General features: G+C 46.0%; 3 protein-coding genes and 2 pseudogenes across 13 annotated transcripts; 3 read left to right on the top strand and 2 right to left on the bottom strand.

Moving 5' to 3' along the window:
- Nucleotides 1-1784: 1784 nt before the first annotated feature.
- Nucleotides 1785-26307, bottom strand: Fam186b (family with sequence similarity 186 member B). Its single transcript, XM_041642764.1, has 8 exons — nt 26212-26307; nt 25074-25299; nt 17050-17232; nt 8938-10603; nt 8287-8479; nt 4892-5064; nt 4166-4351; nt 1785-2069 (listed from the first exon to the last, which is right to left on the bottom strand). Exons 1-8 carry the CDS (start codon nt 26305-26307, stop codon nt 1835-1837), a joined length of 2958 nt encoding a protein of 985 aa, XP_041498698.1. The 3' UTR covers nt 1785-1834.
- Nucleotides 26308-36208: 9901 nt separating this feature from the next.
- Prpf40b (pre-mRNA processing factor 40 homolog B) lies at nt 36209-59328 on the top strand. 10 transcript variants are annotated; one of them, XM_041642661.1, is made up of 26 exons: nt 36209-36391; nt 43379-43459; nt 44159-44302; nt 44592-44657; nt 45303-45330; nt 45561-45586; nt 45870-45980; nt 46285-46405; nt 46496-46520; nt 46737-46952; nt 47119-47245; nt 47326-47390; nt 47844-48008; nt 48110-48218; nt 48535-48685; nt 49940-50073; nt 50565-50679; nt 50822-50913; nt 56840-56956; nt 57127-57264; nt 57474-57569; nt 57694-57780; nt 57915-58092; nt 58400-58461; nt 58551-58694; nt 58778-59328. In XM_041642661.1, the coding sequence occupies exons 1-26, from the start codon at nt 36389-36391 to the stop codon at nt 58868-58870; spliced, it is 2694 nt and encodes an 897-aa protein (XP_041498595.1). In that variant the 5' UTR covers nt 36209-36388; the 3' UTR covers nt 58871-59328. The 10 variants fall into 10 exon arrangements, with proteins under 10 accessions (XP_041498595.1, XP_041498593.1, XP_041498594.1 ...); XM_041642659.1 differs by having other exon boundaries at nt 57694-57792; XM_041642660.1 differs by having other exon boundaries at nt 57691-57780.
- Nucleotides 59329-59567: 239 nt separating this feature from the next.
- On the bottom strand, nt 59568-119000 carry Fmnl3 (formin like 3). 2 transcript variants are annotated; one of them, XM_041642730.1, is made up of 27 exons: nt 118770-119000; nt 80640-80723; nt 78256-78336; nt 77608-77684; nt 74723-74806; nt 71766-71918; nt 70552-70660; nt 70342-70418; nt 70070-70163; nt 68619-68693; nt 68406-68516; nt 67997-68146; nt 67492-67593; nt 66319-66601; nt 65845-65913; nt 65637-65761; nt 65224-65426; nt 64262-64496; nt 64065-64133; nt 63857-63937; nt 63635-63764; nt 62941-63101; nt 62324-62425; nt 61930-62022; nt 61494-61617; nt 61265-61381; nt 59568-60726 (listed from the first exon to the last, which is right to left on the bottom strand). In XM_041642730.1, exons 1-26 carry the CDS (start codon nt 118893-118895, stop codon nt 61290-61292), a joined length of 3090 nt encoding a protein of 1029 aa, XP_041498664.1. In that variant the 5' UTR covers nt 118896-119000; the 3' UTR covers nt 59568-60726; nt 61265-61289. The 2 variants fall into 2 exon arrangements, with proteins under 2 accessions (XP_041498664.1, XP_041498665.1); XM_041642731.1 differs by lacking the exon at nt 61265-61381.
- A 17519-nt stretch (nt 119001-136519) lies between these two features.
- On the top strand, nt 136520-137650 carry LOC121441479 (annotated as a pseudogene).
- A 2020-nt stretch (nt 137651-139670) lies between these two features.
- On the top strand, nt 139671-139771 carry LOC121441526 (annotated as a pseudogene).
- Nucleotides 139772-142403: the final 2632 nt, after the last annotated feature.

Genomic DNA, 142403 nt, shown 5'->3' with positions numbered 1-142403 from the left:
GTCCATCTTTCTTTCTGATGGGTGCAGAGATGTCACAGTTACACAGTGAACAACTTACTTACAGCTGGCTAGTTTCCAAAGCAAAGTTATAAAATTTCTTTCAAATGCTGAACAGTTGATGGCACACACCTTTAGATCCAGCACTCAGGAGGCATAAGCAGGTGAGTTCAAGGTCAGCCTGGTCTACAGAGTTCCAGGACAGTCAGGGCTACACAGAGAAATCCTGTCTCCCAAAACAAAATTCATTTCAAATTATATGAAGCTATATATATATATATATATATATATATATATATATTTAAAGATTTATTAATTTATTATGTATACAGTGTCTGTCTGCATGTATGTCTGCAGGCCAGAAGAGGGCACTAAATCTCATTACAGATGGTTGTGAGCCACCATGTAGTTTCTGGGAACTGAACTCAGGACCTCTGGAAGAGCCCTCAGTGCTCTTAACCACTGAGCCATCTCTCCAGGCCCTATGAAACAATATATATTTTAATATTTAATAAGCTTTTATTATTCTTTTAAGACAGGATCTCACTATGTAACCCAGGCTACTCCTGAACTTGTGATCCTCCTGCCAGCACTTGCGAAGTGCTGGGATTCCAGTCAGAGACTGGCCGTGGATATACTTTAATATGTTGGATATGATTGTAATGAGGCTTCCCGTGGAGAGTAAGCCTGGAAACTGCCTCTTCCTGCCAGAGCTTGTCCTGTCTGTGACCTGCCTCTGAATGCCGTTGTCTTTCTGTTTGACCAGGCATCCTTGCTGGCTTAAGTTATGGTTCAAAGCAAAAACCTTACTCCTGATAGCATTCATAGCACTAGCCATTCATCTCCTATGTTCTCCTTTTCTTTCCAGAATTTTTGTTTGTTTGTTCTGGCTTTGAGACAGGGCCTCATTATGTAACCCTGGCTGTCCTTGAACTCATGCTAGCCCTGTGCTCACAGAGATCCTCTTGCCTCTGCTTCCTGTGCTGGGATTAAAGGATGCGCCATCAAACCTGGCTCTTTCCTTCATTTTAACTTCAACTGGAACCAAAGATGGGCTCTATTCCTGAGGAGAACCTAGACATGGGTTCACTTAGAACACTTGCTCTTTGCTATGTCTGGTCTGTAGGCCGTTCGTGGCTGTGAAATGGAGAGGCTAAGAAAGACCAAGTGTGGATGAAGCAGGTTGGGTGAGGGTCGGCAGGTAGGAGTGGGGATGAGGCAGGTTGGCTGAGGGTCAGCAGGTAGGAGTGGGGATGAGGCAGGTAGGGTGAGGGTCAGCAGGGAGGTGCTCATAGATAAACATGTTCACTAACGCAGGGCTTCCACTGAACAGACATGTGGCTGCTGGCGATGGCCTCCTGAGCTCCACCATCTGGATTTGGAACCTCACGTCTCTATTCCTTCTCCCCTTGTAGTCAAGGATAAACCGTGAATTCCTGATCCTCCTGCCTCTGCCTTCCAGGTGCTGGGATCACAGGCATGTGCCACAATGCCTTTTGTTCTTCTGAACTGTCCTACTAATCAGCTGAATATGACCTATTTGTGTTTGATTGAATAGAATTCCTAAGCTGTGTGTCGGGCACTGATAACAGCCTTCTGGCTTGTTGGCTCCCAGAGTCAGTTGCCCCACTCGGGCAACCTCTGACTGATGCCTGGCTTATGGCCAGATGCCTTGGGCCTAGTTCCAAAGATGAGTTGTGGGGAGTGCCTTTCGACCATGAGACAGAAGACTTTGAACCAAACTCTATTTTATTAAAAATGAACAGTCTGGGGACTAAAGAAAGAAAATAGTGTTTCTCAAAGTTCTGGGACAACTTCACAGCCCCTGATGTGGGTTTCAAAGCCCCAGCTGGGGACCTGCATTTGGAACAAGTCCCTGTGAGGTCTTTAGTAGCCCAGTAGAAGTTGGAGACTCACTAGTAGAAGCTGGAGTGGAAGCTGGAGCTGCCCCATCCTTCTGGCTTTGTAGGGGCCCAGGGAGCGACTGACAGGACATTTTTCGGACAAGCTCAGCTGGCTCCTCTGAGGGTTCCCGGCATTCCTTTCTTTGAATCACTGAGGCACTGAAAGAGCTGACATGGTTACGGGTTGGGGAGCCACTGAGAAAAGGCCCAATGTGGCCCACTCAAAGCGTGGGGTCAGATCCAGAGCGGGCTGACTTGATTTGTAGAACCACCGAGCATGACACTTTTGCCAAATCTTAGTGGTTCAGCCTCTCCTCTTTCGAGTCTACATCTTGCCTTGCTTCACTGGGCATTTCCTCTCCCCTCCTTCCAATCTTATTTGTTATTTTTTATCACCCCATCGGATCTAATCTCTTTCTCAGGTACCAGATTCTAAGCCCTCTAAGTTTGTGCTCCGAGACTGCTGGCTGTGCACCAGGGCGGCACACCCTGTGCAGGGTGGCTCTTCTTGAGGGAGGGTAGGACTCTTTGAGCTTCACACTCCGCAGAAGGTGCTATTGTGTGCAGATACAGCTACCCTTATCCTGCCAGTCAGAGAGCCCAGGAGCCCTCCTAGTCAGACAAAGCAGAGACCTCAGCGAGGTGGGCCTGCAAGGTTTTAAAGGACACCATCTTGGCATCTTGGCACAACACAGGAATCTCATAAAAAGACACAGGGAGGTGATCCAGCCTGGGCCGCAAATGCACTTAGAAGCAGGGCTCCCTGCCTCTGTGCTGGGACTGTGGTAAGTCGAATACACTCCTGGAGAGTTGTAGAAAGGGAAGAAAATTGCATTCACCTAAATTCTCTCACAAAGAGAGAAAGCTGTCTGAGCTGGGAACAATATTTTGATAAGAGCTTCAGCCTGCGGCTGAGATCCCAGTGGAGGCTCAGGGGTGGGTGGAACTGCTCTGCCTGAGACATGAAAGGGATCTTAGAATTTTGCATTCTACCACAGAGTGTGAACAAAAGATGAAAGAAAAAGGCAGGAAAGGAAGCTGCTCTTGGGTGCTGTTCACGGCACGCTCCCCATCAACCTCTTTCTCAGGGTGTGTAGAGGGTGTACACGCTCATGTAGGTGTGTGGCTGGATGTATGTTACGTGTGTGAGCACATGGGGAGGCCAGAGGGCCACACTGGGTGCCTTCAGGTGCTCTCTGCATTGTGAGGCCTGGTCTCTCGCTGGACCTGGAGCTCATCTATTTGACGAGTGCTGCCGTTCTAGCATTTTATGTAGGTGCTGGGAATCCAAGCTCAGGGCCATTCCAGACTAAGTCATCACTCCAGCCACTATCTCCTCTCATTCTCAGAAGGATCCTATGCCGAGGGTCCAGTGTAGTATGTACACTGGATGTTTATCCAGGCATTTATGTATGGAAAGAACAAAGGGGTGGCCCTCAAGTGCCCCAGAGACTGGGCAAAGACACGGAAGGAGCCTGCAGTGGGGGATACCGCTAGAGGAGGGCGTCACTGAGCAGGATCTCCCAATGGCTTCTCTTTGTTACAGAGCTTTCTTGGGGTGGTGTCAGGCCCACTAGCAGCAGATGAGACAAATCTGAAAAGGGTCCCTTGAAAGAGCCTTGAGTGTTGATCTCTTCAAGCCAAGAGAGAAAAGAGATATCCTGCTCTAACCAGAAAAGCCTTCTGCTAGCCCACTGAGTCCTGAATCCTTCTGCTGTCCCCTCTGCTGCTGTCCTGGGCTAGCCTTAACCTGGAGATCCTCCTGTCTCGGCCTTCTGAGTGCTGGGGTATAGGTATGTGTCCCCACTCCTGGTTTCAGCTGCTTTCCCCAGTGACAGTTCTTTGAGGCGGTCAGGAAATGAAAACCCCAAAGATGGGCTCAGGCCCAAGTCTGAGGTCTATCACACAATTCTTGTTTTCTCTCAGTCTCTTTGTCCTTCCACCAGTTTCTCTAGAACAAAGGCAAGCTAGGGCACCTGAGAAAGCCACGTGAAACTGGGAACACGTGAGAAGGTAAAACTCGCACAGCAACCTAGGTCCCACGGAAAGTCCTGTGAGAGGCAGAAGCAGCACTGCCTTAGGACCCACGCTGCTAGCCAGCAAATGGGTGAGGCAGAAAAGGGTTTCTTTTCTGGTGTGGTACAATAACTGAATCCAGGACTAGTGTTCACAAAGAGAGGCCCTGAGCTGTTGGGTAGAGCAGAGCATCCTTGATGGACAGGTCTCCTTGAATCCAAGTTACACAACCCACCCTGGCTCCTTACCGAGTCTTGAAGGCCATCGAGCTTCTGTGGTAGGGGGGATGCTCATCTACCACCAATAGCCTAGGGATATCTGGGTAACCCCCTAGCTGCTCCCAGGGCAGGCTTGTGGGGGTCTTCTTTTCTATTGGGTGACTTGAAGAGGACACATCCATCTTCCATACGGCTTCCATCTGGTTCCCTTGTTGGCTAGGAATGGAAGCGCACAGACAGTATCAGGAGAGACGAAGAGACACGGGAATAGGCTGAGGAACCACAAGGTCCAAGGCCTCTGTGTCACCCTTACCTCCCCAACGTAGGATCTACGTCTTAGTTCCTGAGGCTCTGCTTCCAGGCACACGCCCTGGGGCTGAAGCTCTGAACAGGTCCCATTGGGGTAGGAGGTCACGGGAGGCATCTTGGCTGTTCAGAGGCTCAGCATGGCCTTTGGAGGCCACACGGTGGGAAGAATTAGGCTTATTTACATAGACAGACCAATGGTAGATACTGGGTCAACGTGCCCAGAGTAGAAATAGAGGTTTTCCCCCTGTATTTTTCAGAATTAGTCAGGCTGTCCCCACAAAACCACACGTTATCATACACATTCTGTCTCTGGATCTGAACCCAGAGCTGGTCAGGGCAGCTGAGCAGACAGGCCTTGAAGCTGCTGAGGTTTGTCCTCACTTGCTGCTACCTCCCCGGGCTGCCCCTGCTCCCTCCCCCTTCTCATCTCAGCCTGCCAACACCTACCCAGCTATCCGCAGGGGCACAGATTCCCGGTGCTGCTTGGGTGGAGGAGGTTGCTTGTTGGTGGCACCACTGGACCGGACTCTCTGGAGTAAGACTGGAGGTGACTTGCTTTTCCCTGGCTTGGCAGAGTTGGCCACAGGGACGTTCAGGTGGATGTTCCACTCTTGCTGGAGCTAGAGAAGCCAGCAGAAGGCATCAGGAAGATGGGAAAGGAGGCCTCTCTAGGATGGGAGGAAGTCTTGCCTGATTGCCACTGACCCTGCTGGGCTCTGGGTTGAGGAGTGGCTAAGGCCCTAGAAACCCAGGTCCTCAGCACATGATAGTTTCCTTCATTCTTATTTGCTGGGGCAGTTCCTACTTCCTCCTTTGTTGTAAAGAATCTGGACAATGGACAAAAGAGAAGAAAGGAAACTCCCATGGTTTACCCCAGTATGCCGTGTGCTGAGTGAAATAAGCAGACACAGAAAGACGGTCTATGTGGGATCCAAAAGAAAACATATCAAATATATCGAGGTAAAAAACAAAACAGTAGTTATCAAAGTTGGGGTGTGGACCAGGAAGTGGGGAGGTAGACCGAAGGACGGAGTAGAAAGCATGAATGAATAATTCTGGCTGCAATTGTAAGATGTTTTACCCGGTTCTTGAAGAAACGGTCCCCAAGGAGTTAGAATTCCCCAGGAACCTCGTGCAAGGGGCAGGGGAGATCTAAAGCCCGGGGGTTCCCCAGGAGGAGACTTCAGGGCTGACAGATAGAGCAAGATGGTCTGGGATGGGGCGGCATCTTGATCAGAACAAGGTATTTAGTTCTGCAGACCTCTGGGCTCTGTTTAAACCTAGAGCCCACGACAGTGCCCCAGCCAGACCAGCGAGAGACCCTTTCTCTGATCCTTCCCCCAGTGTGGTCACAACAATAAACCTCTCTCTGCTTTTCTCTGTTACTTTCTCTTTAATTAGCATCTGAAGGAAGGGTGATCAAGCCCAGCTTGTCAGCGCTGCCAGAGACCTGGCCTGTACCCTAAAAATTCCAGTAACAAAAGATGTTAAATATAGCACGAGGCTATAGTTAATAACAGGGAATCGTATTCAGGATTTTTGCCAACTGGATAGATTATAGTTACTTTTGCCACAGAGGGAAAGATAGGTCATTAAGTGAGATGATATGGTCCTTGTGAGGGGACAGACACATAGCTCCGCCCTGTCTTCCCCAGCAGCCTGCAGAAGAGTTACCTACAGGGAGCTGGAGAGATGGCTCAGAGGTTAAGAGCACTGGCTGCTCTTCCAGAGGTCCTGAGTTCAATTCCCAGCAACCACAGGGTGGCTGACAACCATCTGTACTGAGATCTGGTGCCCTCCTCTGGCATGCGGGCAAACATGGAGGCAGAATGTTGTATACACAATAAATAAATAAATCTTTAAAAAAAAAGAGTTACCTGCATTTTTAAGGGATTTTGGTTTAGGCAAATGCAGGATTCCTGCCTTCTTCACAAACAGGAATTTCAGGAACTAGCCAGTATGAGCAGGGTTGGAATTTTCTTAAAAAATGCCAGCACTTGGGAAGCAGAAGCAGGCAGATCTCTGAGTTCAAGGCCAATCTGGTCTACAAAGTGAGTTCCAGGACAGAGAAGCCTTGCCTTAAAAAAGGAAAGAAAAAAAAAGAAGAGAAAAGAAAAGAAAGAAAGAGATTCAAGAAAAGAAGAAAAACATACTCAATCATGAATATGGCTTCTCAGAGAGTGAGTTTATCAAAAGACATTTTAAATGTAGGTTTTAAGCATGGGAGTTAAGAGAAAAATCGGTACTCTGGGAAAGAATGAGAGGCCCAGGAAGCACGCGAGCTTCTCAAGGGAAAGTTTCAATTAAGTACTAGCATTAGCCATGAGCACTGTTCTGGTGACTCCCAAATCACATCTCCAAGGGTTGCTCAGACCCCACCCCTTTGGGGTAAGTGAGGTGATAGGTCAGCTCCAGCAGGGCCTCAGCGGGACTGTAATGTGATAAAGCAGGCCAGAGCCGCTATGGCTGCACCTGGAGTTTTGGTCAGGTTTACAGCCGGAATGGACACAATGTTAGTCACATTGGATTCCCATGTGCCCACAATTCTCTGTATCTGTCTTGCTTCAGTGGATATGTTCATTCATTTTACTACAGGCATCTTATTTCATCCTATGGACTACTCTTCCCTAAACATACACAATAAAACTCAGCGCAAATAAACCCACAAACACGTTAACAATTTTTATCACAAAGCCCCTGGAGAAATGAAAAACCAGATAGGCATGTCCAGCCTTATGACATTGTGACATGACAAAGTCACACTCTAGAACCACGCGCGCATGCGCGTGCATGCGCGCGCGCGCGCGCGCGCGCGCGCGCACACACACACACGCACGCACACACACACACATACACACACACGCACGCACACGCACGCACACACACGCACACACGCACACACACGTACACACACACACACGCACACACACACGCGCGCACACACATACACACATATACACACACGCACGCACACACACGTACACACACACGCACGTACACACACACGCACGCACACACACACACACACGCACGCACACACACACACACACGCACACACGCACACGCACACACGCACATAAAGAGGCCCTCTAAATGTTTTAATTAGCATGATGATTTGTGTTGAGCCTCCACATTGCTAGCTCTGCCGGGGGCACGAGGGTCACAGGTTAGCTGTGCCGGCCTCCCCATGGCCAGCAGATCCCACCCGAACTACTGTATAGTTTAAGAAAATGTGCTAGAACCAAAGGATTTAAGTTTCTAAATTGAAGTGGTGGACTAAATGCTCAATAATGTCACCAAAAATAGGCCCATACCAGGTGCACAGCGAAACTGCGAAACAGTGAAGACAGAGAGATTCTGCCAGCAAGAGAAGGAAAATCTCTCTCAGGATGATTTGGGGCTCTAAGCAGCATCCAAACCAAAAAGATACAGAGTGGTACTGCAAAGTAGGGGAAGACGGAGCCTGCTTGGGCTGCATAGGAAGGCGCTAGCCTATTGACTAGAAAGTAGGGCAGATTCCAGGCAAAGATGCCCTCAAGCCTGCACGGTGGCTAAAAAGGTGCGTGTCATGAAGGCCTACTGACCTGAGTGGAAGAGCCAACAAGGAAGGCAAGGCATGCATGGCAACCAGAGCTGAAGGGAGCAGGGAAAATTCTAGTTCTGAGGGGGACTGCAGGCCTCAGGTCCCCCTTCTCACACAGCTCCCTGTATTTATATAGTCCACAGCAGCTTTCCCTCGTACTCGGGCCCAGAGGCTCTCACACGCCCTCTCCTTTCCCATCACCCCACAGGCCCCCACACTGCACCCCCTCACTGGCTAGGTGGCAGGACAGGAGGCCCACCTTAGGGAACACGGTGGCCATGGTTTGCAAACACTCCCGGTGCTTCTCCTCCAGGTCCTTCTGCTTGTCTATCCAGGCCTGCAGCCTGAGGTTTTGCTGGCGGTCGATGTTTTCCAGGAAGATGTAGAGGTTCTGGGCCTTATAGGTGACCCTCATTTGTCGAATGGCTCCTATATGTTTGATTACTTCTTGTCTGGGAAGACAGAGAAGTGACTTAGCTGGTGGAGGGGTTTCCTCTTTCCTTCAAGCCGGCTGACTAGAGAGAGGCCTCCACTTCGTTAATTCTTGAGGGGGAAAGAGGAATGGGTATGTGAGAAGGAGCAGGGCGGTGGGAGGTGGCGTGAGGGGAGGAACCCGGGGCTGGAAGGGAAAAGTCAAGCAAACGGTACTGAGTGCAGGACAGGAAGCTAGGAGTTGGAGACGGGAAGAGTGGGTTTGGAGGGAAAGTCCACTATCAGGAAAACAACACAGAGATGCTCCTACACCTTCGAGTGTTGCCCAAGGCCTGCTACTAAACAGTCTTTGTTAGTCCCCTTTGCTAGGAGACCTGGGGGAGTCCCCCCATGGCTTTCCTGCCCATTGGCCCTACCCTGTTTTGCAGTGGCTACGCATGGGTGCCAGGTGGGTGCCGGCTGTCTGCTGGGCACCTACCGGAGGCTCTGGAAGCGTCTGTAGTGGATGTACTTCCTGCACAGGCACTGCAGCCTGAGGACACTCAGCTCCATGGCGACAGCGGTGACCTCCAGGGCCTTGCTGCGCAGGTACTGTGGCAGTAGCAGCTCTGATTCCGAGCTACCCAGGATCTGCAGGTTCTTCAACTGGCCCTCCATGTTTAGGTGGTACACCTTGTCCTTAGAGGTTACTGGGGCTTTCTGTAAAGAGGAGCGGCTCACCCTTCGGATGGACGTGCCAGTAATGGGAAAAGAAGCGCATTTCTTGGGTTTATTAGAAACCTGGCGGGTCCGTGATGTTTGCATCAACTCAGCCGAGTTCAGGGTCCTCTGGTTTCCCTGGCCAGGCTGCTGGGTGTGTGCAGACATGGGTAAATGGGACCTCCTGCTCTGGCGAGCAGACTGTGCCCTGCTTGGGGGAGGTGCTGATGATGGTTCTGACTTCTCCAGGTTCCTCCATCGGTTGGTGGTCACGAAGATCAGCTTCTCGGAACTGCCCTTCCGCTGCTCCCCGGAGGACTTCCTGGGGCTCCCTGGCTCCTCTTCCGGCTGGATGAGTCTCTGCCATTGCTGCCTGGCAGCTGCCTCTGCCTCCCACTGCCGTACCTTTTCCTGGTGCTCCTGCTCCAGCAGGGCCCACTTCTTCTGCCGCTGGAGCCACATCTCCTCTTCCTGCAGCCACTGCTGCCTCCTCGTCTCCCAGCTGAGTTCTTCCTCCCAGTGCTCCATGTGGCTCTCCAAAACCGTCCTCCTGGAGCTCCCTGGGGACAGACACTTCCCTGGATAGGACTTGTTTTGGACTTCATCCATCTCTTGGAAGCGGTCCTCCTGGTCTTTGCCTTCACGTTCTGGGGCCTCTTCAACCAGTTTTTCCCATCGTGTAGGGAACTTGGGGGCCTCTGAATGCAGCAGCACGGGTTCGAGGTGTTCGGTGTGTGCAGTGAACACATCCTTGCTCCTTGAATCTGCGACCGCGGCGGAGAGTAGCGGTTGTGCAGGTGCGGTGCTGCTATCCCAGGCCTTGGCCAGGCGGCTTGGGGAAAAGGGGAAAAACAGCTGTTTCTCCTCCTTGAGCTTCTGGTGGGCTTTTTCCAGGGCTACACCTTTCTCTGGAAGGGTCTCCTTCTCCGGGAGTTCTGGGGCATCAACGAAAACCTCCACGGGTTCTTCTAGAGCAGCAGCAGACTGAACCGTCTTCAGCTGGAATTCCAGGGCATGCTTGATCATGAGGAGGTCGTGGTATTTACCCCCCAGAACCTCTACCTGCTTTAGCAGGGCATCCCTTTTGCTCTCCAGGACTTGGATGGATTTTTGGAAGCACAGCCTCTGGCTGCTGAGCTCTTTGGTCATCTCCCCCTGCAGGTGTTTGTATTTTATCTCCAGACTCTTGTTCTCCTTGTGCTGCAGGATCAAGGCCTTGCTGAGGTTCTCCACCACAGTAGACATGTACCTGATGGCCTTGACCTCCCCTTTGTTGAACATGGCTGAGTCAAGGAGCTCCTGCAGCATGGACTTCACCTCTGAGACCTTTGTGCAGGTAGTGTTCTTGTCTTGGAGCATCTGCTCCGGGCTCAGCGGCTCAGGGAGGTGCGAGGAATTTTGTGGGTTTTTCTCCCGCCAGTCCTGCCAGAAGTTATGTTTGGACACTGGAAGATAGAGAGGAAAAAGGTAGCAGGCTCCCATAACGGGGCAGCAAGCCCACCAGGAAAGAAGTATACTGACTCTCCAGACCCTGCCCAGCCAGAATTCTTACCCACCCCTCTTTGGGACAGACAAGAATAAGGAGCTGACTGTGTGAGCCAGAAGGATGTTGTAAGAAGACACCCTGAGGGCCTGAGATTGCCTCAGGCCTAGCTTTAGGCCTACCAGCTGCACAGTGCCTGCAGAGCCAGAAAGGCCTGGACTAGTTGCCAGGCGCCACTCAGTTCAACCTACCCCTCATAAGGAGTTGCTTTTCTAATCTTGCCCTTTTCCCCTCAGCCCCACTCAGAAGTCTCCTGTCCGTCTCATGTTACCTCTGAACTCTGCATACAGACCATCTGTTACGACCACTCACAGGTTATTGTTGAATAACCGTCTCTGCCTATATGGGGAATCACATTGGACCTTCATCCCAAGAAGATACAGCAAGCACAGATTGTTTGCTGTGTGCAACCCCAGTGATAGATCTCCGCTCCAGGGCTGGTCATGATCATACATCTTCGTAGTTACTGTGTATAGGGCTGGTGCAATGACCATCTTGGAGCATCTTCTCAAGCACCACTGGCAAGAAGACAGGGGCTGGCTTTGGATGAGAGGCAAGAGCACATGTGGTGCTTAGAGATGCTGAGCTCAACCGACCTTCTTGCCAGCATTCAGACAAGCCATATGAGCCTGGGAGTCAGGATTCAGAGACCAAGTCACTTGGATCCAAATCGATTCTGTGCCATTTGCTTCGGGTACATTTCCTGCCTCCTTAGTGCCTCAGTTTCCTCGCTGGAAAAATGGGAACAACCATAGATTCTAATGCTTAGAGTACACACATTTGAGGCCAAGTAAAGTATTAAGTAAATGCTTAATAAATAATCCCCATGAGAAAAAAAAGATGCTGGTTGTTGGTGGATGCCTTTAAATCCAGCACTCGGGAGGCAGAGACAGGATAATCTCTGTGAGTTTGAGGCCAGCCTGGTCTACAGAGAGAGTTCCAGGACAGCAGGGCTACACAGAGAAATCTTGTCTCAAAAAAAAAATACAATACAAAACAAACAAAAAAGATACAGCTTTTGCCCTTTAAGGATGAAGAGATGGTCAGTTGGTAGAAACTTACTATATAAGCACAAGAGCCTAAGCTTAGATCCCCAGCACCAACATAAAAAGCAACACATGCTAGACACATCCATCACCCCCTTACTAGAGAGGCAGAGACAGGAATTGATATGGGATCCCCCCTCTGTATGCTGTGATTGCCACTGATTAATAAAGAAACTGCTTTGGGTCTATAGTAGGGCAGAACAGAGCTAGGCAAGAGAAAACTAAACTGAATGCTGGGAGAAGGAAGGCAGAGTAAAGAGAAGCCATAAAACCCTGCCAGAGACAGACACTGGATGGAACCTTGCTGGTAAGCCACAGTCACGTGGTGATACACAGATGAACAGAAATGGGTTAAATTAAGATGTAAGAGCTAGCCAATAAGAAGCTAGAGCTAACAGGCCAAGCACTGATTTAATTAATAAAATTTTTGTGTGGTTATTTTGGGGCTGAGCAGCTGGGAACAAACAAGTGGTCTTCTACAACAAATTGGCACTCCAACATGTGCTAGCTAAATCCACATACAACCTGAGAAGGATTGGAAAGGAACTCTAGACACAAAAAGAAAAAAGAAGAAGAAGAAGAAGAAGAAGAAGAAGAAGAAGAAGAGGAGGAGGAGGAGGAGGAGGAAGAAGTTGTTTAGCTGCATTTTTTTTTTCCGCAGCTCATTTAAGAGAGTTCGTCCTGATTCAGCAGAAGAAAAGAAAAGCATGGTTCCGAAGCGGCAGCTTCATGGGCTGTGCTTCTCAGGAGGCAGAGCACTCGAATGGGGTTTGTGGGCAGCATGCTGCAAGTTATTTGGTGGCAGTACGGGCCAACTGGTTACCAGAGTTGAGGTGGTGAGTGTGGTTCACACCTGGCAGTCTCAGAGGCAGTGAACAGACCTCCACCATGCTGGACTTGGTGGAGCCAAAAGGCAAAGCAACCTTAGTCCTAGTCAGGCCCCAGCTCGGCATTTTAAGAAGTGCTTCTGGGGGCTGGAAAGATGGCTCAGAGGTTAAGAGCACTGACTGCTCTTCCAGAGGTCCTGAGTTCAATTCCCAGCAACCATATGGTGGCTCACAGCCATCTATAATGAGATCTGGTGCCCTCTTCTGGCATGCAAGCATATACAGAAGGAATGTTGTATAATAAATAAATAAATCTTAAAAAAAAAAAAGAAGTGCTTCTGGTCAGAAAATAATTACAGATGCAACAATAAAGACAGATTCAGATTTAAAAAAAAGACTTCTAAATTGGTCACAGGGTTGGATAAATGTACAAGGCTTGGGAGAGAAAAAAATAGACACATTTATAAAAGGAAGTAAATGGTTATTTAAAAAATCAAAGTCTTTAAAGAGTCAGAGTAAACCTGTAGAAAAAGTAATAGAGTAAGAAAAATAAGCCACACAAAGATGGAAAATACACAGAGAGTCTGGATTATGTATATTATTGTGCTTTCTTTGAATTTTTTGACTGTGAAGGAGCTAAGTGCAGAGAGGCATTTCATTGTACAGGCTGCTAAGCTAAACCAACATATGTATCTTCAAGCCGTCTTGACTTCAAAATATGGGTCTAAGAATATGTTGCTCTGGAAAAGAGGTTCTTCTTTTGTTAACACAGAAGATGAGAACCTATGGATTCCTTCCAGACTAATGTGGCTTGATGGACCAAGACCCCCTGAAAAGTTGCCACAAACATCCCCCAAAAATTACTTCACCCAACAAAAAACAAGTAGCAGTTTGGAGAGAACTACAGCCAAATTTCCTAAATGATTGTTTATAAATGTTTGTTTGCATTTAAAGGGGGATATGATATAGAGATGGATACTTTGCATTGGTATGGATCTTAGTTTACTGATACAAATTTAAAGTCAATCTTGTTATATGTACATATCTGCTCTTGATTGAGGTATTATGTTGAGGCAGCTCATTTAAGAATGTAATGTACAATTAAGAAATACAGGTTAATAGATAATCATCATGATGGTTAGTATAATCATCTATAATAGTTAAGTGTGTAGTCATGTTAGTTAGATTTTTCTAGATATATATATAGAGAGAGATTTCAGTTATATAGGTATTCTTTAAATTTTTCAGAGACCTTCAGAATATGGCATTTAAAATGTTTTAAGAACTTAGGACTTTTCATGCCAATGAGATATATCTATTCCTGGCAGCACCAATAACTTCATGAGGAAGATGGGCACTGAAGAGGCTTCTTTTTTTTTAATATTTATTTATTTATTATGTATACAATATTCTGTCTGTGTGTATGTCTGCAGGCCAGAAGAGGGCACCAGACCTCATTACAGATGGTTGTGAGCCACCATGTGGTTGCTGGGAAATGAACTCAGAACCTTTGGAAGAGCGGGCAATGCTCTTAACCACTGAGCCATCTCTCCAGCTCCCTGAAGAGGCTTCTTATGGAGTTGTTTAGCCATTTGGGTAAGAAACTGCTCTTGTCTGGACTTCTTGATGCTATGCTGTATGAACTGGACATGCAGGACCCACAGAAAAATGACTGCTGAACTTGCCTAAAGAAGGTGAGATGGTCCTTCGGAGTTCCTGCTTCATGAAAGAGTCTGCCAGACATTGTGCAGGATACAGAAGAAAGTGAATGACAAACTGCCAGTATAGGTGGAACTGTCTTTGAAATTTCCTGCTTCATGTAAAAGTCTGCCGGATACTATGGGCCTGAAGGCTGAAGATGGGTGCCTGCAATGTTACAGAAGAACTTTGGGTGACTTCCCAGGCAGCGAGATGTCTCTGTTATTTCTAGAGTTTTGAAAGTTGCTTACAATGTACTTCCTGTTAACTTAGGTAATATTATATCATCTTGCAGTCTTTGATGAAGTTGAAGAACAGATAGTTATAGTTTCCTTAGTTATGATAAAAGATAAAGTAGATATACATGTTGTAACTGTAATTCTTGCTTGATACCTGTTTTGTTATATGTAATTTTACTATGTTAAAGTTAAAACCTTCCTTTTCATTTAGACAGGAAAGGGGAGGTAATGTGCGATTTCCCTCTGTATACCATTGGTTAATAAAGAAGCTTCTTTTGGCCAATGGCTTAACAGAATATAGCTAGACTGGAAAAGATATAGAGAGAGTAGGCAAAGTCAAAGAGAAGCCATGTAGCTGCTGCTCGGGACAGACAAGCTGGAACCTTGCTGGTAGGTCACAGCTACGTGGTGATACACAGATTAATAGAAATGGGTTAAATTGAGATGTAAGAGCTAGTCAATAAGAAGCTAGAGCTAATAGGCCAAGCGTTGATTTAATGAGTACAGTTTCTGTGTGGTTATTTTGGGACTGAACAGCCAGGAACAAACAAGCAGCCTCCTATAACAGGGAATCCCTGGGCTTTCTGGTCAACCAGTGCAGCCCACTGGAAAGCTCTTGGTTCAGTGAAAGACTATCTCAAAAAATAAGGTGGGGAATAACTGAGGAAGACTCCCAGTATTAATCTCTGGCCTACACACAAACTGCACAAATTACACTCTTTAAAGAAAATAAGTATACAAATAACTATACTTCAAGATCCAGCGTGGTGAAGATAATAGGACAGATAGTCTCTGTTTTCCACTTCTTCCGCCTGCTACATTCAACTTCACTCAATTTTGTTTCTTTTGAGACAGAGTTTTTCTAAATAGCCCTGGCTGTCCTGGAACTCACTCTGTAGATCAGGCTGGATAGGAACTCAGAGAGATCCTCCTGCCTTTGCATCCCAAGTGCTAGCATTAGAGGATGAGCCACCATACACAACTTCAATGTCACTTAGTTGATAATGATAATGAACTTGTCCAAAAGAATTCAGGGAAATGCTAATGCTAGCTGCTGTTTATTAAGCCTGGACTGTTCCAAGCATGGTGTCAGACATTTCATAGCCCATGCACACCTCTCCCCAACCCTGGAGGTAGATAATGCCCTCTTCATTTTACATATGAAAAAGCAGATTCATAGAGATAAAATAAAGATGCCCAGCCGGGCAGTAGTGGCGCAAACCTTTAATCCCAGCACTGGGGAAGCAGAGGCAGGTGCATCTCTGTGAGTTCAAGAGCAGCCTGGTCTACAGAACTAGTTCCAGGACAGCTAAGGCTACATAGAGAAACCCTGTCTTGAAAAACAAAATAAAAACAAAATCCCAAAGCTATATAGCCCCAAATTGGTAGAAGTGGGATTCAAGTTGAAATCACACTCCAAAGGCCATGCTCTCGAGTGTGACTAACCAAAGCAAGGGACTGGGTTCTGTCATAGTTTTCCTGTGGACCCTTCTGAAGTCTCTGAGCTTCAGGACTCTGATCTACAAAATGCAGGAGGTCATCTGGGGCCAGTCTTGTGTGGGTAGGAGTAAAATGCCAAGGTTTAGTCAGGCTGGTGACTGACCAGCTTAGGAGAATCCAGAATCAGGAAGGCTCCAGAGGAACTTCCAGTCAAAGCTTACCAAACCCTGGCTTGGCAGCTGGGATGGAGAAGGAAAAGATGTTCCTCAAGCTCTGCCTATAAATTTGCAAATTTAGGCCTTTTTCCCCAGAACCTGTGTGAGGCCACAGCTCCAGGGAGTACCAGGGAGTACTTAAAAGCCCATTTTCACCTCACTTCTACCTATATCTTTTTGTTTGTTTGTTTTTCAAGATAGGGTTTCTTGTTTTGTTTTGGTTTGGTTTTTCGAGACAGGGTTTCTGTGTAGCTTTGGAGCCTGTCCTGGAACTAGCTCTGTAGACCAGGCTGGCTTCGAACTCACAGAGATCCACCTGCCTCTGCCTCCCGAGTGCTGGGATTAAAGGCATGCGCCACCCCCGCCCGTACAAGACAGGGCTTTTTTGTGTAGCTTTGGAGTCTGTCCTGGCACTCGCTCTGTAGGCCAGGCTGGCCTCAAACTCAGAGAGATCCACCTGCCTCTGACTCCCGAGTGCTGGGATTAAAGACGTGTGCTACCATCCCTTGGCTCCTTACTTATATTTAAAAATTATTTTTACTTTATAGATATCAGTGTTTTTGGTCTGTGCACCATGTACATGTAGTGCCTGTAGAGGCCAGAAGAGGGCACCAGACACCTTGGAAGTGGAGTTACAGACAGCTGGGAATCGAACCCAGGTCCTCTGAGAGATCAACCTGTGCAGTGCAGCTCAGAACAGCTTTGTGACCAGCGTGGTCGCACACCCCAGCTCTGCACCCTGGCTTCCTCCTCTGCTGTCTGCTGCATGTGTGATATGGAGGAAGGGCAGACCCTGCAGATCCCGATCCCCCTGAGACCTCTTCCCCTGAGACGGCATCCAGCCCATCCCCACCTGGGCCTCCGAGGGGCTCCCAGAACCTACTTTGTGTCCTTTTCTTTTGTTCTTCAATGAGAGTGGAGCAAAGAGAGATGAGAGACTCGATGCCTCCTTTGGTGGCCATGAGGGACAGAGGCAGTACTTTCTCCATCACCTCGATCCATTCGTCCAGGGCTTCCTCTTCCTCCACATTTCCCCGGTTCTTCACCTCATAGGTCAGACTGTCACCTGGACGGGGCGGGGGCCAGGCTGAGCCAGTCTGCCTTCTGGGGACCCCCACGGAGCCCGACAGCACAGGGTTGCGGGCAGACCTGAGGGTGAACACTAGCTATTGGGTGGGTCACTTCCTTGAGCTTGGGTTTCCTTTCCTGCGAAAGGGTGGGGCAAAGATGAGTGACGTAATGCTTATGAAATGATTGAGCCGGGGCCTGCCGTGCAGAAATACAGTAGACATGAGAGATTGTTGTCAAGGTGTGAGGCCCGCCCAGATATGCCTGTTGTATAATCTAACGCCGGACCACGAAGTGGGTGAAGTAGAATCAGCAACTTTCTTTGTGCTTCTGTTCGTCTGTCGGCGTGAAGGAGAATCTTACAATGCAGCCTAGGCAGCCACGCTTGCCTGTGTAGGTCTGTGTGTCGCCCAGAGGGCACGGTGGGGTGTCTCCTCTCCCTGAACCTGGAACTGCAACCGTTTCTGCTGGGCTGGCTGCCACCCACCTTTCTCCACTTCCCAGTGCCGAGGTATAGCCACATACTGCCACTCTCTGCTTTTAAATTTTTTTTTGAATTATTTTTATTTTTATTGAGCTCTACAATTTTTTCTGCTCCCCTCCTTACCTTTCCCCTCCCTTAAAACCCTCTCCTAAGGTCCCCATAATCCCAATTTACTCAGGAGATCTTGTCTTTTTCTACTTCCCATGTAGATTAGATCTACGTATGTCTCTCTTAGGGTCCTCATTGTTGTCTAAGTTCTCTGGAATTATTATTTGTGGGCTGGTTTTCTTTGCTTTATGTTTAAAAAACACTTGTGAGTAAGTACATGTGATAATTGTCTTTCTTGGTCTGGGTTACCTCACTCAAAATAATGTTTTCTAGCTCCATCCATTTGCATGCAAAATTCAAGATGTCATTATTTTTTCTGCTGTGTAGTACTCCATTGTGTAAATTTACCACATTTTCCTTATTCATTCTTTGGTCGAGGGGCATTTAGGTTGTTTCCAGGTTCTGACTATGACAAACAAAGCTGCTATGAGCATAGTTGAGCACATGTCTTTGTGGCACAATTGAGCATCCTTTGGATATATGCCCAAAAGTGGTATTATTGGGTCTTGAGGAAGGTTGTTTCCTAATTTTCTGAGAAATCGCCACACCGACATCCAAAGGGGCTGTACCAGCTTGCATTCCCACCAGCAATGCAGAAGTGTTCACTTTTTCCACACAACCTCTCCAGCATAAGTTGTCATCAGTGTTTTTATCTTGGCCATTCTTTCAGGTGTAAGAAGGAATCTCAGAGTTGTTTTGATTTGCATTTCTCTGATGGCTAAGGATGTTGAACATTTCCTTAAGTGTCTTTTAGTCATTTTAGATTCCTCTGTTGAGAGTTCTCTGTTTAGGTCTGTACTCCATTTTTTATTGGATTATTTGTTCTTTTGATGACAAATTTCTTGAGTTCTTTGTATATGTTGGAAATCAGACTTCTGATGTGGGATTAGTGAAGATCTTTTCCCATTCTGTAGGCTGTTGTTTTGTCTTGTTGACTGTGTCCTTTGCTTTACAGAAGCTTTTTAGTTTCAATAGGTCCCATTTATTAATTGTTCTTTCAATGTCTGTGCTGCTGGAGTTATATTTAGGAAGTGGTCTCCTGTGCCAGTGTGTTCAAGTGTACTTCCCACTTTCTCTTCTATAAGGTTCAGTGTGGCTGGCTTTATGTTGAGGTCTTTGATCCATTTGGACTTGAGTTTTGTGCATGGTGATAGGTATGGGTCTATTTTCATTCTTCTACATGTTGATATCCAGTTATGCCAGCACCATTTGTTAAATATGCTTTCTTTTTTTCATTTGATATTTTTTGCTTCCTTGTCAAAATTTGGGGGTTTGAAGATGTGTGGATTGATATCTGGGTCTTCTGTTCAGTTCCATTGGTCCTCCTGTCTGTTCTTATGCCAATATCAGTCTGTTTTCAGTACTGTACCTCTGTAGTAGAGTTTGAAGTCAGAGATTGTGATGCCTCCAGAAGTTCCTTTATTGTACAGGACTGTTTTGGCTATCCTGGGTTTTTTGATTTTCCATATGAAATTGAGTACCGTTCTTTGGAGGTCTTTGAAGAATTTTGCTGGGATTTTGATGGGCATTGCATTGAATCTGTTGCTGATTGCTTTTGGTAAGATTGCCGTTTTTACTATGTTAATTCTACCTACCCAAGAGCATGGAAGATCTTTCCACTTTCTGGTGTCTTCTTCAATTTCTTTCTTCAAAGATTTAAAGTTTTTGTCATACAAGTCTTCCACTTGTTTGGTTACAGTTACTCTGAGATATTTTATTCTACTTGTGGCTATTATGAAAGCTGATGTTTCTGTGATTTCTTTTTTAGCCCTTTTATCATCTATGTACAGGAGGGCTACTGAGTTTGTTTTTTTTTTTAAAGTTAATCTTGTATCCTGCTACATTACTGAAAGTGTTTATGAGTTGTAGAGTTCCTTGATAGAATTTTTGGGGTCGCTTATATAAACTATCATATCATCAGCAAATAGTGAAAGTTTGACTTTTTTTTTCAATTTGTATCCCCTTGATCTCCTTTGGTGTCTTATTGCTCTAGCTAGTACCTCAAGAACTATATTGAATAGATATGAAGAGAATGGACAACCTTGTCTTGTTCCTGATCTCAGTGTGATGGCTGGGAGTTTTCCAATTTTGTGGAGTACAGGTTTTCAAAATATGACCTGATGATTCTCTGTATTTCCTTCGTGTCTGTTATTATGCCCCCCTTTTCATTTTTGATTTTATTAATTTGGATATTCTCTCTCTGCCTTTTGGTTAGTTTGGATAAAGGTTTGTCTATTTTGTTGATTTTCTCGAAGAACCAAATCTTTGTCTCATTAATTTTTTTAAATATTTATTTCTGTCTGTGTGTATGCCTGAAGGCCAGAAGAGGGCACCAGACCCCATTACAGATGGTTGTGAGCCACCATGTGGTTGCTGGGAATTGAACTCAGGACCTTTGGAAGAGCAGGCAATGCTCTTAACCTCTGAGCCATCTCTCCAGCCCCTGTCTCGTTGATTTTTTTTGTATTGTTTTCTTTGTTTCTATTTTGTTGATTTCAGCTCTCAATTTGACTATTTCCTGCCATCTAGTTCTCATTGGTCAGTTTGCTTCTTTTTGTTCTAAAGTTTTCAAATGTTCTGTTAATTCACTAGTGTGGGGTTTTTCCAGCTTCTTTATGTAGACATTTAGTGCTTTGAACTTTCCTCTTAATACTACTTTCATTGTGTCCTATAAATTTGGGTATGTTGTGTGGTCATTTTCATTGAATTTTAAGAAGTGTTTAATTTCTCTCTTTATTTCTTCCTTGACCCATTGATAATTTAGGTGAACATTATTTAATTTCCACGTGTTTGTGGGCTTTCTGGAATTAGTATTGCTGTTGACTTCTAGTTTTAAATCATGGTGATCTGATAAAATGCATGGGGTTATTCCAATTTTTTTGTATTTGTCGAGGTTTGTTTTGTTACTGAGTATGTGGTCAATTTTTGAAAATGTTCCATGAGGTTCTGAGAAGAAGGTATGTTCTATTTTGTTTGGATAGAATATTCTATAGATGTCTGTTAAGTCCATTTGAGTCATAACATCTGTTACTTCCCTTATTTCTCTGTTCATTTTTTGTCTGATTGACCTGTCCAGTGGTGAGAGGGGAGTGTTGAAGTTCCCACTATTAGTGTGTGGAGTTTAATGTATGGTTTAAGCTTTAGTGGTGTTTCTCTTACATATGAGGGTCCCCTTGTTTTGGGGCATACATGTTTAGTATTGAGATTTCCTCTTGATGGATTTTTCCTGTGACTAATATGAAATGTCCTTCTTTGTCTCTTTTGATTGATTTTAGTTAGAAGTTTATTTTGTTAGATATTAGGATAGCTATACCTGCTTGTTTCTTAGGTCCATTTGATTGGAATATTTTTTTCCCAGCCCTTTACTCTGAGACAATGTCTGTCTTTGAAGTTAAGGTGTGTTTCTTGTATGCAGAAGAGGGATGGATTCTGTTTTTGTATTCAATCTGTTAGCCTGTGCCTTTTTATAGGTGAGTTGAGTCTATTTATATTAAGTGATATTAATGTCCAGTGATTGCTATCTCCTGTTAATTTAGTTTTCATTGTTGGAGATGTTAATTTTGCGGGTTTTTTTGTTTTTTGTTTTTGTTTTTTTTTTGATTTTCGAGACAGGGTTTTTCCGTAGCTTTTGGTTCCTGTCCTGGAACTAGCTCTTGTAGACCAGGCTGGCCTCGAACTCACAGAGATCCACCTGTCTCTGCCTCCCGAGTGCTGGGATTAAAGGCGTGTGCCACCACTGCCCGGCTAATTTGTGTGTTTTTCCCTTTTTTGGGATTTGCTGCTATGAGACCATCAATTCTCTGTGTTTTTGTTGGTGGAGCCAACTTCCTTGCGTTGGAGTTTTCCTTCTAGTATTTTGTGTAGGGCTGGATTTGTTGCTAGGTATTGATTAAATCTGGTTTTGTCATAGAATATCTTGTTTTGTCCTTCTGTGGTGATTGAAAGTTTTGCTGGGTAGTCTGGGCTGGCATTCATGGTCTCTTAATGTCTGCATAATGTTTGACCATGATCTTCTGGCTTTTATTGTCTCCAATAAAAAGTCAGGTGTAATTCTGATAGGTCTGCCTTTATATGTTACTTGGCCTTTTTCCTTTGCAGCTCTTAATATTCTTAGCTTACTCTGTATGTTTAGTGTTTTGATTATTATGTGGCAAGGGGACTTTTTTGGGGGGGGGGTCCAGTCTATTTGGTGTTTTTTAAGCTTCTTGTATCTTCATAGGCATGTCTTTCTTTAGGTTGGGAAAGTTTTCTTCTATGATTTTGTTAAATATATTTTCTGTGCTTCTGAATTGAACTTCTCCTTCTTCTATACCAATTATTCTTAGATTTGGCCTTTTCATTGTGTCCCATATTTCCTGGATAGTTTGCATTAAGATTTTGTTAGATTTAATGTTTTCTTTGACCGAAGAGTCTATTTCCTCTATTGTATCTTCAGCGTTTGAGATTCTCTCTTCCATCTCTTGTATTCTGTTGTTTATGCTTGTGTTTGTGGTTCCTGATCGTTTTCTCAAGATTTCTGTTTCTATAATTCCCTCGGCTTGTGTTTTCTTTATTGTCTCTATTTCAGTTTTCAAGTCTTGAATAGTTTCCTTTATATGTTTGATTGCTTTTTCTTTGTTTTCTGATGGAGGAGGGTCATCTGTCTATGTGTTACTTTCATTGGTTAATAATGAAACTGCCTTGCCCCTTTGATAGGACAGAAAATTAGGTAGGCGGAGTAAACAGAACTGAATGCTGGGAGGAAGAAGGCAGTGAGGCAGACACTATAGCTCTCCTCTCCAAGATGGATGCAGGTTAGAATCTTCCTGGTAAGCCACCACCTCGTGGTGCTACACACATTAATAGAAATGGGTTAATCAAGATGTGAGAGTTAGCCAGTCAGAGGCTAGAGCTAATGGGCCAAGCAGTTTTTAAATGAATACAATTTGTGTGTTGTTATTTCGGGTGTAAACCTAGCTGTGCAGGAGCCGGGCAGGAGCTGGGCAGGATGAAAAGCAGGCCTGCCCGCAGCTCCTCACTATAGTTTTCTTTAAGGGATTTGCTGATGTCTTCCAATTTTTTGTTTGTCTTTTCCTCCATTTCTTTGAGGGAATTTCTCATTTCCTTTTTAAGAGTTTCAAATATTCTCCTGAAGTTATTTTTTAGGTCATTTTCTTCTGCTTCATCTCTATTTGGTTGTTCAAGTCTTGCTATTGTTGGGTCTTTAGGTTTTACTGGTGTTGTGTTGCTCTTTGTGGTATTGCGTGTGTTCTTACCTTTTCTACTCATCTTTTCCTCTAATTCGTGTGGTTGGGGCTGTCAGTGATTCTGTTAATTAATCTTCTAGGTGCCAGTGAATCCAAGGCTCAGATGGTTGTTCCTCGTGGTGCAGTCAGTGTCACGGTTCTAGTTATCCCATTAGTCACCCCGTGTTCATGGAGGTCTCTCAGTGCTCCCAGGCTTTGCTCCACTCCCTTGGAGTTTGCTGTCTCAGGCCTGCTCTAGCCTAGGTTGTCTCCTTTGACCTGTTTCTGTAAATCCTGGTCTGGATCCACTCCTGCAAAGGTCTCTGGCTCCCGTTGGAGTTCCCAGGCTTGGGTGTGCCCAGACCCGTAGAGGATCTGGCTCAGTGTTACTCCCTAAGATGTCCCAGGCTCACTCCTGGATCTGCAGAGATCTCTGGTTCCTGCCTACTCCATTGGAGGTCCCAGATTCATGCCCAGACTGGCAGAGGTCCTGGCTCAGGCCTAGTTCTTCAGAAGTCCTAGACTCCACCCAGGCCCACAGGGGTCCTGGCTTAGGTCTACTCTCTTGAAGGTCCCAGATTTACATCTAGGCCCTCAGTAGTCTTTGGCTTTGGCTAACTCTCTTAGTGGTTGCTCCCTGTCCACTCTCTGCTTTTCTGTCACTTCTGGGAGTCTGAACTTAGGTCCTCAACTTTGCACAGCAGGTACTTATCCACTGGGCCACCTTGGCTGGATTGAGGGATGCACCTGTGGGTGAGTGCAATTCCAGAGGGTTCTGACCTAATCAGTAAATTATTCCACTGATACATTCACAATCTAGGTGGACTCCTGTGGGGGAGTGATAAGGACCATGTTGGAGAAAGTGGGGGTATGCCTTTAAATGGTATGTCTTGACCCTGGCCTCTTCCTGTTCTCTGCTTTCTGGTTACGTGAGTGGACCAGCCTCCTCTGCCACAATCCCACTGTCACCTTGGCTTCTGGCTGGCCTGGGGCCTAAAGTGATAGGGTCAAGAGACCATGACTGACACCTCAGGTTCCAGGAGCCAAATCGAACCTTGTGTCCTTTCTTTCTCTCAGGTATTTGTTGGAGCAACAAAAGACTTGACTGATGCAGCCCTTCTGGAGTGGGGGTCACCTGCTGTGATGTCAGAGCTGATGCAGTCCTTCTGGGGAGGGGGTCACCTGCTGTGATGTCAGAGCTGATGCAGTCCTTCTGGGGTGGGGGTCACCTGCTGTGATATCAGCTGATGCAGCCCTTCTGGGGTGGGGGTCACCTGCTGTGATATCAGCTGATGCAGTCCTTCTGGGGTGGGGGTCACCTGCTGTGATATCAGCTGATGCAGCCCTTCTGGGGTGGGGTCACTTGCTGTGATGTCAGAGCTGATGCAGCCCTTCTAGGGTGGGGGTCACCTGCTGTGATGTCAGCTGATGCAGCCCTTCTGGGGTGGGGGTCACCTGCTGTGATGTCAGCTGATGCAGCCCTTCTGGGGGTGGGGGTTCACCTGCTGTGATGTCAGAGCTGATGCAGCCCTTCTGGGGTGGGGGTCACCTGCTGTGATATCAGCTGATGCAGTCCTTCTGGGGTGGGGGTCACCTGCTGTGATATCAGCTGATGCAGTCCTTCTGGGGTGGGGGTCACCTGCTGTGATATCAGCTGATGCAGCTCTTCTGGGGGTGGGGGTCACCTGCTGTGATGTCAGAGCTGATGCAGTCCTTCTGGAGTGGGGGTCACCTGCTGTGATATCAGAGCTGATGCAGTCCTTCTGGGGTGGGGTCACCTGCTGTGATGTCAGAGCTGATGCAGTCCTTCTGGGGTGGGGTCACCTGCTGTGATGTGTGTACTGGCAACCATCACTGGGGAAGAGGTTTTACAATGTGTTCTTTGCTGTCCCATATCCACCACCCCCATTCCTTTCCTCGCAAGTGCTGACTTAGGTGGAGAAAAGAAAAGCCTGGGCCAGCAGGGCCCAGCACCTTGGGGAAGTACTAGCTCTCAGAACTGTGCCAAGCCTATAGACTCACCCCAGTCCCCCAGCCAACGGAGGATCTCATACAGGTGTTTCTCTTTAGCCTTGGCGTCTTTGGAGAAGGAGGCAATTTTTTCCAGCAAGATGAATCTCTTCTTGCCTTTTTGCTCTGGTTGGTGAGGTTTTGCCTTTTCTTTTAAGTCATATCCCAGTTCTTCCTGGAAACGATTGATGGCACAATTGACATTGTCCAGGATGTCTGAGAGCTGGGTGGAAATATCCTGTATGGGGGGGGGGCAGATGGCAGAGGTTAGGAGGGTAGATCCTGGGGTCAGCTGTCCATGTTTTAGCAGCATGGTCCCAGACAAGTTGCTAAACTCTAGATCCCAAGTTTTCTCACTGGCAAAGTAGAGCTCATCATAGCACTTAATGTCATAGGCTTTAGGAGAAAGGCATGAACCGGTATTGTATGTAGAACCGTGCCCGGAACACGAAGAGAACATCAGCTCTCATCATCTTAATTTTTAAGCTCAGTGACACTAAAGGCCCATAGTGAACTCACCTTCAGAATTTCAGAACTTGCTGGGGACATCTGGAATTTCACAAGGACTCAGAGGCAATAGGGGGAAAAAAGCAAAAAACAAAACGAAGCCCCCAAAACTGAATCCCAAAGAAACACTGTGGATCAAAAGTTCAAGAATGTGTCCTTGGCTGTCCTGTGTCCACCACCCCCATTTCGCTTCTTACAAGTACTGACTTTGGTGGGGACGGAGGAGTTTGGGACGGTGCAGTAGCAGAGTCTCATATACAAGGTGACCTGAGCCTTTGGACACCACTCCAAGTGTTTCCAGGGCACAGCTTAGGGGATTCTAGTAGTCTGTCAACACAGAATCTGAATTTTAAAATCCACCCCCCCACACACACCTTTTGGCACCCATCACTAGGCAGGCGCTGTCCAGGGTCCTCCTGCCCACTTATCTAGGGGCATTACCATACAGCCTGCCTTACAGGAGTGGTTAGTCTCAGCCTACCCTTACAGAAGTCAAATACGGGATGCAGACACTCTGAACTCATCTCTGCAATCCCAGGACCCCCAAAGGCCCAAGGACTGGAATCTTGTGTAAACATGAGATCAGTTCCCAGCCTCGACATCAGACTCCAATAGAAGGATGTTTCCTCATCTCTGGGGTTACCTCCTGAGTCCGAATTAGCTGAGCAGCCTCAATCTTCGAGATGATAGCCTTCACTGACGTGGGAGTCACCAAGTGTGGCGGGTTGTCCTTCTCCATGCCAGATAATTCTCTCAGTCCCACGATGCCCTGTGTCTCTTGTACACAGGTCTGAACACACAGTATCGGCAGCTTTGGAGGTTCAGGGCCCAGGGAGATTCCCAGGTACCCTGTGCTCAGCCACAGTTCTAGTAACTGCCAGAGACCAGATTCCAACTGACTCTCTTTTCTCTAGTGACATCATCAGTTTGACTTAAAGAATTAGAAGATTAAACTTCCTGCCAGCTAGCTCCATTTCATCCACTACCTGCTATTATCTTTTCTCGATCTGTTTTTTTTAATCATTATGTTATTTCCCAAACTAAATATTAATGGCAAAAAAAATAGGAAGAGAAGAAACTAGGAAAAGTGACTTTCTGCTGTGGTTTAGGTCTTGGTTCCAACAAGGTCCAGTGTGGAAGGTTCCGGTTCACAGTGTGGTGCCACGGGGAGAGTGTGGAACATTTGGGAGGTAGGGCCTTGTGGGGTCCTTAGCATCCTGAAAGTACCCTTGAAGGGGCTTGTGGACTTCAGTCTTTTCCTCACCCTTCCTCCTTCCCTGGTTTGTGGTTTTGCCCCACCACATCGGAAACAGAAGGGCTGTTTGATCACAGCCTGGAATTTCCAATATGGTGAGCCAAAAACCTTCTCCTCTTTGAGGGAATTATGTCGAGAATTGTGTTCTAACATCAGAAGGCTGACGAGACTCTTCCGAAGAGAACATTTGATCTTAGAAATCAGAGCCAATCAGTAACTAAACGAGAATGTGTTTGATTCTGCCCCAAAGATCAAGGATCAATCAATACTGTTATTGATGTTGATAATCATGGTATGAGGTATTTTTTTTTTAAAAAAACAAACAAACAAACAAACAAACAAAAATGGATGTCACTGTGTGCTCAGGATCTAAAGTTATATCTGGCACATACTAGCCAGACACTGAGTGAATGAACTGATATGAAATGCAGGTTCATAGACATGAAAATTTTTCCTTGTTACTAAAAATGTTGCCATTTAACAGATACCAAATTAAACATTGTAAGTCCAGCTCTTTGTGTTGCTGTACCTGTCTTTCGATTCATTCGTTAAGGCATCGCTTATTCACTCAACAAACACGCTGTGCACATGGGGGCTAATCCCAGACTCAAGCCCTGGCTGGTGGGCACTTGTCTACCTTGACATCTTCTCTAGATGGTCCCTTACTTCTTTATGATTTCAGAACATCTTATAGTTCATAAATTATTTTTATTTGACTATGTTTAAATATTTTCTTATTGCCGGGCGGTGGTGGCATATGCCTTTAATCCCAGCACTTGGGAGGCAGAGGCAGGCGGATCTCTGTGAGTTCGAGGCCAGTCTGGTCTACAAGAGCTAGTTCCAGGACAGGCTCCAAAGCCACAGAGAAACCCTGTCTCGAAAAACCAAAAAAAAAAAAATATATTTTCTTATTTAGCCTCTCTCGACCTCTCACACTTGCTGTAAGGATCAGATCCAGACCCGTGTGCATGCTGGACACACAGTCAACCACTAGACACACCCCAACCCCCTTACCTCACCTTCACCAACTTACCTAAGCCAGCCGAGGCTCAGAGGGGTGGCATGCACCCGGTGACAGCTGCGCAGACCGAGATTAGGATTCTAACCTGGTTGCTTCGTTCCAGCTCCTTGTCATGCACTCTTATTTTCCTCTTCCATCCCTCGCTTTTCTTTTAAGCTCACTACACTGTTAAGTAAATTGTGTACGATTTAACTAAGAAAGGCCCAAGACACCACCTCAATTTAGTGTACGAAATAAGCGTTCTCCTTCATCAGGATGGGCACAGCTCACCCATTCCGAGCTTTCTGTTAGAAAAGAAAGAAAGCCAGACCTGGTGACACCTTCAGTTAATCCCAGCATGCGGGAGGCAGAGGCAGGTGGATCTCTGAGATCGAGGCCAGCCTGGTTTGCAGAGAGAGTTCCAGGATAGCCAGGGTTACACAGAGAAACCTTGACTCGAGGGGCAGGGCCAAGACCCAAACTGCACACTACTTACCTGTAACTTTACATTTAAAAGGCACAGATTGCTGGGTGTGGTGGTGTATATGGTGGCACCTGCCTGTGATCCTAGTTCTTAGGCAGTAGAGGCAAAAGAGTCAGGAGTTCACATCATCCTTTGACCCATAACCCATTCAAGGCTGGGCTTCATAAGAGAGCCTTTTTAAAAAAGGACTGGGGAGGGCTGGGAAAATGCCTCATGGTTAAAAACACCTACTGTTCTTACAGAAGACCTAGGTTTGCTTCCCAGGGCCCATGTGGCCACTCACATCTGCTTGTAACTCCAGTCCCAGAGGATCCAGTGTCCTCCTCCAGTCTCTGCAGGAGCTTTACGTACATGGTACACAGACAAACATACAGGCAAAATACCCATGCACATAAAGTAAAACCAAATAAGATTTTTTTTAATATTTATTTATTATGTATAATTTATTTATTATGTATACAATATTCTGTCTGTATGCCTGAAGGCCAGAAGAGGGCGCCAGACCTCTTTACAGATGGTTGTGAGCCACCATGTGGTTGCTGGGAATTGAACTCAGGACCTTTGGAAGAGCAGGCAATGCTCTTAACCACTGAGCCATCTCTCCAGCCCCCCAAATAAGACTTTTTTAAAAGATCAAATATTTTATTATATGAATACCATGTCACCAAAGAAGATATTCAAAATTATAAATACCGGCATGAAAAGATTCTTGGTGTCATTAATCAGTGTAATAAGAAAATGCAAGCCTGAACCATAACAAGATACCAACAACTTTGATAAAGGTGAGGATGTAAGAGATGTTGGTGAAAACAGGACCATACCAGGTGTTGAAGGGTACAGTGGGAAGTGAAACACTCAAATTGTTGGTGGGAATGGAAAATAGAATCACCACCTTGGAAAATAGACAGCTTTGTTTTTAAGTTGCTTATAATGCTATACAGTCCAGCAATCTCATGTGTAAGTATTTACACAAGAGAAAGACCTGCACACGGATAGATAAATAGGTGTGCATGGGCACACATGTGAAAAGCAAGTTTGGGGTCCCAAGGAAAGACCACCACTCCAGTTGAAGTGTTTCAACAAGATACAGAGTGGGTGACAGGGGCTGGAGAGGTGGCTCTCTTGCAGAGGACCTGGGTTCAGTTCCCAGCACCCACATGATGGCTCACACGCATCTGTAACTCCAGTTCCAGGGGATCTGACACCCTCTTCTGACCTCCATGGGTACCAGGCACACATGTGGTAGGTACCAGGCACACATATATAAATACAGGAAAATTACTCATACGAATTACAAAAAGGAAAAGAACAAAGAGGGTACACAATTTGGTAAAAGTTGATGAGCAAGCGCTCCAGGGCAGGAAGTCACCTGGTTCTTATTCTAATGTAGGGCGCGACATTTCCCCCTTTGGCTGGGGTCTGATCTCACAGTCTTTTTTTTTTAAGATTTATTTATTTATTATGTATACAACTTTCTGCCTCCATGTATACCCACACGCCAGAAGAGGGCACCAGATCTCATTATAGATGGTTGTGATATATGGATATATAGATATATGTGGTTGCTGGGAATTGAACTCAGGACCTCTGGAAGAGCAGACAGTGAGTGCTCTTAACCACAGAGCCATCTCTCCAGCCCCTCACAGTCTTTTAAGATGGCTTGTTTCCAAAGAGTTTGTGTAAAGGAAATGAATTATAGTGGAAGATCGCTCACTTAAGTCACTTAAATTCTGCAGCATAGCAGGCAAGGCTATGTGCTAATAAAGTTTTTTTTTTAAAGTGATCTTTAAATGTTTTTTTTAAATTATTTATTTATTATGTATACAATATTCTGTCTGTATGCCTGAAGGCCAGAAGAGGGCGCCAGACCTCTTTACAGATGGTTGTGAGCCACCATGTGGTTGCTGGGAATTGAACTCAGGACCTTTGGAAGAGCGGGCAACGCTCTTAACCACTGAGCCATCTCTCCAGCCCCGCTAATAAAGTTTTTTAACAGTGTGGGGGGTTTGTATAAAGGTTTTACATTGTGGGGAGGTAAAAAAAATATTTGAATTCATTGTCATAAACAAACGTTTTACAGTGTTCGACAGAAAAAGACTACTATTTAGTGTTTCTTACACATATCCACAACACGTGTGCAATACATCACAACACACACACGATGCAACATACAATGCTTGAGACTGTAGTGTGGCTGTGGACAGAAGGTAGGTGAGCCCTGGAGAGTGTAAGGGTTAACATGTCCTCCTGTCTCTAAAGCAGCCAGTCTTACACCCTGTCCTTTGGGACGCTTCCAGACATTAGTCCTTCTGAGGCCCACTCCCCTGGCCAGCTGTTATACGTGCTATACCGCCATCATAGTTCAAAGGTCACTCTGATTACTACATGCCTAGGGGGAGATGCTGACTAACTTTTAAAAAACCATCTAGCAGTCCGTATACTCATTATCTAAAGTAAACAAACTGTTATGTTGTTAGTCCTCATCTACATTATATGTTCAACTTCATGACACTGTATTGTAATGTCATTCCATTATAAAGAAGCCTGCTTTGATGATACCAGAGATTTGGTAGGTCAGAACTCGGTGGTGGTGGTGGTGGTGGTACATACTTTTAACCCCAGAACTCGAGAGGTAGAGACAAGTGGATCTCTGTAAGTTCAAGGCCAGCCTGGTCTACAGCATGAGTTCCAGGACAGCTAGAATTGTTACACAGAGAAAATCTGTCTCAAAAAAAAAGTGTGTATATAAGCCTGTCTGCATATTTTGCTTTGCTTTTTTATTTATTTTTTTAGTTTGTTTGAAACAGGCTCTCACCCTGTACCCCAGGATGCCTTTAAACCCACAGTAACCCACCTGCCGGGGCACCTGCATGTTGGACTCACAGGTGTGAATCACCACACCCATCTGTGTGTGTGTACATTTTAAACTGCTGTTTGAAAGCAGCTAAAGTGTTTCAGGTTTTCGGGTGAAAAGTGTGGCCAGAATCCATGCATATAAGTGTGTCAGACAATAACAAAAGACACCGCAAGGTCAAGTGTGGAAGTGCACATGTGCTTGTGGAGGCCAGAAGGCCACCTCAGATGTCACTCCTCAAGATGGCCATCTACCTTGTTTTCTGAGATGAGTTATGTCATTGGCCTGCTACTCTCTGAGTAGGGTAGGCGGCAGGCCAGTGAGTCAGCAAACTAGGGGCCCACCTGTCTCCAAGCACTGGGGTTGTTAGTGTGAACCACCAAGCCTGGCTGTTTACACAGGTTCTGGGGATTGGTTGGGTCCTCAAACTTGTGAGGCAGAACTTTACAGACTGAGCCATCTCCTAGCCTCAAGGATTTCCCCCCACAACATACATGCACAAGAGCAGGGAAACAAATGCATTATTTTAAAACCTTCTAGCTGGGAGCGTGACTCAGTGGTATAGCATTTGCGAGGCCCTGGGTTTGCATCTTGAATGCTACACCACACACACACACACACACAAAATAAATGTAATAAAATAAATTCAGAGCAGATTGTGGAGAGAAAAGAATTAAATAAAACACAATCACTCAATAATTAGTAACTTTCAAGTTGAATTATTGCAACCAGAAACACATAAGATGCTATAAAAGGATGTTCAGAGCATACGTGAGAACAATAAACATGTCAAAACCCAACAACTGCAAGGTGGTGCATCTTCAATCCAGCACTTGGGAGGCAGAGGCAGGCAGATCTCTGAGTTTGAGGCAGCCTGGTCTACAGAGTGAGCTCCAGGACAGCCAGGACTACACAGAGAAACCCTGTCTTGAAAAACAAAAACAAAAAAAAAGAGAAGAAAATGAGGGCCCATGTAATTGCTTGGTGAGTACAGGAACTTGCCACCAAGCCTGATGACCTGAATTCAATCCTGGGACTCCACACATAGTAGAAGGAGAGAACTGATTTCCACAGTTTGTCTGTGAGCACACACACTTTTAGAAGGAGAGGGCTGCTTGTTGGTTCCCTGCCACTTAGCCCCTAAACAATCACACAGAAACTGTATTATTGGGCTGGAGAGATGGCTCAGTGGTTAAGAGCATTGCCTGCTCTTCCAAAGGTCCTGAGTTCAATTCCCAGCAACCACATGGTGGCTCACAACCATCTGTAAAGAGGTCTGGCGCCCTCTTCTGGCTTTCAGGCATACAGACAGAATATTGTATACATAATAAATAAATAAATATTTAAAAAAAAAAAGAAACTGTATTATTTAAATCATTGCTTGGCCCATTAGCTCTAGCTTCTTATTGGCTAACTCTTACATACTAACTTAGCCCATCTCCATTAATCTGTGCATCACCACAAGGTCTTGGCTTACCAGCAAAGTTTCAGCAAATCTATCTCGGCAGCAGCTCTATGACTCTTTGACTCCACCCTTCTTTCTCCCAGCATACAGCCTAGCTTTTCCTGCCTAGTTTTGTTCTTCCCTGCCATAGGCTCAAAGCCGTTCTTTATTCATTAACCAATAAAAGCAACACATAGACTGAAGGACCTCCCATACCATACACTAATATACAAATACAAATAAATTAACAAAAGAATACAAACAACACAAAGCAAATGAACAACAACCACAAAAGAGTAGCTAATGATTAATTCCAGAAAATAATGAGAATTTGTATAGAAGAGTCACATTGACTTTCTGCTTGGCTCCACTCTGAGCAGCAATTGCAGTGTTGTAAGAATTGACTATTAAAATCAATAAAAGGCTGGAGAGATGGCTCAGCGGTTAAGAGCACTGCCTGCTCTTCCAAAGGTCCTGAGTTCAATTCCCAGCAACCACATGGTGGCTCACAACCATCTGTAATGAGATCTGGCGCCCTCTTCTGGCCTGTAGACAGAATACTGAGAATACTGTATACATAATAAATAAACAAATCTTTAAAAAAAATAAATAAAATCAATAAAAAAGAAAGAATTGACTATTAACACGCAAGAAAAATATTACAGAATTGAATTTGGCAGACAAATTATGAATGATATACATTTTATGAGAAGTTATGAGAAGGGAAGGGGAATGAGCTAAATCCTTATATCTGCCCCTATTGTTTCTGGGGCCGAGGCAAGACTATAAATCAACATTCATATACTAAATATTTCAACACTATAAGCCAACAAACTGTTAAGGAAAACACATTCTAAAATTTAGTTTCACAAAAAATTTGATCTGGAAAGGCCAGGTTCTAAATTGGAGTTCTGGACTCTGCAGAATTCTGCAGGAGAAAATGGCAGTGCCTAGCCCCTGGTCCTCCCTCTTAGCTCTGTCCTGCCTTGAGAACACCTTACCAGGGACCAGTGGCCCCTGGCTTGAGCCTCTTTCTACAAACAGCTGCTCTTGGTCATTCCCCAGGCCCAGGGATGCCCACATCATCTGCATGATCTTTCTGAGGAGGAATGTGGGAATCCAACAGGAAACAGGAGATAGCCCGGGAAACTGGGTAGGGGTTGTACTAGTCCTGTATTCGGAATATCACCTGTAAGGAATAAGTAGCTTTGGTCAGGATATCTTCTTGGACTACCAAGGACGAACCTGGAAGAGGGTCGTAGATATTCCAGACAAAACACAACAAACAGCACAACAGAAAAACATACCAAAACCAATCCAAAACGCACAGAAAAACCACTAAAAGATGTAAAAATGGTTGTTTCCAGGGAGAAGATAAACAAGGCAATGGTCTGCTGTTTGTCTTGAAATTTTTTTATATATTTATTTGACCTTTGAAAACATTTGTCTTCCCGGGAGGTGGTGGCCCAGGACTGTACTTCCAGCACAGGAGGCAGAAGCAAGACAGATCTCTGAGTTCAAGGCCAGTCTACAGAGCAAGATACAGGACAGTCAAGGCTTGTCTCGAACCAGCCAAAGCCCTCCCCGACCCCAAATTGTCTGCCCAGAGTGATGGCTCATATTGTAATTCCAGTACTTGGGAGGCAGAGGCAGGACTGTGAGTTCAAGGCCAATCTAGGCTGTAGTAAATTCTAGGTAAACCTGGGCTATATAGTGAGACCCTGTCTAAAAAGAAAAATCCCCAAACCATGTGAAAACAACAAAATCATGTATTTTTGTGTTTAAATGCCTCACTAAAATGAAAACAAACTAAAACCTAACAGCTCGGTTGTGGTTTGTTTGCAAACACAAGGACCTGAGTTGCCCAGAACCCTTGTGAAAAAGCCAAGCCTGGTAGGGTAAGCTCGTAAACCCAGCACTGGGTCGCAGAGACAGACAGATCCCTGGGGCTCACTGGCTGTGAGTTCTAGACCAGTGGTAGACAGTGTGTAGGGAACACCACCCTAAGTTGTCCTCCAGCCTCCACATGCACTCACACAAACGTGCACACATGAAGTCCTGGTTCAATTTCTGGTGACTTGTAAAGTTTATGGAGGTCTGATGTGATGAGGAGGCCAAGAGCACGGACCTGAGCTCAAGAGCTTGAGGCTAGCCTCATCCTTATAACAAGGTCAGGTCTCAAAAAATGTAACCAAATTTCACGGACCCTCTGAACCACTTCTGTTGTGCCTCAAGTGCTCAAGAAGCTTGTAAGCTGTGGACCAGGCCCTCATGTGGCATCTACATATTGCTAAACAGTTGGGCGCGGGGTGATGTCCAACACTGCTGCCAATGGCTAGTTCTCTTCCCCATCACGTGAAGCCAGATGCTTGATTGTGCTGCAGAAAAATATCAGAATAAATGAAAGTGCAGTAAAAGTTGAGTTTATCAAGATAAGGGAGAGGGCTCCCAAGGGTGATTGCACCCAGGTCTGACAAAGGAGAGAACTGATTCCTACAGGTTACACTCCACATACTTGCCCCAGTACACACACACACACACACTCTCTCTCTCTCTCTCTCTCTCTTTAAAAAAAAAAAATAAGAGAGAGGCTGGAGAGATGACTCAGTGGGTAAAGACAATTACCAGCAAGCCTGATGATCTGATTTCAATTCCCAGGGTCCAAACAGAGGACAGCAGGAACCCACTCCAGAAAACTATTCTCTGACCTCCACGTGGGTGCGGTGGGCACGTGCCTCCCAATAAGCAAATGAAATAAAAACAAGAAGAAAGATAAGGGAGAGACATTTGAGATTTAAAGTGCACAGATCTTTTATTATTTGAGAGGGCTTCAGGAAAGGCATATCAGAACCCAGGGGAAGGGCTTCTTCCCCCTCCTCAGTCCGCCTTTCCCTCTGATATCTTGCCTGAGGAATTGAAGAAACTTTAACACAGCTACTGATAAAGCCGAAGTTGTCTATAGACATAAAGAGGTGTTCGCCTGACTCAGGCTCAGGAAACTGCCACAGTGCTAGGATCGAGGATAGGCGGAAGTGTTACTAGAGGAAACGGGAAAGTTCTTCACCCGGACTTTGGGGGGCAAAGGTGCGATGCACCAGCCCTGGCTAGCAGTCGTCAGTTTCTAGCCCACGAACTTCACCTTTGCGTTTCCTTATCTGAATAACCGAACTTTCATGTCACATTATAAATATTATGGAGCCCGATTCCAAAAGTAACGTCAGGGTTGAGCGAGAAGGCACGTGTGCACTCCAGGACCGGCCAGTCCAGGGGATTTGTCGGCCGCGCCCAATACACGTGGTTCCTGGAACAGGTGAATAGTTCCTGAATGAATGACATAAAAAGTACAGAAAATAGATATGAAAAAAAAAAACCCGCTCTGTATGGAGCACAACGGTGCCCTACAGGCGGGCGGAATGACTGCCTCGGTCCGGTCCCGAATCTTCGGGAGGCCTCGGAGGCACGGGCGGGCTCCGCTGGTCTCGGCGCTGCTCTGCGCAGAACGCGCGGGCACCCAGAGGCCGGAGCAGGCGTGCCCCGCCCCCGGGGGCGGGCCCAGGACCTGGCACGCGGGGGCGGGGCCTGGCTCTCCGTGCCGGGGGCGGAGCCGGGTCGGGCACACCGGGCCGGTTGGGGGCTCCGCTCCACGGCAAAAGCAACCGGAGCCCCGGCCACGAAGGGGTGCGACCCCCCACGGGCCCCGCCCTCCCGGCTGAGGCCCGGCCAATCAGAGCTGTTCTTACTGGCGAGTGGGCCGAGCCGGCCCAGCTGCTCTGAGGCTCTGGCATGGTAACGTCCCCGCGCGGGGGTGGAGAGGCCCGGGGCTGTCCCACAGCGCCTCCTGCGGCCCGGGCTCGGGCCGGGGAGGCCGGGGGGCCGCCGGGGTACCCGGGACCCTGAGGGAGGGCGAGGGGACCGAGGGATGAGGAAAAGGAGCCCAGGAGGGGGGTGGGGGCGGGGATTTGGGGTAGAAGGGGCGGGGAGGCCATTATGGAGCCTGGCGGGGGTGTGCGGCCGGGGGCTGAGGGGACGGAGAGCTGAGGCTCTGTGAGGAGGGAGGGATGAAGTGAAGGGTGGGTCTGTGGAGAAAGGTCGGGGGAGAAGAGAGGGCGGGAGATGGAAACCAGTTACCTCTCCTGGGCTGTTTGGCGTGCCCTGTGCCCCTCCCCCAGACCCAGGCTTGTTGCTGAAAACCCTGGGTGCCCCTTAGGACCATAGGGGACTCCCTTCTTTCTCTACCCATTCACAAAACCTTGTCTCCTGAGGTGAGGAGGGAGCTTCTGAGGAAAGAGAGACTCCTGGTTTTCACCTCAGAGCTGGAGTAGCTAAGAAATGGACAAGCACAGGCCCCTTGGTCCCAGCCCTGGCTCAACCTTCTACAAACTAGTAACTCTGTGTGACCTTGGGCAAGTCACTACCTTTTCTTTGGGCCTCGAATTTCCCATTGACTTTTAAGAAGGAAAATGGGCGAAGATGATACATTGGCTCTCCATCAGTTCCAAAAGGGGGCGGGTTTGGAGGAGGAGATTTAAGGTGAACAGATTCTAGGATGCGGGAAGCATGAAGGAAACCCTCGGTTGGACTGGAAAAAATTGCCCGGGATTTGCGGGTAGGAGGAAGTTTAAAGCTTGCATGGCCTCGTCCTGCTGGGCCTGGGTCTTGGAAATCCCGTTGGAGGAATTGGGAGAGCTTTGTACGTAGAGGAAGTTGAGCCCTGACTCAGAACATTCTGTTCTTCCGGCGGCGAGTGAAGAGGTGATGGGGATCAGAAGCAACACGAAGTTGTATTCTAGAAAGATCTCCAGGCTCTTAGGGGGAGCAGAAGAAATGCTAGGGCATACACACCAGAGTAGAGGCTAGGAAGGGGTTAGGGGAGGGGTTGGTCCTGTCTGGGCTCAGCAAGTCAATGGGTGATTAACCGATGCTTCAGCTGTTGTTTGCATCACTGTGCATTGAAACTGGGCCTTGTGGATGCTGGGCTATTGCCTCGGTGTTGAGCTACATTCCCAACCCAGTTTCTGAGAAGTGTACCTCCTAGCCTTCATTTTATAACAGTTCCTTGGGTGAGTGAGATTTGAGTCAGACCAGGCCAACCTAGGATCACTTGGCTGTCTGAGAATCTCAGGATTGTGTGAGGATTGGGATGAAAAGAAAACATTGAAGACAAGGCTAAGAAATGTCACCCGCGGCCCTATCCTTCCTTCTGGGAGGCGGCTTTATGGGGTCAGACTGCTTGGATTCCAAGCCTTCCTCTACCATTTAATCTCTTAGAACCATAGTCAAGTAATCTGTCAGAACTCGGGATAGCTTCTAAAATGGTTGTGAGAATTAATGAATGTTTGGTGTGCTTCTGGCTCATGATAAGCACCCAGTAACCATACCTGTTAGCTGTTATTTCTAGTCTCTTCCCTCTGTTTCTCTGTTCTCGTTCTCTTTGTTCTAAGGTAGCCCTTAGGTGAGGGCTGGGATGCTGGCTCAGGATGCTTCCATTGGTCTCCTTGAATATATGATGACTCATTTTCATTATGACTTCCCAGTCACTGAACGTGTGTTATGTTCCAGGGAAGCCCAACAGGTCTGCTTCCCTTTAGTTTCTTTCCTTTTGTCTTCTTGCACTGTCTACTTCAGAGTTCACTCAGAAGATAAGCAACCCAGAATTGTACTGGTATTGCAGCTCACTGGTGAGAGGAGCAGGTTTTTCAGGGAAGAAACTTGTGGAAGGGAAGGCTCTGACAGTTCCACAGTCCTTTACTTTCCTCCCATTGCTCTGTCTTCCCTGGGTAACTGATTGAATAGGCCAGTGTTTGAATTCTGGTCAGAAGTCTCCATCCCAGTGTGAAGGTGATCACGCACGGTTAGCTTTCTGTCATGTAACTTTTCCCATAAGTATTTCATACCAGCTCCCTTTCCCTAAGCCAAAGCATCTCCACTATTCTACATGCTTCTGTCACAGACTGCTCAGAATTTGTACAAACACATACGTGCAAACAGTGTTTTAGGTTGTATGCAAAACCCCACCAAAGTTAGGGATGAAACTGTTTCATCAAAGCATTTCAGGTGGAGGGCTCTGTCTAGACAATCAGGGGAACTATAAAAGAAGAGAAAACAGCCTGAGGAGGTGGCTTAGTAAGTGCTTGTTGTGCTAGCATAAGGACTACAGTCCAGATACCCAGAACCTACAAAAATGCCTACTTCCTGCAATTCTAGCCTTGGAGGGCAGAGATTGGATTACCAGAGCAAGGCAGCTATTGAGGCTGACTGTACCATGAGCTCTGAGTTTGATTAAGAGACTCTGCTTTCCTCAGTGAATGATGTGGAAGATTGATCAAGAATGATTCCCAACATAAGCTTTGGGTATCTGCATGCTCATGTGCCCCCCACGTCTTCAAACATTATGAAATGGAAAAAGAAAGAAAGCTCACTTCCGAAATGTAGGGAACGCCACGCTACCCGCTGGAGAGGCGGGTAATTTCAGAACCCAGCAAACATTCAGAGGTGCACGCCACTCTGCAGAGTAGTGCGCTGTATCCTGAATGGACGAAGAGTGTGTTGGGGGTGGGGGGTGCAGTAATGCAAAAGTCACACAGTCATTTTGAACAAAACAAGATGGTAATCTAACAGTTCCTATACAGAACGCACTAGGAGAGTCCCCGGGGATGGGCCAGAGTGTGGGGTTGGTTATGCTGGAAGGCTTTGGATGGTAGTTGAAGGAAAAAAAATGTTTTGTTTTTCGAGATTGTTTCTCTGCCTAGCTCTGGCTATCCTGGGACTTCCTCTGGAGATTAGATTGGCCTCAGATTCAGAGATCTACCTACCTTTGCCTCTCAAGTGCTGGGATTAAAGGCATGTGCCATCATGCCCAATTTACTAATTTTTTATTGTGAGACAGGGTCTCTCTATGTGTCTCTGGTTGTCCTGGAACTCACTATGTAGACCCAGCTAGCCTTGAATTCACAAGAGATTTGACTGCTTTTGTCTCCCAAATTAAAAGCATGGCCACCAGTATCTAACAGTAAGCTGAGGAATTTTATGGGGTACGTAAAAGGCACCGCTGTGCATTCTTAAGATGAGGTTGAAGTCTTGCTGATTTAATCATTGCAGGAAAGGTAGGTATGAAGAATATCAGCTTTCTCTGACAAACATTGCACTTCTAAGAGAGGCAAATCAGATTCAGTTGGGGCTCATCTGAAACCAGCTGTGGGACCTTAGCCATGACTTCCCTTTCTTACATGACAAGAGCGGAGTATTGGTATGTGTAGTGGCTCCTGTGCTGGAGGTGGAGGCAAGAGGATCAGGAGTTTCAGACTAGTCTATGCTACAAGACCAAAACCAAACATTGGCAGATGTCTATAATCCTAGCACAAGTTAGAGTTGAATATATAGTGGGTTCCTGGACAGTCTTATTATAGAATGCTACCCTGTCTCAAGGTTGAGGGGGTGCTTTGGGGGCGATTTTTTCGGGTCTCTTCCAGCTCTAAATTGTATTTTCTTGATAGTAGGCCTTACCAGTAGCTCTCAGGTTTGGTGGGACTTAACAAGACCAGTCAAGTCAAGAAACAAGTATACATTCCAGCCTATGACTGCTCCCACCTAAATTTTTTTTTCTAAAATGTCTGTTACTTATTTTGGATGACTGCACATGTGCTACAGTACATGTGTGGAGGTCAGAGGAAAAGTCGTGGAAGTCAGTTCTCTATTTCCACCATGTGGGTCCTCAGGCCTGAAGGCAAGTACTTTAATCCACTGAGCTGTCTCATCAACTCATTTATTGATTTTTTTTTTTTTGATGCAGTCCCAGCAGCCCAGGGCCTGATCTGCACTATATAGCCCATACTGGCATCAAACTCTGGATCCTCTCTGTGTCCACGTGCTAGGATGACAAAGTCAAGCCACCATGCTGAGTTTACCTCTGCCTTTAAGAGTTTTCACTGTAGTGGAGTTGTACTAAATGTTTCAGTGCATTAAATCTAGCATGTGAGTGTCCATATTTAGAGTGGTGCCACATGAGACAGCACATCTGGAATTACACTAATGCCTGTGAACTTCCAGTGGGTGACTCTTGACAGGAAGGGGTGTGGTGTTGAGCATATAAAGGAGGGCTTGTGTGGGAAATATGTGTTGGCTGTGAAGTGTATATAGAACCTAGGAGAGGTGGTCTGTGCACAAGTGAAAACCTGAGATGGGAGGAGGCCTGAGTATGTCTGGAGCACAGAAGACGGGTATGGAAGAGGCTGAGGCTGGCAAGGTCATTGGCAGCCTTATAGGGCTGACTGGATAGGGCTTTGCTGTTCACTCTCAGTAAGGAACAACTGGAGAATTCGAAGCTGGTGCTTATGGGCCTGAGGTACATTTTGAAGAGTGTATTGTGGGTACAGTTAGAAAAGTGGATATGAGGAGAACAGTTTGGGAGGCCACATAGATCAGATGGAAAATGTGGGTTGGGGGAAAATGGAAAGGAATGCCTAGATCGAAGAAATCTTTTGGAGGTGAAACCAAGAGAACTTGGGCTGTATTATCGAGGATGCTATAGGAAGTAACTCCCAGGTCTGTCTTGGGCAGGGCTGGATAACACAGGGGCCTGATGAGACTCAAAGATGATTACCTGGTAGGTTAAAGCAGTGCAGGGAGGAAGAGTAGAACACAACATTTCATTTCCTCCCATGGCCAACTCGTTTCTGACATTCCATACAGATAAAATTTCCAGAGAACAGGAACAGTGCCCTTAGTCGAAGACAGAGAATGGGGTCAATTGCAGTAGCTTGGCACATAACTACTTAGGACAAGGTCAAAGAGATATTTCTAGAGATGAAGGTTAGAAAGTATTTTTAACTGTCCAGGCCTCCTCAGAATAGGGGTAACTGAGAAGCAGTTGTGAGGTGGCTCCTGTTCCTCCAAGCTCCCTAGAACTCATGCTGCTTCTCAGCTTCCAACTAGGAAGAAGTGAGAAGTGTTTGAGCTGAGTGTGGGCACACCTCTAATCCCAGCATGCAGAGGCAGAGGTAGGAGGATCTCTTGAGTTCTTAAGCTAGTCTGGTCTAGAAAGTGAGTCCCAGGGCAGTAAGGTCTACATAGTGAGACCTTGTCTCAAAAACAAACAAGCAAAACAAACAAAAAAAAATGTGTTTGTCAATGCACTGAGGCCAAAGGAAGACGAAAGACATTTTATCCATCCCTCTCTGACTTATTTGCTAGAGATGGCCTCTCACTGAGTTAGGCTAGCAGCCAGCAAGTGCTAATGATCGTCCTGTCTCAGCCCTTCACAGCACGGGGTTACAGCCATTCACAACCTGTGTGCATGTATTCTGGCATCCAAACTCAAGTACTCATGCAGCAAGTGTTCTTACCTACTGAGCCATCTCTCTAGCCCCAAAAGTATTTTTAAAATAAGGTTTATTTTGTGTATTTAAGGGTTTGCTTGCATGCATGTCTGTGCCTGGTGCTATTGGAGACCATAAGAAGGTATCAGATGTCTAGGAACTGAAATTATACACAGTTGTGAGCTACCACGTGGGTGCTGGGAACTGAACCCAGGTCCTCTGGAAGAGCAGGCAAGGGTCTTAACTGCTGAACAGTGTCTCTAGCTGCCCCCACCTTTATTGAGCAGGCAATAAAGCCATATAGTTAGATATTTACAAGACACAAAATTGCATACTGTTAAAGGTCTTTTCCCTTCTGTCTTTTGTTTCTCTTATCACCAACATTTAAACATGGTAAAGCTTCACTGCACCTTGTCACTATATCATAAGGTGTTGACATTGATCCATTCTTATTTATGACTAATGTTCCATTTTATGTTTGCGTACGATAAATCTTCACTGATGGATATTTAAGCTTATTCTCATCTGTGTTTATAAAAATGAAGACTTTGTACATCTATCATTTTATGCATATCTACAATATATATAGAGAATGACATTTTAGAATAGGAAATTTCATAGAAATTTGCTTCATTTGTTTTAAATTCATCCAGTATTTATTGAGTACCTATTATGTGCCAGACCCCGCGGCAGGTACCCGGAATCCAGTCTTCAGCAAGTCATGTGATCCCTGCTTCTATGGTATGGCATCGCCCTCTAGGAGGACAAACCATGCCCAGGCAGACCTTGTAATAAAATTGTGTACATGAGGAAATTAAGGACGGGGATCAAATAGAGAAGAAATTGGAGAAAACCACTTTAAATAGTGTCATGTATTCAGCTGCAGGGAAGACAGGACCGCTTAGACTGTGCAAGCCTATGTTCACGTCCAGGGTTTGTGAAGGAAGGGTAGCCATCAGAGGTGAGGAGGATGGTCTAGTTGGTGTTTGGGAGCAGAAGTGGATGCAGGTGGATGAGTGAATATGAGTCTGGGTAGGAGGAAGCTGGTTGTAAAGACCCCGGACTGTAAAGGACCAACAGCCTTGGATTGAACCTTCAACCCAGTAAATTGAACAAGGGAAGAAATCAACCCCTAACTGGCTTGAGAGAGGTGCAGGAGAATGGATTGATGTCATGGGAAGAGCCAGATGCCTGTGGTAGAGCCTTCTGTGACTCTGCTCTGGCAAAACGGGAACTCCCCAAATAAAGATGACATGAAGGCCTCTGTCAGCTGGCTTTCTGGGCTAGCACAGGAGAGCAGAGTTCTTCAGGGCTCAGGCTCAGAATGGGCGGGATGTGGGGCTTGGAAACTCCTTCCTGAACTTGTGTTTCTCTTTCATCCTCATCCCTCTGCTTTCCTTCTGCAAAAGTCCATCTCTCTGCCCATCCTGGGTCCTATGACTTTTCTCTCCCTCAACAGTCGGTTCCCGATTCTGGTCCCCGGCCCCCAGCAGCGCCTGCCCCCTTCCCACCGGGGCCCCCCATGATGCCACCACCCTTCGTAAGTTTTATGTGTTTCCCTGGGCTTGGCTTTTCCAGCCTGCACCCTCAGCCCCCACCCTACCACTGCTGTGTTGCCAGCAAGAACCTGTACCACACCCTTTGGTATTTGGAAGATGGGTGGTGTTGAGCGCTGGGGTGGGGAGAGCTGCTGCTTAAGCTCTAGTCCATAAAGTACAGGTCTCCCTTTTGCTTTGTCCTGGGGAAAAGAGGGGTGGGAAACTGGAGAAATGGAAGGGAAAGATCCCTAGTGGAGTGAGGGCTGGGAAGGCTTCTTTCTCTTTCACTGTTCCTTACCTGTGCTCTTTACAAAGGCCTCTGAGTTTTGGGCTGCAGTGGCATTGGTGGTCATGAGTTAGAAAGGGATGGGAGGCAGAAGCCTGGGATCCCGGACTTCTCCTTTTACCTGAAGGTCTCTTGGGGGGAGTACAGACTCCCCAGTCTGGTACTGTTCCCTTGTCCTTTTCCTTGCCCTCCCTAACTTAGGAAGCTGCGTGCTTACCATTGTGCCGGGGAATCCTCAGTTACTTGTCTTCCTCAGTAGTGAAGGGGGAGACAGTGATGCCCTTTACTTCTCAGATGGAAGCCTTGGAGTCACCTCTTGGTCAGGATGAGGGTTGGGGAGTGCCTGACATAGGTGGTCTCTGCCATAATAAGACAGTGTCCTCTGTTCAGTGACTTCTTCTTTCCTCATTTTCAGATGCCCCCTCCAGGGATCCCACCTCCTTTTCCTCCAATGGGGCTGCCTCCTATGAGTCAGAGACCACCAGCCATTCCCCCAATGCCACCTGGCATACTGCCCCCAATGCTTCCACCAATGGGGGCACCACCACCACTTACACAGGTAATTGTTCTTTCCATGGGGATCTTTAGCTGGGAAAGAGATGGGAGTAAGCATCTGGGCTTTAGAAATTGGAGAGGGAAGGGAGCTTTGGGCCAGATTCATCAATTTGTCTGCTGAATGATTAAAACAGTTTTCAGGCATGGTGAGTATCCAAAACCTGGAGATTGCTTGAGAGTGCCCTAGATCAGGGCTGGAGCCACAAAGAGATCTCTCAGGGAACCCTACTCAGACCAATCGGTCTGCCTAGCCCTTACTTACTAACATTGGCTGCTGGTCTTTATATCTATAGATACCAGGAATGGTACCTCCAATGATGCCAGGGATGCTGATGCCAGCGGTGCCTGTCACTGCAGCGGTAAGCTCTAGGGGCAAGTAGGAAGCAGGCTCTGTCTTGCACTCTGTGGGTCTGACTTGGAGTGCATGGATGTGGACTTCTGTTCTCTCCCTCCTATTGTGTCTGCTCTGGTCCCTCACAATATTCCTCACATTCAAATCCTCGCCAGTCACATACTCAGCAGTTCTAGTTTCCCACTCGTCGCCAAAGGCAACATGTTCTCTCGTTACCTCTCGGGCCACATCCAGCACCCTTAAAGAATCACTCATTCAAGTACTCCTGCATTCTAGACATGCTAAGAAGGTTTCTTCATATCACTTCCTCTTTGCCTCTGAAAGAGGTAGTGGCACCTTCTTGTGCTGTTGCTCAGTGTAGTGGGGTGTAGAATGTTGGCATCTGCTGTGAAGAGATGGACCTCAGGAGCTGACTCAACAGAGTACTCTTACTGGTGGAAAACGAAGAAAGGAGCTACCGTGTGACTCCTCCCGTGGGGCCTGAGAGTCACAACCCTGGTGGGGTGGAGGGAACAGGACTGTTAGAAGGCAGAGATCCCTGGGAACAGGACACACAGATCCTGGCCTGGCCTGCTTCTCCATCCCCCATGGCCTGGGTCCTGGGGGCCACTGGGCTTGGCCCCAACCCTTCCCCCTCCTCTTTCTTCGGCAGACGGCTCCGGGTGCGGACACCGCCAGCTGTGAGTCTTCTGGGGGCCTGCTCCCCCCAGGCTCGGAGGTTGGGGGGCACAGGGGAGAGGGGACCATGGACTGGAGCCCACGCTGGATCATGCCTGTTGGGATGCCAGGGATTTTGGGATGTTGATGGGATCAGGGGTTATTTATGGGACGGAAGAAGGGAGGAGTAAGTGGGGAGAAGACGGGGGTTTGGAGCAGGCGCTTAGTAGGTTTCCTTTGGCTTCTTTTCTAGCTGCTGTGACTGGGACTGGCCCTCCGGTGAGTGCTATTAGCTTAGGTCTCTGGGTAGAAAGTGGGAGGCTGACTGGGTGGTGGTGGGGCACACCTTTAATCCCAGTATTTGGGCAGGTGGATCTTAGTGAGTTTGAGACCAGCCTAGACGACAAAACAGCCAGGACTGTTACACAGAGAAACCCTGTCTCGAAAAACAAACAAAACAAAACAAAAAAAGGAAAAGCAAGTGGGAGGCTAACGGTTGTCTTCGGGTGAGGAGAGTTTTAGGGAAAGGAGCTTGACCACGATTCTGTGCCCCTCCCCCCAGAGGGCCTTATGGAGTGAACATGTGGCCCCTGATGGGCGCATCTACTACTACAACGCTGATGACAAGCAGTCCGTGTGGGAGAAGCCCAGCGTGCTCAAGTCCAAGGCGGAGGTCCTGAGTGGGGCTTTCTGGCTCTTCTTTTTAGTGTCTCTGACCCTTTCAAGTCCTTGGCCTTCCTTGAGTCTCTGTAACCATACTCATTGTGGTTCCTCTGACCCTAAGATCCCTGACTACCTCCACACACCTTGGAATTCCCTCCCTAGGGTCTTAGGAAGTCCATTTTCCCCCATTCAGGCAAGGCCAGGTGACAACTAAAGACTACTACTGTATCCTCTATTCATTGGGTCCCCTTAGCTCCCTTGACAGGCTGGAGAGCTGCCCAGCAGCTGATGACTTCTGACCCATCCTCTTACAGCTGCTGCTGTCCCAGTGTCCCTGGAAAGAGTATAAATCAGATACAGGGAAGCCGTACTACTACAACAACCAGAGTCAGGAGTCCCGTTGGACCCGGCCCAAGGATCTGGATGACCTGGAGGGTGAGGGGTCCTAGAGGTAGAAGGGGAAGACTGGGCAAGGCTATTTGGAGTCCTTTGCTATTCTGTGACTGTTATCTTTTCCCCTTGCAGCCTTAGTCAAACAAGAGTCTACAGGGTAAGTGACTTGATCATGTATCCTTCCTTCTTGGAGCACTTGCGGGAGGGAGTGAATTCACAGTTATCCTTCCTCAATGGGAGGAGAAATCTTATTTCTTTATGGGGTCAGCTGCTTTAGACTCAATCTTCCCCAAGCTAGAGCAGTTGGCCCACACGGCCTTCCTGTCCTCACTTTGATACACCATCACCCTTTTGGCTTATTGCTTGCCTACAGAAAGCAGCAGGCCCAGCAACTGCAGACCCTACAGCCACAGCCACAGCCACAGCCACCTCAGCCACAACCTGACCCTCCACCTATACCTCCTGGTCCCATCCCGGTGCCTATGGCCCTTCTGGAACCTGAGCCAGGTCGAAGTGAAGATTGTGATGTGTTGGAGGCTGCCCAGCCCCTGGAGCAGGGGTTCGTGCAACGGGAGGAGGGCCCCAGCAGGTGAGAATTGCTCCTATGCATTGCAGAGACTTGGTGGGGGGGGGCATGTGAAGAGCTGAGCACGACCCCTGAAGGGCTCCCTGCGGAGTAATCATTGCTGAAAGTGAAGGGCACTGAAAACTATAAGGATTGTGGGTCTTGTGCCTGAGTCCCTTCTTCTCTCCAGTTCTACTGGACAACATCGGCTACTACAGGAAGAAGAAGAAGCTAGGCCAGAACCAGAGAGACCTGGCCTCAGTTGGAGCAATCGGGAGAAAGCAAAGCAGGCCTTCAAAGAGCTGCTAAGGGACAAGGTGCTTGGTGTGGGCTTCCAGGGAAGGTCTGGGGGGTGTGGAGGTGGGCAGGCTCCAACACCTATGCATCTCTCTTCCAGGCTGTCCCTTCCAATGCTTCATGGGAACAGGCCATGAAGATGGTAGTCACTGATCCCCGTTACAGGTAGGCTTGAGCAGGAGGGAATAGTCCTTGTTTGTGAAAGCAACTGGGCTGGGAACTCCCTGAGATGTTCAACTCGACACTCAGGTCCAAGTGGCTAGGGTGGGGTGCAAGAGAAGGAGAACTAGAGTAGCTCCAGAATGAGAAGAGGAGAGGTACAGCCATGCGATACTTAGTAAATGATTATTGGCTTAAACTGAACTATAGGGAATAGGGGCTCTAACTAGACGGGTGTCTGATGGTGACTTGAGAACACCTAAGCGAAGGGCTTAGTATTTCTTCCCCTCACTACCTACTCACCCTTACCCATATTCTGGATGCCTGTATACTAAGTCCACACATGGGTTCCAACTTGGTGTTGTGGAGGCCTTCCCCCGTGTCCTGAGACCCTGCTTCATGGGTTATGCAGGCTAATTCAAGCTGTGTCCTTCCCTGTCCTCACCTTGTCCACTCTAGTGCTTTGCCCAAATTGAGTGAGAAGAAGCAGGCATTTAATGCTTACAAGGCACAGCGGGAGAAGGAGGAGAAAGAGGAGGCCCGGCTGAGGGCCAAGGAGGCCAAACAGACCTTGCAGCATTTCCTGGAGCAGCATGAACGCATGACCTCCACCACCCGCTACCGGTCAGAGAACTGTATTAGGCTGGGCTGGGGCTCTGGAACACTAAGAACACACAGGTCCAGGGTTCTGTTTTCTGCCTACTCATAACCCATGTGCTCCACAGGCGGGCAGAACAGACCTTTGGGGACTTGGAGGTCTGGGCTGTGGTCCCTGAGAGGGATCGAAAAGAGGTTTATGATGATGTCCTCTTCTTCCTGGCTAAGAAGGAGAAGGTAATGGTTATAATCACTGGCTGGATTCTCCTAGCCCTCAATTTCCTGTAGACCATGGGTGTTCACTTCTCCACACAGCCAGTGTCCCTTCTGAATTGGAAGCTGGTGTGGGACTTTTCCCTTCCTTATTTCTGCACTGGGCCAATAGCCCTGGATAGGGGAGGGCAAGGAGGACACTGATCTATGACTTGGAATTCCTCCCTTTTTCTGGGACACTAAAGTCCCGAGTCTGGCCCTCCTAAGGTTTTCTAGCTACCTCCTTTTCTTAGATCCTCCTTTGCCAGCTCTGCCTCACTTTGATCCTGTGGCTTTCCAGGAACAAGCCAAGCAACTTCGGCGTCGAAATATCCAGGCCTTGAAGAGCATCCTGGATGGGATGAGTAGTGTCAACTTCCAAACCACATGGTCCCAGGCCCAGCAGTACCTCATGGACAACCCCAGCTTTGCTCAGGACCAGCAGCTGCAGAGTAAGCCTGGCTCTCTGCCCTTTCTCCACTGATTTGAGACCTTAGAGCCTGGCCTGCTTGTCCTGGAAACCCTCCCTCTGTCATTGCTTCTCCTGGACTCTGGGATCCAGATGTTTCAGATTGCCTCTCTGGTTTGCTGCTGTATCTGTCTGTGTGGTGCTAGGGATGGTACCCTGGCCCTTACATATATTTTACATCAGCCTTTTTTTTTTTTTAAAAAAAAAAAATGTTTTTATTTAGTGGCACTGAGAATTGAACCTAGGTCGTCAGGCAAATGCTGTACTGCTGAGTTCCACCCTCAGCCATAGGGTTCATTGTTTACCTAAACATGTGTGTCTTGGAAAGAAATATGAAATACTTGGAGATGATGGTATCTATAGCTCAAATGAAGATGGTTCTAAACTGTCTTAGGATTGTGGGCCTTAACTGTAGTAAGGAATTGCTGGCTTGTGGTTATTGACAGAATAATTCACCTTTTTAAAAAAAAAACTGTTTTACTGTATTTCCCAGTACATATCCTTCCTGTCTCTGTCTGTCTGTCTGTCTATCTATCTAGATACACACACACACACACACACACACACACACACACACACACAAATATTCTGTCTGTCTGTATGCCTGCAGGCCAGAAGAGGGCACCAGACCTCATTACAGATGATTGTGAGCCACCATGTGGTTGCTGGGAATTGAACTCAGGACCTTTGGAAGAGCAGGCAATGCTCTTAACCTCTGAGCCATCTCTCCAGCCCCAATAATTCACCTTTTTTTTTTTTTTGGTTTTTTCGAGACAGGTTTTCTCTGTGGTTTTGGAGCCTGTCCTGGAACTAGCTCTTGTAGACCAGGCTGGTTTCGAACTCACAGAGATCCGCCTGCCTCTGCCTCCCGAGTGCTGGGATTAAAGGCGTGCGCCACCACTGCCCGGCTAATAATTCACCTTTTAAAGCTGCATCAAAGCCTGACTGACTTCCAGTTCCCTAAGATGTGATACCTCAGATTCTAAGATAAACTAGATTTAGATGGTAGTTTGTACAAGCTGAATTCATCAGTTGAGTACTTGCTGATTTTTTCCAGTGCAATTAATAAATACTTCTCCCCAAGAACCACCATTAGTGACTGCTCCCATATAGCTGTACTTCATTTTTCTCCCCCCCCTTGAGGGCACCTAGCACCCACAGGGGAAGACTTGAGAAATGGGGTCTGCAGGGCTCTCCCACTTATACGGTGCCTGCTGAGCTTCTTCCCTGCGTTTAGACATGGACAAAGAAGATGCACTCATCTGCTTTGAGGAGCACATCCGAGCTTTGGAGAGAGAAGAGGAGGAAGAGCGGGAACGTGCCCGGCTTCGGGAGCGGCGCCAGCAACGGAAGAACCGGGAGGCCTTTCAGGTATCTTCCTGTTCTTGGGGTCAGAGCTTGGCTCAGTTCTGCTCTAGACCACAGCCTCTCTGTAGTGCCTCTCAGTGAGGTTGTCTATTGACTGGCCCCTTTCACGTTCCAGAAGACCACTGTGCAGGAGTGCCCCTCCAGGGGCACTGTTGGTACCACCCTCAGACGTGGGTGCCAGCTAGACCAAGTGTCTTTCCCTTTGGATGGAGTCAGACAGTTTGTTCTCAGCTTGGAAGCAGTAGTAGTGGGTTGACTAAGCTGATCATAGTAGGAAATTGAAGCCAAGTTAGAAAATTGTGCTGCCTGCAGGTTTCTGCTTTACTGCCTCTAGACTGGCTTATTTATTCTGTTTGTATATTCATGTTTCCTCCTTTTGTAGTGCCTTTGCCTGTGTCTCTGAGTCTCTGCCATTCCCTTCCCTCCTCCCTAGTCCCTGGCCATGCTTCCCTCCCTATCTCATTCTCTCCTATCATTGGCCTTTCCCTGTTCAGACCTTCCTGGACGAGTTGCATGAAACAGGGCAGCTGCATTCCATGTCCACCTGGATGGAGTTGTACCCAGCAGTCAGCACTGATGTCCGCTTTGCCAACATGCTGGGCCAGCCGGGTAAGGCAGCCAGGCTTTCCTTGTCTGGTCTGGCTTCCTACCTGCCAACCTCTCTGCACCCCACTCCCTGGCTTGTCCTTGACCCCACCCTGGGCCTTGGGAAGCTGCCGCCCGCCAGGCCCCCATCTCTCCCTTTCTGCAGGCTCTACTCCTCTGGACTTATTCAAGTTCTATGTGGAGGAGTTGAAGGCTCGATTCCACGATGAAAAGAAGATCATAAAGGACATTCTTAAGGTAAGAGAGCCTGGTGTGATGGATGGACAGAGAGACAGAGTGTGTGTGTGTAAGCCACACTCTAGACCAGGATCCCTAATTCAGATTTTTCAGGAACAGGGCATCTTTCCCTGGGGATACAAATAGACACATTTTTCTAGCCAGATGTAGCGATGCATATCAGTATTCCCAGCACTTGGGAAGCTAAGGTAGGAGGACTGCCACAAGTTCAAAACCAGTCTGAGCAATAAAGGGAGTGCCAGCCATGTTGCTACCCTGTGCCAGAAAAATAAAAATCAAAGCAACAAATCATTTTCTGCTCCTAGAAGTTCATGACCTAAAACAAATTTAAGAAATATTAGCCAGGGAGAAGTGTTACTACAGAGACAGAAATCAGAAGAGTTGAGAGTGATCCAGTGACCTCACCTTCAGGAATGAGTAGGTGGAAGAGGCAGAATGATGTAAGCATAGGGGTGCTACAGGAGCAAAGGCAAGTGAGTGGGAAGGGCAGAGTAGGCCTGAGAAGCAATCACAGCTAATTGTAAACTCTTACCCCCACAGCTATGCCCCTCCCAGCCTGTAGGGTGTTTTGAAGAATTTGGAATTTATTGCTAATATTTTAAAATCAGATTTCACAAAAATATGTTTTGTTTTGGTTTTTGAGACAAGGTCTTACATATCCCAGGCTGGCCTTGAACTCTTGGTCCTTCTCCTTTCACTTCCCAGTGCTGGGATTATAGGTGTGCACCACTATGTCTGGCTTCATGTAAAGATCTGGATCTTCAGAGTCTCTTGCCAGTTTGGATGATCTGTCAGCACTGGGCTCGTTCTGCAAGGCATGCCATGGACACTGGCTGAGATGCCACTGCCCTCTTAGAAAGAGGGAGAGGGTGAGGCGTTCTTTCCCTCACTTCTCTTTACTGCCTTCTTAGCACTGGCAAGATCAGCTGCTGTCCACTAGCCCATGTGCCCTGTCATTTTCTTTACTGGAGAAATAGTTGTCTGTGTCTCTACAAGTTACGGATGTGAGTTAGTGAGTGAAGGGAGCTTTGTGCTCCAAAAGGAGAAGTGTGTTTCTTTATGGAAGTAGGTGGTATTCTAATATGTAATTCTATTGGTATTCTAAAAGAAAACACTATCTGGGGCTGGAGAGATGGCTCAGTGGTTAAGAGCACTGACTGTTCTTCCAGAGGTCCTGAGTTCAATTCCCAGCAACCACATGGTGGCTCACAGCCATCTATAATGAGATCTGGCGCCCTCTTCTGGTGTGTAGGTGTCCATGGAAGGAATGCTGTATACATAATAAATAAATCAACCTTTCTTAAAAAAAAAAAAAAACACTATCCTAATTTTCTAATAAATACTGTATGTATTTGAAGATATCGTCCAATACAATGACTAGCAGCAGGACTTGGGGTCAGAGTCCAGATGAAGCCCTTACATGTTGTGTGAACTTTTCTAAGCATCAGTTTCCTTGTCTCAAAAATGGCAAGTATTCTACCAAGGGACACCCAGTTACCGAAAACAGTGACCTGATGTCCAAGTTGAGAAGGACATGAGGTACTGTTAGGTAGATCACCTTATAAAGCCATGCATGTTGATTGTAATGCAGTCACCTGTTTAATATGGACTTAATAAACCAAGTGTTCATGCTTTTAGCCCCAGTGGAGGTTGAGAAAGGAGGATGTTGAGTCAGCCTGGGTTACACAATGGGTCCTATCTCTGAAGACCTGAAAAAACCCTAAGAGTTATGTTTCAAAATTACTTTCAATCTGTGAGTTCGAGACCAGCCTGGTCTACAAGAGCTAATTCCAGGACAGGCTCCAAAACCACAGAGAAACCCTGACTCGAAAAAGCAAAAACAAAACAAAACAAAAACAAAATTACTTTCTTTTTTTTTTTTTTTTTTTTTTTTCTTTTTTTTTTTAATATTTATTTATTTATTTATTTATTATGTATACAATATTCTGTCTGTGTGTATGCCTGCAGGCCAGAAGAGGGCACCAGACCCCATTACAGATGGTTGTGAGCCACCATGTGGTTGCTGGGAATTGAACTCAGGACCTTTGGAAGAGCAGGCAATGCTCTTAACCTCTGAGCCATCTCTCCAGCCCCAAAATTACTTTCAAGTGAGATGCATCTTGTTGTCCTGGGATTGTTTCTATTTCTCTGGAACCACATGCTCACTAGAGCTTTGCAAAGGGCTTTGGGTGCTAAAATAAGATGCTTAGATTTTTTACTTTTTTTTGAGACAGGGTTTCTCTGTGGCTTTGGAGCCTGTCCTGGAACTAGCTCTGTAGACCTGGCTGGTCTCGAACTCACAGAGATCCGCCTGCCTCTGCCTCCTGAGTGCTGGGATTAAAGGCGTGCGCCACCACCGCCCGGCTAGATTTTTATATTGTAAATGATAGCTCATATGGTTGTGGAGAAATACTACCCAGTTTGTCTGTATCCTTAGGGGAAGTGGTAGTGAAAAGGTAGAAGTTTAGCTCCTTAAGCCTCAAGATCTTAAAAGTGATGACAGGTACTTGAGCTACATATTTTAGCTCACTCTTGTCCCTGGACTTGATCCCAGTACTGTCCTGTTATCAGTACTTTTTGATACAAAGGTTGGAGAACCATATGATGCCAGAGACTGTGTTAGCGGGAAGGAAGAGGGTGGGGAGGATTACTAGTCAGGGAGCTCTTGCAGAGTCTAGGTGGCAGATGAGACAAGATGCCATAGATTCCTTGTAAACATGTGCTGAGGCCCAGCCTGAAGGTGAATCTTCCCTTATTTTCTAATAGAAAAGCTTATATCTCTTGTGCATTGAGGTGCTGTTGAAGATTTTTATTAAAAAATTTGTTAATAAAAGTTGGGCTGGGCATGGTGGCAGATAATTTTAATTCCAGCACTTGGAAGGCAAATAGGTAATCTCTGAGTTCTAGGCCAGCTTGTTCTAGAGTGAGTTCTAGGACAGCCAGGGCTACACACATAGAGAAACCCAGTCTTGGAAAACATAAGTGAGAGTTGGGCTGGTGAAATGCTTTAGTGGGTAAAGAGGATTGCCACCAAGCCTCATGGCCTTAGCTGGACTTGAGACATCCACAGTGGGAGAAGAGAATCAATTTCACATATGCCATGGCACATGAGTGTCCGCATATACACATGGAAAATATTTATTTATTTATTTATTATGTATACAATATTCTGTCTGTATGCCTGAAGGCCAGAAGAGGGCGCCAGACCTCTTTACAGATGGTTGTGAGCCACCATGTGGTTGCTGGGAATTGAACTCAGGACCTTCGGAAGAGCAGGCAATGCTCTTAACCACTGAGCCACCTCTCCAGCCCTGGAAAATATTTTTAAAATGTTAAAGGTGACTTTTTTATGTGTCCCTCTGACCTCAGTATTGATCAAAGGGTTATCAAGGTCACCAAGAACAATTTAGAGATTGCCAAGGACTGGCTTAAAAGTGTTTTCAAGTCTGATGAGAACTCTGACATTCATAAATAAACAAATAGGTAGGTAAGTAGATAAGTAGTTAGATAGGAAAATGGGAATATTTAAACTCAGTGGGATAGAACCACTATAGTAGACGTGCCAGATTATTTTGTGAAGTTAAGGGAAAGGTGCAGGGCAGGCAGTGAATGGCAGCACTGTTTTAAATATTAAGGATTTTAAGCAGTGATAGTTAAGCAGAAATAACTGTCTGTAGGGTGGATCTCTGTGAGTTCAAGGCCAGCCTAGTCTACAGAGTTTCAGGACAGCCAGGACTACATAGAGAAACCCTATATGGAAAGCAAACAAAACAAAACAAACGGGCTTCAGAAGACAAGCATTCCTGAAGTAACTTTTAAAAGCAACCTGGGCAGCAAGAAGGAATAAAGCATATAAATGTCTTATACAGGGTAATCTTGTAAATTATAAATACCTATCTTTATTAAATAGTTAACATTGGGCCAAAGTAACTGGTATAATGGCCTGCTAGGCTCTGTCTACACCATCTGAGAAAGTGGTGTGGTGACTTTGGACAGCTCCAATTTCTATTACTTCTTTTGGGCTCCCAGTTTAGGAGGCCAGGTGACCTTAGGAGTTCCTGTGGCCACCCACAGTCACATGGACTGCAGGAGCACCTCTCATGGCCTAGGACAATGTAGGGCCCTGAACTTGGAGCAGATAGAAGACTGGAGATCTGGGCTAGAAGATGAACGATGAGTATGGGAATTGTGCATTAGTATAGCAGTCTGGTATAGGTCTGAAAGTCAGCAGATGAGGGGTGAAACTGCCAGGGAGAATGTAGATCAGGTTAGTTTAAAAAAAAAAAAATAGCCAGGCGGTAGTGGCACATGCCTTTAATCCTAGCTCTTGGGAGACCGGTGAATCTTTCTGTGAGTTCAAGGCCATCCTGGTATACAGTGTGAGTTACAGGACAGCCAGGGCTACACAGAGAAACCCTGTCTCAAAAAACAAAAACAGAAATGAATAATAATGAAAATAAGGGCAATTCTTAGGAGGGAAGTGACAAGAAAGGTCAGGATACAGGAATCCTGGAGAGGAGGGTACTGCATAATTTCATAGGAAAGTAACTTCCGGTTGTTTATTGGCTGAAACCTCCACAAGTTTAGTGCTTCTGAGCCTTGGTTTCATCCTTTGTAAAGTGGGGATAATCTATATACCACACTGTAAATTTTTAAAAAACATTCATCAGGTGTCTTGCTTGTAACAGGCTCTTGATAAATGCTTATTCCTTTTTCCTATGCTGTGTCCAAGGAATTGAATGTCAGGAAAAGGAACAGCTAGTTTGAGAAGCTAAATGCAGGATGGAGGGCTATTCTAAGTAAAGGGTGTAGTCAAGCCTTCCCTAAGGAAGAAGGTGCTAGAGGTGATGCTCGCTACACAAGCACTGGGACTTGAGTTTGAACTCTCACCACCCACATAAAGACTGTGTATGTTTGCAGCCCCATCACTGCAGCAGGGAGACATGATCCTAGCCTGATAGTTTAGCCAAAATGGAGAGCTTCCGTTCCAGTGAGACCACAGTCTCAAGGGAGGTAGACTGAGTTGCACACTCACAATTCTCTGGTTGTGTCCTCACTCACACAGAAAGGATGTCTTTGGAAGGGCTAGAGCCTTGACTGAGAAAGGACTTCTGGGGAAAACAAGAGTATATTCCTGATATCAGCAAGCAGGAAGACTGGAGGAAGCCAGCTGTGTGGAAGGACAGGAAAGTTGGCCTATGACAGTATTCCATTTACCTCTCACATCAGCTTGGCCATGTGAGATTACTCTCCTTCACCTCAACTTCACTGAGACATGGAGGCTTTTGGATGAGAAATATAGAGCCTGACCATGTGCCTAAGACAATGGACATGTTTTTAATACTGCTGGAGAGTTACACACTCTATGGCCAACATCTCTTCCAGGAACTCTGCAATCAGGGTGGGTATAGTGCTTGAAGCACAGATTTGGGAATTAGACCTGAGATACAACAGATCAAGTGCTTTCATTCTGTCAGCGTAAAATTAGAGACCTACTTAACAAAGAGAGCAGGAAGGGTAAAGGAGAAAAGTGTCAAGCACTCCGCAGAAAACCTATTACAAAGCACTCAGTACAAGAGGCAGAGGGTGTAGCCCAGATGTTAAGAATGCATGGCTGCTTCCATGAGCAGCAGGAAGGCCCAGCTGTGGCCAGAGGAACAAAGACGTAATTGTGAAAAACTCAGTCATCAATCAAGACTGTGAAGAAACTTCCTGACTTTCTTGGCTCCATATGAACCCACACAGGTTGGGGGGGGGGGGGTCCTGTGAGGTGAAGACTTAGCGTGGTTTCTAAGGTGTGTCGCAAATCTTGTGGGTACTCTGTAAGGGCAGAGGCTTGAACATCTTGCAGCCTGATCCTTTGTCCTACTGGCCTTGGGTCTGGGCCCGTGGTGCCTCTGGCCTTCACGCACTGCTGTGCCCACAGGACCGGGGCTTCTGTGTGGAGGTGAACACAGCCTTTGAGGACTTCGCCCACGTCATAAGCTTTGACAAGAGGGCTGCTGCGCTGGACGCAGGCAACATCAAGCTGACCTTCAATAGTGTGAGGGGATGGGCAGGGCTGGGTGGTTCTCTCAATTATCCCAGTGTCTTGTTCCTTCTCACTACCCTGCTATTTATCTTGGGTTTGGGGAATGATGGCAGGAGTCCAGACCCCACCTTTCTACCTCTTTAAAGTATGTCTGACCCTATTCTCTTTCCCCTTTCCCTCAGCTGCTGGAGAAAGCAGAGGCACGGGAGAGGGAACGGGAGAAGGAGGAGGCACGAAGGATGCGGCGCAGAGAAGCTGCCTTTCGAAGCATGCTGAGGCAGGCCGTGCCTGCTCTGGAGCTGGGCACTGCCTGGGAAGAGGTCAGGAGCACAGCCTGGCCCCACTCACCCTCAAGCCTGAGGGCAGCGGAGCTTCTCCATCACTGAGGGCCCACCCCAGTCACAGCACAAGCCCTGGGCCAGCTCCAGTTCCCTTCCTTCCTCTGCCCTAGCCCTGCCCAGTGCTCGTGGCGTGTCCAAGCTGGGCCAGGCAGGGCCTGGTCTGATCAGCAGTGCTCTCCCCGTTCAAGGTCCGTGAGCGCTTTGTGTGCGACTCAGCCTTTGAGCAGATCACCCTGGAGTCGGAGCGGATCCGGCTCTTCCGAGAGTTCCTGCAGGTGCTGGAGGTAAGGCACTTGGCCACCCTGATCTGTGTACCTGGCCAGCCAAGGAAGGGGACTGAGGGTATCCTAGAAAAGGGCTCGCTGAGACAGGAAGGCAGGTTCTTACCTCTCCCTCTGCCTCTAGCAGACTGAATGCCAGCACCTCCACACCAAAGGCCGAAAGCATGGCAGAAAGGGCAAGAAACACCATCGCAAGCGTTCTCACTCACCCTCAGTGAGTTGGCAGGTAGAGGGATATGGGGGAGACTAGACCGTTTCCTTACTTGGCTCTGGACTATGTCCCCAGCTCCTAGGTGAGGGCTTCTGGAGGACAGAACTCTAGGATGACTATGTCTTTTATCTGCTCAGGGTTCTGAGTCAGATGAAGAGGAGCTGCCCCCACCATCCCTCCGGCCTTATAAGCGGAGGCGGCGGAACCCCTCAGAGTCTGGCTCTGAGCCCTCATCCTCACTTGACTCAGTAGAAAGTGGGGGTGCTACCCTTGGAGGATCAGGGTCCCCGTCGTCCCACCTTCTTCTTGGGTCAGGTAAGCAGTTTCTAGTAGCCTGGGAGCTAGAGGACTGTTGTCCTGACTAGGGGCAGAGCAGGTCCCAGACCCTTTGTAGACGAGGATGGGAGATCCTGGCTGTGGAGTCACATCTCTCATCCCTGCCCAGGCAAGGAGCTGGGTGGAGGGAAGGAAGCCAGATTCAGTCTTCCTCAGACCAGGAGCCAGCATCTACAAACAATGTACAGGAAAGATCATGATCTTCTCTCTCCTCCAGTGGGACTTAGTATTATTATAAGTAATAATATATATTATTTTTATTTATATTTTTATAATAAATCTATAGATCATGGTCTTCGGAAAGCCAAGAAACCAAAAAAGAAAACTAAGAAGAGAAGACACAAGTCGGTGAGTAGCTCTCCTGAGATCCTGGAGTCTGTGTTACCTGCCTTCCAGCATGCTGCTCAGTTGCTCAGATGGACTCTGAACTCTTACAGAACAGCCCTGAGAGTGAGACAGACCCTGAAGAGAAAGCTGGCAAGGAGAATGAAGACAGAGAACAAGAACAGGACAAGGACAGGGAACTCCGGCAGGCAGAGCTCCCCAATCGCTCCCCAGGCTTTGGAATCAAGAAGGAGAAGGTGAATGGAAGGACCTGGCTTTGGCCCCAGCCTGTGACAACACTGTACAGGGGCCTCAGGTAAGCCACATCTTTGCTCAACAGACAGGCTGGGATACATCAGAAAGCGAGCTGAGTGAGGGGGAGCTGGAGAGGCGAAGGCGGACACTCCTACAGCAGCTGGATGACCACCAATGACCCCACGAGCTCTTTCTGCCTTGGGACTTCATGAGGCAGTGGCTCCAGGGCCGTCTTCACCATCTGCCTCAGACTCCGTCTGTCTGGTCTGTGTCCACTTTCCCTAAATAACCCACCCCAACACACTACTGTTAGCTCCTCTCAAGGTTGCTCTTGGTGTTCAAGGGTCCCCTAGTTCTCAGAAACTAGTGCAGTCCTTGCCCTTAGCCCCAGACCAGAGAAGGGCAGTCTATACCATACAGGGTGGGTGATGCCAGTAGATAAAGTGTGAGAAGGGGTTTTCAGGAAAGAGACAGGCTGGTGGACACAGCCTGGGTGGCAGAGGGCAGGGTCCTCACCCTCTAGCATCAGTGCCTGCTCTTGCCTGACCTGGCCCTGGGGCTCCACCATTGCTTCCTCCACCCCTGGGACCTGTATGTGTTCTGTTTTTGTTTTTTAAATAATATTTATAACATGATCTACAACCATTTTGTCTTCTTCATATGCTAACCATTGGGGACCAGCAGAGGGCACTGCTGTTCTAGCCTCTTTTCTGTGTAGTTAAGCCCACCCAGCCAGGCTTCCCCAGCCCTCTAGGCTCCTCACTCCTGGGATGGGAGCAAATACCACTCCCACCCACTCTTATATATCCTCATGGCCACCCTAGCCACCCAAACCAAGAAAGAGAAGACAGCCAGGTGCACAAGATTTTGTTGAGAGGTGTGGGGTTTATGTACAAGAGAGACAGGAAATGGTACATATACAAAACAAAGTGCCCCCGCATCCCTTCCAGGGTCAGAGAACCTAGTAGAGAACTGAGCAAACAGTCTATGAAGATCCTCTATGTTGCCTGTTCCTGGCCAGAATCCACCTAGCTGAGGAAAGGTGAGATCCTGGCACATCCTTCCTCTAGCAGTCTTGGAGCTGGTGCAGTGTCTCTGCTCTTCTTCACTCAGTGGGAAGACAGTGGGCAGGGTGTGGTTCAAGCCCTTCCTTTCATTGTTTGGAGCAGGAAGTACCCCTCCAGAGGGTGGCCACCTGGGGTTAGCTGGTCCCACAGTCACACTCTCCATGCTCACTCAGTGTTAGCCCCTCCTTTTCCATCTTTGAAAGCCTCAAGTCTTCCCCCACAAACCTTTGGTTTTGAGGAAGTAGAGCAAGAAGCTCCTGCAAGAAGCAGGAGGTAATGCAGGAGAATCAGCTGGCTCAGGAAGCCAAGAAGCTGGATGCCAAGGTGGGTGGGACCAAGGGCCTGGAAAGCAGGACAAAAACCTAAAGTCTCAGGTAGAATGTGCAAGAAGGCAGTGGGCCTGACATTGCTCCTCTTCCCTTTTTCACTTGGGCTCAGCAGAGTGGGCCCAGGTAAGGAAGGGCTTTACTCGGTGAGATGATCTGATATTGCCAGTCCAGGGATCCATAAGCCTGGATATTTTTAGACCAGAGCTGACTGGGACTACAAAAAGGAAAAAAAAATGGAAGGACAGCATTTTCCTTTTTCATCCTGTTAGACTCTAGTGGGAGAGGGGCCATCTGCCCTCATGAGCCAAAGCTGGAAGTGGTTTTTCCCAGCCCTGAATGAAGTTGAAGGCTGGGGGCAAGGTGCATTATGGGAGGCACTAGGGAAGTGCCAGGCCCCTATAGACCTAGTACCCACAGTGGTACAGGGAAGATCCAGCCCCAGAGCTGGAGTGGCTGCAGCTGGAACAGTACAGCCCTCTGCTGGGCCCTGGGTCCACTGTCCGGACTTGCAGGAAGAGTTAAAGTACTTCTACCTCCAAGAGGATCTCAGTGAGGACCTGGAGCCCGAGGAGGGCCACTGGGTGGTGGTGCAGCACTCCTGCCTTGGTTACGAATGCTCATGGGCCCGTGTTTGAAGCCTGTGGGGAAGACAGACAGATGCATGTGAACAGGCAGGGAGACTGAGCAGGGCACCACCTTCAGGAGGACAGGGAGTAAGTAGTCAGGTATAAAGAAGATTTGGGAGGACCAGGTAGAGAAACTGCCGGAGCTGTTTTCAGAGGGTAACACGGGGCTCTAAAGGCTACTCAGGAAAAGACCACAAGCCAACTAGATGTCAGGAAGCAGAGGTCATGGGACATCTGTCCCTGAGTAGCAGCTACTGCCAGAGCTCTTAGGGGAGATCAGGACCCTGGATACCTTGGGTCTAGGAGTGAAGCCTCAAGAATCAGAGCCATAGGCTTGGACTTGCCTGCTCTGGCATAGTTCCAACCCTGGCCAGATTCCTTAGCCCTTGGGTCTTATTTAGTAGCTAGGACAGAATTAGTGGGAGGAAACATGCAAGGGATAAACTGTTTCTCAGGGCATGCAGCATGCAAGAAGTCTTTCTCCATCCCAGGCAGGCTGCTACCAGATGATTCTAAGGCATGCAGAGAGTGCAGCCATGGTGCCCAGTACCTGTCAGGGGCCCCAGCCTTGAGGGCTAACAGTTTGACTCATCGTGGTGGGCTGCATCACAGAAGAAGCGTGAGCCCCGCTTGGCAGTACGGGCCGTGAAAGGGACACTCTTCAACACTATGGCCCAGGAGAGATCGTGGTCAGATTTTATGGGGAAAATAGACTAGGAAGAAGGACCAATAGGGGTTAGCTTAGGCTCTGGGAATTGGGCCCAATGGACCCATCCTACCTGTGATGATATCCTCAATTGTACCATCCTTCCCCTCGTAAACAGGCCGGTGTTCCTTAGCTTGGCGCCGCCTTAACTCTGCAATTAGCTCCTGCTGTTGCCATTTGTTTCGCTGGGATGGAGTCTAGGGCCAAAGAGTAGAAGGGGAAGGAAGTCATCACTAACCCAACAAGTAACTGGTTCCTGTCCCAAGATGCAGTCTGAAGATGGCCCTACTGAGAGAAACCCTGTTCCTGTCTATCTGTGCCTGCCTCTCCCTCTGGACTCTTGCCTTCAGGCACTCCAATGGAGGGTGTGTGTGTGTGTGTGTGTGTCTTGGCTTTCCATGTCCTTTGTGTGTGTGTGTGTGTGTCTTGGCTTTCCGTGTCCTTTCTGGCTCCCTGAATCCTCAGGTTTTTGTCCTACCCTCCAGACGAAAGCTCTTGGTCCCACCCACCTTGGCATCCAGCTTCTTGGCTTCCTGAGCCAGCTGCTTCTCCCGCATTACTTCCTCTTGTTTCTTGCGAGCTTCATTCTCTTGTTCTGCTTCCTAGAGAGAACCAAGAGAGGGGGAATGAGGCTCTCACAGGCTGGGAAAGGAGGGGCTGACATGAAAAGTGGGTGGCAGTAAGACCAGCTAACCCCAGGTGGCCACCCTCCGGAGGGGTACTTCCTGCTCCAAACAATGAAAGGAAGGGGCTGGGCCCCCACCCTGCCCACCAGTTCACAGCTGAGGCCTGTTACCAGCTTCCATGGTTCCTTTCCTAGGCCTCAGGAATTGGAAAGACTCAGACTTGAAGCCCAGGTTTTCTCTCAACTAATCCTCTAGAAGAAACTTTTCTTCAGCTTACCTTATAAGAACGAATGAATCGGACAAATACTGGGAAAAACACAGAAGGAGGTGTGGTCTTGGGACTCTCGCCAAAGTAGCGCACAACTGCATTGTAGGCCTCCTGGGTAAGGAAGGGGCAGACAGAAGGGCCATTCTGGTGGGTAGAAACTCAGCTCACACATGGACAGAAGGCCCACAAAAAAAAAAAAAAAAAAAAAAAAAAAACTGGCCAAAGGGAGAAACCAGAGAGAATATGGGTGTTCCCAAGAGTCATAACTCCAGACATGGATGTCTGCTGCTATCCTTAAAGTCCTTTGTGACTCCCACCTCATGTTCTCTAACAGCTGGCTAGCTGCCTGGTGGAACTGCAGTTGGATGCTGACATGAAGTGGCCTTAGTATCTCGGCTCTAGTCCAGTGGTTCTCAACCTTCCTAACACTATAACTCTTTAATACAGTTCCTCGTGTTGTGATGACTACTTCGTAACTGTAATTTTGCTACTCTTAGGAAACATAATGTAAATATCTGACATGCGACCCCTGTGAAACAGTTGTTGGACCCCCCCAAAGGGGTCATGACCCACAGGTTGAAACTGTTGTCCTAGATGTTTGTTGCCTACTCCAATTCCTTGCTCACCTCAGCAGTCTTGGCATCACGCTGGAGCTTGTCCAGCCTGCCTTCATTGGTGCTGAGGAAGTTTCGAAGGACGCTGTTGTCATGAATGCTGCATTCCCGCCGAATCAGCTCCATGCCCCGGCCCAGCTCTTTCACATCTAGCAGCACGTTCTCCAGGGACACTATTTACCAAGATGTCTGGCTGAGGCTTGCTCAGGACTACAGCAAATTTATCCTCCCCCATGGCATACACTTCCAGTGACACACATGTAGAGAAGTCCATGTCAAGCAGACTAAGCTCTCTCAGCAGTGGGAAAGAACGGAGGGCCAGAGTTCATAAGCCCAAAGGACAAGGTAGCAAAGGAAGGCAAACCACTGAGACTGCTCATCTCCAAGCTGGAGCTGCCTTGGGCCTGCTGTAGTTTTTCATGGGTTTCTGTTCTGAAACAGCAGTACTGTATGTATTTAGGGGGCTTTATAATTATAGTTTTCTAACCATATCACATAAATGGTAGAGAAATGCAATCTCTGGGTCAGCCTAAGGAAGCCTGATCCCACTTGAGCTCAGAGGAAGGCTCCCTCTGGAGTGGCCCCTGCTCACGGCTTTAGCGGAAAGCTTTGAAGTAGTAAGATAACAAAAGCCAGAAATGAGCCCAGGTGTTCCTCTTGCTCAGCTTCCTGACACTGCCCCAGGCTGGAGGCAAGGAGCCCTCACCTGCTGCAGCCTTCTCCACAAAGTGCAGCTCATGCCAGAAGGTAGCCAGGTCTGGGTATTTCTCCTTCACTGTCAAGGCGATGAAGTGCAGCAGTGTCATTTTCCGGTCAGTGGACTTTGTGTCCAGCAGCTGGAAGGCAGTGGTGGCAACAGAGAGCTAAGCACCCTAGCTCTAACACTGGTGTTCCAGGCTTCCTGCACATGCTGCTCCCACCATCTTACCAGATCCAGGCTCTGGAGCTTAAAGCCATACACAGCACCTCGCTTGCTGCTATTCATGTAGTTCCCCAATGCAAGTATGATCTGTTCATAAGATGCACGGAAGGCGGGTCATGAGAAGCTCCAAGGACTTCCTCCTTTGTATAGTAGCACTAGAACCCACCCAGGACCCCTGGGAACCACCAGCACCCCCGCCACTCCCTTTCCCAACCTCCAGCATCTGCTTCAGTTTCTGTGAGGACTTGACAGAGGCAGAGGCTGCAATGATGGCATTCAATTGCTGGAAGACAAGATGAACACTGAGTCACCAGGCCGGGAGAAGAATAAAGTCAAGGGGTAGGGCCAGAAGGACGGACAGCAGACATGACTAGTGATAGCAGTGGAAAGTGGTTAGGGAAGAGGCTGTACCGGTGTGAGCATCTGCAGGTTGTCCTGGAAGTTGCCCAGAAAGGCCATGCCAGCCATTCGCTGGGTCAGCCGTTCCACCTTGCTAAAGAGTAACATGAAGCGGTCCTCAGCGGCCAGCTCCTCCAGGGGCTGCCGTTCACGCTCATATTGCCGCAACAGCTTCACCTCAGCCTCTGTGGGCAGGAAGCGCATCAGGCATTCCACGAAGTCTACAGGTAATGTCTGTAAGTCAAACCTGTAGGAAGAAAACCACTTCAGGTCTGACATCTGTCCACATGTTCCCTCGGCCTTAGAAGGACTGGGGAACAATACACAGGACATAGCCAGATGTAAAGACATTGCTTCATCTATCATAATGTTAACAATACTAGGGGATAATCTGTGTCTGTTGTTCGTTTTCAGACAGGATCTTGTTATGTAGTCTAGGGTGGTCTCAAACTTGTGAGCCTCCTCCCTCTGCTACAAAAAAGCAAAGATTACAGATACATAGACTATGCCTGACCCTCATGCTCCTGTTGTTAAAGTCCTTTAGTGTCTTCCCCTCTGCATCTATGGTAAAGTTTAACCAACCTGAATATGGCCTGCAAGACCTCTGCCCACTTACTACCCTGCCTGGCCTCCACACTAAAGGAAGATTTCATTTTCAGTACTCAGTATCATATTGCTTCCACCAGGTCCTTCCGTCTTAGTTAAGAACCCTCCTGGGAACGCCTTCCCTCGGTGTCAGTGGCTCTCCTGTCTGCTCTGCTAACGTATCCCTGTCTACACCATTCCTACCACACTTCTTCCTTCTGGGCTGAATGGGTAGTTCTCGAGTCAGTATGCTCTGTTCAGGTCAGTGGATGGCTGAGATGTGTGAACAAGTCCTGTCAGAAACCCTGGAATCTAGGAGAACCCACTGCTGTGGGATAACTGGGGTAACAGCTGTCTGGGAACCAGGGCCAAGTTAGTGGGAGCCTCACGTGTGGATGGCCCTGCAGATCTCCTCAGCTGAGCGCCCAGCCTTGCGAAGGGTGATAGCCAGGTTCTTGGCACGATTGGCTTCCAAAAGGGTCACCTTGCTGGCAGCCTTTTGTGCAGTCTTATTCTTGGAGCAGATGAGGTCAAGGGCAGGACCCTGGGCTTTTGTCTTAAATAACTCTTCAAACTTGTCCAGGTCTAAGTCCTGGCAGAAGTAGAGACGATGTTGAAGGCTCGAACTATGACAATACCCACTGCCACGTGCCCTGCAAGGACCCAGTCACAGTCCCTAAAGCTGATATAGTATCAGTTCTGCTCTGCCTAAAAGCTTTTCCAAGACCAGAAGATCTGGCTGTAAGGACATCTTGGTCCTCAGACCCCAACCCCACCCTTTTGGACCCCAGAACCCTGTCACCTCCAAGATCTTCTCATCATCAAGTTCACTGAAGACAGTGCCATTGATCTGATTGGGTTTCAGTGCTGTCCAGTTGAAGACTGGCAGCCGGAACTTTGTCTTGATAGGTTTCTTGATGCGAATGGCTAGTTTTGGAAGGGGGACAGGTATAAGGCAAGGGCCAAGGAAAAACTCCATCAGCGTTGCCCAGAGCCCTGAGGATACTCACCTGACAGGCCCACTGTTAACACAACAGAAGGAGCAGCACCAGGGAGAGGTGGGGCAGGGGGACACTTGTCTGGGGAAGAAAAAAATGCCAGTGACCCAAAGGTCCTAAATTCTTCCAAGCTGCTCAAACTCTGCCTGCCTGACCTGTCCTTAGAGACCCAGAGAGGAATGCTATGGAAAGTCTGGTCAGGCTAATCCCAGAAGTCTCCTGAAGGAGGACAGAGACTAGCATCACTGATGGAGTGTCTTCTGCCACAGTTTAGCCCTCTGCTACCTTCAGAGTAATTAAGAGTAGCACTCAGAGATCCTCAAAGCAAAACCTGCTCTCAACATTCCTTCATCTGCTTCCCCAAATTCTGGTCCTCCCTTGGCCTTCTCATCCTGACTTATTCTCCTAGCCATTAAATGATGCTACTGAGACTAGAGTCTTGGTCTCACAAAAACCTGCCCCTCTCGGCTTGGAAGTCCCAGTTACCTGGTAGTGGAGGAGGAGGTGGGGGCAAAGGCGGAGCTGGTGGAGGGGGCAGAGGAAGGGCCTCCTCAGCAGGTGGGGCTGAAGCCAGCAGGTCCAGGTCAGAGGGTGGCATGCCCTCACTCAACTCTGTAGGGCCTATCCTGGCTAGGGCCTCGCTACCACCCACGGAATCCAGGCCCCGGGCACTTGGCTCCAGGTGGCACCGGCGTTGGAAAGCCTCCTCCTTTTCTTTAATGAGCCTCCGGAGAGTATGCACCTGGTGGTTCGTGTTCTCATATGTCTCCTAGCAGGCAGACAGCAACATTGAAGGAAGAATGGGCTGAGGGTACAACAATCACTTCCACAGAGTCAGAATTCCTACCCAATAGACCCTCTAGGAGCTAGGGTCATCATCTCAGGGAGGGGGCTCACAACAGAAGAGATCTGGTCAGAGAACACAAAGCAGAAGCAGGAAGAGTCAGCTAGCTTCCACTGGTATTCTGGTAGATTCTCTCTGCTCAAGTCTGTTCTTACTGCAGAGGACCCTCAAGGCTCAAGGAAAAGGAGGCCCCACATTTGAAAGTCTCATTGGTCCCCTGCCAGATGGGCACAGCGGCTCTCTCCACAGATCTTAACTCTTCATTATTAGTTTTATTTCTCTGGCTGTGGATAATTGCTCAGATGGAAAGCTCATAGATAAGCCTTGTCTTGGCGAGCTCTGTATCCCCCCTAGCTCCTTATATAGTACTTAGTAGAGAGGAGCAGATACACACTGAGCTGAGCTCAGTACAACACAATCATTCTTCTGCAAGAAAAAGGAGTTTGTGGCATGGCTCTATAACTAAGTTATTAAGTTAGGCACAAGAACACAAGAGACTGAACCAAGAGAAACCCTGCCCTGCAGGACACCTGTCTAATAAGTAGACCTGGGCTACTTTGACGATGCTCAGTAGTCAGAGCTAAGGAGATGTGGAGAAAAAGCCAGCAAGTGGGCAGGATGGCTGCTCCCATTCTCTTCTGTGTCTGGCCAACCCTAGCCTCAACTTCTCTCTCCAGATAGAAAAGGGGAAATCACCAGTTACCCCTTGCCTGAGTGCCTTGAGGATAAATCAGTTTCTATCCTGGACACGATTTGGTGAGAAGGGGAACCCAGGTCAGCTGCAGTCTCCCCACTTCTCCCTCCCCCACTGGCACCTTGATGCTCTCCAGCTCCTTTTCCCGCTGTAGTAGCTGCTTCTCCAGCTCTGCCACTCGCATCATATTCTCATTCTCCAGGTCCAGCAGCTTCTCTGTGAGCTATAAAATGGAGAAGCAATGTTCAAAGCTGTGTTCAAGCCTGAACACTCAGTATAAATTTGGAGCCATACCAGGACCTGAAAAGCAATGCCCAAAAGGCAATTTATTCAAGTGGCTTCCCTACATCACTCTCAGGGACCAGGAGTCCTGATACTATGAAAAGCAACAAGTAGAAGGCAAATGGTAGCAGTGTGTCCCTAGTTGAAGACCATCTTATACCCAGCCATGGATGTTAGCACATTCTAGTGAGTACTGTCCAGTGCCCTGGGCCAGAGCTGGGTCTAGAGACTCAGTGGTTCTAAAGCCTTCCTGTAGGTCAATCTGAAGGCAGGATTCCTGGAACCTAGTTGTGCCCATCCTCCCAGCCTTCCACAGTGACTGCCTGGTAGGTGAGGATACCTACGTGGGACACGTGCTCTTCCAGTTCTTCTACCTTTTCCAGGGCTACGTTCTTGGTTTCAGCATCCTCTAACAACCCCCCTACGTCAAACACATTGTCCAGGTATGCCTGAATCTGCACCTGCAGCTTCTCGCTCTCCGTGTGCCTTGACTTCTAGGGAAATACAGAGTAGCAGGGAGTCAGTGTAGGCCCGAGAAAGCATCGTTGCTTCATAACTACCTCTGAGAGCATGTAACCAGGGTCTTCCAGCTGTTCCCGATGCCTGGCTGGCCCTGATAGAGCTGCTTCATTGGGAAGACAAACATTGGCAAAACAGCTTCTATTCCAGGTCAAAGGAGACAGGCCTTTTGTGCTGTGCCTAAGCTGATTCTCTACCCTTAAGAGACCCTCTCCAAGACCCTAGCCAGTTTACCTGCAGGAATTCCTCCAGCCCCAACTTGGTGAACTCGTATTGCAGGTGGACCCGGAAATTCATGTCCTCTACTGAGTGCACCACAATGTTGATGAACTGCATGCAGGCCACCTGGGGGGAGAAGCCAACTCTCAAAACACGCTGTTAGTGTGACTTAAGTAGCAGAAAGCCTCAACGGCATGGCATGCACTTGTCCCAGGCCCAGGTCCTCACCATGAAGTCAATGTTGCTGTCTTCATTCCGGAAATACTCCATTAGCTTCTCAAACCGATGCAGTTCTTTACACACCTGAATGTGCAAACATTCTCAGGGAAGGATCTGCACCATGCAGAACCTAAACCCCCAACCCTGGTTCCCAGGAACATGATGGCAAAGGCACAGCTCAGACCAAGTTTAGCCACAACTCAGTGGGGCATGGCAGTCTGCACCTAACTTCCTAGCTAGCCTTCAGGAGGCTGAAGCAGGACTGCCATACGTTTGAAGTCAGCTTGGGCTGTAAAGTAAAAATCTGTCTTCAAAAAACAAAATATAACCAACCAACCAAACAAACAAAAGATACCCAAATAAATATATAAGTAAATATCATAAAATAATAGTAAATTAACCATAACTCTATCTAGGGACTGTGCCATTTGGATACCAGAAGAAAACCCAGGACCTGGAATCTGGCCCTGGGTCTCTGACCCTCCACCACACTGAGGGAATCCAGTACAGCCTAGGATTTAGCTCTATGCTGGGAAATTACAGAAGGAAGAAAAGGAGAAAGAAAGGAGTCTAGCCATGGCTGCGGCAGGAGGTTGGGCCCCAGGGGGACGAGGAGGAGTCGGTATGCAGCAAAGCCCTCTGCTGAAAAGGGTCCAGGGGCTCTTTGAGTTTCTGAACTTTAGGGAGGAAGAGCTATTTCCTGAACTAAACAATGGATGTGAGGGAAGAGGCCCAGAGAGGAGGAAGGGGTGGGACCACAGCTGTGGCTGGATGTTGAGGAATCCCATGTTCAAGCAAATTGGGGTTTCAGAGGTAAACCTCAGGAAGGGAAAATTCCGCACACAAGTTCTCTCTTCCTTCACTAGCCTTCTTCCCTGAGAATATACTTGCTTTGGATTCCACCTGGGGGCTCACTGCAGCAGAACCACTTGAGGAGTCTTATAAAGTGAAGACAATGCCCAGGCTCTGCTCCAGTGGGTCAGGAGTAGAGCCTGTGCCTAAAATAAGAAAAAGAAATTGTGTGTTTTGCCTACATAAATGTATATGCATGTGTATACGGTGACTGTGCAGGCCAGAAGGGGGCACCAGATCCTCTGGAACTGGAACTAAAGACAGTTGTGAATCACTGGAAACTGAGTCAGCAAAGGCTCTGAATTATCGAGCAATTTCTCCAGCCCAAGTCTGCATTTTCAACGCACTCCTTTGGTAATTCTGACAGTATCAGGTTAGGACACTTCAGTCTGTCCCAGAGTGTCATTAACTGGCCAACCTCGCGGTGTCGTGGAACAAGATCTAAAAAACTCTGGTTTTGTTTTAGCTTGAAGCAGGCTGCTCAGTCAAGCAGTTATTTTAAAACCACTAGAGATCCCAGTAATTGGAACCCCCATATTTTTCTCTAATACACATACACATGCGCGCGCACACACACAGGTTGTGTGTGGAGCATACAGGAGACTAACCTCTTTGAAATTGTCAAAGGCAGCAAGAATGATTTCATGACCTCCTCGCACCAAACACACAGCTGCCAGCAGCTCCAAGACCAGAGCTTTGGTCCTAAGAGATGAAAGAAGATTAACATCCTAGGTCTCATCCAAGTCACCACAATTCATATCCTTAGACACTTCTCCAGCAGAAGAGACCCCGACTAACAGACCCCAAAGCAGGCAGGGCTTGTCAAAGACAAGTCAGGATCATCAGATACCTGGGCATAATGAGGAAGGAAGGAACACACCTTGGATTCTTGTTGTTGAGGCTAAGTGCAATCTCATTGACGGCGTGGGGGTGGGACATGACCAAGTTGAAGCCATACTGCAAAGGAAAGGATAGGAGGGGCCCTCGATGGTGGGAAAGGGAAAGCCAGCAGGTCTCCCACTAGCAAACCTCTCTTTCACAAGCTGGTGCTTTGCTCTTTTGGTTTAACATATGAAGCATCACCTCTTACCTGATAGTTCATGATGGCTCTGAGACAAAGGATACAGACGTGGACATCATCCTTCTGGCTCACCAGGCGGGAGTTCTTCAGGGCCCTGCGGCCAGGGAGAGTACTGTACCTGGGGGATAGTGACAAGTAATCAGGTAAGGGACAAGACTGCTTGCTGGTGAAGGTTCTAGGACACCAAGCTGCCCCTTCGAAGCAGAAGAAATGGGGGTGAGGGAAGAGGACCTTGTACCAACTTCCAGGACAGCAGGAGGCAGGGGAGTCGGCTTCTATTCACCTCCTTAGTAAAGGCCTTTGTTAGCCCGGACCCTAGCTTTATACTCTTGTCAAAATTATGCTAACCCTCTGAAATACAAAAATGTTTTGAGAACTTTGTAGTCCTTGGGATGGATCACAAAGCAGGCACCTGAGATTTCTCTCCTCTCACTTTTAGTTAACACAACTTTGGCATGTCCAGTGGGGCAGGTGCGTCGTTGCTCTAGTCTCATTCGTAAGCCCCGCAAAGGCAGAGCAGATCTACATAGGCCTTACCAAGGCTGGGGGTTATGCCTGCTTTGTATCATCCCTCCCCTGCCTTAACGTTTTGTGAGAAGAGGAAACAGGAACGGAATCTGTTCCTGCAAGGCCAGAATGATGAGCAGTGTGCAAGACACAAAACCCAAGGAGAGAAGCAGAGCAGTGGAAGAAGAAAGGCTAAAGGGAAAGCCATGAGGTGCAAGGACAGCCTCTAAACTAAAAGGCTCTGAGAAGGGATCGGTTCACCAACAGGACTGCTCTCGAGCACACAGACAAGTGAAAGCACAACTTAGAAAGACCTGAAGGGAAAGGATGGAGCAGCAGGCAGCCAGGGCTGGCTTCCAAGCCACTGATGGGAAGAGTGAGTGTTCACGAGGGCAGGAGCCGAATCAGCCAGCAAAGCCCAAGCCCTGCCCAAAGTCAGGAAGGAATGGCTAAAAGAGAGTGAGGACTGGAGAAAGGGGAAAGCTGGAACGTCAGATGGGGTGGTACAGCTGAGGACCATGTACTTACCCAGGACAGACTGCTGGGCAGAGTCAGGGAGACAGAGAGGACAGATCAGAGACAGGCGAGCAGGCAGAGGGCAAGAGAGCTGAGCCTGGAAGCAAGAGTGAAGGAGGAGCGTGAGCACTCACCGGGTTACCAAGACCTGGATCAGGGCTGGGGTGGGATGCAGGTGGGCAGAGTAAGCGCACACATACCGGAGCACGGACTGGCGCGCAGAGCGAGCGAGGCTGTTGGTGAAGGGGGCCGACAGGGCGCTGGGCGGCTGCAGGTCCTCGATTGACCTGCTCCAGGACCGGAGCTTGTCAAATGCACCGTCATCGCCACTCTCCAGACCCTCAAAGTCAAACCTGGAGCATGAAAGGACACACATGCGCACACACAGGCACATACACAAGAGAAATCCTGTGCCAAGCCCCCAGCAAGTTCACCCTCCACTCTTCAGGCCTCTATGGCAACACAAAGCAAGGGCAGCAAGAAGAGAAAACAGAATTAGGCATCAGAGACCTAATCCTGGTTGGAGCTACCAATGTAAGGCAGGGCAGAGAAGGTTCAGACAGTTCTGGGAGCAGGAGATCAGGTTTCTCCTTGGCCTATGACGGTGGGGGCTGGCTGGCTTCCTGTGCCCCTAGACTAAAATGGGACATCTCAAATCACTATGTCTCTACTTAAAAAAAGAATCTATACCAAGGGCTGGAGAGATGAATCAGTGGTTAAGAGCACTGGTTGCTCTTCCAGAGGACCCAGGTTCAATTCTTAGTACCCACATGGCAGTTCATTGCTGTCTAGAACTCTAGTTCCAGACTTGACACTCTCACACAGACATACATACAGGCAAAACGCCAATGCACATTAAATAAAAATCAATTCAAAAAATTTTAAAAAATCTATACCAAAGAAGAGTATAGGGGAATAGGCCAGCTGCAGATCTTACTCACTGACCAGTGGCAGTGGCTTAAAGATTCAGAGCACTCTAAAGTTAGCCTAGGTCATCAAGAACTGGATAGGCCTGAAAAGAAAGTAATGGGGTTCCTGAAAAGTCAAAGTTGGCTCTTTAAGCCTAGGGAGTACACCTGTCCCATCCTAGCGCTGGACTGGCTTCATTTGGCTTTTTAGTGCTGAGGAGTAGCCAAAGGCCTCCTGCTAGGCTGGTGTGCCAACAGGAGGCCCCAGTAGCTATACTCCAGGCCTAGTAGCCCTCTTAATGGGCTGTTTCTCTATGACTGACTACATGGGGCTTCTGTTTTCCATCTTAGCTTCAGATTCCCTAGAAGAAAGAAAACCATAGGTTGAGACTGACAGGGCGTGCTAGCTGCTGGAGACATCGGTGTTGTCTGGGCACTTCCTGTAGCATGTCTCTTACCATAAGTAGTGTGCTCAGGGCAAAGAGGATAGCTCAAATTACACACCACCCAGGGCCTTCCCTTACATTTTTTCACCAGAGTACACACCCTGAGAGCAGTTCCGCCTGTCCTTCTTCCCCTGTGCCCCTGCAGCCACTAAAACTGGGGTGTATCTCCCAAAGGCTTTTTCCCACAGGACATCTTGCCCCACACGAATGCCCGGTGTCAAAGGCTGGGGCTTTCTAAAACAAGGAAGGATCACAGGCACTGGAAGTTATAAAGGAGGCTGCAATAGTCCTGACAACAGGAGGTAGTTACAGGGCAGTCCGCACCCATCACCCATGGTCCTCCCGGGCAGAAAATGCGCCATTCAGAAATGCATGCCTTCTCTCCAACTGTCCGGCCACATCCCTTCCCTCGCAAGGCTTCCTAAAACATTTTCTCTCCTTCTCTGGACTCTTTCCTTTCAGAAGCACTGCCCTCAACACCAAAACATTAAACATCTGGTGTATTCTTGGTTTAGAGCAACTGGAATTTGTTTTCTTTTTCAAGACAGATAGGCATATTTGGGGAAACAATCTACATCTTTTTACTATAAATGTTCTGAACTAAAAATTCACTTAAGCAAATTTTTCCATTTCTTTCTATAAAAAAAAAAAGATTATTTAAAGGGACAGGAGGACCATGAGGTATGAGTTCTGCAGAGATTTGCATGGAGAGTAGCCTACTCTAGGTTTGAAGAGGATGACTTGGGAATGGTGACACCTGGGAGAGGCTTTAGTGTGTGCCCTTAAGGAAATGCCCTGGACAGAGAAGAGCCATAAGGGCAGGGACAGCACAAAGGCAAAGGTCTAGGCAAGGTTCAAGGTTCAAGCCTGGGGCTTCTCCAGACTAGGAACATTCAATGCTAGGGTACCATGGGAAGTTGAGAGCAAAGCTGGGACCTGCTTTCCCCAGGCTGACTGTCTAGGACGTCAGACTACACATGTTGGTAACTTCATTTGCCATCATGGTCAGCCTTCTTTCTATATGTCTGGAAATTACAGGCAGGTCCATCATCTGGGTAATAAATCAACAATAAGCAGCCGCCACAGAAGAGGAGGCCTAGCATGTTCCAAATGCTAAGTGGGAGGCACACGTCTCATCTACTCCTTCCAGTGAGGACGACAAAGCTGCTTAAGGTTCCACAGATAGTGCACAACCCAACTCTTTCTGAATCAAAGCCCTCAGTCACTGTGCCTCGCCATGCCAGTGTTCCTTCCTCCCTGTGAAAAGGATGTTTGGATAATGCTCCCAAATGCTTCATCTGTCTGCTCAGGTCAAAGGTCATGCTCACTGTACTTCTTCAACAACAGACCTGTAGTAAACCTTTCACATCTCAGGGCTTAAGCTGCCTCATGGAATATTCAATTTTGAATGGATTAGTCCTACCAAGGCATTTCCCTGAGGAGCCAGGATATTTCCTTAGATAGCCTGTACTTTGGAACTTGGATCATTTGGGTTCTGATTCCAAGCTCCCTTTCCATACTTTCTCTTCATGCTCCACCAAACATGCCTTTTATTCCAGCTAACCGACCAATCCTTGCTGGTTCTTGATAGTCCCTTGTCTTGCCTGCTCACCTCAACATAACACTTGGACTACTTCCTCCTGTCTTGGGTTGCCCATTCCCATCTTCTCTGCTGGAATCTCATCCTTTCTTCTCCTCCACCCCCATCTCCTCTGTATCCCCACCCCTCAGGTGCTTCTTCTAAGCAGACTGGAACTGTGTGCTTCTCAGTGGGTCCCCAACCTTAGCCCTTGTGGTACTCACATGACAGAACATTGGGCAAATGACAGGTAATCCACCAGCACATCCAGGCCTTTGTTTTCCTCATTGAGAAATTCCCTCACCCACCTGCAGATACAGGAGACAAGTGGATGGAGTCTGTAAACTGGTTTGGTTTGGTGGAGGGCTCTGACCCAGCAATCTAGCAACAAATATGTGTCCACTCTTGTATCCTACTGGAACCTAGTGTCAGGCTGAGAAAATCCTGAAAACCAAAATCTATGACATCCATTTGTGACTTTGTCACGAGTCTGGGTCTCCCACAGCCAGGGAACCAGGGATAGGGAAAGCATCTCCAATACCACTTGCTTTATCACAGGTGAGCTTCAGCCAACAAGATTCCAGCCAGTCTCTCCTAGTGGGCCAAGGCTATAGCCCAATTATTTCCTGTATCCCCTTGATCTGACACAATGCTAGACATGAAGTCCTTTCCCACTGTGTGCCGAAAGAATCGGGGAGGCATCCAGAGCATTTACCACTCACAGAGCTGTGTCTGAGAAAGCTAGCAAGTCCTTAATGCCATAAATCTCAGTCAGAGCTCCCTACTGGGGCAAAGGGCTCTTTACTGAGTTCAGTCTTGAGAAGCAATGAGCAAAGATGGTTGTGTGATTTCTGTGTTCAATTGGAGTCTGGCAGAACCGACAAAGGCTGGGAACAGTCAGAAACTCAAACTCCAGCATGTCATGACTCCCAGTCACATGAGAATGTGGGAAGGCAGGCAGGTGGGCAGACAGAAAGACTGTGCCATCTCTGGACTATAAGTGAAGAGTCAATGCCCGCAGAGTTGGTGAGGGCTACTGTCCACTGCACACAGACATAAGCCCCTCAGGACAAACCCCCTCTTCTCCTGAGTGCTCTATTCACTCTGGAATGTCCATGGGACCACACAAAGCAGCTGTGTCCATCTGCCCTGCAGGGCTTTTACCCCACAGTTGGACATCAGTTCCATGCTGGGCAGCCACACCCGGAGCTGAGAGAGGCTGGAGCTGGAGCACCAGGCTTGGTTGATTTGGCAGCAAGCACCAGCTGAAGCTGACACCGGAGCTGCCTGAAGTTAGTTTCCTCTCTGGGGGCCGACAGGCCTCCCATTTCCTGTCTGTCTGCTCTCCAGCTCCCCACCCCCTTCTCATTTCCTGTCTGAGTCTACGCTGCTATTTTAGGGATACTGACACTTTGAAGGAGAGGTTAAAGGGCGCTTTGACAAGGCAGGAAAACCAACACGAACCAGAAGAGCTAGAGGGCTCTGGAATCCTACTTTGGGGCAGTGTCATTCAACAGCATAAACCCCAACCACTGCCTGTGGACTCACTCCTGCAGAACCCCCCAGGACCCCTCACTAGCCTGACAAACTCCCTGAAGAAAGGATTCTGTCTTCCTCATAGAACTACCCAAGAAGCCTCAGACTGGACGGCGGGGGCTTCTATAATGTCACAACTAAGCTCTTTCCTGGGAGCCTGAGGCTGTTTCTGGACTTCCAATAGGAGAACCAACTGCTAAGAAGCCCCAGGCCTGGGAACTATGCTAATCATGGGAAATGGTTACTTTGTGGTCCTTTCCTAAGGAGCACAGACTCCCACCCTCACAGACGACATCACCGCCTGAGAGAGGGAGAGGGGGAGGGGGAGGGGAGGGGGAGGGGAGGGGAGGGGAGGGGAGCGGAGTGGAGCGGAGCAGGTACCAGATGGTGCTCAGGACTGCCAGTATCACTTTTAACCACACGCACATAGCCTAACTGAGGAACTTATCTAGTTTTCCTTCTGTACAGTTTTTGGGAGGGCTTGGTTACATCTTTCTCAGTGCTTTCCATGTCTGGGTCACATATGACTGGTGTGGAAGCCAAGCTCTGGCTACCACAGCACAGCTCCCAACGCCAGGAACTGTCCCTTTCCTGCCCTCGCCTGTGCTGCTTCCCTTCTGACTGCTGTTGCAGCTGGTCACATACAGACATCCTCTCCCCTTTAAGAGCTCCAGGCAGGTCCGGCCTGGAGGTAGACAAGTAGGCTGCTGCCTTGACAGAGAGGAAAAGCTAATGATGTCATTTGGCTCTTTCCACCTTACTCTCAGGAAGCTCAGGGACTTAGGCTGGCATCTGCCCAGAAGCCCACTTCCCCCTTTGCTGACCACTCATTGAGGCCCCACGACACTCTCCTTTCTGCATAGGCACACACCTTCTGCCTTGTTCTGTTCACCTTTCTCGCTCTCGCGGAACAGCTTCACAGGACTGAGGCACTGTCCTCTCCTGAACCTCACTGCATCAACCCTTAGCTCCCTTGGCACCACTTGGCTCCTCACTGGGTCTGAAAGACTCACACAGATCTCAATGTATTGACAGCACACGGATCTGCGAATACAGGAGACAGCCAATGCCTCATCTCCAGTATCTCACATCTTTCTTCGGTGATTCAGGAAGCCTCTTCTGCTTGTGTACTATGGTTGTTGTTGTTGTTGTTCTAACAAACAGGTAAATAATCTGTGCACCAAAAAGTCTAACTAGTCGCCAGTTAGGAACTAGGTTTCATCTATTCAATATAACATATTCTCATATTCCAAGCTTTGCTGGGCCTCTCTTGGCCCAGGACCAGACCACAGGCAGACTCTAGTCTCAGCTGCTATGGGAATGTCTTCTACTCAAAGCCACAGGACCCCAAGAGAGGCCCCAGGCTTGCCAAAAGTGACTGGTCAGCAGTAGGCAGAGCTGAAGGGTAGAGACCCCAGAAAGGGCACATCTAGAGCTCTGTAGAGCTGAGAATTACTCAAGGGAAAACCTACTTCATGGCAGGAAGGATAAACCAACAAAGGGCACCAAAATCTGTGTGGTAGACTATGTGTGGTGCCAGGGAGAGAGGCTGGGATGGTCAGGCCTGACTTACCCAATGTGATTGGTGCGAAGTGAAATCTCCAGCTCCCGTAGGACCTTGGTTGACTCCTGCACTCTCCTCCTGAACTTCTGTAAACATGGAATCTTTTGTCACTTGATAGACATTCCCTGTCAAATATTTTTCTTTAAGATTTTATTTGTTTATATTTTTGTCTGAGTGTTTGCCTGCATGTATGTCTATGTACCATACACACGCAAGGCCTACAGAGGCTAGAAGAGGATATTGGATTCCCTGGAGATTGAGTTACAGAAGTTGTAAGCTACCATGTGGTGCTGGGATCTGAACCTGTGTCCTCTGGAAAAACAGCAAGTTCTCTTAACTGTTGAGTCTCTAACCTCCCTTCCTCCACCAAACTTGTCTGTCTGTCTGTCTGTCTGTTGTTTGTTTGGGGAAAGGGTGTGCAGCATCTTGCTATGTAGCTATCCAATTTTATATTACAAATAAAAGAGGCAGAAAAGAAAACATAGAAAGTACAATGTGCAATCACAGACGTTTCCTCCAGTAATGGATAGTCACTTAGGCCTCACAGCTCAGATATCTAACTCCCAGTATTCAAAAATACTTAGTCCCACATCAAAAGGTTTGTGCCCAAACTCCACCGAAGGGCAGTAAGATAGGCCTTTCCGTCTCATACTTCACCTTCCGTGTTACGTTGGGGTCCAAAAAGCTCTGGAGTTTCTGGATATAGGTATGGGGAGGATTCTTCACCTGGAATCGTTCCTGTGAAAAAAAGACGCATAGATAGATAGATACATACATACATACATACATACATACACACACACACAGAAACACAAAGTCCACGGAGGGTGCAAGGAAGGAGAGTGCCTACAGTGCTTAGTTTGAAGGAACTCAGCCTCCAGTTGTCTCCTGTCGCTTAGTATCATCCAACCCTTAGACTCCCTTCCCTGACCGATCCCTAGGCACATCCCACCTGTTGCTGTGGTCTCCTCCTCCAGTCAATGCTCCTAGCTTTGTTGATGGCAAAGCTCTATGTTAGAAACAAAGTTTCTGTGTTAGAAACTATATTGAGTCTACTGCTTGCTAAGATGCAGAGAGCAGAGCTGGGACTAGTACTTAAAGGGAATATGTAAATGGCTAACTGGCAGACAGTTATGAAAGCCACAGGGAGGGGAGCTTTGTCCCAAAGAATCTAGTTTTTGTAGTTCTAAACTCTGCAGCTATTGCTCAGCTAGCATTGCTGTGTTCTTATGCTCAGGGAGGTATATAGTCTGTGCTTTGACCAGGAATTGGACCCCAGCAACCAAATGCTGATTTGCTGCTGGGTTACTTCCCAATGCCCTTCCACAGAGCACAGGACTATGTCTTCTCTATTCAGGCCCACCCAAGAGGAGACTCAACAAACCCCTCAGCAGTGGTCCTCTAAAGTCCTCCACAAAGAAGCTATCTGAAGAACTCAGGGGAAGAGATGCATACAGGGATCCAGACAGAACTTGCCAGGTAGTGGTGGTGCACACCGTTAATCCTAGCACTCAGGAGGCAGAGGCCAGCCTTGTCTACAGAGCAAGTTCCAGGACAGCCAGGGCTATACAGAGAAACCCTGTCTCAGTGGGGGGGGGGGGGCAAGAGGACAGAACTCATCAAGTAAAGAACTTCAACACTGCTGTTCTCCAAATCCTTTCCTGGTGAGAACTCAGACTTAGACCTCAGTACTCTTTTTTTTTTTTTTTTTTGGTTTTTCAAGACAGGGTTTCTCTGTGGCTTTGGAGCCTGTCCTGGACCTAGCTCTGTAGACCAGGCTGGTCTCGAACTCACAGAGATCCACCTGCCTCTGCCTCCCGAGTGCTGGGATTAAAGGTGTGCGCCACCATCGCCCGGCCAGACCTCAGTACTCCTAAATTTGTTTTTTTTCTTTCTGTTTTTTTGAAACAGTGTTTCTCTGTGTAGTCCTGACTGTCCTGGAACTAGCTCTGTAGTCCAGGCTGGCCTCGATCTCAGAGATCTGCCTGCCTCTGCCTCCTGAGTAAAGGCTTGCACCACCACTGCCCAGGCTTGGACTTAGACCTCAGAATCATCATGCTAGCTCAGGGTAAACACAGGGCACAGTAGAAGAAAATAGCTAGCAAAGACCTAGCACCTGTTTGTCTTACCCAATCTGACTGTGGATTCTCTAACTGAAAGAGCATGTGTATCAGGGGGTTTTGTGAGGATAAACAAGATATTCTATTGTGTGTGTCATTCCTGACAGGTAGTCAGCTCTCAAACATTAGCTATTATGGTTTTTTTTTCAGAGCCTGAAAAAAACCCCACAGATTTGTTGATGGCAAAGCTCAGCACCTGAGTGTGATTTAAACACAATGCCCACCCTCTGTGCCAGGTCCTTCCAGACCCACCAAGAGACAGGCTGGGCCTTGCATTCAAAGACTCATGACCTGTGACCTTCACATGTGTGCAGGGAAAGAAAGGCAGTGAGTGTTGATGACACCTTGCTTTGCAGCAAAGCAGCGCCTTCCCTTGCTACCCAGCTCTAGACACTGTCCATGCGAGGGAAGCTGCAGTCCTCGGCTACACGGGGACAGGGGCATCTCCCTCCTACAAGTCTGTGGTTGACAGGACAAACACCCCACTGTCTGTCACGTCTGGGTCAGAGTAAGAGTCCTTCAGCACAGCCTGTAGTCATAGCTAGCCACAGTCCTGGGCTGAACAGTCTCCTGGGAAAACTGCTCCCCTCATCCACAGCTGACCTGCATAGGCCACCGGCATCACTGTCCACTGGGAGCCCTTGTTGGCGCTCAGGCCCACCAGTCATCTCAGCCAGGAAGCCCCCTGAACAAAGTTAGCTTACCCCGTGCCAAGGCTGGCTCCTGTCAACACGGCAGTTATACCTTTGGCCTTACTGTTCCGTCCAGGTGTCACAGACTGCCACCTCCTGCCTGACCTTGCCAGCCTCACACCTGATCACACAGACTGCCACCTCACACCTGATCACACAGACTGCCACCTCACACCTGATCACACAGACTGCCACCTCACACCCGATCACACAGACTGCCACCTCATACCTGATCACAGATGAGATCCCACTTCTTCTCGTTGTCGTACTGTCGCAGGAGCCGGGCCTTGTCAGGAGGCAGGTTCATGGAGCTCTGAGGAGAGAACCTGAGTCAGCAAGCTAAGCTCCCACCACACACTCACCTGGAAGGCAGGAAGGAATGAACTCTTCTCCCTCCTTTTACTGCTGCTAAGGTGGCACAGAAAGGGGGGGGGGGGGGTACTCCCTGCCTCCCCACCATAACAGTCAAGTTTGGCTGAACAATATTTTCTTTTCTGTGCATTAGTAATATAAATATATTTATTAAACAATTAATTAAAATCCAATACCTCACATCAGATATAAAAAGGGGAAGATAAAGAATTTGTCTACAAAAGGCAAACACATAAAGTATAGAAAGTTTGAATGTAATAGAAAGAAAGGAATATATCATAAAAAATAAGGACTTATTTTATAGACAGAGTTTTCTACAAGTAAACTAGAAAGGTGATATTATATTAAATTCTATTACAGCAGTTGCAATTTTAAGATGATTAACAATATGAATTTATATATTGCTATGTGTGTGTGTGTGTGATGGGTTATATGCACAAGAATTCAACTGCCCAACAACGCCAGGGACATCACAGCCTCCTGCTGCCAGATTGCCAGGAGGGTGGGAACCACGTGATGTGTGTTCTGGTAACCAAATTCAGATCCTCAGCAAGACCAGTAAGTAATGTGCTCTTAACTGCTGACCCACTTATCCAGCATCAACAAATTTTTGTTGAACAATATTTTCAAACTAAAGGTTAGAGAATAAATCTAGCGAGACAAAATGCACAATAACAGTCAGTGAAATGGCTCATGACTTGCCACCAGGTCTGTCTTGAGCAGAGCCACAGGGTGGAAGCCAAGAACTAACTCTGACCCCCTTGAGTACATCATGGCACACTTGCTCCCACAAATCAATACAAAGTACTTATAAATGCAAATAAGATTTAAATAGAAGATATCAATATTCATTGTTTTTTTTGTTGTTGTTTTTGGTTTTTCGAGACAGGGTTTCTCTGTAGCTTTGGAGCCTGTCCTGGAACTCCCTTTGTAGACCAGGCTGGCCTCGAACTCACAGAGATCCTCCTGCCTCTGCCTCCCAAGTGCTGGGATTAAAGGCGTGCGCTACCACCACCTGGCAATATTCATTGTTATAAATGTTTTATGAAGCCTTCTTTGACATTCTACCTATATACACATAAGTCATGTTGTAAAAGGTGCTATATATAATATGAGACAAGTCAAACTGGGAAAGATCATACTGTAAAACGTTTTTGTTGTTGTTGTTGTTTTTACTATTTTACTTATTTGGTTTTTCGAGACAGGTTTCTCTGTAGCTTTGGACCTGTTCTGGAATTAGCTCTTGTAGACCAGAGTGCTATCTCTGCCTCACAAGTGCTGGGATTAAAGGCATACACCATCATCGCCCAGCTAAATTAATTAATTTTTTTTGCCATGGGTGTCAGGTCCCCTGGAACTGGAATTACAGACAGTTGTGAGCTGCCACATGGGCACAGGTCCTCTGGAAGAGCAGTCAGTGCTCTTAATCCCTGAGCCATCTCTCCAGGCTTTGATTTTTTAATATTTTTAAATTGTGTGTGTGTGTGCACACGCGTGCGTACACACACACACACACACACTTGAGTGTGCAGGTGTTCTAGGAGTCCAAAAGAGGGCATCAGATCTTCTGGAACTGGAGCTATAGGAAGCTGTCTGATGTAGATACTGGTTGTCTGTAAGAGCAGTACCTACTTTTAACTCCTGAACCATCCATTTCTCTAGCACCAAAAGATACTTCTTAGCATACAAAAGATCAAAACTTTGAAAGTCACTTCCAATTTGTTTTTTTGCCATAACCTGAGAGTCAAGCATCATGAATCAGATGCAAGAAGATAAGGTCATTCATATAAAAAGAACTATTCACACATTTTTAGAAAAATATTTACAAGCCAGGTATGAGTGGAGCACACCTTCAATCCCCACACTCAGGAGGCAGATCTCTGTGAGTTTGAGGCCAGTCTGGTCTAGAGATTTAGTTCCAGGACACCCAGGACTAGATAGAGAAACCCTGACTTGAACAAAACAAAAATAGCAGTAGCAATTTCCTTGCTACTAATTACAAATTACTACCTTCCCAATTAACCAATATACAGCACTGTCCAGACCTCCTGTTGAGACACCCTAATATAAAATACTGAAGGATACACCATGAATAATTTTATTTTGCTCATTACTATGTACTAAGTGAATAATTAGTACAGTGCAAGGAAGGCCTAAAGTCTGCCTGTACATGGTATAGACCTCCCCCCACTGTGTCCCCTGCAGCCATGACTGCCCCCTCTCTTCAGTTAGATGTCCCCTAAGTCATGACTGGCTTGGTTCTAGGTCACAACCTTTGCCTCTAATAGCAGCCTGACACTTTGATCAGATGACAGACAACACCTGCACACCCCACTTCTGACTCAAACAAGATGCCCCATTTGAGGTACCACAGCTGTCTGACTCACCTAGCCCCCCAGAAGACCTTTCACCTCTATCTGTTACACTAAGCCCAGCGCTTACTCCCTGGTGACCCAAGTCTAAGCACTGGCTTCACTCCTGTCCACCCCTAGCATCTTCTTCCTTATATGAATGGTATACTCAGGATCTCCACAGAAGAAACAGAAGAGTCCTGGAGGCAGGCTGATCTACTTAAGGGTTCAACAAGGGAACCCTTAAATATTATTTACTTCTGTCACATAATCTATTCATCATGCTCTTATCTTACACATAACTATTATGCATCTGAGCACTCCACTCACCCTGAGGACTCAATCTATATTCAGTGTCCTCCTGTTAACACATTTAATGGAGACATAGTTGATGGTAAATCCATGGTTATCAGGCCCCAGGAGCAGTGGGCTCATGTCCTGGCTGAAAGTAACCATTAGGGTTCAAAACAGAAGCAGGTTGAGGACTCCAGCTAGTTACAAATGGGAGAATTTAGGATAGAAAGACAAAACTGGCCCAAGGAAAGAACAGAGACAACCTCATCACAACTCTCCCATGGTTTCTGCCTGCTGCCCATGAGTCTGCCTGAACTACATGAAAGAGGGGCTGGCCCACACCTCCCCACAGCTGATATTGTATTGATGGGCAAACACAACCCACCCTCTGGAATTGCTTTGCTGATGGCCAATCTCAACTGTCTGTGTGGATAGCAGAACAGTGGTGATATTTCATTTGTATTTTAATAAATAAAGTTTGCCTGAAGACCAGAATAACAGCTACACTAGTTAGTCATAGAGGCTGGGCAGTGGTGGTGCACATCTGTAATCCCAGCACTAGAGAGGGAGATAAAGCGTGATGAGAAAGGAACTTGCTCTCTTTCAATCTGAAGATTTCATAGAGATCTTCAGGATGAACTCCAGTATCTGTCTCCAGGTTTTTATTATTCATGCTACAATTGGCGCCCAACATTTAGGGTACGAATAAGCCATTTGTCTGTGGATTTTAGCCACCTGCACAGGCCGGAGTAGCCACTCTGAAACAGTCTCCAGCTGCTACCCAAATTCCAGAAGCCCAGGACTCCAAATGCCACAGGATTGGGCTGCTGCCAAACTAGGAAGCTTCCTTGAAATCCAGTTGGGCCTTTATTGTTCTATGCAGTAGGAATCAGCCTCACATCTTCATCAACTCCATCAGTAGATTTAGTAAGACAATGGGAAATTCTTAAAGGGAGGAATTAAAAGAGAGAGGTTTTTTTTTTCCACATTAAAAAAAATGGGAAAAATCATTACAATGGAGGGATTTGGGTCTCTGTATGATAATATGCTAGACAGTTTGAAAATTGAATGATTAAATAAGAAGGTATCTAATTTAGATGGGATTCATGTAATGTCAATTGTAAACATTATCAGCTTTATCATTTTGTCTTATCACTAAAATAGTTGGTTAATCTGAGTGCTAAGATACAGGCCTTAGAAAAACCTAATAAAACAGATCACAGAGATACTCAAATCCAGACAGAGGAATTTAATGGAGAACCAATTTCAGCATTGCATTATAGAATAGAGAGGAACAGCCTAAGGTTTTCAAATAACCAACCTTAATATATCCAGTAACCTTACAGGAACTGCCAAATGGCAAAGGTTCTGTTACAGCAAACTCCTGTGCCAATGTTAGATTTAAGGAGATTCAAGGAAGCAATGGTCTCATATGGTATGCATTGACCTTTTGTGTGAAGCAAATGCTATACTCATGCTCAGTTTCTCATAGAATTATCCCTAATTAATAGATAGAATTGGTTAAAGGTGTTTTAGAACCTGGTTCATGATTACAATGGAGTACCTGGTTCAGAGAAGAGGCTAAGATTATTGAACAATGGAGTAAGGCTAGAGGTAGGGAAATCTCCCATGATTAAATTCTTGGAGAAGGAGATTATTTCTATGAAACTATAGAAAGGCAAACTGTATATGATGACCATGCCCTGGATTTATGCCACACATCAGCCTTAAATGCTTGGGTCAGAATTGGAGAAATAGGAAAGAAAACTGAGTCATTTACTAAAGTTATACAGGGCTCAAAGGAAGCCTTTATGGATTTCTTACAAAGATTGACTTCAGCAGTAAATAAAATGATACCAAATTCAGAAGCTAGACAAATAATAATTGAATCTCCAGCTTTCGAGACTGCTTAATTCTCTATGGAACAGGGTAATTAGGCCGTTAAAGGCAAGGTCAGCAACTTTGGAGGAATGGATTCGAGATACAATTAATATTGAATCTCATGACCATGATGATACTTGGATAGGACAGGTGATTTCCAGAGGTTTGAAGAAAATTTGAAATGTCAAGTGTTTCGATTGTAGCAAACAAGGTCACCTTAAAGGGTTGTAAACAGTGCTTTTTCTAAAAAATAATCCATTCAGAACGCTCCTCCCTTCTGGATTATGCAGAAGGTATGGCAAAGGTAGGCACTGAACTAATGAACTAGGACTATTCATGGTAATCCTGTGCCACAGGGAAACTCCTGCAAGAGGCCCCTGTGCTAAATCCGGTTCAGTTGTTTCCTGCCATTGTAGAGGAAACTCCTTCCAGAGCAATTAAAGAAACTAATGACTATTCTAAGAAACCATCTTGCTCTGGATGACTGAAAGATATAGAAGAGAGAATGAAAAGTTCAGGAGAAACCATAAAGCAAGTATTTTGGCAAACTTCCAAAAATAAACAAAGACCGAAATTAAAAATACAAACAAATGATACTGTCACTGAAAGTCTGGTATACACAGGTGCGAATGTAACAATAATTTCATCAGAATCTTGGCATCCAAATTGGCCTTTTCAGGATGTAAATGTTCAGTTTTTAGGGATCGGAATTTTATCTCAGGTAAAGCAGAGTGTGAGATGAGTGTATGTATAGGGACAGAAGGACAGAAAGAAATATTAAAACCATATGGGGCTATCATAGTAATGAATTTGTGGTGATGTGATTTGTTACAACAATATATGTGTGTTTCTGGAAAAAATATCACAAGATATTATAAAGAACAGTCACCATATGTACAATGAGAAAAAATAGTTTTTCTTAAAAAAAATTAAAAGAAAAAAGAACAGTCACTGACCATTCAGGTTGTACAAGAACAGGGTACAACAGCTGCTGATCCAAAGGCACCAACAGCTCTACCTTTAACCTGTATGGGTTGTACAATGGTCTTTACCAACAGAGAAATTAACATATGTTAATTTATGATTTGTTTCTAAGATTGGGGGATTGGGGAAATGTTAATTTGAGCAGGCTTTAGAACAGCTGGCACAGGAGCAACTAGATGTTCAACATACTGAAGAATCAACCAGCCCTTGGAATGCTCCTGTATTTGTTATTAAAAAGAAATCTGGAAAATGGAGAATGGTGACAGATCTAAGAGCTGTTGATAAGGTGATTCAGCCATTGGGCTCTCTACAGTTTGGTGTTCCTTGGCCTTCTCTATTGCCTAAAGGATGGCCTCGTATAATTACTGATTTAAAAGACTGTTTCTTCACTATACCTTTACAAGAAAAACACAAGAGAAATATTTACTTTCACAGTGCCTACTTACAATAATTATCAGTCTACTAAGAAATATCAGTGGAAGAGTCTCCCACAGGGAATGTTAAATAGCCCACCCTGTGCCAATATTTTGTAAGTCAGACATTGGAAATGATACATAAGAAATTTCCTCAATCTATAGTTTACCATTATATGGATGACATTTTACTATCTGATTCGAATGCGGATAATTTAGAAGTGTTTGGAGAAGAAAAATTTGCCTTGTTGGGGATTACAAATTGCTCCTGAAAAAAATACAAATAGGAGACTCAATTAATTATTTAGGTTATAAAGAGGTTTACAAAGAATTAGATTTCAAAAGGTGCAAATTAGGAGAGAGCTATTGCAGACTCTTAATGATTTCCAAAGATTGCTAGGAAACATTTCCCATCTATGGCACACTGTTGGGATAGGTCCTGATGACTTGAATAATTTAAACAAAACCTTAGATGGTGACAAGGACTTAAATAGTCCCAGGAAATTATTAGCCGAAGCTGAGAGAGAATTGGCTTTGATTAAAGAGAAATTATAGAAGGCACAATTGGATAGTGTAGATCTGAATATTAACCATACTCTGGTCATATTACTCTTTAAACCTTCCACTACAGGTACTTTAATACAGAGGGAAGATATTATCGTAGAACGTTTTACCACATAAACCAAGTGCAAAATTTAAAAAAACATGTGGAAAATGTCTCTGAGTTAATTCTAAAAGGAAAACTGAGATAGCATCAATTAGCAGGATAGACCCAGCAGAAATTATAGAACCTTTAAATAATAACAAAATTGACAAATTATGGGAAGAAAGTGAACCCTGGCAAAGAGCTTGTAGTAATTTTTTGGGAGAGATTAACAAGTATCTCAAAAGCAAGAATTCAACTTATACATAGAACTAACTGGACCCTTCCCCCCATTGTACAGGACACGGCAATAACTGGAGCCCATACATTCTATACTGATGCAGATAAATCATGAAAGGCAGGTTATACCAGAAAATTTAAGTAAAGTGGATCAAAGCCCTTATGATTCTGTCCAAAAGTCAGAATTATGTAACTATTATTGATACAACCATACTATTGATACATATTCAATTTGGAAAAGGCTGATTTGGTAATCACATATTGGCTAGAAGTTATAGCCATCATGGGTACCTGTACAAATAAAGACAGACAGTGCTCCAGCATATGTCTCTAAGAAAATGGAAACTTTTTTGTTTATTATAATATAAAACATATTACAGGTATACCACACAATCCTACAGGTCAGGCAGTTATGGAAAAATCAAATCAATCTCCATAGGATATGTTAAATAAACAGAAAGGGATGATAAATACCCCCAGAAATAGATTGCATAATGCTTTATTAACTTTGAATTTTCTTTTTTTAATATTTATTTATTTATTATGTATACAATATTCTTCCTATGTGTATGTCTGAAGGCCAGAAGAGGGCACCAGACCTCATCACAGATGGTTGTGAGCCACCATGTGGTTGCCAGGAATTGAACTCAGGACCTTTGGAAGAGCAGGCAATGCTCTTAACTGCTGAGCCATCTCTCCAGCCCCTAACTTTGAATTTTCTATATGCTAATGAGAAAGGAACAGCTGTAGAGAGACATTAGCTAGAAAAAAAATACAGAATTAAGTCAGCCAATACACTTTAAAGATGTACTGACTTCAGAATGGAAACCAGGACATGTGTTATGTTGGGGAAGGAGTTTTGCTTTTGTTTCCAGGAGAAGAAAAGCTATGGATACCATCAAAATTGATAAAGATTCAATTGAACAAGAGACACCTCTTAATTAGAAGAGATGATAGTTCATCAAACATCATGGTCATTTTTAATCTAAACCAACCTATAACACTAACAAATTCTTTTTATTTGAACAGATATAACTTGACAAAAGAGAATCTCTCCAAATTTAGGGTTGGGAAAGGGTTTTGTTTCTGTCTTCTTAGGAGAATCAAGGCGTCCAGCTCAGGGGTCTGAAGACTACTGGACAGACAAATGAGACATCTGAAGAAAAGGACAAGTCATCCAGAAAGAAAGTCTCAAGAAAAGGAGTAAATTGACCTATTGATATATTTCCAACAGGATAAAATTTCATAAATCTTCCCAAATGTTTATTTTTTTTCTGCTGTTCTCTACAGATATTTAATGCAAATGGACTTTTTGTAGTCCCAGTCCAATTAATTAAAGATTAAAGCTGGCTCTGGAGTTGGAGTGGGGCTCTCTCCTTCTCTAAACCCAAGCATGCTTATTAAAAGTGAAATCCAAAATCTTTGTCTCATGTCAGAAGAGCCACCTGATATGGAACAGAAGAAAAACAAATATTTAAGGACTACTTTATTTCCAGTAACCTTATAATCCTTTGGTTTTATATTTACTCTTTAACAGCTTTTCTTAATGTATAAGATTTATACGATTAATATATAGATATATTAGTATATAAATATATTAAGATCTATATCTTAAACCTTTTGTCATTATATTAATGTCATATAGAGTATTAACTAATCCTAGAAAAAAAGTTTCATCTACCTTCCTGTACATAATTTCAGGTTTGAGCCTCTATCAGTGAACCATGAACATGCCTGACCTTTGAAGTCTCCAAAAGGAGGATGGGGCCCCACAACGATAATTCCTCCAGGACTATGATAACACCACTAAGCTGAAAAACACCATTTGAAGATCAGCTTTTAACTACAAACTGCTCAGAACAATTTCAAGAGGGCTAGCTATGATCCAGTCTGACAGACTACTCTAACCAGAACTTGAGACAAGCGTGAACTTTCCCATTACTCAAGAGACTGGACAACAAATGATACAACTACCTCTCCCAGGACTTAACAATTAACCCAAATTTTTCTTTTCAGAATCCCCTAAAGATGCCATTACCCCCAGACTGCAGGAAGTAAATTTAAGAATACGATACCCACATTTCCAAGAGGTGGGGTGGGTGGTTTTTGGTCATTCAATGGGTTATAGATATTTGTCATTGTTTAGGGAGGGTTGGTTACAAGTTGTTATTGGTTACTCTCAGGAGGAAAGTTGAACAAAGGAGATTAGATTCAGAGTTCTTATTCTGAAAAGAAAAAAGGGGGATACAGATATGACAGGATAAAAGGGTAGATTATTGAATTTACTCTAAAAAGAAAAAAGGGAGGATATAAATGATAAGATAAAAAGGTAGATTTAAAAAATAAAAAGCAACTACTAGTTTTAAATGTTTTATATTGGATTGGATTTTTGTATATTGTGTATATATTTTGTATATTGATATAAATTTGAGATTTTGTTAGAACATACTGTACATACATTTCTGCTCTTGTTTAAGGTATTGTACCTATAGAACGCATTTAACAATGTAATGCAAATATCTGGTGATACAGAGTGCATCAAATGGGGGGTACGCGAGTCAAATAATCCCAAGCTAACTCTTAATAGAGTATTCTAAAGTTTTTCTTTATTAAAAGGGAACTCACATATCACAGCGAGGAAATAGGAATTGGGTCCGACATCCAAGTGTGGCTCACAGGAAGAAGAGAGCAAGTGGGGTAGGACTGTGGCTTTTTGGTACCCAAAGTCATGCCCCAACCTGATCCAGCCTCTTAAAGGTTACTGACTGAAGGAGGTTCCCCACCATCACCTCCTCCTTTTGTCTAAATAAGAGAGTTCTGAACCCAATACAAAACTATATACAATACACTAAGAACAGATATCAAGTATAAAAATTAGAATTACAACCAGCATAACAATATTAAGCAAGGAACCTATGCTAAAATGTTTTGATAATCATTTTATCCTAAAGAGTCTAAGTCTTGTATTAGAAATGGTTTGGCTAGATCATAAGAGGAAGGTAACTACGACTATCTAATCTTCAGCCCCATTGAAGGCCTGAGAAGGGAGATAATATTACTTGAGTAGGAGGAAGTGCAATCAAGCAGCTTCCAAAATGTGCAGTAAAACTGACTGAGACATCTTGCTGCCTGGAGAGTCACCTAAAGGTCTTTTGTTATGTTTCAGGCACCCATCTTCAGCCTAATGGCCCATGGACTTTTCCATGAAACAGAAAATTTCAAAGACAGTTCCACCTATATTGGCAGTTTGTCAGTCACTTTCTTCTGTGTCCTGCAGAATGTCTGGCAGACTCTTTCATGAAGCAGGAACTCCAAAGCTGTGTGGCTTCTTTTGTAAGCCTGTCTTAAAGGAGTCAAGGTGAGCCAGCAAACAGAGCAAGAAGCTGCATTAAACTCTTGCTTTTTCGTGTCTAGAATTCCTTTTCAAGCTCTCTCAGGTTTTACGTGAATTTAGTCAGCCCCACGTTGGGCATAAGACTATGCAGAATGCGTCAAATGGAAGGGAACATGAGTCAAATAATCCCAAGCTAACTCTGAATAGAGTATTCTAAGTTTTTTCTTTATTAAAAGGGAACTCATGGATCACAGTGAGGAAATAGGAATTGGGTCTGACATCCAGGTGGGGCTCACAGGAAGAAGAGAGCAAGCAGGGTGGGACCACGGCTTTTTGGTACCCAAAGTCATGCCCCAACTTGGTCCAGCCTCTTAAAGGCCATTGGTTGAAGGAGATTCCCATCATTTCTGCTCCTTGAAAATTATTTTTACCAACTGTTTAGGATAAGGAATTGTTGGTTAGTAATCACCTATTATAACTGAACTTGTAGTCACATTAGGTATGTTTTCAAGGTCAAACAAAGATATATTTCAGATAGACAGATCATCTTCAAACACTTTAGAGATCTAGAGAATATGGCATTTAAGATGTTTTAATAACATACGCTCATTTTTTATGACAATGAGACATGTCTGCCCCTGGCAGCACCAATCTACTCTAGAGAAGATAATGGACATCAAAGAAACTTCACGTGAATTTTACTTTCTTTGTGGCAAAAGTAAGTCACTGGGCAAGAAAATGCCCTTGCCTCAACTGCTGACATTATGCTGCCCTAATTAGACAATCAGTTCACAAAAGAAAGTGACTGCCAAACACTGTCAAGACAAGGTAGGACAGCCCTTCAGAATATCCTGGTTCACAGAAAAGTCTGTCAGATATGCTAGGCCTGTAGGCCAAAAGATGGATGCCCCAATATCACAGAGCAACTTTGGGTGACTATCCAGGTAGCCAGCTGTTTCTGTCATTCCTTACATTTTTTGGAAGTTGCTTGTTCACATTTCCTGCTTACTCAGACTCCTTCTTGTATCTCTGAGGGAGTTGGAGACTAGATAGTTAAAGTTTTCCTTGTTTACCAGGTGCAGAAAGCAAATCATGATAGAAAGCAAATTAAGCACAAGACCTTGAACTCACTAAGATAGGACAGATATGGAATAGTTTTTTCTGAATTTGTCAAATGCAACTGGACTAGATATCGTTGATGTATTTATTACCTGTATATATTGCATATAGTTATTGTACTTATTGTATATAGTTTCTTATATTACTTATAGCCTTTTTTATTTTAGATAAAAAGGATGGAAATGTAGTGATATTTCATTTATATTTTAATAAATAAAGCTTTCTTGAAGACCAGAAAACAAAATAGCCACACTAGTCAGCCATACAGGCCAGGTAGTGGTTACACACACCTTTAATCCCAGAAGCCACACTAATTATCCACAGGGGCCAGGTGGTGGTGGTGCATGCCTTTAATCCCAGGACTAGAGAGGAAGCTAAAGCAGGATGAGACAGGAACTCATTCTTTTTCAATCTGAAGATTTCATAGAGGTAAGAACTCTCTAGTGGCTTGGTTGCGTTGCTTTTCTGATCTTCAGGTTGAACCCCAATATCTGTCTCTGGGTTTTCTGCTACACAGAACAGGAGCAGGGAGCTTTAATAGAGACACAAAGGTCAAAGGCAGATCCCGAGAGCCTCAGTTCACCCAGTTGAGGAACAGACTGCTACCAGCTGAACATAAAGAAAACTAAGCAGAAAGAGTCCCCAGAACTAGTCCTGGCTCTATACACCCTGGGCATAGTGCCATTATCTAATGATACTGCTTCCAAGGCTGAGCCAGGAAAATAATTTCCTATTTTTTCCTACAAAAGAAAAAAATGCTAGTTGTGCTTTTTTTGTTACTCATTTGTTTTTATCAAAATAACATTAGCTAGAGTCATTTGAGAAGAGAACCTCCCTGTGGGCAAGCCTGTAGGGCATTTTTCTTAATGACTGAAGCAGGTGGGTCTATCCCCTCACTGAGGTCCTCACTCGGACAGATGGTCCTGGGTACAGTAAGAGAGTAGGCTCAGCAAGGGACAAGGAGCAAATCAATAAGCAGCATTTCTCCATGGTCTCTGTACCAATTCCTACCTCCATGTTCCTGCCCTGACTTCCTTTGATGACATAAGTACTGTGGTTGGAAGTGAAATACTCTTTTCCTCCTCAAGCTGTGTTTTGGTCATGGTGGGTTTTTTTTTTGGTTGGGTTTTTTTGTTTTTTTTGTTTTTTTTTTTGGTTTTTCGAGACAGGGTTTCTCTGCGGTTTTGGAGCCTGTCCTGGAACTAGCTCTTGTAGACCAGGCTGGTCTAGAACTCACAGAGATCCGCCTGCCTCTGCCTCCCAAGTGCTGGGATTAAAGGCGTGCGCCACCACCGCCCGGCTAGGTCATGGTGTTTTTATGAGCAATAGAAACAGACTAACACAGAGAGCAGGAATAGTCTGCTGCTACTGTGGCAGACATCACATCCTGTCGACACCACCTTCCTCCTTTGGCCAACCACTGTGGGCTGCTGTGGCTTCACATCTCCCTGCCAGGTGTGCTGGTGAGGAAATGCTTGACTCTCTCCAGGCTTCAAGACTGAGCAAAATCAACCCCTCCAGGACTCCTATCATAAACCATGGGTAAAGCCAGGTGGTGGTGACACATGCTTTTTGTTGTGCTTTCCTGTCGCTTTAAGGGACAAGCCACGCCCACTTTCATTACCTCTGACCTGCCCGCTGCCATCTTGGGCCCTTCCTTTTCTGCTTCCTTGACGTACGTGCTTTTTATTATAAGGAAGACCTGGGAATGTTATGGTTTTGGTCCCTTTAAGAGACAAGCCACACCCATTCCCCTCCCTATCCACTGAGGCAGGCTGATCTTCAGCTTCCAGCCTGAGCTCTTTCTCTTTTCCATCTTCCTCTCGGAGAGGCAGCTTTGCTTCTGCCTCTCTCCCCACTTCTCTCTTCCCCCCTTCTCTGTCTCTTTCTCCTCTTCTCTCTCTCTCTTCCCCTCTCTCTCTGTCCCCCCCCTTCACCCTTCCTCCTCCATAACCCCCTGAATAAACATTCAACCTCACCCTGCATGTCGTGTCTATCCATGTTTCTGTCTTCTGTCCGCCCGCCATGTGTCTCCCTGCCTGGAAGCAGCCATTGCTCGGGGATCAGCAGCCTACTCTGCCTGGGGCCCACTGCCTGCTGCCACATGGCCCGGCCACCACTGCTCTGGGACCAGCAGCTGTCTCTGCCTGGGACTGGCTGCTCCCAGGGCCTGCTGTCTGCCGCCACATGGCCCACCGCCACGGCTCAGGCAGCCGCTCTGGGACCAGCAGCCATTTCTGCCTGGGACTGGCTGCTCCCAGGGCCCGCTGCCTACCACCACATGGCCCGCCACCACCATTTGGGACTTACAGCATTTCTGCTGCCTACTGCCGCCGGGATCTTGGAGCATTTTTAAAAAAGAACAACACTTTTAATGCCAGTACTCTGGAAGCAGAGGCAGGTGGATCTCTGTGAATTCAAGGCCAGCCTGGTCTACAGAAGTTCCAGGACAGGCTCTAAAACTATACAGGGAAACCCTGTCTCAAAAACCTGGGGAAAAAAAAATCATGAGATCTGGTCAAAATTTAAATCCTCTAAGAAGATGGACCCCTGCAGTGTGGAAATGGGTGACAAAGCATGAAACAGGCCTCAGAATGGGCCCACACCCTCCTGTCTAGAGCTTCCGTGGACAATGGCTCCAGCCTTCTGTTTTGACAGGGCTGAAAGAGTAATGGGAAGTTGATGAATCAGGAGAAACCTGCAACCTCTAGCATTCTCACAAAGCAAAGTACTGACTATGGCAGGAGCCACTAGCCGAGGCAGAAGACAAACAGTTCTCTTCCTGCCAGACAAGAGCATGAAGGCTCTTGCCGCTACCTGATAACATGTATAAATCTGGCAGGGTCCAATGTCCAGAGGAAGCCAGGGGTTAAACTTAGCACAGCTCCAGACTAAGTCAGAAGCTTGTTTTCCCAGCATTCTTCTTCCATGGTTTCTTGGCTCTCAGAGGCAAAAGTTAAGTTCTTGCTAAGTGCCCAATTCAAGTCTTGCTGGACAGAAAGAAGGCAGAGGGCATTGGATATGGAGACAGAGTACCCAAGATCCAGTTGGGGCATTTCAAAGCTATCAAGCCTCACTGAACTCCATCAAACTCATCTCACTATCCCATGGGGTTTTGAGCATCAGATGATAAACACTTTACACTTGCACACATCTGGAATACGGTGGGTACTGGCAAAGTCCCCTGTCCTCCTGGAAAATCTGTGTGGTATTTGGCATCCATACACCTGCCCTCCTGCTTCTGGGTTGTCTGTTCTCATTTATCCATCAGCAACCCTTCTCAACAATGCATAAGCCTTTGAACCCTTTTTAATCCCTCTTTGATTTCCTCCCAGATTAGAGTCAATCTAAACATTCCATCTTGGAGGAGGGACACACCCCACCCAGGAATGGAGGAAGAGAGGCGAATCACAGCCAAAACAGTTACAATAGGAGACAGGAGAAGGGGAAGTTGAAATCAAATTGAAAGCAATTCTGGGTCCTGATGTCTAAATCAAAAGGTAACAAGAAGATGCCTAAATAGATACCCATAATGGAGGAAGTTGAAAGGTATTAACCTGATGCAAGGCTGCTCTGGCTTGCTTCTTACTTGGGGGCCTGTATAAACAAAGAGGGTCCTATTCCTCCATCAAGGTCTCCCTACTTCCTCCCGCCCAACCTGATCCCTGTCTGCCCCAGGAAAGCTAGGGAAGAGGAAGGGGTTCTGTTCTCAGAGGTTCCTTTCTCCGGCAGGCTTTGTCCGCTTAGCCCCTCATTTCTTTCCCACTGCAAGGACAGAGAAATACCGGATATTTTGGAATTTCCTTAAAAGCTGTGTGCCTAATCTGGGACTCACCCCTGCTCTGCCAGTCTTCTTGGGCCAAGCCTGGGGAAAACCCAGCATACAGAAATAGGAAGTACCCAAAACTCCCTGCTACATTACTTCTAGTCCCCGCTGATCATGACAAATCTGTGAACAGACACAAAAATGGCATAGCTCCTAGAGACCATGAAATACTGGAACATCCCTGGGAAAAGGACCGAGGAAACTTCAGGGACAGCCACATATGGTATTTACTTTCAGCAAAAACAGAAAGAATTGGTGATTGTTTTTAATGTTTTCTTTTGCAAAACCACCTCCCAACAAAGTTTCCAAAGCTGGACCTGTCTTGGAGCACAGATGCTCCAAGCCCTGTTTAGAATGGAGACTCCTGGAGAAATGGATCTCGAGCCTCCACACGGGGGACATGAAGTGCTTTCTCAGCACGCTGCTGACCTAGTGGACAGAGGAGCAGAGGTAGGAAATGGTGGAGAAACAAAAGCTTGGACGCTGTGTAGTCTGCTGTAGGAGGAGAGTTAGCATTGTTCCCAGCCTAATGGGATCCCCTTCACCAATCAACAAGTCTGCCCCAAAGCCAGTGACAAAGCTGGCAACATAAGGCACAAGGCCCATGACCACACATCAGTAGGGCACTGTTTGGAACAGCCCAGCCAGCCTTCCACATATCTCCACTGGTAGGCAAAGGGCACAGCTGTGGCCAGCTGGGCACTGCTACCAAAGGATGAGCGCTCAGAGGTAGGAGGCATCAGCCCCTCCTACCTTGGCCCCTTGGCGGCCACAGCCAGCTCCGCTGCAGTAGCAGCTCCCAGACAATGAGAGCTATTTTCAGCCAGTGCTTTAACACAAGCCAGCTGGCCAGTATGCTGGGCAGGAGTCCTCCTCCACCCAGCCCGCCCAGACAGCGGGCTGCCCGGCCAGCCCCACCCGACTCACGCTGCTGCCACCTCTGCATCACTGTTTATCTCACTGTTTCAGCACAGCCCCTCCCAACACCCCCAAAACTGCAATCCTGTCAAAAGGAAACAAACAAATCAGAGCTTAATCAAAGGTCCGCAAGCTAACATTAGAAAATCCAGACATAGGAAACACAGCAGCCCCTCCAAACGCCCACACTTTTCCCCAGGCCCATGACTGGCTGGGGTAGTGCAGGGGTGGAGATGAAACCCATGGACAGGCAGACTTCCCTGCAGCCCTCACCAACCCAGAATCCAGTCTTCACTGCCAAGCCTGGGAAACAAAACTGCTCCTCTCGCCCACTTCCTCTATCCTTTCCAGAGCAGGGCTTCAGAGAATAAGTCTGAGTCTGGAGACAAACTGATTCTGGATAAGAGCTGTCTGTTCTACTCCAGAAAGAGAATCATAGGAGGGGCCAAATTTTTGTAGGTACTCAAAGCACAGATGGATGGAGTGAGCGGGGCAAACAATCCACCAGCCCCCTGCCCAGCGGTATTCTAAAACAGGAAGCAGGGAGGGCAACAGCCACCTCCCTTGGACCCTGAGAGTCCAGCCCTTTTCTGCCAAACTCCATAAGTTCACAGTATAGCAACCCAGCCCCCACCTCACTCCTTCACACCTTTAGAAAGACTCTATGCACCAGAGTACAAACAGAGTACACAGCTCTCAGAAACAGTTTTCTCCAAGGTTGCTATTAAATAAAAAGGGAAGTTGCTGGGGCTCCTTATGGCATCAGAAAAGTGGGTGTGCTTTTCTCTGACTTAAGTGTCTGCAGTGGCTTAAGTCTGCCTTTCTGGATTTGTTTTAATTGAAGCCATCATTTTGGGAACAAGCTGCCAGCAGAGAACTATGTCTGGAGAACGTGCTCCTGTGGTCGCTGATGACTCTATAACCAGAAATGACTTGCTGAGCAGTTATGGGCCAAGTCCCTAAGCAGCCTGCATGAAAAAGAAATGGATTCACCAGATGTCTCCAGCTGATCTCTGCAATTCGCACATGGCAAATCAGATGAAGACGGGTCCTAGGTCCCAGCACAACTCAAACAGAGAGGACTTTTTCTAACAATTATACCCCTGAGACCTCTTCGTCACCTTGGAGGATTCCTCTGTTGGATGTGGAGAGTAACAAAAGGAAAATGACAGTGTCCCCAGGACCAGGAAGCCTAGGCTCCACCCTCTTCTGCACTACTTTCTCACACCTAAGATCAGGTAACTTCTCCAGAGGGCTTGGGCCCAGCTTCTAGTTGAGGACACCCTTCTGCCTACCAGTTGAAGGTACCCAATTTCAGACAAAACTGCTGATGTCATTTTCCAACTGAGCCATTGGCCCAATGAAACCACCACCACAGCAACTTGATCCACTTGCTGGCTCCTCAGCCCCTCCTCGTGGTTAGCCAGACCCACACACTCCCCAGTTACGCAGAATGGAAACTATTCCGATGGTGGTGGTGGTGGGGGGGTGACACGTTTTCCAAAGCCAAGGAGTTTTGGGCACAGCTTGCCACTCTCTTAGCCAGTCTGGGTCCTCTCTCTTTCTCTGGGACCCAAGAGGCAAGCACCACTACTCAGGCAACTCCTAATTCCTGGGGTCACATCCCTCTCTCTCATACCACAGAGATTTTCACTGGGACTTTCTCACTGGGACTCAGTGAGTCTTCCTTACACAGCCTTTGACCTACACCGTCCCCTGCTCTCTCACTGACACTATACTGCTGCTCTTACTATTCACTTCAGCCCTTGGGGCACCGGACCTTCTGCACCATCACTACTTCTAGCGCTTCCTTCCCTTTCCCCAGGAACAGGAATGAAACTTCAAACACCCAGGCACATAAGGTGAATCGTGTTTTTTCTTGATTCAGGAAATACTCTCGTTTCTTATCATTTACAGAAGTCCTTGGCTGGTTGCTCCCTCACATTTTACCAGAAGGCACTCAGGAGCTAAGCTTCTCTCCAGGCTGGCCTTGGCATCTCTGAACAGCTTACCCTTTGGGCTATCACAGAACTAGCCCTCTTGCCATTTGTTGGCCCCAGAATTTGCCTGTGACCAACACTTCTTTGGTCCTAAATCCCTCCTACCTATTACTACCTGAATCAAAATCCAATAGCTGTCACAAATCACACTCCCAAATAATTACATGTAAAAACGACATGGCAAAGGCCCACTTGTCATCCCCTAGTCTCCTCACGTGTGAAATGGACATAGGAATAGTGTCTACCTGGCAATATAATGTGGTGACTGGGGAAATTAAGTTAGCATACGTAAGCATCTACATCAGAACCCTCATAGAAAATGTTACGCATAATGCAAACTTTGCTCAAGATTTTTATTCCAACATTTAGTTATGAAACTACACATCAAACACTAAACTAGAATCTGGGAATAGGAAATAACAAGGAGTTATTACTATCTTTGGAAAGTTTATATCCTGAGGCAAGGTCGACCAGAAAGGCTAGGGTGAGCTGTGGCTGACTTTGCTAAGGAACAGGCAGAGGTTGCCCAAGGGGTCCCAGGGAGACAGCGTCTGATTAGATGAGGAAGTAAGTGGGAATTACTGAAAGAAAGTTTCAGGATTCTGTATTAAACATCAGTCAGGAGAGGGCAAAGCAACAGAGAAGATGGTCATACTCTAGATCAGGACACAGTATCAGCAGATATGTACAAGCACAAAAATATCAGGTCAGGAGTCTACAAGTGATTTGCTGTAATAGTGTTCACTAGGAAATTATTAGTGGCAGGAAACAGTCCAATAACAAAGGAGTCTATGAACTACTAGATAAGCAAGCAGGAATGAGTAGGGTGATACTACTACTGAAATTACAATGGTAATGATGACCAAATCTAACATTTATTGAGAAAACTGCCTTAAGCACTATGGATTTTTACCTCAACTAATCCTGTAAAAGGATATTGTCTTTGTCTTATAGGTAAGGGGTTAAGAAAAGTTATGGAATTTGCCTAAGGTCACACGGTGAATACGTGAAAGGGCTGGAATTGGAGTCAGATCTAACCCCAAATCCTAAAGTTTACCCCTACATAGCACCTATTCTGAAACCAGGAAGTACCTTAGCCCTCTTGGCTGCCTTTCTAACCTGTATACCCTTCAGGACTCACCTGGATAATTAAAATTTGTCTCATGAACCCTTCCCAACCAACAACCCAGACCTCCGTATACTATTTCCCCCGAGCTTCTGCAGGGTCATTTCCCTGTTAACAATTATAGTCAAGGGCTGGCGAGATGGCTCAGCAGTTAAGAGCATTGCCTGCTCTTCCAAAGGTCCTGAGTTCAATTGCCAGCAACCACATGGTGGCTCACAACCATCTGTAATGAGATCTGGCGCCCTCTTCTGGCCTGCAGGCATATATGCAGACAGAATATTGTATACATAACAAATAAATAAATATTAAAAAACAATTATAGTCAAGCATTTTTCCTTGCTTAGTTTTCATTTACAATGATGAACTTTACAATCCAGCTACTTAGGACTAAGGAAAATGTGAAGCCTAAAGAGAGAGGCTGGGGTCAAAGGGATGCAAGTTTTTAATTCCAGCACTTGAGAGGCAGAGGCAGGCAGATCTCTGTGAGTTCAAGGCCAGCTTGGTCTACAAAGGGAGTTCCGGGCAGCCAGGGCTACAAAATATAGGCCCTGTGTCAAAACCAAACCAAACCAAACCTACACATACAAAACAAAAAAATAGAACAGTGTGAGCAAAAGCAACAGGAGATATTTGGAGTAGATGGGGTGGAGTTTCTCTCCTGAGCTACGAAAAGGAAAAGTCGGCTGGTTAAGATACACACAAATCACTGGGCGGTGGGTGGTGGTGCACCCTTTAATCCCAGCACTCGGGAGGCAGAGGCAGGCTGATATCTGTGAATTCGAGGCCAGCCTGGTCTACAAGAGCTAGTTCCAGGACAGGCTCCAAAGCTACAGAGAAACCCTGTCTCAAAAGCAAAACAAAACAAACAAACAAACAAAAAAACCCACAAAAAACAAAGATACACACAAATCAACAGTATAGAGTGATCCAGTGTCAGTAATAGTTATCTTCTTGCTGGGCTTGCTGTACATGGACCCAAACAAAGTGATAAATGGCATCCATGGAGGCTCGTAGTTTCCTTCACCTTCCAAAAAACCACAGACTTTTCCACTCAACTACCCAGTCTTAGCAGGGGGTATGAAAACTTTAACTATTAGCACTGATCCACCGTTTTCCATGAACAACATGCCAGGGCCTGGATGCTTCAGAATAAAGTACTCAATCTCAAATTTCTCCCTGTAGACAACTTGAAGCCAGTGCCACTATAGAGTATGAGGTCACCACCCTGGCACATGAGTTCTGGAATAATTCTGTGAAAAGAGAAACCCTTATCCTTCGAATTCATTGCTCTGAACATAAGTTTTCTCCTGTCCTTGGAACTTTGTTGGCAAACAGCTCAAAGTAGACGCTGCCCAAGGACTTGCCATCTACAGGAATGTCAAAGAACACTGTAGAACTGAACACAGATGACAGCAAAAAGTCAGGTGACAACATCTGTGGAGTCTCAGGCTTTCTTTTAACAGCCGTAAATGTCTTCTACACCCACATTGTACTAGGGGAGGACCTGGTGTGTCTCTCTCTCTCTCTCTCTCTCTCTCTCTCTCTCTCTCTGTGTGTGTGTGTGTGTGTATGTGTGTGTGTGTGCGTGTGTGTGTGCGTGTGTGTAAAAATCAGAGTCAGTTCTCTCCTTCTACCATGCGTGTTTCAGGGATCAAATACACGTCCTTTACCCACGGAGCCGTCTCATCAGCCCAGAAAATCTGTTTTGCCTTGCAAAAACTCTTGCATATTTACTGAGAGGGGAAGCTGTATTCATAAACATCTACTCTGGGCCAGGCACTCTGCTAAGCCCTTTAATTATAAATTGTCATAGAAAAAAAATTTTTTCCTTGGTTGTTCACTGTTCACCTTTTGCATGATTTCCTGAACTAGACTGTATGAACTGTATGTATGAGGGATGAACTTAGCATAGAAACACACATGTTCCTAGGCAAGAATATGTGGCATATGCAGAAGAAATTTAGTAGAAACTGTCTATCCAAGGAGACAGGAGAAGCTGATGGGAGGCAGCACTCCAGCACCCAGTGCACTTGCCTTGGCCCTACTCTGACTTTACAGGAGTCTCATAATAAATCCAGGACCTTATTATCCAACCATAAAACTTAATGAATGAATCCCTTCCTACCTCTAAACACATGTGCTTTATAGAAGGGTAAAATGAGGCCCAGCCCCAGACACACATCACGTATCTGTCACATATCACATTGGCCAGGAAGACGCATTCCTAATCCTCTGTCTCTCCTTGCTTTTTGGACTCTTAAATGGGGCATGTCCTTTGTAGGAGGAACCTACAATAAACTCAGCCTACTCTCAATCTCCAAGTTTTCCAAAGCTGTTACCCCTCAAGGCCACAGCTTGACAGAGGTCTCAGCTACCCACATCTCAACACTGTGTTTAGTTGTTCCAGTCTTTTTATATTTCACTGGACTATCCAATGAGATGAGAATACCTTCCTGTACCTGGCCCACTGAGAGTTCATTTCCTGTGATCTAAAGAGACCCCGAGGAAGCCGGGCGGTGGTGTCGCACGCCTTTAATCCCAGCACTCGGGAGGCAGAGGCAGGCGGATCTCTGTGAGTTCGAGGCCAGCCTGGTCTACAAGAGCTAGTTCCAGGACAGGAACCAAAAGCTACGGAGAAACCCTGTCTCGAAAAATCAAAAAAAAAAAAAAAAAAGAGAGCCCCGAGGGCCTGGTGAGATAGTTCAGTGGTTAAGAGCACTGACTGCTCTGCCAGAGGACGCAAGTTCAACTTCCAGAACCCACATGGAGACTTACAATCACCTGTAACTCCAGTTTCAGACAATCAGATGCCCTTATCTGGCCTCTGCAGACACCAGGCAAGTACATGGTGTACAGACACACATACAATTTTTAAAAAATATTCATGTGACATTTTAAAAAATAAAGAGATTCTAATAGCTTTTGGCCATCTGTGATGACATACACCTTTAATCCTAGTACTAGGTGGGCAGAGGCAGGCGAATATGTTATAAGTTTGAAGCCTGGTATACATAGCAAGTTCCCGGCCAACCAGGGCTACACAGTGAGACCTTTTACCCAGGATAAAAGATTAGAAGAGAAACATTACCAAGCATTTCGTACAGTAGGCACTTGTCTCAAATTATCTCATTTACTGCCCTCAGTAACCCCTGGAGGTAAATGCGCCTTCACTTGTTAACCCAGTAAGGGAAGAACTAGAGATCAATCGGCTCAAGGTCATATAGTAAGTACTAGAACCAGCGGGGTGGGCAAGGTGGTGCCTGCCTTTAATTCCAGCACTCCAAAGGTAGAGGCAGAGGCAGAAGCAGGTGGATCTCTGAGTTCGAGGCCAGCCTGATCTACAAAGAGAGCGCCAGAATAGCCAGGGCTGTTACACAGAGAAATCTTGTCTTTAAAAACTGCGAGAAAAACAAACAAAAAGTACTAGAATTCAGATTTAAGACCAGACATGTAGTTGCAACATACATGCTTTTCTAACATGTCCTGCCATCAGCTTTTATGAACGAAGGTGGGAGAACTCCATTTCTAATTGAAGAAGATCCAACTGGATTTATTTGACAGCTTTGATCATTAAATGGTGCTCCCATGACTAGCAGGATCAAGTGAAATCAGCTGACAGAGGCGTGGACACACACCTGAAGTTTAAAGTGTCTCAGTAAGAGTACTATGCATAGCCAGAGACACAACATGGTCTTACAGCTGAGTAACATCCTGAACTCTACAAAATACAGTAGATAGCATCAGCCCAGGCTGTGCTAAATGTGGTGGTGGCATATACCTTTAGTCCTAGCCCTTGAGAGGCAGAAGCAAGCAGAATTTTTAGTGAGTTCCAGGCCAGCCAAGAACTCACTGTGAGATTTTGTCTGGAAAAAAAAAAAAAGGACAACAAAAAGGCTTTGGCTTCGGAAGCAAAAGGTGACTCAGATTTGAGTGTCGGTCAGGAGACCTTGACTAAGATCATGAATCTGGTTCATATTGCTTTAAAATATGTCATAACTTCTAGAGAAGTTATCGAAGTTTTCTAAGCCTCAGTTTTCCCAACCGTAAAATAGGAAGATGATTACCTCTTTGTCATGCTTTAAAGCACATGCATATGTAGCTGAACAGCTCCCACAGGACACAAGCCAACCACTCTGAAGGATAGAGCAGCTACACACATGCTACCCAGGCTTTTCCCACAGGCAGGACCAGAGCTCACGAGACAGCACAGAAGCTGCCACCAGGCTATCACAACAGCCGGAGGAATCTGGACAATTCACAAAACTGTGGAGTCACGGTTTGGTTGTCTGTAGTGATTAGGGGAAGATGTTACCAGACGATTTCTAGCATTCTTGGCTTACCTCTAATCCCTCACTTTCCTAGCTGCCTCTGACTTCCTCCGGCCCAACCTGTGGTCTGCAAACCTGAGGACTCATTTGACCATAAGTCACTTTCTTCAGCCACCTCACTATCTCAATAATTCTGCTTTGTTTCCGGGGCATTACGTAAGTCCTCTTAGTGTCCCTCCCTGTTTCTAGAGGGCTAGGCTGTGAGAATATAAAGGCCTCAGGTTTTACTTGACCAGTTAGAATATATAGTTCTGTCTCCAACATCTCTTTTGAGCTCCATCAATAAATCTCCAGCTTCCCAGTAGATGTTAGTCCCAGATTCCCATTGGTTCTGCGACTTCACATGTCTCAAGACCAGTCTCTTCTTTTCCATTCTCAGGTGCCCGTGTTTCCTCAGCTGACAGAACTTCCATTTAACTAATCCAGCAAGCTAGAACTCTCAGATGCCATCCTGAGTTTTCATTCTCTCATCTTCACGCTCCCAGAGTCAAGCCTAATCATCCGGTCTCCACTGTGCCTCCCATGATCATCACAGACTACCCAATTACTCCTCGTTGCTCATTTCTTCCTATGGGACCCATGGGACTGACCCTACATACAACTCAAAATCTGACCATGACACTCTCTTAGAAGAAGTATTAAGTACAGTTCCTTCTATGTGGCATCCAAGGTCTACTGGCCAATTTTGCTTCATTTCCCACTGCTCTCAGCTTGCACCTCTCAACAGCAGTGAGCTGCTCTGGAAAGATTCTCGGAGCACATCACACTCTGACTCCCTTACATGTCTCTGGCCAAGCTGTTTTCTCTATCTGGAGTGATTTCTCTCTCCTACTCTGTCCAAGTCCTACTATCCCATTGGCCAACAGTGATTTTCTCCTGTAGGCAGCACTCCCCAAGTCCATAGCCAAGCTTCCAGCTGATCTACACCAGAACCTCGCCTCACTACATAGTTTAATTATATGTTCAGTGAATTTGGCTCCCCCTCCAGCCTGAACTCCTGGGGTAGACACTGTCTTAGTCATCTTTAGTTCTCTGGCAATTAACACAGTCCTAAGCCCTCAATAAATGCCTGCTGGGTGAATGAATGCTACCCTATACCTGCTGAGCCTCTGATGGCTGAAACACCGTTCCTGTCCCTGTCTCTAGGCAGTGCAGATGACACTCTGGCCATCTTCAACTCACTGCCCCAGTCTCTACAAAACTAAAAAGAATCTTCACCAGCCTTGCTTCAGGAAAAAGGTGGGAGGAGAAGCTGGCAACACTAAGGTTTTTATGGCTTTGCCTTGACATCTCCCCGAGTATCTGGAGTAATAAGTACTAGATGGTTTCTTTACAATTCTTGGAAGGAGTCAACTGAGAGGCCAAATGCCTCTTCATACTCTTCAGCTGGCCACCCCTCAAGTCCAAAGGTTATGTTCACAACTTTTAACGTGAATATTTTGGGGAAATGACAAATAAATGTTTTGGGAACATACCAGGACCTGTTGCTCTATAAATGTACAAGAGATTCTTAATCCCTTAGTCACCTACCATGCTAACAGTAATTAAAATGCCCAAAGGAAGCCATTAAGAGTTGCTATTGGACTACTAATCTAGAATTCATACCAGATGCACCCAAATAAAACCAGCAGATAGATGTGAGCTCTTCTCAGACACCAGGACTCACCAAGTCTTACCTACCAAGGGCCTGCACAAATGAGTGCTGTGTGAAGCTCATACTCCCAAAAATAACCACAGCCACAAACAAGAAGTCTGTCCAAAGTAAAGGGACTCTTCCCTAATTGTATATCTTCTGGCACATCCATTCTAGAGTATCATCCCCAAGGTTTGTACTGAGGAGAAAGGGCTGTGGAATCTCCAACCTACAAATGAATCCACAGAACAGCAACCCAGAGGTCCTCAGCCTCAGCAGGCCTGTGATGGCTGTCCTGGCCTTAATAAAAGTGCCAAAGTTGAGAATGCTCTAAAAATCAGAACCTGCCATGGCTGCACCACAAACAACATGCACTGAAAGGCAGGCTGACAGGACTCTAGGGTTACCCTTGTCCCTGGAGTCTCTAAGCTATGGACAAGTCGTGATTAGTCTAACATCAGGTGGCAAAGCAATGTGACGCATGTGGAGGGCAGTGCAGTGAATCTGCAACTCAGAGGTGCAGAAAACAGTCTCTGCCCACGAACAGTAATTCACACTTCTTTTCTGTTTCATATTGTTTTTATGTGCACGAACGTTTTGTCTGTATGTATGTATATGTACTGTATGCATGCCCAGTGTCCACAGGAGTCACAAGAGGGATTCAGATCCCATGGAACTGGAATTACAGATGATCATAAGTCACTATGTAAGTGTTGGGAATTGAACCAGGTCCCCTGAAGAGCAACAAATGTTCTTAACTACTAAGTTCCAGCTCCAATAATTCATTTCTTGAACATTTTCATTTGGTTCCCTAAAACAAGACCCCTGATTAAAGGCTAATGCCTTTAGAATATTCCTTCTTAGATTAGGGATGCGATTTGGTTGGTAGAGTGCCTGCCTTGCACACATGAGGTCCTGGGTTTGACCCTCAGTACTGCATAAACTGGACTTGGTGGAGCATGCCTGTAGTCTCAGTATTCAGAAGGTGGAAGCAAAAAGATCAGAAACTCAAGTTCATTCTTGCCTATTTAGGGAGTTCGAGAACAGTCTGGGACATATGAACTCTTAACTTTTATTGAGCACCCCACTATGCCAAACACTGCCTTGGATCCTCGACACATCATTTAACTCTTATAAAAACCCCTAGAAATCAAGTACTGCTATCCTTATTATACAGGTAAAAAAGCTGAGGTTCAAGAAAGATGAGAACTAGTCCAAAACCAGAGTTAAAAAACAGTGCACTAAGATTCAAATCCAAGGCCAGGTTAGTGGTGGTGCACTTCTTTAATCCTAGCACTCAAGCAGAAGCAGGCAGATCTCTTGCAAGTTCAAGGCCAACCTACTCTACCAAGCAACAGAACAGCCAAAGCTGTTACACAGAGAAACCCTGTCTTGAAAAACAAACAAACAGATTCAAATCCAAATCCCCTCCGCTCAGCTCTTACAAGAGTGCACCCAGATACAGGAAGGAAGCGCCCTGTCACCTCCGCAGTTGTTTCCCAGGCCCCGCTTCACAGTCCTCCTCTGGTCAGCACAGCCCCTTCAGAAACCCCGACAACCAGACTTGAGAAATCCCGAGAAGACAGGTGTCGATTTACAGTTAATCAGCACCCTGCCCGCCCTGAAGACAGTTGACATTTGGAGCCTGGAAGAAACAACCCCAGCTCTGAATGGGGCCCACCGGGGACTAGGAACCAGCTGGGCTCCCAGAGGGGCACTGCCTCTCATCTCCACCCAGGCTGACTATACTGACACAGGGAGCCTCTTCCTGAGAAACAGCTGCCGGGATCTAGAATCTATAGAAGTAGCCTATCATTTTTCCATCTTTTCCTATACTTCAATAGCCACAGAAAATACATGATCAACTTACCTAAACTATCATTCCCATTACTGTCTATCTTTTCCTATGTGGCACTGAATATTATTTTATACACTGTACATTTATTTATTATTCTCATCAACAATATGAATTCTGAGGCCAGTGTCTTTGTCTTTCTTATTCACTGTGATATCACTAATGCCTAAAATACAAAAATCATTCAATGTTATCGAACACGTATGAATGAATGGATGGATGGATGTTAATGCAATCAAACAGGAGAAACAAATGTGAGAGACAAGACTGAATAATGTTTGCTCCCTAGGGAACTATATCAAGCCTATCACTGAACCCCAAGATGCCCTCCAAATCCTTCCCTTAGAGTCCCCACATCTCAGCACCAGGCACAAGCCCTTAAAGGGCCCTATAGCAGGTACTAAGGCAGAACCTGGAGCTATGCCTGGGGAGGAGACTTGCTTCTCCAGTAAGTACAGCCCAGACAAATTAAAAGCTCACTCTTCACTGAATCCACTCAGCTTTAGTTATAGGTCGCACTTTTTATTTTTGTAACCAGCCAACCCACCAAATTATAGGCCCAGGCCATGGATAGGCACGCCAAACACTCGGGCCAGCCTAGCAGAGACACTGCCCTTTTTGGCCTGAGGGTTCGTACAGCAGTTGAGGGCTGAGCACCAGTCAAACCTGAAATGATAGATAAAGAGAGTCATCCCTTTTCCACAGCCTAGAGAGGATCCTGGCCCGCAGGCAGGCTGCTGGCTAAGCAGGATGGACTCCAGGACTCTCTCCAGCAGCCACAGTGCTCCCAGCACTATGAATGAAGCAGGGTAGGGCTTTACCATGCCTGAAAACTATCCCCATAGCTGCTCTCAAACTTCTTACTTAGGCTGGCAAAATCTCATCAACCAACCTGGCCTCTCAGTTCCCTGAGTGTGCAGTTGTTTTCTGTCTCCTGAAATTTCATTATTCCAAGAAAGTTTCCCACAACAACTTCAGAAGTTAGCATATGGCTGTGATGGCAGATGGAGAACAGTTAGGTCCCACAAGACTCAAGCAAGGAAACCATCAAGTTCATTAAAGCAGGCCAACTACAGAGTGGCAGTTGTAGAGGGAAAGCAAACCGAGCAGCTGTCCAGAGGGACTCCAGGTACCTAGCCTGGGCAATTAACTAGGAAAGGGTACTGTCTCACCCCCACCTCCCAAAATATAGCATGCACACCACTATCAGCAGCCAGAGAGTAACACTGGTCATTATCATGATACGGTGAAGCACATCTGTTGAGAATCCACCACAATTGAAGCATTTTGTGTATTTGTATGTACCCATGTGTGATACTGGGTGTGCTTCTCAATAGCTTGTCCTCAAACTTTTTGAGACAGTGTCTCTCACTGAACCTGGCTGGCACTCACCAATTCTCCAAAACCGACTTACCAGCAAGACCCAGGTATCTTCTTGGGATTACTGGCATATAAACACCTTGCCCAACTTTTTATATGGTTGCTGTCGATCAAACTCAGGCCCTAAGCACCTTAGCAACTGAGCCATCTCCCCAACCCCAAGCACTGTTTTACAAATTGCTTAGTACAAGATGCCCTTCCACCTTTAAAAAAGGCAAGACAGGTGCCGGGCGGTGGTGGCACCCACCTTTAATCCCAGCACTCAAGAGGCAGAGGCAGGCAAATCTCTGTGAGTTCAAGGCCAGCCTGGTATACAAAGCAAGTTCCAGGAAAGGCTCCAAAGCTACCCAGAGAAACCCTGTCTCTCAAAAAAAAAAAAAAAAACACTAAAAAACAAACAAACAAAAAGAATGTGGACTTTGAGGCAATGTGGTGGTATGCGGCTGCAATCCCATGACACAGGAGGCTGAAGTGGACATTAGACACCTGTGTGGGCTAGTGGGCTCCAGGCTAGCCAGGCACTGCAATGTGAGATCATGTTTCAAAACAAACAGAAATACAACAAGGGCTTTGGAGTCAGAATGCTTGGATTCAAACCTGAAGCACTTAACCTTCCTAGACCTCAATTTTCCCATCTACAAAACAGAAATAACTGCTTCAGGCTGGGGATGTAGCTTAGTGGGAGAGCGTGTTTGAGATCCTTCATCCAGCTTTAATGTGTACAAAAAAATCTAAAAGCAAGCAAGCAAACAAACAAACAAAACAGAAACACAACTCCTGCTTTATATAGTCATGGTGAAGAAAAAAGATGGGTTGTGCCAACGTGACTGCCTGGTGCTGACATCCCATTACCATCCAGTAAATGTTATCAAGAATTATTTGGGCCGGGCGGTGGTGGCGCACGCCTTTAATCCCAGCACTTGGGAGGCAGAGGCAGGCGGATCTCTGTGAGTTCGAGACCAGCCTGGTCTACAAGAGCTAGTTCCAGGACAGGCTCCAAAACCACAGAGAAACCCTGTCTCGAAAAACAAAAAAAAAAAAAAAAAAGGAATTATTTGGAAGATTCCCTTGGTGGAAGGTCATTAGATGTCACATGTTCCTCTTCCCAATGTGGCCACATTCATTGTATCTTCTTTTTCTGTTTTTCCTTACTATCCTTTTCCTAAGAGACAAGAATCTAGAGAAAACTATTTCTGTAGGGGTCAGAGCTGCTGAGCCAACCCTGAGAAGTTCGGGTTCAGTGAAGTTCAGAGCTTATTTCCTTGGTTGATGTCACTGCAGCTCTGCCAAGGAAAGAGGTGCAAGTTTAACTGGACTGGAAATGAAAGAGACTAAAAATATACAACCCTCCTATGTCTGAGAAACTATGCCTGCACTCAACTATCTAAAATGCAGACTCAGGTCCCCACAGGGCATGTGACAGGCAGGACCTGGCTACCAGTCTCACCGGTGTCCTTTCTTTCTACTGTTCATCTTTTGGCTCGCTGTAAATAAGAGAAACTTTTAATACTATCATTTAAAGTTGAGATGCCACCAGCCATTTTTATCTTTAAAGAATGATACATAATATAAAAATGTATGGGTTTTTTTTTTTTGAGAAATTCAATCTACCCTGATGTTTATAGTCTTTTTCAACCCCAACCTACTCATTTCCCTTCAGAGGGCAACACAATTTGGTAGTGATTCTTCTAGGCCTTTTTTCTACATATTTACACACAAGCATGTAAATACTATTATAAAGTATTATAGTCTGAACTACCTTGTTAGGTTATTATTTTTGTACATGCACACACTCCTATCTTGGAGATTCCCATCTGCCACAAAAATTAAATGATGACTCCCAGGTATCTGGCTGTACAATGATAAGCAGATGTAATGTCCCCACCCTCGGGGAATCAGTAATGTAGGAAGAAAGATAAGTACACAATTAAAGAAATAATTTCAAAATGAAAACACAAAGGATTCTAAGACAGAAAATAATAAGCAAGGCTGATTTTTGAGAGGTGGTGATGCAAAAGCCCTAAGTTATAAACTAAAACAAGTCATTTAAAGATCCAGGCTAAAAGCACCCACAGCAGATATTGCTTGTACAAAGACCCTGATGTAGAAAGGATGTTCTGAATGAAAGACTAAGATTTTAAATCTGCCTCCTTTGAGGAGAACAAATGAAGAATGGAGAGAGACAAGAGGAAAATGGTTGCCTGGCTGTAATACAAACTAAACTGATACTGACTTGGATAGAAAAAGTGGCAGTAGAGAAAAAGAAAAATGATGAGAATAATGTATAGTTTTGGAGATGAAACAAGGGGGAACTACACATAGACTGTATATTGAAAAATATGAGAAAAATTTAAAATAACTCATAGGTAAATGAAAAAAATCAAGTTTTTTTTTTTAAATGTCTTTATAGGCTCCTTTTGTTTGTTTTTTAAACTCAGGTCCCCTGGAGTCACTGACAGTTGAGAGCTGCCATGTGGGTGCTGGGAATTGAACCCAGGTCTTCTGGGTGAGCAGCCAGTGCTCTTAAGCTCTGAGCCATCTCTCCAGTCCCCCTACCCCCTTCTTAACCCTGAGCAGCATCACTGAGTATGCCCAGCAGGGACCTTTATGCATACATGTAGTCAGTTCTGGAGAAACACTTCCAAGAATAGAGATGGCCCAGTTTTTTTAAAACAAAAAGTCCTTTCTGGCTGGGCATTGGTGTCGCATACCTTTGATCCCAGCACTTCCAGAGGCAGAGAGAAGTAGGTGGATCTCTGAGTTTGAGGCTAGCCTGGTCTACAAAGTGAGTTCCAGGACAGCCAGGGTTAGGTTATACAGGAAAACCCTGTCTCAGGAAAGAAAGAGAAACAAAGAAGAAGAAAAAGAAAAAGGAGAGGTAAAGCAACTGCTGAAGACAAACCTTCCCAGTCCTCTTTCACATGCTGGGAGCCAACTCAACCTTCTACCTGGACACTCCGGGAGAACACTGCCCAGAGGAAAGGCGCTGTTGCTCCTCAGGTAGTGCCTCCAATCATAGGATAAGACTTATCAACTCTGTCCCCTACTACAAGAGAGGCTACTTGTTTGTTCCCCATGACTTATCAAAACTCATGTAATTACTCCCACCTAGATGTTCCCAGAATTTGAGAACTAGACCTCCACCCCAAAAGAGCAGACCAGACCCCCAGGACAAAAGATCCTTAATCACCGGGCGCCCAGCACAGAGGCAGAGGTAGGTGGATCTCTTGTGAGTTCAAGACCAGCCTGGTCTATGAAGTAAGTTCCAAGACAGGCTCCAAAGCTATACAGAGGGAAACCCTGTCCTGAAAAACCAAAAATGTCCAATCAGTGTCAAGGAGTCTGAACGCCTCAGTCTGAATGGGAGCCAACCAAATTTCAACAAGATGCCTTTGTTGCTACCACTATCAGAAGCATCATTTTATCTGATTAACTAGGGTTTCCTCCTACCACACACTCAGATCACTGTTGGCATTAAGAGTCTCCTCACCCTCTATCCTTTGACAATCAAATCTGCTTTGCTGGTAGATCCAAGAACAGGCCCAAAGCCCCTCATGAGACCCCGTATATGCATGAGGGAGGCCATGGATTTGAACAGATTTTCAAAGGGATCTATTATTCAGAAATAAAGAAACACTATCAAATTCACTTCAAATTCAGCCAGGCATGGTACCACATGTTTGTAATCCTGGCACTGAGGAGGTAGAAGCCAGAGGATCAGGAGTTCTACCCTAGCTGTAAAAAATATTTCTTGATAAAACATTCCCACCTAAAAAAGCTTATCATTATACACTGGGCTAACGGACTGACGAGGGAAGAGACAGCATGCACACGCCAGACGTTGGCAGAGTTTAGGGCAGAGCCTACTGTACTGTACTACCTCGTAGCAGGGGTAATAAATACATCTACTTCTTTTCGAAGGTATAAGTTCATAAGCTATGGCTCTATCTTTACTTTCATTCCTTTAAAAAAACAAGTTTTAAAAATACACAAAATCTCCCTTTGTAGCTCAGGCTGGCCTCCCAAGTGTTGGGACCACAAGCAAGTGCAGGAGTCAAACTCACTTTGGATGTTTTTTTTTTTTAATATTTTTATGGTTTATTTTATGTGCATTGGTGTGAAGTGTCAGATCCCCTGGAACTGATCTTCAGACAGTTGTGAGCTGCCCTGTGGGTGCTGGGAATTGAACCCGGGTCCTCTGGAAGAGCAGTCAGTGCTCTTAACCACTGAGCCATCTCTCCAGCCCCCTCACTTTGGATGTTTAACATCCCTGGACTTGTGTATCGAACACAGCATCAGTCAGTGTGATAACCTAAATGTCCTCTTACTCCCCAAAACTCCAAAAAAGGCCAACCCTTCCCTCAGCTGAAAATCACATTAGGATTCAGGAGTACCCTTAAAACGCTGTAGAGTATGTTTTCCTCACTCATGTCATAATAAACAGAAGTGGCTCTGAAAAGTTACAAGATTTGGGATGGTGCAATGGTGAGCAAGTAAAGACACTAACCACCAAGGCTGACAACCGGAGTTCAATCCCTGGAACCCTGATAGAAGGAGAGAACAGACCCTCACCAGATGTCCTTGGTCCTCCAGACCCACACTGTGGCACACATATGTCCACATACATACACAAACCTATGACTAGAAATTAATTAAATTAGGGACTGGAGAGATGGCTCAGTGGTTAAAAGCACTGGCTGCTCTTCCAGAGGACCTGGGTTCACTTCCCAGAACCTACATGACAGCTCACAGCTGTCTGTAACCTCGGTTTCAGGGGACCTGACACCCTCACAAGGACATGCACGCAGGCAAGACACCAATGCTCTAAAATTAAAAAAAAAAAAAAAGAAATATAATTAAACTTAAAAAGTTTAAGTTATAAGATTTGTCCACAGTCTTTTAGATGAAAAAGAAGACTACAAAACCGGATCAGAACCTAAGTCTCCTGATTATAACACCAACAGCCTTTCTTTAAAACCAAATCTGGGCCAGTAAACCTCTAACCAGCTATTTCCTTGGCAGGGGTGTGGGGTGTGGGGGTGGGGGACTTTTTAAAATGTTTTCAGGGGAAACACGGACTACACAGAGTGACTGGTTCTCCAATTCCCTGCAAGGAAACTGACAAAGAGTCTAAGTACTTCTTAAAACAGAATAACCATCTCCTAAAATAACCAAGTCCCAGGCACGAGCCCAGCCCTCACTTGGAAAAGGGCTGGGTAACTGAATGATGTGACCATCTCCCTTGAACCGACACAGAGATGAGAAGAACAAAAGTACACATCTCTCCTGTTACTCTGTACTAGGGACCCAGTGGCAAACCCGACAGGCTGCAACTCTAACCCTGGAGGAAATCAGAGGTAATGAGATGGAGACAAGAATTAAACTCCTCGGGTATAGAAAAGCCTAAACCCTGCCATGGAAAGAACTCAGTCAGTCTCTTAGGATTCTTAAAGTCATTTACAATACTTTCCAATGTCACAAAATGTGACAAACTGAGCCTACACAGATCAGTAAACTTCAGGACTGAAAAGACTCTGCTCCCACACACACCAAACTTCTCCAGGTCCTTTCTTACCAACACACATTCCCAGACCACACCTGTGCTGTAAGGTGACAGAGGAGATAAGAGAACAGGGAAAGGAGGAGAGAGGGCAGGAGGCGGCAAACTAGAGACAGAGCAGTCAGGAGGGTGGGAAACAAAGGCACAAGGAGGCTAGTCAGCAGACCGGGCGAGTCCACACCTTAGGGAATTCACTCTTCCAGAGGGAAGGAAAGCAGGGAAAACTCGGGGATTCGAGTTACCCACTTCAGCTCCATTCTAACAACTCCTGCCCACTCCACTTCCTCACGGTGAACCTTTAAACCCTGCTCGTCTACAACTGTTCAGAGTGAGTCCTGAAGTTTCTTGCCCAGAGGGGACAAGGGAAGGGAGGTTAAGTGACCACAGACAGCACCTTCTCCATCTTCAAAGGAAACAGTCTATTTTTCAAAAGTATTCCTAAACCAAATGAACTCCCAGCCTTCCCTGCCACTGCTGCAGCTCAGCATTTGAGCAGGAGAAATGTCTCCCTAAAATGGAGGCCAGATGCCGGGCAGACCAGGCAACACACTGACTGAAGGTAGACTGCTCTGCTGTTCTCTGGGTTCACACAGTCAGCCTGGGGCAAATGCCTTGGTCTTGACCACAGGGTAGACCTTGACTAGCCTTCCGAAGAAGCCTCAGGGGAAGATCTGCGGGTTTCATTTCCTCTCCACTTTGGCTTCTTTTTTCACTTCACTGAAGATTAGTTATTTCCACCGAGACCTGTTCCTGTTCTTGCCGAATGTGGCAGTTGTTCTCTTAGAGGCAGAGTGTGTGACAGCCACCTGTACTACCCCCAGCTGTGGGACACACAGACCCAACAAGCCCAGCACTAGAGACTTTTCATTCCAGAGACGACGCAGAACATAAGGGGCAGGGAGCAATTCCAAGAACTCCACAGTAACCTTACAGAACAGTTATTTATACTCTTTCATGTGTGAAAAAGATTTATAACGTGAGACTGTAGAAAATATACATTTGTTACATAGACATATGGATATAGAATAAATCCCAACAAAGAACAAAAGACAAACGGTAAACAAAAGACGACATTCAGAAAAATCACCATAAAACATTTTTTTTTTTTTTTGATTTTCGAGACAGGGTTTCTCCATAGCTTTTGGTTCCTGTCCTGGAACTAGCTCTTGTAGACCAGGCTGGCTTCGAACTCACAGAGATCCGCCTGCCTCTGCCTCCACCACCGCCCGGCAAGATAACATTTTGTATTAATCAAAGAAACAAAAGTTCCTAAAAATCTAAATCATCCAGAAGTGGTTTACAAAGAAAAGCAGAGCTGGGTGGTGGTGGCGCACACCTTTAATCCCAGCACTCAGGAGGCAGAGGCAGGTGGATCTCTGTGAGTTCGAAGCCAGCCTGGTCTACAGAGTGAGTTCCAGGGTAGCCAGAGCTACACAGACAAAGAAACCCTTGAAAAACAAAACAAAAAGATACAAAATGCTTAAAATTGTAAAGACTCAGTTTACAACACAATCTGAGTATTATCTTAATTGTTAAAATATGTTTAAGTATGTCAAAATGTTACTAGAAAACATTACTAGTCCATAGTACAGATGATTTTCTTCTTTCACTATTTCTAAATCTGCTGAGTTAAAATATATTACTTTATAATCAAAAAGAAAAGCCATCCCACTTGGAGGACACTAATTTTTTTGGAGGATGAAGATTTGGTTTCGACACAGTATCTCACTATGAAACTGAAACAAGTTCTTCTACTGCCATAGCCTCACAAGGGATTACAGGTATGTACTACCATACCAAATCACATTATGGTTTTTGAAAGATAATCTGGAAATACACACTAAGGACCTTAAAAGCATTTATAGGGGTGGCAAGATGGCTCAGCAGGTAAAAACTCCTGAGTTCTAGGCCCAGAAGTCATGTTGGAGAGAACGGACTCCCAAAAGTTGTCCTCTGACCTCTACACTCAAGCCATAACACCTGTATGCCAGTAGTTACACATAATAGTTTTTTTTTTTAGAAAATAAAAAACGATTTATAACCTATAATTCAGCAAGCTCAATTTAAAGCTTCTATCCTAAGGAAAACTATACATTGAAAGGGTATTCAGCACAGCACTGTTCATGATAGCAAACAGGAGCTGCAGCCAATGCTTCAGTGCTGCTAGGCCGGTGAGAAGCGGGCGTGTGATGTATCAGCACTGGTTAGTGGCTCAGTGTGGGCTACTTTCTTCTTCTGGATGATATAAAACAGACAAACTGCTCCTCTGTCACCTTCTTTCCCAGTCTGCCAGCTTCAACACAACTGACTGGGTTTATGAAAAGGCCATTTGGCGGATGTAGTGTGACATACTAGAATCCTGGTGTAGGATACGGACGACGTTCAAGCCAGAATTAACTGTTTTCTTCCATCCCTGGTCAGGTAGTTGACATTAAGTTACTACCTAATCCCTTGGAGTCCCACTCTCCTCTACAATGTGGGTAGTAACAGCACTTGCCCCATGGGGCTGTTGAGTAGATGTAATGAAAGTGGAAGTCTGCGGTGCACTATATACTCAGTAAGTGTTAACTCTGAAGTTTATCTCAATAGTGCCTCAGATCTGAGATCACTTGTATTCCACAAAAGGAGTTATCTGAGGAAGGTAGCCAGGCTATGCTATGCACCTAGTCACAGGATACGCCAGCTCTTGTCAGATGAGAGCATCCTAACCCCCTCTGTATTTATGGAAACCCCTGAAAAACACTCTGGCTGGGGAAGTTGTATCAGTGCTGAGTCAAGACCACAGACTCCTGGCTTTCTGGTGGAGACACATGATCTGATCCACACAGGCGGTCAGCAGAGCTTGGAGAGCTTGAGGCCTGAGGTGATTTGCTCAGGACACTGATGCCAGGAATCCTAACCCAAGTCAGTGTCTTAAACCACGGCCTCTCTATGTGGTATACATTATAGGTGTGCAAGCATACTAATTTCCTGACTGGTCTCCTCTATGTGAGCCCTGATATGAAACAAGTACCAAAGCTGGGATCCTTGCCTGCTTCCCTTGGAACAACTCTTTGGAACATCCTGGACTCTCTGAGTCCAAGTTGGTGCCAGTGAGCTGATGTCAGGCTCTCCACACTGCAAAGGCCAGGATCTCTAGACAGCTCCACGGCTGCCAACTGATCTAATCACCCTCTTCCAAGGCAGATGAAATCCAATAAGCCTGCTAAGTCTAAAACTTATCCCTCCTCACCGGCAGTCAGACCTCCGGCCATACCAACGATACACCAGAATTCTTACTGAGAGTTCCTCGGGGGAACTGAGAGCTATTCCCCAAGTTTTCAGATTTCTCTGTTAGCAGATGTTCAGGTTTCTCTAAAGTTTCACGTTCAGCTTCAACATATGGTCCAGCTTCATCTCAGTGGTACCTGCTACCTCTCTAGTCACAAGACGACTCACATCCCAAAGTCGGCTCTGAAAGGGCATCTTTATAGATCATCCCTTTTGAAACCACAGGACTACAAAGAACCACAGGCAAAGGAATCCAAACCAGTCACCAAGGCTTAATATGAAACGAGGGGGGAAAAAGAATCAGGCGGAATGGTTTGTGTATTGTTTCAATTGGGACGAAAAAGCCTAGTCAAAAGGCTTATCCACATGTTCAGACCAGGCAAACCCACTCCGACTTAGCAGGATGCGGTTCTGAAATAAGAATGGTATCACTCCTTATTCCACCTCCCTCCCAAGAGCAGCCAGCCCCTTCTCCGTTCCCTCTTCTTCCCCCCCACCCCCGAAACATCTGGAATGGCCGCGAGACCCACTCTCACACGGGAGGAAAAGCCCGATTTGGTCTGGGGACCCAACAGCTTCCGAAATCGCCCCACCAGCGAGGTCCCGGGAATGGAATTCCGGCAGGCGACCGGGAAGTCTGAGGGAAGTGGGGAGGAGTCTGGACCGCAGGCAGGTCCGGGGCTGGGGGACCCCTCCTCCCCGACCCCCGACGGGCTGCTCCGAGCTCCCGGGCCGGCGTTGCTGGAAGGGTCAGGGGCTGACCGGGCGGCGAGGGTGGGCGGGACCCGGCGGGGGGTTGGGGGTGGCGGGAAGGCAGCAGCACGGGGCTCACCAGCACTAGGGCGAATCTCTCTTCCAGCTCGCACGGCTCGGGCATCGGCGTCTTGCCGGGCGGTAGCAGCATCGGGACGGAGGGCGGCTCGCCGGGGCCGCCCTCGGTGCTCTCCAGGTTGCCCATCGCGGCGGGGCCTCCTCCGGGCCTCAGCCCTCCACCTCCTCGCCAGCCAGGGCCCTCTGCCGCTCCGACCTGGCTCCTCCCTCAGCGCCCGCTCCCCAGGCCCGATTCCTCCGCCCCTCAGGGGGCGCCTCGTAGTCCGGCGGGCGGCGGCGAAGCGCTGGACGCGCTGAAGCGCGCCTTATTCATGCAGGCCACGCCTCCCGCCCCCCTCCCCGCCCGCGGCTAACTGACAGCGGCATCGCCCAATCACAGAGCCTCCCGCCCTCAGCGGCCTCGCGCCTAGCTACGAGCGCGCCCTGGCGGCCCTTGGTGGACACCCAATCACCGTGCTTGCATAGGGCGCGGACTGCAAAGTGAACTGAGAGATACTGTAAACACTAGATCACCATCTGTGACCACATAGCAAGACTCTGTAAGTAATCGTTTTTTTTGGTTTTTTGGTTTTTGAGACAGGGTTTCTCTGTAGCTTTAGAGCCTGTCCTGGAACTAGCTCTTGTAGACCAGGCTGGCCTCGAACTCACCGAGATCCACCTGCCTCCGCCTCCCGAGTGCTGGGATTAAAAGCGTGTGCCACCACCGCCCGGCCTCTGTGAGAGCAGAGTGTGTAACCCTAGAGAACTTAGGACACCGCTTTCCGAGCCTTGGTCGCAAGGAGGGAAAATATCCTTTTGAAAGTATGGTTAAAATGATTACTGTGAGGACTGGAAAGATAGATGGCTCAGCTGTTAATTGCACTGACTGGCTACTCTTCCAGAGGACCCGGGTTCAATTCCCAGGAACCACATGGCTCCTCACAACCGTCTATAACTCTATTTTCAGGGGAATCTGACACCGTCACACAGACCTGCATGTAGGCAAAACATCAATGCACATTTTAAAACATGAGTACTGTGCTCTATGTCTGTTTCAGGCCTGGCTCACAGAAGGGTTCTAGCATCCAACGATGGTATCCGTTTTATGCAAACCTTCCTTAATGCACCTTAAGCAAACTATTTATTTTCCAGGTTGTGAGTTCCTACACAATGCACCAATAGGACGCACAGATAGCGTAGCTGAAGAAGAAAGTTAGATTATGGAAATGGATTTGTTTGGTCCTTCCACTTCCCACAGTCTCCCAGCGCTGCTGGAACTGAAGCCAGGTGGCTCCTGGGGACCCTAGTGCTCTCCTTGATGCTGTAAATGTGGCAATGCCTGCTTTCTGGAGAGATCAGGAGATTCAGGGTCGGTCCTGCAGCAGAGTCTGTATGTCCTTCCCTGAACCTGGACTTGGCATTAGGAAGAAAGGGATTTCATTCAAAAAGGAGACTCATGAGGGAGATGTATTTGAACCAGGCATCCAGGGATGAGGAAGGCCTCTGCAGACTCGCAGGGACAGGAGAGGGGCATTTAAAAAGTAAGACCTTATCAACAAGCACAAATTCATTGGGCTGATGTGAAAATAGAGAGAAAGGAAAACAGCTGTGCTCTGGCTTGTCACCACTGACAAGTGATGGACATCAGTCATTTCTGTCAGCCTTTGTACCCCTTCTCCTGGTGAGAGAACCCCATTTTCCTTGAGGGAACCACTAGTTCCTGTTTTCAGCTGCAGCGAAACCTGCCTTTGGCCCTATTCAAGGAGCAGGACTTGTCCCAGGACTGCCCAATTTTAGAGACTGTTAATTGACCTATGCCCAGCTGACTGTAGGGCAAGTCAAGGCTTTTCAGGAAGAGTCGGGGTCATTGGGGTTCTGAATTATTAGAATGTAAACCTGCAGCTATTCTTGCCTACCTTGCTGTCATTCAGCACCCCCAAACCTGCCTGAGAATGAAGCCAATGCATGGAGAATGGCCAAGGCAGAATTCAAAAGGCATACCGGAAAACTGGATCTAACCTTCCCTGAGTTACCACCCAACTGTTTTAGCCATTCGTTCAGCAAGTATTTATTGGAAAAATTATTTTATATCCCATTCTGTTCTTAACATTGAAGATGCATCTGTGAACAGAACAGGCAAACTCATTTATAAGGGATACTCAGGTAACATGGAACAGAAATTTGGCAGCATGCCCAACATCGTGCCTTCATCCCTGTGTGGTTCTTCATCTAATGTTGGACAAATCAACCAAACTCATATTTTTCTCTTTTGTTTCTCCACTACCCTAAACATACACTTACCCAGCTTTATGTAAAATTTTATTTACGTGCACAAGGGTACCTGAGGAAGGTATCAAGACTCCCTGGAGCTGGAGTTACAGGTGGTTGTGAGTCACTTGATGTGGGTCCTGCGAACTGGAGTCAGGTGCTCTAGAAAAGCAGCAAAGGCTCTTAAGGACTGAACCACCTCTCCAGCCCCCCTCCTGATTTCTTTAACAGATACTTCCAGAGCAGAGACATCGTGATAAAACTGTAGACTCATACTCAACAAAAATCAAGACTCCAAAGGGGGGGAAATAAATCACTATTAAATCATCATAGTCATAGATACTCACATAACAAGCAACAGAAAAGGAAAAAACAAACTTGACAGGATGCCCCACAGCTTGCTTCATCCCTGTGTGGTCTCTTAGTCACCAGCATTTTGCTTTTGGTTGCTAATACTCTTGGGATATTCCAGCGCTCACTAGAGGACAACTTTTACCGTAAACCCCTGCTCACTCTCATAGCCAATGTCTTCTGGCATTGAAAGATCTATAGAATAATCTTCAAACATTAATGCCTCTTTATCCCACTTTTCCTATTTCACCTACCTCCAATCCTTTAAATGAATGCTTTTCATCAGCCAGAAATGTCCACTTATTCCAAATAATAATAAAGACACCAGTGATAAACAGGTGTCTTTCTTCCAGGTGCTCAGTCTGGAAGAAATCTAGCAGACTCCCAAACTAATGTTTACAAAGCAGTGTGATAAATGTTGCAATAGGAATGTATACAAAGTACCACTGAGAAAACTGACAACAAAGCCCAGGAGAAAGAAGGGATGTTGACCAGGAGCCAGAAAGGCCTTGTGGGAGTGGAAGAAAGAAACAATGAAAGAATGTGGGAGGCTGAGCATCACTCAAGCTAAATCATAGTGTATAAATGTTAGAGCCTGTTCCAGCAGTCAGGTAGACTGTTAGTCCAAGAGAAGCCCTTTCCCTAAGGAAAGCCAACAACCACATAAGTAATAACAAAAGTGCTTTATTAATTCCAACATTGTGGTGGCACATGGTGACCCCCCATAAGATGGTTGCAAGCTCCTTTTAAGCAGAGTTAAGGGAATTACAGGGAGGAGGAATTAATCTGGGGCTGATTGGTGGAGGAAAGATTAGTCTGGGGCTGATTGGTGGGAGGTCATAATGGTGAGGGGACTTCCAGCAGCAGGGTAGGGAAAACTACCTTAGTTATCAGGAGACCGAGGGGCACCTGCTGAGCTAGCAGAAGGTGCCATGGAGTGCCTGCTGAGCCAACAGAAGGCTGTGAGGCACTTGCTGATTGGTTGCTCCTAAGTTATGGTTTTCCTGAGGGCTATCTATTTAGCTCTGTCCCATCTTTGTGAACTGAAACTAAGGCCTTGTCTTTGCCAGGCTACTAGGAGAACCTGTCTTGGCTCTGGTCTGCCTGCCCCCCAGCACTCTCAGGTACCTGGAGTGGATGAGGAGAGCACAAAGATTAAGGAAATGTCAGATGAAAGTGAGACAGAAAACACAGGATAGATTTGAAAGTCTGTTGGTAAAATACCAACCAGTCCAGAGTTTATTTCAGAACCTGCTTATATTCAAAAGCAGAACAAAGTACAACCTAGACAGTCAGTATCTAACCACAAGATTATTCCTGTCCTTGAGCAAGCAGTTTCCTTTTCTCTCTGGATTTGCCCTCAGCAGCATTCACCAGCCTGTGTCTTAGTAGATAATGTGCTCTTTCCCATGGGACTAGTCAGAACTTTCTCAGAGCCCTCAAGGATGCAGGCAGAGCAGGCAAGCTTGAATTCAAATGACTTTTAAGTCAGAATTGACTCCAGATGGAAACTGAGTCACATGCGAGATCCCACATATTCCCCCTTTTTTATTTTTTAAGACTCCTTTGAGTCCCTCAGATGACTGCGTCTGTCTTAGGGGTCCCTTACCACATTCCAGTCTTATCCATCATGGGAGCATGAATTCCATCATTCATATTCTGCCTTAGCTTGAAAAGAGGCAAAAAAAAAACTTACCCATCTTTAAATGCCAGTGTCTGATATCATAAGTTTAGGGAAGCATGTGGAGTTTTACTCCATGAAGTTCTGAGCCCTCTTTCCTTAGCAAGTTCATAATCAGCTGGAAAACTAGGTGAACAAATTATGCCCAATAGAAAACATGCTCTGATAACTGCAATACTACTAAGAAATTAAGTAAATGCTGACCATGATGGAATAGCCTCTGAAAATAGTTTGTCAGTTACTATAGGCCATAGTCAAAAGTTGGTTGCTCCAACGTTGCAAATGAGACCTTGTGTGATTGCCCAGGTAGCCAGTTGTCTCTGTCATTTATTGCACATTTTGTAGGTTGCTTCTTTGTACTTCCTGTTTACTCAAGTAATATTATTTCCCTTCTCAGGTCTTCAATGAGGTTGAAGACTAGATAGTCATAGTTTCTTTCCTCTCATGTCTTAGCCAAGCCATTACTAATACAAGACTTACACTCATTAGGATAAGGTAATTATTAAAACATTTAGCATATGTTCTTTGCTTAATATTGTTTATGCTGGTTATAATCCTAATTTTTATACTTATATCTGTTTTTATTGTATATAGTTTTTATATTGGGTTAGGAATTCTCTTATTTAGGCAAAAGGGGGAGGTGCTAGGAAAACTCCTTCAGCCAATGGCCTTTGAGATGCTGGAACACTTTGGGCATGGTCTTGGGTACTATAAAAACAGATGTAGAAGAAACGTATGCACTTTCTATCTTGGCTGCTGGGTTCAGTCCCCATTTCATGCTTGTGCAGAGGACTGTTGATCTGTGAGTCTACCCCTAAATAAAGAACCCTTTATACTCAATTCTGAACTAGTGTGGAACTACTTTATCATGATCCTCTATGATGTTGGGCAGTTTACAAAATAAATGAGCCTTTAAATTAAGTGATGTGCATATGCCATGTGATATTCGAGGAAGTCAGAGGGCAGCTCAAGTCTTTTCTTCTAGAATATGAGTTCTGGGGATTGAGTTAAAGTCATCAGCCTTGGTAGCAAGCACTTTTATCACTGAATCATCTCTGTTGCATGCCTTATAATTTGAAATGTCTATCATCTGATGTGATCATTACAACATCATGAGCGGGAGATGTTATCCAAATTTTTGTCAGTGAGTAAACAGACTAAAAGGCCATTTGGTGAGTCATGTGTTAGTCGGGCACCAACCCTACGTTTTAGTTTCAAATTTTTATATCATTCTAATTCTCTTATAAGAAGTGAGGGAATTAGCTGTTCAGTGGTTGCTGTGGGAGCTCTTTTGGCCAATAACCTTTAAGATACCAGCCCACTTGGGCATGGTCTCTTACACTATAAATGCAGCTGTAAAGCATGTGCTCACTCTCCTGCTTCCGGTTCTCGCTTCTGGCTGCTAGATTCAGTTCCTGTTCCCCGTTCGTGCAGAGGACTGTGATCTAGGACAGTGATCTGCGAGTCTCCCCTAAATAAATAACCCTTTATTATATGTAATTATGAACTAATGTGGGATTATTTTGTAACTTCCACCATCATTGGGCCACTGAACATGGGTTCCAGTCCACATGTTTTGGGATCGGTTTGCCAGCCACATGATGCATTGGGCACTGACTCTCCTGCCCACAGGTCTAGCCTGCACTCAGATGTAGCAGTCTGTTTCTTGGCACTTCCTAGCTCAGGACCCACATACTGTCACTTAGAGCATTATGTGCCAGCCCACACACTTCTGCCTGTGATTCCTGCGGCACACACAGTCCACAATTCTCACTGATGGAAAACTTTGGGTTTTCTCCTTATCTTGGGCCCCAACTCTTGGAATCATTTGATCACCTTAATAACTGCTCTTGCCGGGCAGTGGTGGCGCACGCCTTTAATCCCAGCACTCGGGATGCAGAGGCAGGTGGATCTCTGGGAGTTCGAGGCCAGCCTGGTCTACAAGAGCTAGTTCCAGGACAGGCACCAAAGCTACAGAGAAACCTTGTCTCGAAAAAAAAAAAAAACAAAAAAAATAATAACTGCTCTTAATTTGTTAAACAAAGCAGATTGTTCAGTACCTAAGTAAGCAACACATGCTGTTCGCTGCTGCTAGCATCTCTCAGCCACGTGGCTGCAACTGTGACACCTCCTGGCCAATAACGATTATTGTACCTACTCCAATTCATTGTAATTGCCTTACGACAGGTAAGATATGAAAAACTACAGAAATCACTGATAACAATTATTTTGCTTATACTATGGAAGGGAAGGTATTCTGCAAAACTTATCTGATTTCCTTCTACATCCCTTTATTTGATTCCAGAAATTAGTTTTGTTTTCAATATCATACCACTAAAAAATGGTCCAATAATAGGGTCAAGAATGAGGAACTTTTAGAAATAATACAGTCTTTACAGACTAATAATGGGCTGCTAGTTGAGAAGATCAATACTATGGAGAGGGATAGCATGAATTTGACAAAATTATCTAAAAGAATTTGTGCTATTGAATTTAACAATCGAAATCTGTTGAAAAGTTATGATAGATTAATGGATAAGATATCTCTCCAGGAAGATAATATGCACACAATCAAAATTATGTCCAAAGATGAGACGTTATCTTTACTGGACAAGTTTCATACCTTGGAATCCTCAGTGAGGGCATTAGAACAGATCACTGGACAGGAGATTCAGACTTTACAAAAGGCAGTAGTAAAAATGTTTGAAAAGATTGAGGAATTTATTGAAGTTGATGAGCAGGGACAGAAGATATAAGGACAGGATTTAGCCTCAGTACATGCCAGACCCTGGATGACTTATTCAAGAGTTTTAACTGCATATCTGGTAATTTCCTTGGAAAGACCATCTGGCACAAAGTACCCTAAGGTAGTCAAAGAATATGCATGGGAACCAATACGTATGAGCGATCTAAAAGAAATAAAGCAAGCAATAGTTTCTTATGGGCTACATTCACCTTTTGTCAGGGAAATGGTGAAAACATGGGCTTTAAGCACTAAGACTACCATACACAATTGGCTTCAGTTAATCTCAGAGTTTGTAGAAGATGGACCTCAGCTGCTTTGGAAATGTTATTGGAGAGAAGAGGCAAAAATTTTAGAGCAACAGGGGAAAGCTAAAGGATTTGACACTTCCCAAGATTAAATTCTTGGCAAAAGTCATTACTCTGATCCTCAGGAACAGGCTCACTATGATGAACGCACCTTGTCCCTATGTAGTACAGCATGGGACAGGATTCAGGGACCAGGAAATAGGATTGAATCATATATTAGGGTTAAACAGGGCCAGACGGAAGCATTTGCTGACTTCTTACAAAGATTAACTAAGGCTGTACATAGTAGTGACAGACCCTGAATCTAGATATGTACTTATTGAATCTTTGGCTTTTAAAAATGCCAATTTAGAATGTAAGAAGATCCTTGGGCTTTTAAAGGTCAGATCAGCCCCATAGATGAATGGATCTTGCATACAATGAATGTTGAAACATTTGACTATAGTACTGAAGCTTGGGTAGGAGAAGCGATTTCCAATGGTATGAAGAGACACCAAAATGTCAAATTTTTAATTGTGGTAGAATAGGACATCTAAGAAGGGGCTGTAGACAAGGAATTCCTAGGAATAATGCCACTTCTAGGTATGGCAAGAATCGGAGGACTCAGCTTTTTGGTATATGTAAGAGGTGTGGCAAAGGCCACATTGGACCAAAGAATGTAGGTCAACAAGAGACAGACAAAGCAACCTGATACCACCAGGAAACTCCTTGGGAGGCCTCTCGCAGGTCCCAGTGTCAAACAAGGTCCAGTCATTCCCAGTCACTGTGGCGAATATGTCTCACCAGGAAAATTAAACAATCCAGTGCCTACTGTAAAAAAAAAAAAAATACTGTTCTGAGTGATGGAATAAACATGGAGGATGAATCAAAAACTCCAATAGGAACTGGAAAACATATATTTTGTCAGACTTCTATAAATGATCAAAGACCAAAGCTAAGAGTACGTATAAATGACATTGTAATTGAGGGATTACTAGAGATGAATGCAAACATGAGTATCATTACTCCAGAATCTTGGCGTCTAGATTGGCAGATATCTTCAAGAGGGAGATATTCAATTCCTAGGAATTGTAACCCTATCTCAAGTGGAACAATGCACAAGGTGTATTGAATGCATAGGGCCAGAAGGACAGAGAAGAAGGCTGAAGCTATATGTAGCTAATATTGCAGTGAATTTATGGGGTTGTGACCTATTGCAGCAATGGAATACCTAGGTTAACATTCCTGCAGTCCCAAAAACTCATGTTTCTGGGAAGGATATTGTAAGATATTATAACAAAGGTCACCAGCTATTCAGGCTGTACAAAAAAACAAAGCAACTAGCAAACCTTCAGAGATACTAATGGCCTTGACTTTAAATTGGTTAACTGAGAAACTCATGTGGGTTAAACAATGACCTTTAACAGAAGACAAACTGCAGGCTTTAGAACAGCTGGTACAGGAGCAACTAGATGCTCATCATATTGAAGAATCAACCAGCCCTTGGAATTCTGTATTTGTTGTTAAAAAGAAACCTAGGTTATTTAAATGCCATGTTCTATAGATCTTTGAAGTGGTTGAAGGTTAACTATTTATGCAGAATACAATCTCTATGTATCTAAAGAACCTGATTAATCTGACTAAAAGTATAACAAACATGAATGACTATTGACCTATAATTCTTTTTTTTTTTTTTTTTTTGGTTTTTCAAGACAGGGTTTCTCTGTGGCTTTGGAGCCTGTCCTGGAATTAGCTCTGTAGACCAGGCTGGTCTCGAACTCACAGAGATCTGCCTGCCTCTGCCTCCTGAGTGCTGGGATTAAAGGTGTGCGCCACCATCGCCCAGCTGACCTATAATTCTTAATACCTATATAGCTTAAGGATTAAGACTTTATATCAGGGAGCTGGAGAGATGGCTTGGAGGTAAAGAGCACTGGCTGCTCTTCCAGAGGTCCCGAGTTCAATTCCCAGCAACCACATGGTGGCTCACAACCATCTATAATGAGATCTGGTGCCCTCTTCTGGCCTGTAGGCACACATGCAGGCAGAACACTGTATATAAATAAATAAATAAACCTTAAAAAAAGACTTCATATCAGAATATTAAACAATCTTTAAACAACTGTGTAGTAAAGGAGGACAATGACCCCAAAATGTAAACAATGCATAAATATCTTGATCAGAGGTAGAAATATATAATGCAATATAATAAATATATCCTAAAATTGTATCAATATACAAAATGTTTTAAACAGAGGTAGAAACATGCATGCATACAATCTGACACAGACATTTTAGTTTCTTCTTGACCAAATGTGGTGGTATGTGCCCATAATCCCAACAGAAGCAAGAAGATTGCCACAGCTGGATAGTGGTAGCACCGTTTTTAATCCCAGCACTCAGGAGCAGAGGCAGGCAGATCTCTGTGAGTTTGAGGACAGCCTGGTCTACAGAGCGAGTTCCAGGACAGGCACCAAAACCACACAGAGAAACCCTATCTAAAAAAAAGTAAAAGAGGAAGAAGATTGCCACAGATTTGAGGCCAGCCAGGTCTACATAATTGGACCAACAAAGGTTGAAAGAAAAAAAAATCTTTTTGTTTTCAGTTTTTTTTTTTTTGGTGTGTGTGTGTGTGTGTGTGTGTGTGTTGGATTTTTTTTTTTTTGAGACAGGGTTTCCCTGTGTAGTTCTGGCTGTCCTGGAACTCACTCTGTAGACCAGGCTGGCCTCAAACTCAGAGATCTACTGCCTCTACCTACACAAGCATAAAGCCAAGTTTGAAGATCAGCTCTTTCATGAGCTCTCTACCAAAAATGGTTAAGGACATCCTTGGGAGCACGTAGTATCCTAATGTGCCGCTTTCATCATACCATGACATCATCAGGTTGTGTAAGCTCCTCAGAGGAGGAAGGTGTCTAGATGGAGTGTCACTGTCTGCTACATGCTTATAAACAAGTGAGTAACATAATGGGAGGCCTTTGTTCTTTGTCATTCTTCCCACATACAGTGTGACTCCCAGCTTGTATCATTCCAGGATTGGTGCAGGAAACAGAACCCTTACAAGTGTTTTAAGGATGGGAGCACACATAGTCAGTACTTTTAAAATCCTCTAGAAAGCCCAGAGTAGCAGATCTCCTGGAGGAAGGTGGGCTGGACCTCCAGAAATGACTTCTAGACTGTGGTGGAAGTGCTGTACTAGAGACATTGCTCTTTTTTCAGGAGTGCAAAGCCCCTGAGGTCTCCACTGATGGCTTGGCTTAAGAACATAGACTGCAGCTACATTTCAGGGATCCTCTGTTATATCAGGATGCTGCCACTGCTGATTCTGATGGAACCGGTTCGCTCTGCTTGTGAAATAGTCAAATGATCAGGATGGTATCCTTTGTGCCACTTCTGAATCTGACCAAGTACGTGACACTGGTCGCAAGTCAGCCAGAGAAACGGCCTTAGCCACTGCAGTGGAAGTACACCGGCTGTGGGGATGGATGGAAAATGTTCACCACCCATTGCTCTGACACAGCTCATCTGCAAGTCCACCCTTGTTTTCTTATCTGCAACTGGGTCTTTTCCTCTGCATCTACATCCCTTTCCCTGTGTTCACCCAATAGCTGCTTTAGTGTCTAGTGCTGGCCTAAGGTCTGCCTTTCAGGGTGCCATATATCCCTTTCTATTTCCTAGGTTTGGCAAACTATTTTAGCTTTGATTCTAAATGTGCAACCTATAAAAAGAATAAATCAATATATTGGTATTCATCAGAATTAAAAAACTAGCCAAGCACTGGATGGTGGTGGCATCCACCTTTAATCCCAGCACTCAGGAAGCAGAGGTAAGTGGATCTCTGTGAGTCTGAGGCCAGCCTGATCTACAGAGTGAGTTCTGGGACTGTTAGGGATACACAAAGAAACCCTGTCTCAATACACACACAAAAAACCAAAAACTAGCCTATTGTGGCATATTTAACTATGTAAAGATGTGTTATGTTTATTTATACTGCAGAATATTACTTTAGCTGTGTAAAAGTGAGTTACTTTTGTTTCTGCTGTATTTGTGTAAGGATGTGTTGTGTTTGTTTCACCTGGCCTGCCTAAGGCACCTCATTGGTCTAATAAAAAGTTGAATGTCCAATAGCTAGGGCAGGAGAAGGATAGGTGGGGCTGGTAGGCAGAGAGAATAAATAGGAGAATCTAGGCTCAAGAGGGGAAGAGATAAAGAGGAGAAAGGACAAGGGAGAGAGACACCAGGGGCAGCTATCCAGACAGCCCAGCTGCCAGAAAGTAGCAGGGTGGGGGTGGGGGAAGATAGGATGTACAGGAAGAAAAGGTGAAAAGCCCCAAGGGAAAGGCAGAGAAAGAGAAACATTAAGTTAAAAGAGTTTGCCTGAAATGAGCCTAAGATAAGCTGAGCATTCATAACTAATATTAAGTCTCCATGTCATGATTTGGGAGCTAGTTGGTTGGTGGCCAAAAAAAAAAAAATTCTGGTACACTAGTGTGGTGGCTCCTGCCTGTAATCCTAGAATTTAGCCATGACTACATAAAGCAACACTCTGTCTCTCAAAACAGCAACAAAAACCCAACAAAACAAAACAAAAAAATAGCTTTTCCTTTGGGAATTCAACACATATTAAGTTATCATCTTTTATGGGTCATGGTTCTTTTTTTAAAACTATTTTATTATTGAGACAAGGTCTTACTCTATCCCTCAGGCTGGCCTTGAACCCACATCAGTCCTCCTGCCTCAGCCTTCCAAGCAGCATGAGCAGCCTGTGAGTCACTACACCCAGCAAAACTAAAGATATTTGTTGTTTAAAGTTCTAGCCCAGCCGGGCGGTGGTGGCGCACGCCTTTAATCCCAGCACTCGGGAGGCAGAGGTAGATGGATCTCTGGGAGTTCGAGACCAGGCTGGTCTACAAGAGCTAGTTCCAGGACAGGCTCCAAAACCACAGAGAAACCCTGTCACGAAAAACCAAAAAAAAAAAAAAAAAGTTCTAGCCCAGGCTGGCCTGGACCTAACTCTCTAGCTGAAGCTGACCTTGAATTTATGTTCTCTTCCAGCCTCAGCCTCGGGAAGATCACGTTCATGAGCCACCACGCGTGACTTACTAATGCCCCTTGAAAACACTAGTGACACGTGACAGGGGTTGGGAATGTAGCTCACTGACAGCACGCTTCAGTCCCTAGGTTATCCGAGTACCAAAATGGGGGAGGGAAACAAATAAGTGAGATATGTAGCCTTTACCAAAATACAGATTGAAGCCACAATGAAAGACGAGGGCTGTAACTTGCCCCTTGCCTAAAACAAACACAAGGTGCTGGGTTTGAATCCCAGAACCATAAAAATCAAAGACCTATTTAGTCAATTTACAATGAGCTAACACTACATATCCAAAAATTAAAAGTCTGTCAGGCGGTGGTGGCGCACGCCTTTAATCCCAGCACTCGGGAGGCAGAGGCAGACGGCGGACAGATCTCTGTGAGTTTGAGGCCAGTCTGGTCCACAAAGTGAGTTCCATGACAGAGAAACTCTGTCATGAAAGATAGATAGATAGATAGATAGATAGATAGATAGATAGACAGACGGGTGGATTAAACTGGGACCTGCTTGTGTAAAAGCATAAAATGATGCAGCCACTCTGGGGAAAGTATTTGGCAATTATTTAGACACTAAACACATGGGCCTGGAGAAATGTCTCAGAGGTTAGGGCTGTCCGCCACTCTGGCAGAATACACAGCTTTTGTTTTTAGGACACAGTGGCTCACAATAGTCTGTAACTCCAGTTCCAGGGATCCTGTGCCCTCTTCTGTCCTCCAGAGGTACTGCATGCACATATGTACAGTCAAGCAAAACACACATAATTTTTTAAAATCTTAAAATAAAATAGGAGCTGAAAATATAGCCCAACAGTTAAGAGCTTTTTCTGCTCTTGTAGAAGACACAGGCTGTTCCCAACACCCACATAGTGGCTGTATTGGTTACTTTTCTATTACTGTGATAAAACACTGTGACCAAAGGAACTTACAGAACAAGTTTATTTGGGATTAAGAGTTATGATAGCATAGTGGAGGCATGGTGGCTACAGATAGAAGAAGCAAGCAAAGAACTTACATCTCAAACCACAGCACTATGCGGAGAGTGATGTGGACTGGCACCTGGATTTAAAATCTCAAAGCCCACCTCCAGTGATACTTCCTCCAGCAAAGCCACACCTCCTAAACCTCCCCCCAAAGCACCTGCACTGGAAACTAGGTATTCACAAATCTGAGCCTCTGGGAACATTCTCATTCAAACCACCACATTGGCTCAAAAACAACTGTAAGTCCAGTTCCAAAGGATCCAAAACCCTCTTCTGACCCCAAGCACATGCAACACACATGCAGGTGAAACACGCTCACTCAAAAGTAAAAGAAATATTTTTACAAGCTAAAATCTTTCATGTGATTACAGTCATTCGTTTTTGTTTTGTTTTATATTTACCCATATTTTATATGTATGTTTAAATGAAACATACATATACCCAAAGATTTGTAATAGGAAATAATTTGAATCCCAGTAGTTGGACACAGAAACAGACTGATCTCTCAGCCTGCTCTACAGAATCAGTTTCAGGCCAGCCAGAACGCGATGGTGAGACTCTGTCTCAAAACAAACAAAGAAAACACCTGGGAATGATCCACAAGCCTGTCAATAGGTGAACAGATAGATATCTTATGGTAATCTATACAGCAGAATGCCTCTCAGGAAAGAAGAAGTAATGGACTATACTATATATAGTTATACTATAATATGGCCAAACCTTAAAATACTACTGCCGAGTGAAAGAGGCCAAACCAAAAAGAAAGTACGTGTTGCATCATTCCATGTATGTAAAATTTGAAAAAGCCCAGATTAATCTATCATGATCAAAGCAGACCAGTGATTGTGCGGGGATAGAGGAGGATGAAGGGAGGAGTGTAACTCGAATTCTAATTGATATTAATAATAAAACCCGGAGTCAGATATTAGGGGGTGAAAGTTGAAGGCTCAGAGAAGCAGTGTGGCCAGCACTAGAGAGACCTTTTACCTCTACTGATGCTCAGACCGAAGGGGCGATCCTGCCCTCAGACTGTCTCCTCAAACTGCAGCTATCTCCAATAAACCTCAGACTTCAATGAGCTCTTGTCTCCTGGGATTAAAGGTGTGTGCCACCACTGCCTGGATTCTAGTGGTTTAGCTCTGCACTCTGATCTTCTGGCAGCTTTATTTGTTAAAACACAAACAAAATCTCACTACATCGGAGTAATTACAAAGAGGCTTGAGGAAATGGAGTTATGATCATGGTTTCCTGTCAAAACTCACAAAATTGAAGTTGACATATATTTTTCCCATTTGCTATATATCCATTATGCCTAGATAAAACTATTTTTGAAAGGAAGACATACAGAAGCCAGGCAGTGGTGACACACACCTTTAATCCCAGGACTCAAAAGGCAGACAGAGGCCAGCCTGATCTACAAAGTAGGCTCCAGAACAGCCAGGGCTGTTACACAGAGAAACCCTGTCTCTAAAAACAAAATAAAACAAAAGGTAGACATAGGCTTTGACTTCTTCCTTATGTGATTGTTCTACATTTGTTTTCTTCACTAAAGTGGAAACTTGGTAAGGTTTGGACCATGCTTATTTGCACAAGGCCATATCTAATATTTAATACTGCATCTGGTGCACAAGAGAGAGGTGGCAAATATTTGTTGAAGAGAAGAGAGCTGGGAACAACTCCAGTCTGACCGTGGAGGGAAGGGAGAGTGTGTTGCTGTTAACTGAAAGAGACTCAATGTGAGGAGCCAGAGAAACAGTAGTTGCATGGTAGAGAAAGCTTAGAAATGACGTTGTTTTGGTATTCAGCAGTTAGAAGCACTGGTGACTGAAAGCAATAAAAATAAAATTCCAACAGAAAACAGGCTGTTTATTTCCCCCACATACAGCATCCATTTTCTTGGCTCCCTTTGCCTTTTGCCAGTCTCACCCAAGCAAGCTCTTTCTCGTTCCCATAATCGTCCTGTCTCTGGTACCACTCTTGTTCCCATTTGCCACAGATTAACTTGACTGGCTGCTTCAAAGCCATTCCCGGTCACAGGCCTAGTGTTCAAGTTAGAGTCTGGAATATTCTTCACTGGCTCATGGTTCACTGCTTTTGAATGTTGTAGAGCGCTTAGTGGGTGGAGCCTGGCTGGCAGAAGCAGGCTACTAGGAGTGGGCCTTTTGAAAGTTATGCCTGCTTTTGCTTCCAGCCTGTGTTCTCTGCTTCCTGGGGGACATGATGGAGGAGGCTCTACCATGCCCACATAGCTTTTGCTGCCATGAACTTGGCTGTGCATTCCCTGTCAGGACAGACTGAAATCTTTTGGTAAACATGAACCTAAATAAGTACACTCCCCTGCCCCACCCCTGTTCTGTAGCTGTTTCTGTTCTATATTTTGCCATAGTGATATGTAAAGTAACCTGTTCACTTCTTCTATGATAGCCCCTGTCATTTAGTTCTCTTTACTCCAAAGGGTGGCACCTGTAATGTGTTCAAGTTTTGTTACACTAACAAGTTTAGTTACATTACAAAGGAAGTTAAGTAATAATATGAATCTTTATTTCTCAGAGGCTTGAAACAAATAAACACAAACAAAACTTTTCTGTTGCAGTTTCTGAGTCAAGAATCTGCAAAAGGCTTGGCTACCAGCTTCTGGCTGAGGATTTCCTGTAAGACAGCAATAAAGGCATTGGCTGATGCAAGCTGAAGTCTTTTAAAAAGATTATTTGTTCATGTGTATGCATGTGTGCATGTATGTGCACTTGAGGGCAGATGTCTGTGAAGGTCATAACAGAACATCAGATCCTCTGAAGCTGGGGTAACAGCCTATTTTAAGATGCCTGTCATGGTACTAGAAACCAAGCTCAGGTCCTCTGTAAAAACAGCAAGTGTCCTTAACTTCCAAGCCATCTCTTCAGCTCTTTCTTGACCACCCATAGATGTCTCACTTGGGCTGACAATATAGAACAGTGGTAGAATCAATCCCCACCCCACCCCTGCCACACACACACACACACACACACACACACACACACACACACACACACAGAGATGGCTGTCAATAGGATGCCCCAGTTCCTTGCAAGGTGTTGACCAACATGTGTTTGCTTACCACCCTGGCCTTTCCACGAGGCTGCTGGAAAGTCTTCCTGACACAACAGATGTCCAGGGATGACCCAAGGGAGAGGGGAGGAGACAGAACACTGCAGGCCTTCCACAGTCCAGTCTCAGAAGTCATACTCCATCACTTCCACTGTTCATTAAAAGCAAGTCTCTAGCTGGGCATGGCGGCACACACCTTTAATCCCAGCACTCATGAAGCAGAGGCAGTTGGATCTCTGTGAGTTTGAGGCCATTATGGTCTACACAATGAATACAAGACAGTCAGTGATATGTAGAAAGAACCTGTCCCCACACACACAAAAAAAAAAAGGAAAGGAAAAAACAGGAAGAAAATCAAAAGAAAGAAGTCACTAAATCTAGTCAATAGTTAATGATGAGAGTTAGTGTTCCCTATCAGAGGAGGAGTTTCAACTTTGAAACTGTTGTAAAACTAGTACATGGAGACAAGGAGTAAACATTATATTGACACCTTAACCTTAAGAATGCAGAAGAGAGGCCATGCGGTGGTGGCGCACGCCTTTAATTCCAGCACTCTGGAGGCAGAGGCAGGCTGATCTCTGTGAGTTCGAGCTACAAGAGCTAGTTCCAGGACAGGAACCAAAAGCTATGGAGAAACTCTGTCTCGAAAAAAAAAAAATGCAGAAGAGATTTAGAGATTTAGAAGCTAGATCATGACTAATGCTAGGGGTTGATGCAGGGAACAGTGGTCACACACACGCACCATCTGGTCTACCTGCCAAACATGCGGTTTGTTTGGAATGTGAAAATGGTGACAAAGCCTGGGAGATGGCTGAGAGTTAAGAGCCCAGCCTGCTCCTCCAGAGGACCCAGGTTTGATTCCCAGTTCCCACATGGCAGCTCACAAACATCATGTTCCAGGGGATCAAGCACCCTCTTCTGGCCTCTGAGGACTTGATGTACATGGTGCATAGAACTTCCAAATATTGCCCAGACCAGCAGAGGCAGCAGCCAGAGCAGCCACAGCCTGTGCCCCCTCCCGCCCGCCTGCCCGCCCTCCACCACCCTCCACCCGCCCCGGGGTCTCTTTCCCCTTTCTCCTCCTCCACCCCCCCTCCGCCCGCCAACTGGGGCCCCCCTCGCCTTCCCGCCCGCCCCTATTGTTCTGCCCCCGGTCTCCCGACCTTCCCCTTCCCGCCCACTCCCCTTTTTCCCTCAGTCGACTCGCGCCTCCAGTTTTGGCATTCACTCCCACCCGTGACCAAAGACTTGACCACTCAAAAGTCCAGCTCCCTGTAACTACTAGACATGGACACCGGTGTGATTGAAGGTGGATCAGATGTCACTCTTACTATCAGGCTGCTTATGCATGGAAAGGAAGTTGGCGGTGTCATCGGAAAGAAAGGGGAATCTGTTAAAAAGATGCGCGAGGAGAGTGGTGCACGTATCAACATCTCAGAAGGGAATTGTCCTGAGAGAATTATCACTTTGGGTGGACCGACTAATGCCATCTTCAAAGCCTTTGCTATGATCATTGATAAACTGGAAGAGGACATAAGCAGCTCTATGACCAATAGCACAGCTGCCAGCAGACCCCCAGTTACCTTACGGCTCGTGGTCCCTGCTAGTCAGTGTGGCTCTCTCATTGGAAAAGGTGATTGCAAGATCAAGGAAATAAGAGAGAGTACAGGGGCTCAGGTCTAGGTGGCAGGGGATATTCTTCCCAACTCAACTGAGCGGGCAATCACTATTGCTGGCATTCCGCAATCCACCATTGAGTGTATCAAACAGATCTGCGTGGTCATGTTGGAGCCCCCCCCCCCCCCAAGGGCATGACCATCCTGTGCCGGCCCAAGCCCTCCAGTTCTCCAGTCATCTTTGCAGGTGGTCAGGCCTATACCATTCAAGGACAGTATGCCATTCCACAGCCAGATTTGACCAAGCTGCACCAATTGGCAATGCAACAGTCTCATTTTCCCATGACCCATGGCAACACCGGATTCAGTGGCATTGAATCCAGCTCTCCAGAGGTGAAAGGCTATTGGGGTTTGGATGCATCTGCTCAAACTACTTCTCAGGAACTCACCATTCCAAATGATTTGATTGGCTGCATAATTGGGCGTCAGGGCGCCAAAATCAATGAGATTCGTCAGATGTCTGGGGCGCAGATCAAAATTGCAAACCCAGTGTAAGGATCTACTGATAGGCAGGTCACCATCACTGGGTCTGCTGCCAGCATCAGCCTGGCTCAGTATCTAATCAATGTCAGGCTTTCCTCGGAGACAGGTGGCATGGGGAGCAGCTAGAACAGTGCAGATTCACCCATAATCCCTTTCTGCTGTTCACCACCACCCATGATCCATCTGTGTAGTTTCTGAACAGTCAGCAATTCCAGGTTTTAAATAGTTTGTAAATTTTCAGTTTCTACACACTTTATCATCCACTCATAATTTTTTAATTAAAAGCGTTTTAATTCTTTCTCTGTTCAGCAGTTATGCTGAGATATCCATATTTAGTTTTATAAGCTTCTCCCCCCTTTTCCTTTTTTGGGGGTTTTTTTTGGCTCATGAATTTTTGTTTGTCATGGAAATGTAAGAGTGGAATATTAATACATTTCAGTTTAGTTCTGTAATGTCAGGAATTTTTCAAAAAAAAATTAAAAGATGGACTGGAGCTTTTTCTTTGTGAATAGAAACTGGATGCCACAGTGACTTATGTGGGTGTTATTCCTGTCTTGATGTTATTTTTATACCTTTAAACCTTCACAGAGCCCTGGCTGGGTTTGAATAGAATTAAGATTTTCTTCTGCTTTACCAAAAAAAAGAAGAAAAAAAAAAGAACTTCCATATATTAAAATAAAATGGTGCTAGATGTGTTGGGGAATATTCTCTAAGGTGTGTGACTTTTGTTTATGCTGTGCAACATTTGTTTAATGATGTAAAGATATGTTGCTTTTGTTTATGTTGCATTTGTTTAACTCTGTGAAGTTGTGTTACTTTGCCTGTCTAAAACACCTGATGGACTAATAAGGAGCTGAATGGCCAATAGCGAGGCAGGAGCAAGGATAGGCGGGGCTGGCAGGCAGAGAGGATAAATAGAAGGAGAACCAAGGAAGAGAGGAGCAATGAAGGAACAAGGAGAAGATACTAGGGGTCAGCCACCCTACTCAGTCAGCCATGAAGTAAAAGTAAAAGTAAGATATACTGAAGAAAAGGAAAAAGCCCAGAGGCAAAAGATAGTCGGGATAATTTAAGATAAGGAAAGCTGGCAAGAAACAAGCGAAGCTAAGGCCAGGCATTCATAACTAAGAATAAGCCTCCGTGTGTGATTTTTTAGGGAGCTGGGTGGTGGGCTTCCCAAAATAGACAACAACATGGAAGAGTACAAGTGCAGAGATCTTGGAAACGCTGAAGGAGCGGACCTGAAGTTCCACAAGACACAGGAAGAGCACGTTACTCATGAGAACGAAACATCTAAGACAGCTGTTTTAGGGAAACTCCTGCCTTTACCTCTCAAATACCAGGACTGCAGGCATACACCACTGTACCCAGTTTACACACTGCTTGGTGGAATATTTTTTTTTTTTTTTTTTTTTTTTGGTTTTTCAAGACAGGGTTTCTCTGTGGCTTTGGAGCCTCTATCCTGGAACTAGCTCTGTAGACCAGGCTGTTCTCGAACTCACAGAGATCCCCTGCCTCTGCCTCCCGAGTGCTGGGATTAAAGGTGTGTGCCACCACTGCCCGGCTGGTGTAGTGTTCTTTACACATGCTGGACAAGCGTTTCACCAAGGGTGATAGCCTTTCCCTGGGCATTTCTCCTATAGAATCACAATGCCCTTGGACCATTTCCTAAGCATGTTTTTATGATTTCTGAAAAAAAAAAAAAAACTTCCAGGTTCTGGTGGGAAATGGCATATGTAATTTAGCTTGATATTAGTAGTTAGAATAGGAGCAAGCAAAACACTCAAACATATAAAGTAACAAAATAGAAAATTTAAAAGAGGGTGCTTGCCCTTGTCTCTTCTCTTTTCCCTAGCAAACAGTTGCCTTCCTACTGAGTGCCTCCGTGTTATTCTTTTCTAAAGATATAAGGGGGAGGAGGCTGGTCCTACGAGGGGCAAGGGGCGGCAGTCCCAGGAGGAGAGGGAAGTGGCCGCTTTTTTAAAGGGAGAGAGACCATGCCCCAATGGGCTGGTATCTCAGCAGCTATAGGCTGGAGGAGTGGGAGGACCTCCCGCAATAAGAGAGAGAGAGAGAGAGAGAGAGAGAGAGAAAGGAGGGAAGGTAGAGGCAATGGTTGCCTCTTCAGAAGAAGGACGGACAGAGAGAGTGCTGAGATGGAGGGAAGGCACAAAATCAGCTTGCCTGATGGTGGGAAGGGGGAATAATTGGGGGTGGGAGTGGGTGGAGCTTGTCTCTTAAAGGGACAGGTACCCAGGTGACAGAAGGCCAGAAGAATGGTAACAGACAGCACATATACTAAAATCAGAACAATACAGAGATCAGCACGGTCCCTGTACAGGATGACACGCAAACTCATGAAGCGTTGTATAAAAAAAAATAGTAGAAAATTCCCACAGAGCAGTGGTCCTAATGCTGTGACCCTCTAATACAGTTTCATGCTGCAAGGACCACCAACCATAAAATTATTTTGTTGCTACTGCATAACTCTAATTTTGCTACTGTTGTGAATTGTAATGGAAATATTTGATATGCAGGATATCTGATACATAACCCCTGTGAAAAGGTCGTTCTACCCCAAGGGGTTGCGACCTACAGGTTGAGAACCACTGCCATAAAAAGACGGTGCTGGGTCACAATAAACTTCTTCCTGCAACAAAGCTCCCATTTCTCTGATAAGAAGGCCACAATGCTGGCTGGGCGGTGGTATACACCTTTAATGCCAACAGGGGAGGCAGAGGCAGGTGGATCTCTGTGAGTCTGAGGCCAGCTTGTCTACAGAGTGAGTTCCAGGACAGTCAGAGCTACACAGAGAAATCCTGCCTCGAAAAACAAAACAACAAGCAAACAAACAAAAAGACAAGGGCCTACAATAGCTGAGTTTTGAGTGCACCTGGACCTTTCTTGATCCAGTTTTTTTTAATATTTATTTATTTATTATGTATACAATATTCTGTCTGTGTGTATGTCTGAAGGCCAGAAGAGGGAACCGGACCTCATTACAGATGGTTGTGAGCCACCATGTGGTTGCTGGGAATTGAACTCAGGACCTTTGGAAGGGCAGGCAATGCTCTTAACCACTGAGCCATCTCTCCAGCCCTCTGGTCCAGTTTTTAAAGCCAAGGACCTAGGGTGGCAAATACTCACAGCAAACAAAGATCTATCTGGGACAGTGGCTTCAGATTCATTGTCTCACACCAACAAAGTTAAAGATGCAGACTCTTTGGGAAGCAATGTGGAATGCAAGCTTTATTAAGAGCATTAAGGAGGTGCTGGAGAGATGACTCAGTGGTTAAGTTAATTGACTGCTCTTCCAGAGGACCCAGGTTCGATTCCCAGCACCCACCTGGCACCTCACTACGATCTGTAACTCTAGTTCCAGGGAATCTGAAACTTTCTGGCCTCTGGTGGCACTGCATGCAAGTGGTTCACAGACATACATGCAGGCAAAACACCCATACACACAAAAAAAAAATAGTAATAATAATAAATATAAGAGATATTTAAGGAAAAGTGGCAAATTAAGGGAAATTGAGATGTTAAAGAGAGACACTCCTGGGACAGGTTTCCAAGGGAGGAAAAAGCTGTTGAGCATCCCTGTCTAGGGGTTTTACAGAGCTGTAGAAGAAACTGGACAAAGGCTTTATATTAACTATGAAATTGGTTCATTCTCTAGGTTCACTGCTAGCTGATCCCTTGGTGGATTGGTGTATTCTTGGTGTTTTCTCCTGTTGTCCACTCAGCTAGGGATGGATGAAGCAGGTTAGACATTTAGAGACTTCCCCAGAACTATCGACTTGATGGACTAGGTCTTTGTTTTCATTTTGTCAGGTTTACATGCTGATTGTGGTCTGAATGGTACTTTCATCATGGAGTCAGCTGTGCTAAGGTCTGGGTCCCTGTGGCAATGGGTAAAGCACAGTGGCATGGTGGCTCCACAGGGGCAGGAGTATGTGGCTAAGACTTCCTCACAACATAGGAGAATAAGGACTGGGGAGTGGGGGAGAGAGGGTAAGAGGGCTAAGACAACCCACTTCCTGTATCTAGGCCTCACCTCCTAAAAGTTCTGCTGTAGCTTCCCCAAACAGCATCACCAGCTTGGAACCAAGTGTTCAAACAGATGAACCTTTGAGGAACATTTTTCAGTAAAACCATAACACCAGCCTGTAGAAGATACACTGTAATTCCCCCACTCCTCAGTTGTGGAAACAAGATTACAGTTTTGTTTTGAAAAGGTTTATTTATTTTTACTTGTGTGCACATGTATAGGTGTTTTGCCTACACGTATGTGTGTGTATTTTATGAGAGGGCAGGGAGACAGACAAGGGCCATGACAGGTCCTGCTAGTAGCCCTCCCAGAGACCAGTTTCAGTTTACTGGATCAGACTGGAGGAGAGCAAGCAGTTCTTGGGAAAGCTGCAACCCAGGGGCAGCCAATCAGAGGGTGCCCCACAGCTTGTGCAAGCTTAAGATAACTAAAGATAGCTTCTCCCACCCTGCAGCTGAATTAAGTCACCAGCCAATTCTATAGCAACCCATGAGCTTTTTATTTAAACCTACCAATCAGCCCCCAGACTAACTTCACCTCCATAGAATTCCCCTAATCTTCCTTGAAAGGAGCCTGCAGGCTTCTCTCATCATTGCCATGTTGGAATTTTAATAAAACGCTCTTGCTGATTGCATACGTGAATGGTAGTCTTCTATGGGACTTCTCGCAGATCCTAACATTACGCTTATCCACTACCTACCAGGACTAGAAGAGGGTATTGAGTCCTTTCAAACTGGAGTTGTAGCCCATTGTAGCAACCAAGTGGGTGTTGGGAATAAAGTCAAGGTCCTCTGGATTAGCAGAGAGCTTTTAACCAGAGTCATCTCTCCAGCCTCCCAAACAGGGTTTTGTTTAAGGTATGTGAGACTTCAGGAAAATGATTTGTGAACCCAATCTATATAAATATTTTTAATTAAAATGCATTTCATTCTTATACATGTCATATAAAGCTATCAAAGAA

Source organism: Microtus oregoni, unplaced genomic scaffold (assembly GCF_018167655.1).
Source record: "Microtus oregoni isolate MIOR12 unplaced genomic scaffold, Mior012 000077F_ref0000221, whole genome shotgun sequence".
NCBI classification, from domain to species: Eukaryota; Metazoa; Chordata; class Mammalia; order Rodentia; family Cricetidae; genus Microtus; species Microtus oregoni.
The sequence above is the reverse complement of the archived record's forward strand: the minus strand, read 5'-3'. Positions and strand labels throughout refer to the sequence as shown.

Coding starts and splice junctions, on each gene's coding strand:
- Fam186b (XM_041642764.1), bottom strand. CDS start 26,307: ATGGAGAAGGACAACCCGCCACACTTGGTGACTCCCACGTCAGTGAAG. Junction 17,233..25,073: donor CCGTTGGCTGGGGGACTGGG/GTGAGTCTATAG, acceptor CGCCCCGTCCAG/GTGACAGTCTGACCTATGAG. Junction 5,065..8,286: donor TGGCCACCGTGTTCCCTAAG/GTGGGCCTCCTG, acceptor TGGCTTCTCTAG/CTCCAGCAAGAGTGGAACAT.
- Prpf40b (XM_041642658.1), top strand. Junction 44,303..44,591: donor CACCACCACCACTTACACAG/GTAATTGTTCTT, acceptor TTATATCTATAG/ATACCAGGAATGGTACCTCC. Junction 48,686..49,939: donor TCAGGACCAGCAGCTGCAGA/GTAAGCCTGGCT, acceptor CCCTGCGTTTAG/ACATGGACAAAGAAGATGCA.
- Fmnl3 (XM_041642730.1), bottom strand. CDS start 118,895: ATGGGCAACCTGGAGAGCACCGAGGGCGGCCCCGGCGAGCCGCCCTCC. Junction 80,724..118,769: donor AGAGATTCGCCCTAGTGCTG/GTGAGCCCCGTG, acceptor TTCTCTCCTCAG/AGCTCCATGAACCTGCCTCC. Junction 77,685..78,255: donor ACCCCAACGTAACACGGAAG/GTGAAGTATGAG, acceptor CCATGTTTACAG/AAGTTCAGGAGGAGAGTGCA.